The sequence below is a fragment of the Coregonus clupeaformis genome, chromosome 3, assembly GCF_020615455.1.
Source record: "Coregonus clupeaformis isolate EN_2021a chromosome 3, ASM2061545v1, whole genome shotgun sequence".
Classification (NCBI taxonomy): Eukaryota; Metazoa; Chordata; class Actinopteri; order Salmoniformes; family Salmonidae; genus Coregonus; species Coregonus clupeaformis.
Window position 1 is genome coordinate 21,519,144 of NC_059194.1, and position 144,179 is coordinate 21,663,322.

Genomic DNA, 144,179 nt, shown 5'->3' on the forward strand with positions numbered 1-144,179 from the left:
AACAGATATGTTCACCCCAGGAAAGGTTATTCAACTGATAGATGGACATTTATGTTCAAATTAGCTTTCTCAGAGCCATTGATAATTATTGCTATAGATGTGAGTTTCAATAGCCATCCTTATGACGTTTCATGTTTAAAAAAAAGTATGATATCCTCCTACAGTGTATATGCTGGTTTCATGATTAATCTGTTTTCTACGTTGGCTTTTAAAAAGATTGGGTGACATAAATAGTAGAGGAATATTAATGCTTTCAAATCAATCGTGCAAGCCATTACATAAGATCAAATATTTCTCAAAGTGTTCGACATATTACATGATTTATTACAGACATCTTACTAGCAATTCTGTCATTTTCATCTTTCCACTGCAGAATTATATTTTGTGAACTATTAGCATATTTGTCAATTCATCGTTTTTTCCCATACAAAGCAAAGTTTTAGAGAAACCTCTCCACTGAATTATCCTCTTTCAAAATTGTTTCCATTTAAATGAACTTCTGTATATAACAAGTAAATATTGGAAGGCTAAACAAACAGGTGAAACAGATGTACACTGTTTAATGGCCGTGTCACCATGGCAACATTTTGGTTCTCACATTTTGCTGTGGAGGAGGTGGGAAAGGTGACATTGTATTCACAATGCAAATCAGCAGGAATTGCCATGGAAGGTACGTGAAAAGTAGCTTAACTAAGCCGATCCCGGGTCAGAAGATAATTGCAATAGCAATTAAACAGTGACTTACACACAAATGGAACTCATACATTGTTGAACCAGGTAGACTGAGTGTTAGCTTATGGTATCTGGTGCTGTACTGCATATACAATTATTCAGTTTGTGCTGTTTGTATGACCTGTACTCGTATCCTGATGTCTGTACCATTGTCTATTTTCCCTTATCCAAGTCAAAACATGACTGCTGTACTTGAACTTTTTGATGGAAATAGTTCAGGTTGAAGAACAATACCACGTCACTGTGTTCTTGTTTCCCTGTCTGATGGTACACTGTATATACAAAAGTATGTGGACACCCCTTCAAATTAGTGGATTTGGCTATTTCAGCCACACCCGTTGCTGACAGGTGTATAAAATCGAACACACAGCCATGCAATCTCCATAGACAAACATTGGCAGTAGAATGGCCTTACTGAAGTAAGTTACTCAGTGACTTTCAACATGGCACCGTCATAGGATGCCACCTTTCCAACAAGTCAGTTCGTCAAATATCTGCCTTGCTAAAGCTGCCCCGGTCAGCTGTACAGTGAGGGAAAAAAGTATTTGATCCCCTGCTGATTTTGTGCGTTTGCCCACTGACAAAGAAATGATCAGTCTATAATTTTAATGGTAGGTTTATTTGAACAGTGAGAGACAGAATAACAACAACAACAAATCCAGAAAGACGTATTTCAAAAATCTTATAAATTGATTTCCATTTTCATGAGAGAAATAAGTATTTGACCCCCTCTCAATCAGAAAGATTTCTGGCTCCCAGGTGTCTTTTATACAGGTAACGAGCTGAGATTAGGAACACACTCTTAAAGGGAGTGCTCCTAATCTCAGCTTGATACCTGTATAAAAAACACCTGTCCACAGAAGCAATCAATCAATCAGATTCCAAACTCTCCACCATCGCCAAGACCAAAGAGCTCTCCAAGGATGTCAGGGACAAGATTGTAGACCTACACAAGACTGGAATGGGCTACAAGACCATCGCCAAGCAGCTTGGTGAGAAGGTGACAACAGTTTGTGCGATTATTCGCAAATGGAAGAAACACAAAAGAACTGTCAATCTCCCTCGGCCTGGGGCTCCATGCAAGATCTCACCTCGTGGAGTTGCAATGATCATGAGAACGGTGAGGAATCAGCCCAGAACTACAAGGGAGGATCTTGTCAATGATCTTAAGGCAGCTGGGACCATAGTCACCAAGAAAACAATTGGTAACGCACTACGCCGTGAAGGACTGAAATCCTGCAGCGCCCGCAAGGTCAAGAAAGCACATATACAGGCCCGTCTGAAGTTTGCCAATGAACATCTGAATGATTCAGTGGAGAACTGGGTGAAAGTGTTGTGGTCAGATGAGACCAAAATCGAGCTCTTTGGCATCAACTCAACTCGCCATGTTTGGAGGAGGAGGAATGCTCCAAGAACATCATCCCCACCGTCAAACATGGAGGTGGAAACATTATGCTTTGGGGGTGTTTTTCTGCTAAGGGGACAGGACAACTTCACCGCATCAAAGGGACGATGGACGGGGCCATGTACCGTCAAATCTTGGGTGAGAACCTCCTTCCCTCAGCCAGGGCATTGAAAATGGGTTGTGGATGGGTGTTCCAGCATGACAATGACCCAAAACACATGGCCAAGGCAACAAAGGAGTGGCTCAAGAAGAAGCACATTAAGGTTCTGGAGTGGCCTAGCCAGTCTCCAGACCTTAATCCCATAGAAAATCTGTGGAGGGAGCTGAAGGTTCGAGTTTTCAAACGTCAGCCTCGAAACCTTAATGACTTGGAGAAGATCTGCAAAGAGGAGTGGGACAAAATCCCTCCTGAGATTTGTGTAAACCTGGTGGCCAACTACAAGAAACGTCTGACCTCTGTGATTGCCAACAAGGGTTTTGCCACCAAGTACTAAGTCATGTTTTGCAGAGCGGTCAAATACTTATTTCCCTCATTAAAATGCAAATCAATTTCAAAATTTTTTGACATGCGTTTTTCTGGATTTTTGTTGTTGTTATTCTGTCTCTCACTGTTCAAATAAACCTACCATTAGAATTATAGACTGATCATGTCTTTGTCAGTGGGCAAACGTACAAAATCAGCAGGGGATCAAATACTTTTTTCCCCACACACACACACACACACACACACACACACACACACACACACACACACACACACACACACACACACACACACACACACACACACACACACACACACACACACACACACACACACACACACACACACACACACACACACACACACACACACACACGTACAGTACCAGTCAAAAGTTTGGACACACCTACTCATTCAAGGGTTTTTCTTTATTTTTACTATTTTCTACATTGTAGAATAATAGTGAAGACATCAAAACTTTGAAATAACACATATGGAATCATGTAGTAACCAAATAAATGTTAAACAAATCAAAATATATTTTATATTTTATATTCTTCAAATAGCCACCCTTTGCCTTGATGACAGCTTTGCACCCTCTTGGCATTCTCTCAACCAGCTTCACTGGAATGCTTTTCCAACTGTCTTGAAGGAGTTCCCATATATGCTGAGCACTTGTTGGCTGCTTTTCCTTCACTCTGCCGTCTGACTCATCCCAAACCATCTCAATTGGGTTGAGGTCGGGGGATTGTGGAGGCCAGGTCACCTGATGTAGCACTCCATCATGCTCCTTTTTTTTCTTTTTTTCCCTCTTTTTTTTTGGGGGGGGTAGATCAGCTTTAATATTGCAGATAGATTGTAACTTCCATCAATGTAGTTGTCTGCATCACTTCCAATACCCCATATGTTATTTTTTTCCGCAAATATTTATATATATATATATTTGTGTGTTGGGTCATTGTCCTGTTGAAAAACAAATGATAGTCCCACTATGCCCAAACCAGATGGGATGGCGTATCGCTGCAGAATGCTGTGGTAGCCATGCTGGTTACAGACACCCGACAAGGCCCAAATCCCTGTCATTCGCATGAGGAAGAGACGGAGATATCGTGGACATAGGTCGGGGTGCCTTGTAAGGATCCGACAGCGAGCGAGTAAACTGCCTCTTCCATCAATTCTATTAGCCAATGTTCAATCATTTGAAAATAAATTGAACGACCTAAGATTAAGGTTATCCTACCAACAGGACATTAAAAACGGTAATATCTTATGTTTCACCGAGTCGTGACTGAACGACGACATAGATAACATACAGCTGGCGGGATATACGCTATATCTGCAGGATAGAACGGCTGACTCCGGTAAGACAAGGGGTGGCGGTCTGTGTATATTTGTAAACAACAGCTGGTGCATAAAATCTAATACTAAGGAAGTCTCAAGGTTTTGCTCGCCTGAGGTAGAGTATCTCAAGATAAGCTGTAGACCACACTATTTACCAATAGAGTTTTCATCTATATTTTTCGTAGCTGTCTATTTACCACCACAAACCGATGCTGGCACTAAGATTGCACTCAATGAGCTGTATAAGGCCATAAGTAAACAGGAAAACGCTCATCCAGAGGCAGCGCTCCTAGTGGCCGGGGACTTTAATGCAGGGAAACGACAAAGGCTATTCCCCCTCAGGAGACTGAAAAGATTTGGCATGGGTCCTCAGATCCTCAAAAAGTTATACAGCTGCACAATTGAGAGCATGTTGACTGGTTGCATCACCGCCTGGAATGGCAACTGCTCGGCCTCCTACCGCAAGGCACTACAGAGGGTAGTGTGTACGGCCCAGTACATCACTGGGGCCAAGCTTCCTGCCATCCAGGACCTCTATACCAGGCGGTGTCAGAGGGAGAACCTAAAAATTGTGACTCCAGCCACCCTAGTCATAGACTGTTCTCTCTGCTACCGCACGGCAAGCGGTACCGAAGCACCAAGTCTAGATCCAAAAGGCTTCTTAACAGCTTCTAGCCCCAAGCCATAAGACTCCTGAACAGCTAATCATGGCTACCCGGACGATTTGCAGGTCTCTTCTTCTTTTTGGTGTCCTTTAGTAGTGACTTCTTTGCAGCAATTTGACCATGAAGGCCTGATTCACACAGTCCCCTCTGACAGTTGATGTTGAGATGTGTCTGTTACTTGAACTCTGCGAAGCATTTATTTGGGCTGCAATTTCTGAGGCTGGTAACTCTATTGAACTTATTCTCTGCAGCAGAGGTAACTCTGGGTCTTCCATTCCTGTGGCGGTCCTCATGAGAGCCAGTTTCATCATAGCGCATGATGGTTTTTGCGACTGCACTTTAAGAAACTTTCAAAGTTCTTGAAATGTTCCATATTGACTGACCTTCATGTCTTAAAGTGATGATGGACTGTCATTTCTCTTTACTTATTTGAGCTGTTCTTGCCATAATATGCACTTGGTCTTTTACCAAATAGGGCTATCTTCTGTATACCCCCTCCTACCTTGTCACAACACAACTGATTGGCTCAAACGCATTAAGAAGGAAATAAATTCCACAAAGGAATGGAAGTGAATGTGCTTGTGTTTGTGTGCATTTGTTATTTTTATTTGTAAAAATATTTTTTAGGGGGTAGATCAGCTTTAATAATGCATATAGATTGTAGATTCCATCAATGTAATTGTCTGTATCATTTCCAATCCCCCATATATTTTTTGGGCATATACAGTGCAATCGGAAATTATGCAGACCCCTTGACTTTTTCCACATTTTGTTACGTTACAGCCCTTTTCTAAAATGGATGTAATCATTTTTTTAAAATCCTCATCAATACACAATACCCCATAATGACAAAGTGAAAACAGCTTTTTAGACATTTTAGCAAATGTATTAAAAATAAAACAGAAATACCTTATTTACGTAAGTATTCAGACCCTTTGCTATGAGACTCGAAATTGAGCTCAGTTATATCCTGTTTCCATTGATCATCCTTGAAATGTTTCTACAACTTGACTGGAGTCCACCTGTGGTAAATTCAATTGATTGGACATGATTTGGAAAGGCACACACCTGTCTATATTAGGTCTCACAGTTGACAGTGCATGTCAGAGCAAAAATCAAGCCATGAGGTCAAAGAAATTGTCCATAGAACTCAGAGACAGGATTGTGTCAAGGCACAGATCTGGGGAATTGTACCAAAAAATGTCAGCAGCATTGAAGGTCCCCAAGAACACAGTGGCCTCCATCATTCTTAAATGGAAGAAGTTTGGAACCACCAAGAATCTTCTTAGAGCTGGCCGCCCGGCCAAACTGAGCAATTGGGGGAGAAGGGCCTTGGACAGGGAGGTGACCAAGAACCCGATGGTCACTCTGACAGAGCTCTAGAGTTCCTCTGGACAACTATCTCTGCAGCACTCCACCATTCAGGCCTTTATGGTAGAGTGGCCAGACGGAAGCCACTCCTCAATAAAAGGCACATGACAGCCCGCTTGGAGTTTGCCAAAAGGCACTTAAAGACTCTCAGACCATGAGAAACAAGATTCTCTGGTCTGATGAAACCAAGACTGACCTCTTTGTCCTGAATGCCAAATGTTACGTCTGGAGGAAACCTGGCACCATCCCTATGGTGAAGCATGGTGGTGGCAGCATCATGCTGTGGGGATGTCTTTCAGCGGCAGGGACTGGGAGACTAGTCAGGATCGAGGAAAAGATGAATGGAGCAGTACAGAGAGTTCCTAGATGAAAACCTGCTCCAGATTGCTCAGGACCTCAGACTGGGGCAAAGGTTCACCTTCCAACAGGACAATGACCCTAAGCACACAGCCAAGACAACGCATGAGTGGCTTCGGGACAAATCTCTCAATGTCCCTGAGTGGCCCAGCCAGAGCCCGGACTTGAACCCGATCTAACATCCCTGGAGAAACCTGAAAATAGCTGTGCAGCAACGCTCCCCATCCAACCTGACAGAGCTTGAGAGGATCTGCAGAGAAGAATGGGAGAAACTCCCCAAATTCAGGTTTGCCAAGCTTGAGGCGTCATACCCAAGAAAACTCGAGGCTGTAATCGCTGCCAAAGGTGCTTCAACAAAGTACTGAGTAAAGGGTCTGAATACTTATGTAAATGTAATATTTCAGTTTTTTATTTTTCATAAACTTGCAAACATTTCTAAAAATCGGTTGTTGCTTTGTCATTATGGGGTATTGTGTGTAGATTGATGAAGGAACAAAAATAATGAAATCAATTTTAGAATAAGTCTGTGACATAACAAAATGTGGAAAAAGTCAAGGGGTCTGAATACATTCTGAATGCACTGTATAACATTCTATTGGTTGCAAGAATTTTGTAAAATTTTAATAGTCAGCAGCATCCTCTAATGTGCTAGTGATGGCTATTTAACAGTCTGATGGCCTTAAGATAGAAGCTGTTTTTCATTCTCTCGGTCCCAGCTTTGATGCACCTGTACTGACCTCGCCTTCTGGATGATAGCGGGTGAACAGGCAGTGGCTCGGGTGGTTGATGTCCTTGATGATCTTTTTGGCCTTCCTGTGACATCGGGTGCTGTAGGTGCTGTAGGTGTCCTGAGTGGCGCAGTGGTCTAAGGCACTGCATCACAGTGCTAACTGTGCCACTAGATCCTGGTTCAAATCCAGGCTCTGTCGCAGTCGGCCGCGACCGGGAGACTCATGGGCGGCGCACAATTGGCCCAGCGTCGTCCAGGGTAGGGGAGGGAATGGCCGGCAGGGATGTAGCTTAGTTGATAGAGCATGGCGTTTGCAATGCCAGGGTTGTGGGTTCGATTCCCACGGGGGGCCAGTATAAAAAATTATGTATTCACTAACTGTAAGTCGCTCTGGATAAGAGCGTCTGCTAAATGACGTAAATGTGTCTTGGAGGGTGGGTAGTTTGCCCCAGGTAATGCATTCGGCAGACCGCACCACCCTCTGGAGAGCCCTGTGGTTGCGGGCGGTGCAGTTGCCGTATCATGCGGTGATACAGCCCGACAGGATGCTCTCAATTGTGCATCTGAATATGTCCACATCACCATCAGACCATTTTATTGGTAAACTACATGGTAATGTAAAAGTTTTTTTGTGATCCAATACGTAATATAGTACAGTCGTGGTCAAAAGTGATGAGAATGACAAAAGTATTGGTCTTTACAAAGTTTGCTGCTTCAGTGTTATGAGATATTTTTGTCAGATGTTACTATGGTATACTGAAGTATAATTACAAGCATTCCATACGTGTCAAAGGCTTTTATTGACAATTACATTAAGTTTATACAAAGAGTCAATATTTGCAGTGTTGACCCTTCTTTTTCAAGACCTCTGCAATCTGCCCTGGCATGCTGTCAATTCACGTCTGGGCCACATCCTGACTGATGGCAGACCATTCTTGCATCATCAATGCTTGGAGTTTGTCAGAATTTGTGGGTTTTTGTTTTTCCACCCGCCTCTTGAGGATCGACCACAAGTTCTCAATGGGATTAATGTCTGGGTAGTTTCCTGGCCATGGACCCAAAATGTCGATGTTTTGTTCCCCGAGCCACTTAGTTATCACTTTTGCCTTATGGCAAGGTGCTCCATCATGCTGGAAAAGGCATTGGTCGTCACCAAACTGTTCTTGGATGGTTGGGAGAAGTTGCTCTCGGAGGATGTGTTGGTACCATTCTTTATTCATGGCTGTGTTCTTAGGCAAAATTGTGAGTGAGCCCACTCCCTTGGCTGAGAAGCAACCCCACACATGAATGGTCTCAGGATGCTTTAACCTTGTCTTCTCCGGACAAGTGTTTCCCGGATGCCCCAAACAATCGGAAAGGGGATTCATCAGAGAAAATGACTTTACCCCAGTCCTCAGCAGTCCAATCCCTGTACCTTTTGCAGAATGTCAGTCTGTTTCCTTCTGGAGAGAAGTGGCTTCTTTGCTGCCCTTCTTGACACCAGGCCATCCTCCAAAAGTCTTCGCCTCACTGTGCGTGCAGATGCACTCACAACTGCCTGCTGCCATTCCTGAGCAAGCTCTGCACTGGTGGTGCCCCGATCCCGCAGCTGAATCAACTTTAGGAGACGGTCCTGGCGCTTGCTGGACTTTCTTGGGTGTCTTGACTCCTTCTTCACAACAATTTAACCTCTCTCCTTGCAGTTCTTGATGATCCAATAAATGGTTGATTTAGGTGCAATCTTACTAGCAGCAATATCCTTGCCTGTGAAGCCCTTTTTGTGCAAAGCAATGATGACGGCATGTGTTTCCTTGCAGGTAACCATGGTTAACAGAGGAAGAACAATGATTTCAAGCACCACCCTCCTTTTAAAGCTTCCAGTCTGTTATTCTAACTGAATCAGCATGACAGAGTGATATCCAGCCTTGTCCTCATCAACACTCTCACCTGTGTTAACGAGAGAATCACTGACATGTGGCAGGGCTGAAATGCAGTGGAAATGTTTTTTTGGGGATTAAATTCATTTTCATGGCACAGAGGGACTTTGCAATTAATTGCAATTCAACTGATCACTCTTCTTGACATTCTGGAGTATATGCAAATTGCCATCATCAAAACTGAGGCAGCAGATTTTGTGAAAATTTTTATTTGTGTCATTCTCAAAACCTTGATAATAATCCAGAGAGGTTAGAAAAAGTATCTAGATCCTCTATGAGGCTGTGGAGGGATCCGAATTGTGGATTTAAAAGAAAGCATGAATCATCACCATACAATGACACTTTGTTTTTAAGCCCTTGATTTCGAACCCCTTGATATTATTATTGGATTTGATTTTAATAGCTAACATTTCGATGGCCATAATAAATAGATATGCTGATAGTGGACAACCTTGTTTTATTCCTTTTGACAGTTTAATACTTTCTGAGAAGTAGCCATTATTTACTATTTTACACCTAGGGTTAATGTATTCAACTTTAACCCATTTTATAAGAGATTCTCCAAAATTGAAATATTCCAGACATTTCTATATATAAATTCCAGTCGTACTTTATCAAAAGCCTTTTCAAAGTCAGCTATATACAGTGGGGGAAAAAAGTATTTAGTCAGCCACCAATTGTGCAAGTTCTCCCACTTAAAAAGACGAGAGAGGCCTGTAATTTACATCATAGGTACACGTCAACTATGACAGACAAAATGAGGAAAAAAAATCCAGAAAATCACGTTGTAGGATTTTTTATGAATTTATTTGCAAATTATGGTGGAAAATAAGTATTTGGTCAATAACAAAAGTTTCTCAATACTTTGTTATATACCCTTTGTTGGCAATGACACAGGTCAAATGTTTTCTGTAAGTCTTCACAAGGTTTTCACACACTGTTGCTGGTATTTTGGCCCATTCCTCCATGCAGATCTCCTCTAGAGCAGTGATGTTTTGGGGCTGTCGCTGGGCAACACGGACTTTCAACTCCCCTCCAAAGATTTTCTATGGGGTTGAGATCTGGAGACTGGCTAGGCCATTCCAGGACCTTGAAATGCTTCTTACGAAGCCACTCCTTCGTTGCCCGGGCGGTGTGTTTGGGATCATTGTCATACTGAAAGACCCAGCCACGTTTCATCTTCAATGTCCTTGCTGATGGAAGGAGGTTTTCACTCAAAATCTCACGATACATGGCCCCATTCATTCTTTCCTTTACACGGATCAGTCGTCCTGGTCCCTTTGCAGAAAAACAGCCCCAAAGCATGATGTTTCCACCCCCATGCTTCACAGTAGGTATGGTGTTCTTTGGATGCAACTCAGCATTCTTTGTCCTCCAAACACGACAAGTTGAGTTTTTACCAAAAAGTTCTATTTTGGTTTCATCTGACCATATGACATTCTCCCAATCCTCTTCTGGATCATCCAAATGCACTCTAGCACGGGCCTGGACATGTACTGGCTTAAGCAGGGGGACACGTTTGGCACTGCAGGATTTAAGTCCCTGGCGGCGTAGTGTGTTACTGATGGTAGGCTTTGTTACTTTGGTCCCAGCTCTCTGCAGGTCATTCACTAGGTCCCCCCGTGTGGTTCTGGGATTTTTGCTCACCGGTCTTGTGATCATTTTGACCCCACGGGGTGAGATCTTGCGTGGAGCCCCAGATCGAGGGAGATTATCAGTGGTCTTGTATGCCTTCCATTTCCTAATAATTGCTCCCACAGTTGATTTCTTCAAACCAAGCTGCTTACCTATTGCAGATTCAGTCTTCCCAGCCTGGTGCAGGTCTACAATGTTGTTTCTGGTGTCCTTTGACAGCTCTTTGGTCTTGGCCATAGTGGAGTTTGGAGTGTGACTGTTTGAGGTTGTGGACAGGTGTCTTTTATACTGATAACAAGTTCAAACAGGTGCCATTAATACAGGTAACGAGTGGAGGACAGAGGAGCCTCTTAAAGAAGAAGTTACAGGTCTGTGAGAGCCAGAAATCTTGCTTGTTTGTAGGTGACCAAATACTTATTTTCCACCATAATTTGCAAATAAATTCATAAAAAATCCTACAATGTGATTTTCTGGAATTTTTTTCCTCAATTTGTCTGTCATAGTTGACGTGTACCTATGATGAAAATTACAGGCCTCTCTCATCTTTTTAAGTGGGAGAACTTGCACAATTGGTGGCTGACTAAATACTTTTTTTCCCCACTGTAATACCAGGCCTGGTTTCCCAGATTTTTCATAGTGTTCTATAGTTTCCAGTACTTGTCTTATATTATCTCCAATGTATCATTAATGTACAAAACCTGTCTCATTAGGATGAATAATATCCGACAATACCTTTTAAATTATCTGCGCTATGCATTTTGCTAGAATTTTTGCATCACAACACTGAAGTGTAAGGGGCCTCCAATTTTTTAAATGGACCGGATCTTTATATTTACCACTTGGATCCTGTTTCAGTAATAATGAAATCAGACCTTCTTGTTGAGTATCTGATAATCTATCATTTTTGTAGGAGTGGTTAAAACATGCTAATACCGGTCCTCTGAGTATATCTAAAAAGGTTTGGTATACCTCCACTGGTATGCCATCCAACCTTGGAGTTTTCCCAGACTTAAATGCTTTAATTGCATCAAGAAGTTCCTCCTCTGTAATTTGGCCTTCACATGAGTCTTTCTGTACAGCTGTTCATTTTGCATTATTAATTTTAAAAAATCCATACAGTTATCTTTGGTTAGTGGAGATGGAGGAGACTGAAACGAAAACATGTGCTTAAAGTACTTTGCTTCCTCTTTCAAAATATTGTTTGGTGAATAATGGGTGAGTGCATGTTTGTGTATGTTTGTGTGTGTGTTTGTGTGCATGCTCCCCTGAGGTTACTTAGATTGAGTTCTATTCATTCCCCACATCCCACAATGCAGATCCTCAATTAGGGCGAGGGAGAGGGGGATGGAGAGATGGAGTGATCTGAGGGATATAGGAGAGAGACCACAGTGTGTGTAATGAGGGACAGTCAGGAAGACTATCTGCCGCCATTGGCGTCGGCTAATGGGGATACTAATAAAATAAAATCAAAAATCTTATCAGATCAGCTCTCATCACGACAAGTCGAATGATCAAAACCCGACACAAAGCTGCCCTTTTCATCCCACCATGTCATGTGTCATGATATGATTTTGACATGAGTGTGTGTGTGTGTGTGTGTGTGTGTGTGTGTGTGTGTGTGTGTGTGTGTGTGTGTGTGTGTAACATACGACGAGGGAGTGTGAGGGATAGATTACAATATGGAGGTAAAAGTGCTTTTTGTATCCATTAAAGTATCCATGGGTCTATGACCTTTTGAATGTTTGAAATCTTTTTGCAAATGTAGTGTAATTTGTAGTAATTAAAATGTAAGTATTTAACATTTGAAAGTATAAAAAATCACGTTTTTAAAATGTGTGGGTGAGTATTTTGCATGTATTTGTGTGCCATTGTTTGACTCTTGCTACTTAGATCCAGTTGTCTCCTCTCTCTGTCTCTCTCTCTCTTTCTCTGTGTGGGAGAATTTGGCCCACTAGGCTTCCGTAGGTGCATGTATGTGAGTGATAGACACACACCACCAGTGGTACATGAAATGCAGCATGGAGGAAAGGAGGGAGGGAGCAAAAAAATAAAAGATTATAACATTCCCCAAATCTCTCTCCCCCTCCCTCTCCCTCTCTCTCTCCCGCCTTCAGAGAAGCAGAGTTGATACAGTGAGCGGGGAACTGCTGGAGGGGGAAATGAAGGCCCACTGGTGTGTGCCGAGAAAGAGAGAGATAGAGAGAGAGAGAAAGCGAGAGAGTGGGAAAGTGAGAGATGGAGGGAGAGAGAGAAGGATAGAGGGGACTCTGTGTAAGCTTAATGTGAGTATCAATCACACACCTCTGTGAAGTAAAGCAAAGGCTGCATTACTCTCAGTACTTCTACAGGGAGGGAGAGGAAGAACTGCTGGCAATTTGGCACGGCCTGTGATGGATATTATAGGCTCTGTTTTTTCCTCAAGTAAAACCAACACAGTATATCTTCAGAAAAATACTATTTGTTTTCGGTGTTGCTGTGCGTAATGTAGCAAAATAAGCATGTATGAATAAACTGCTCAGTGCACATGGCAGGATGTATGTATTATGCTGATTTCTGTCTGTGGGTGAGAGAACGACAGGAAGGAAGAGCATGTCTGTGCCTGTGGGTGAGAGAAAGACAGGAAGTAAGAGCATGTCTGTGCCTTTGGTTGAGAGAAAGACAGGAAGTAAGAGCATGTCTGTGCCTTTGGGTGAGAGAAAGACAGGAAGTAAGAGCATGTCTGTGCCTTTGGGTGAGAGGAAGACAGGAAGTAAGAGCATGTCTGTGCCTGTGGGTGAGAGAAAGACAGGAAGTAAGAGCATGTCTGTGCCTGTGGGTGAGAGAAAGACAGGAAGTACGAGCATGTCTGTGCCTGTGGGTGAGAGAAAGACAGGAAGTAAGAGCATATCTGTGCCTATGGGTGAGAGAAATAGATAAATAATGAGTTTAAGTGTGTTTATCTACAGGTGTGTGTGTGTGTGTTTGTCTGTTTGTGTTTGTGCGCACATGTATGTGTTTGTGTCAGGAGACAGCAGCTCTGAAACTGTTCTCTCACCCTCCAATGGCCACCTCCCTACTTGACCGTCCAGTCCTCCATGTGAGCGTTGCCATGGCACCCGTGGAAAAACACTGCTCCTCTCTGATGGCTGTGAAAAATAAATCAATGCTTTATCTCACATTGGCTTTCCCTCCAACCGTTAGTCGGGCCATAAATGATGTTCCAAAATCAGACTTTGCACCCTCTAACCGAGCCTCCCGTTGATCGTAACTGGATCAACGTGGAAGAGGAACAGCGGTGCGTTTTCTAATGCATACCAATCGGACTCGAGGGGCGCCGGGCAGACACTCACCTGTGGATCCGACCACAGTGGTGCTTGCCTGGGAGTCTCTTCAACCACACAGATAGACAGACGCTTCTGTGATTCTTTCCTCACACACACACACACACTCACACACACACACACACACACACACACACACACACACACACACACACACACACACACACACACACACACACACACACACACACACACACACACACACACACACACACACACACACACACACACACACACACACACACACACACACATACACATTCACAAACACATACACACACATTCACTCCCCCCAAGTGTAATACTGGGGCCCTCTCTGTCCCCTCAGCAATCTCGAATATTCGGGGGAATATTTGCTGTAACTCTGAACTGGGCTGACCACAGGGAGCATACACACACACACACACACACACACACACACACACACACACACACACACACACACACACACACACACACACACACACACACACACAGCTCAAACTCTTCTCCTGGCACAGAGACGCTGGCCAGGGACTGAGGGGCCAAAGCTGACGCAGAACAAACAGACAACCCCCCCCTTGTAGACCCTAGTGACAAACACTGGCCTTCCATGCCAATCAGTTATCAACTCTTCTTGTTACACAGACACACAGACACACAGACACACACACACTGGGTAAAATAATTCCCCTGTGCCAGATTGTGGCCTGTGATGAGCCCAATGAAAGAAGATGCCCTTCTACGCACACATGTACACAATCACACGCACACACATCCCTCTTTCATTTGGCCTAAATGGGACCATATTTGTTTGTTATGCAGGATGCATCAGGCCACCGGTATCCATGGTTACAGTGAGGTCAATAGCCAGTAATTATATAGGAGAGGATAATAGGTCTTCAGGTTTCCTCTGTCTTTTACATCAGGACCACTCTACCATCTACCTACTGTATCTACCACCCTACCATCTACCTACTGTATCTACCACCCTACCATCTACCTACTGTATTTACCACCCTGCCATCTACCTACTGTATCTACCACCCTGCCATCTACCTACTGTATATACCACCCTACCATCTATCTACTGTATCTACCACCCTACCATCTACCTACTGTATATACCACACTACCACCCTACTGTATCTACCACCCTACCATCTACCTACTGTATCTACCACCCTACCACCCTACCATCTACCTACTGTATATACCACCCTACCATCTACCTACTGTATATACCACCCTACCATCTATCTACTGTATCTACCACCCTACCATCTACCTACTGTATATACCACCCTACCATCTACCTACTGTATCTACCACCCTACCACCCTACCATCTACCTACTGTATATACCACCCTACCATCTACCTACTGTATATACCACCCTACCATCTATCTACTGTATCTACCACCCTACCATCTACCTACTGTATATACCACCCTACCATCTACCTACTGTATATACCACCCTACCATCTATCTACTGTATCTACCACCCTACCATCTACCTACTGTATATACCACACTACCACCCTACTGTATCTACCACCCTACCATCTACCTACTGTATCTACCACCCTACCACCCTACCATCTATCTACTGTATCTACCACCCTACCATCTACCTACTGTATATACCACCCTACCATCTACCTACTGTATTTACCACCCTACCACCCTACCATCTACCTACTGTATATACCACCCTACCATCTACCTACTGTATATACCACCCTACCATCTATCTACTGTATCTACCACCCTACCATCTACCTACTGTATCTACCACCCTACCGTCTACCTACTGTATCTACCACCCTACCATCTACCTACTGTATATACCACCCTACCATCTACCTACTGTATATACCACCCTACCACCCTACTGTATCTACCCATCCTACCACCCTACTCTATCTACCACCCTACCACCCTACGGTATATACCACCCTTTCATCTACCTACTGTATCTACCACCCTACCATCTACCTACTGTATCTAGTGCTTTATTCCTGCACCCAAAACTTTTACAAAGTCTTCGTCTCATTTCTTTATCAGTATTTTTGTTTTTGGCGGTATACTCAAGTTTAAGATTTGCATATCACCCTCCTTTTCTTCATATGTTAGCAGTCTCCACATCAGCATGATATCTCTTGGCTGTGAACCATGCTTTTGGCTTGTCTCCAGGTGTAGGTTTAGCAATAATACAGGTCAAAGACATCTTTCTGTATCGACTGTAGAGTTATGCCAGAGAAACAGCCAGAGAAAGAGCAAGCAGACCTTTGGCATGAACATAGAGGCTCCACATTTACCCAATTGTTTTATGTAGTACTTCCCTTTCAGCAAAAAGACAGATTACGAGACCGCCATTATTATTTAGAGCGAGAAGGACAGCAAAAAAAAATAAGAAAAACAAAAAGGGAGATGTTCATCTGCGTTGTAGTGGAATGGAAAATAACCGAGTGTAGTAGACCCATGAATGTAAAAATAATATTAAGCAAATATACTGTATATTTCAATAAGTATTATTTTGAGAGCAACTCCCAGGTTTTCATAGCCACACAAATGTATCCTAAAGCAGATTGAAGTCGGTTGAAGTCATCAGAGAATGTTAGAAGGAGTCAATCACATTTCTGAATAAAGTTCATACATAAACATTTGCTCGCCATAAGCGAATTATCATTAGCATGGGCTTCAAATAAGGCATAAGTTAATGTATAGGAACTGAAACATAAAATGTTACATAGCTGTAATGGCTATATAGCATAACGTTAGAACAATGCTAATGATGAATGACAGATGGGAGAGATCAGTAGATGAAGCCAGGGACATTTATAATGTCTAAAAATCATTACTCAAAGTACATTAAATTAGAATATCACATTGTATTGTATTAATGTACCGGCGTACAGATGTAGGATCTTAATTGTATCACTATTTTAATGCTGCACAGCAGGAAATGCAAACTTGTAGCGTATTCAAGGTTTAAATAGGCTTCTAAAGTTTGTAATTTCCATTTTAAAATGTCTGACTTTATTTGCCCTAATGAAAAATGTATCAACCCCAAAACAGTTTTTTCATTAATAATACTCCACATAATAATTTACATTTCCTGTTGCTGCAGGGTTATTTCCCTGCTGTAGCAAACTGGCTCAAATTCAGATCCTACATCTGTAAGGTCCACCATACACATTAACATTACTCATTGAACTCCAAACACACCCTTTGAATATCAAACAATGGGTTTACAGTACTATTTCATTATTACCACGTCACTATACCATTTGGGTGACAGCAGTGTGACATTTCTTGCTATTGCAACACATTCTGTCAACTTTGGTTGTGGATTCCCCCCCAAACGTTCCAGTACATTACAGATGCACAGCAAGATGCACAGCATGAAAGAGAAGGCTGTTTTTCTGTGTAGGCCTATGTACCATCACTCATTCAGAAGTGTTCTCACCCCCGAGCAAGAGACAGATCTGAGGCTACAGAGGGAATTCCTGCAAGAATACCGGTCACAAAGTGAGCCACCTGTTTGAAGCTGCAGCTACTCATCCAAGCCCTCGCCGCATCACGACTCGGCCTTGTCTCGATACCAAAAGCCCAGTCTGTACAAATCCTCCTGAGCTCTCTTCAGAACCTGCCTCTCCCATATCAATCCTTAAAGGACCACTAATTAAAACAACTTTTTTTTTTAAAGAAGTGACTAAACTCACGAGGCATGTACAGTACATGTTTACTTCAGTTTAAAAGGATCCCCTTTAGCTACTGCACATACAGCTACTCTTCCTAGGGTCCACATAAAACGTACAAATACATGACAAAGTACAGAACGGTTATAGACAAGAACAATATAAGATATTACATTAAAAATAAATATTTAAAAAATAGTTATATATTGGAAAGACACCAAGAGACAATAAAAACACTATTTACACAATATTCATATATACTCTACCAGTCAAAATGTTTGGACACACCTACTCATTCAAGGGTTTTTCTTTATTTTTACTATTTTCTACATTGTAGAATAATAGTGAAGACATCAAAACTATGAAATAACACATATGGAATCATGTAGTAACCAAAAAAGTGTTAAACAAATCCAAATATATTTTATATTTGAGATTCTTCAAATAGCCACCCTTTGTCTTGATGACAGCTTTGCACACTGTTGGCATTCTCTCAACCAGCTTCACCTGGAAAGCTTTTCCAACAGTCTTGAAGGAGTTCCCACATATGCTTAGCACTTGTTGGCTGCTATTCCTTCACTCTGCCGTCCAACTCGTCCCAAACCATCTCAATTGGGTTGAGGTCGGGGGATTGTGGAGGCCAGGTCATCTGATGCAGCACTCCATCACTCTCCTTCTTGGTAAAATAGCCCTTACACAGCCTGGAGGTGTGTTGGGTCATTGTCCTGTTGAAAAACAAATTATAGTCCCACTAAGCCCAAAACAGATGGGATGGCGTATCGCTGCAGAATGCTGAGGTAGCCATGCTGGTGTCCTTGAATTCTAAATAAATCACAGACAGTGTCACCAGCAAAGCACCCCCACACCATAACACCTCCTCCTCCATGCTTTATGGTGGGAACTACACATGCAGAGATCATCCGTTCACCCACACCGCGTCTCACAAAGACATGGCAGTCCAGACCTAAGGACAAATTCCCACCGGTCTAATGTCCTTTGCTTGTGTTTCATGGCCCAAGCAGGTGTCTTCTTCTTATTGGTGTACTTTAGTAGTGGTTTCTTTGCAGCAATTCGACCATGAAGGCCTGATTCACACAGTCCCCTCTGAACAGTTGATGTTGAGATGTGTCTGTGACTTGAACTCTGTGAAGCATTTATTTGGGCTGCAATTTCTGAGGCTGGTAACTCTAATGAACGTATCCTCTGCAGCAGAGGTAACTCTGGGTCTTCCATTCCTGTGGTGGTCCTCATGAGAGCCAGTTTCATCATGGCGCTTGATGGTTTTTGCGACCATGTCTTAAAGTAATGATGGACTGTGGTTTCTCTTTGCTTATTTGAGCTGTTCTTGCCATAATATGGACTTGGTATTTTACCAAATAGGGCTATCCCTATTAATTATCCATTCTGACACTGACTGTAACTCCTTGCTAAGAGTCTCAGTGAGCTCATTGGCTCTAGGTGCTGATGTGTAGAGTGTGCAATCGTCAGCATACATAGTCATTTTAGCTTCTTGTAAGACAAGTGCCAAATCATTTGTACAAATAGAGAAGAGTAACGTCCTTAGGCAACTGCCCTGAGGGATACCACATTGTACATATCTGATGTTAGAGAAGTTTCCATTGAAGAATATTCTCTGAGTTCTATTGGATAAATAACTCTCCAACCATGTGATGGCAGGTGATGTAAAGCCATAACAAGTGAATTTTTTCAATAACAAATGTTGATCAGTAACATCAAAGGCTGCACTGAAATCTAACAATACAGCTCCAACTATCATCTTATTATCCATTTATTTTAGCCAATCATCTGTCAATCTGAGTCAGTGCAGTAAACATTGAGTTCCCTTCCCTACATGAATGCTGAAAGTCAGTAGTTAACTTGTTCTTTTAAAAATACCATTGTATTTGTTCAAACACAATTTTCTCCACCAGTTTACTAAGAAATGGCAGGAAACTGATTGGGCGGCTGTTAGAGCCAGCAAAGGGTGCTTTACTATTTTTAGGTAGTGGAATTACTTTAGCTTCCTTCCATGCCTGTGGACACACACACTCCTTTAGGTTAAATACATGGCAAATAGTAGTGGCAATACAGTCTGCTACCATTCTCATTCTCTAAGTGATATTCTTCAAGAATCAGCAGGTGTATATCATTAATTGAAATGGTCAAAAACAGCTGTAGGTATCACAGAGTCACTGTGTCACTTCGGTCTCAATTGTTCTCTTTCTCCCTAAAACTGAATAAGGAATCCTTCAAAATGATAGACACCAGTTTCTGCTGAGACTTGATATGAGTGAATTGCTTAGGAGGTGGGTTGAGAGCAACAGAGGGCGAGAGAGAAAGGGGGATAAAGCTCAGATGACGTATGAGTGTTTACGTTCTCAACCCCCCCCCCTCTCGCTCCCCCCTCCTCCTCACCATCCTCTTCAACATCTCTTTCACTTCTCTTGAGCGGAAAAGAGTGTACGCTTGGAGGGTGAACTCACTATAGTAGAGAGAGGCTTCCTGACAAGTCTTCTAGGCTGTCATTTGTTTGGAGTAGTCATGTGCTGCACAACAAAGCTGCTTTGCCATATTTTATTTGCAGCAGAGAGTGAGGTGTATTTCAAACAAAACATCCACCGGTGTCTCTAGGTTCCATTTCTTAGTTCAGCTCCGAACAGCCAACAATATGGTTGTAACAGAATGATTGACAGATAGCTATCCTACAATTGAGGCTGTACATGTCATGACTGTATGAGCCAATGACAGCATTACAAATTGATGTGCACACGTGACAGATCCTCAAAACAGTGCACCCAGTAAGAGTCCCCAGATCTGCATTAGGACAACACATTTGAGCAAAATTATAAGATACAGTAGTCTTCTCATCAAACATCGCCTTCATGGACTAATAATCTGCAACAATTATATCATCCAACTGAGAATAAATAGATACTGTATATCTTGTATTATATAAACCACTACCCATGAAGACCCAGCCACGCAGCCCTCTAGAGATTCCTAACCACATCAACATGAAAACAAATATAGTGGTCTAAAAGGCCATCAGCAGAGAGTGGGGATACAACAAACAACAGAGTTAGCATTCCATTTCCTTGTGAGGACCCTGGTGCATGTTTTGAGCCCATACTAGGAGATGAGTCTTGTAGTGCCAGAACAGCAGGAGTTTTCTCCAAATCGTCTCAGTGTTCTCACCCAGGCAAACAGAACAAGCCATGTACTGTACATCTCAACCTCCCGGGCTCTCGTTAGAGAGATGCCACTCAGAACTCACACCTGCCGGCAGCCAATTGCTCGCCCACAGAGGTCCCACCCACACACACACTCACCCTTTCTCTCCGAACTGCAGGCCTTGAGTTGCCTCACACACACACGCACCCTTAAGGTACCGCCTACAGACGGTCTTGACCCGGCCCCTGAGACCTATCGTTTAGTGTTTTGCCTCCGCTCGATTCACGTTTCTAATCTGGTTTTGTTCAACACCATCAGGCAATTTATGAACAATTTGTGAGGAAAGCAGAGAGACTGTGGGAGAGGAGATGGACAAAAACCCTGACAAATTCAATGGTAATGCACTAATAAGGTATTAATACAAGATACCTTTTACTACATGTATGCTGAAATTAGGAGTATGACGACCATGTTTAGAGTGGACATACACATTTTCTACATATCTAAATATACTCTGTAGCTTATAGATGTTATATCCTATATTACTCTACATGAACTCTCTAATAGATTCATAATTTTTGCTTCAAATCAATATCAATCATTCAGCTCACTGGAGAGGTGCTTCATATTGACTACCTTGTAGACCATGTCATTTACTGACTGTACTATAATGTTTTCCCATCACGAGAGAAATGGCCAGGGTGATTTTCAAGCATAGCTCCCGTGTGGAAGGACATCTTGGACTTTCTTCGGTGCAAGTGAGGGACCAAGAGAAAGTAGGAAAAGGAGAGAGAGGGTGAAGGAGCAAGAGGGGAAAAGAGAGAAAGTAGAGAGAGGGAGAGACATTGGCCCTGGTCAAACATAGTGCACTATATAGGGAATAGGGTGTCATTTGGGACTCAACCAGAGAGAGAGAGAGAGAGAGAGAGAGAGAGAGAGAGAGAGCGAGAGAGAGAGAGAGAGAGAGAGAGAGAGAGAGAGAGAGAGAGAGAGAGAGAGAGAGAGAGGGAGGTGGCTTTCATCCAGGCGAACTTGGAAAGACAGGAGATGTTGTGAACGGCAGAAGCCAGAGCTACCTCATCCTTTTCATCTCTTCATCAGGACAGTTCAAAGACCCAGGCAGCTCTTTGATTCCATCAGTGTGATGGCTCCCTTGATGTGGAAATCTACATTTGAGAGAAATTGAAAAAAGAGGGGGGGAAAGGGTGACACATTACACCATATGAGGAAATAAACGTGCCTTTCGCCGCCCCGGAGCTGGCTCTAATGACTGTTAAAAAAAGAGAGGAACGAATCCCTAAACGACACAGCTCCAAGCGTTGGACCACACTGACTCATTTGCAGTGTGATCATTTTCATGCTCCACAGAGGTGACTGAAAAAATACTCACCTCTGTCACTTATATCTCCATCCTCTCTCATGTTATTCTGTTTGGCTTGCTCTCTCTGTAACATATTCTATTTTGTTCAATGTGTTTATTCGTTGCTGAATGGTCTTTATGAAGCATCCTTTCTAATGTCCAGTTACAGTGAAAACATCAGACCAAACATTTAATCTCTGTATTCAACAACCTTAATATGTTAATACATGGTTAAGTGAAATGACGCTGAAATCTGTTGTTGTTTTCTCAAGTCCTCTGGGTAAGATTGTGATGACAAACAAACAACTTCCCTGCATCTTACCATAAACCTTTTGCTAGATCAAGATTTTCCTGTTGTTTATCTTAAGTGATTATTTTACGTATAAGACTTGTAGATTAGCTTGGGCCAGCTAACATCTGATTTGTATTGTGCAGAGATGCATAGAATGAGGGTTATTCACTGCACAAAATCCATGCTTGTGAACACTCCACGTGACTGTCACTATCACTGTAACAATAACCCTGACTTAGTACATAAGTTTCAAAATCCAAGTTGAAGACATAATTATAACAAGGTTGATTTTGATAACTTTTTACCTTCTTTTTACTTTGCAGAATTTGCTGTGACAGCTTCGTCATTGCGAGAATAGAGCAAGAAAAATTAAGACAAAACATACAAAGCTGGCTTGCATTTCCAAGGCTAGACAGGCACTGAAGGAAAGCTTGGAACCATTTGTTTGTCAGCTAATTACAAGCAAATTAACCACAATGTGGGCTTCTGTGTCTCTATCCTCACTTTCAATAGACAGAAGAAATTAGCAGATCTCTTCAAAACGTGTCCTTGCTTGGGAGAGAGTGGCAGACTTGTTGACTAAACATGTTGGAGATTTTGTTTAGCATTAAAAAACAAGAAATGCAATTATTCAAAAGGAGGAAGCGCGGATGGGTAAACAGTGACAAGACAGCTCTTTGTTTTTTCAAAATTGAAGGACAAAATAATGGAAAACTGCCCATACAAGCAAAGTACCAGAACAAAAGTAACACAAAACGCAGATATGAATGAAACCTTAGAGCTGGGAAGCTCATCTTCCTGCAATCAAGCCAAAGTCCAAAGCACCACAGAGGTATCTGTATCTGAGACTGCCATGACACCCTCAGTCCAGAGGTAAAGTGTACTGCCATGACACCCTCAGTCCAGAGGTAAAGTGTACTGCCATGACACCCTCAGTCCAGAGGTAAAGTGTACTGCCATGACACCCACAGTCCAGAGGTAAAGTGTACTCCTCAACCCCCAAATAAACCTTATCTAGATTACTTTGAGGTGATTAGAAACTTTCTAGTTAGTCTTTACAGTATAAACTTCTATGGAATAAGATTATCCACGTGAAGCACAGAATGTGGTTGAAATCTCCAGCCCGTGACCGCTACTTAACACAGCCTTGAGCCGTGAGTGCTTCTGAAAAGACACTTTGAGCAATACAAACCCTATTTGGTAAGATAATCTATATTACCATCGTATCTATGGTATCCTTGCTTTGAAAAATGCCACATTTACAAAATACATTTTAAAAACCATTCTTTCCATGAATGGATCTGTGAGGGGATTATTTCAGTGTAATTTCTAAAGAAATACTTTAATATTTCAAATTGGCTTTCCGGATTTCACATAGGCTCGCAATCTCCTAAAATAGGGATCGAAGCAACATTAACTGGTGCAGGCATGAGTTTACCTCCTCTTCGTACTGGATGAATGAATGATTGGATGGAGGTGGTCAAATGACTGAGTAAAGATCTGAATGGGATTACTGCAGTGATCTCATAGAAGCATCGGTGCTCTCATCACAGAATGTGCTCTCATCAAGACAGAAGTTCTCAATTTTTTTCCCCGGGGGAAATACAGCCAGTCAGGCAAAAAATGACAATCCGGATGAGGTGCTTTGGGAATAGAACAACTAAATATGACTTTGAAAATATGATGACTCTGTCGTGTCTTAAATTAAATTATAAAACCCATTGTCTGAGTTTTGAACTATTACTAACCTAAGGTAAATGGCAAACAAAAAAAATAAGTTTCCATTTGGTAGAAATCTAAACAAATATAACACAATCTGTCTAGATGCTTGTTAGCCTTTGTTGGCTTTGAATTTGAGCACCACAGGTAGCTAGTATGGGTTCCAACATGCACCACCCAATGTGTTCCAATTACAGATTACAATGGCACAGAGATCCTTAGCATAATTGAAAACTACAGGTACTGAGAGACATTTTCACAGAAAAATGTGATCCTGCCCTAGCTGCTCAGAAGTGGCAATCAAACCAGCATGAAAGACGATATTATGAATTGGAACAACGGCAGGCAGAACTTGTTTTGACCCCCTGCCAAACGTGAGTGAATTAATGTCAGGGATATGTGAATGTTTGAGCAAATTAATTATAGAGGGTCTCCATGTCGATATCAATGAGAGGGGCTGTACTGTCTGACTACATGTGGTGTGCAGGCCTGTGTTAATAGGACGGCAGTCCGCTGTGTATAGCTGTTAATAGCGGACTGCAGAGCAAACACTTTACATTATCCTGTGTTCCTAACCATAGTTCTGGTTAATAAGAAGAGAACTCAGTTCAATGTTTCAATTCAACATGACTTTATTCATACAGGGGTAGGATCTTAATTTGATCCCTTTTTTGTTGCTGAGAATTGTTCTGCAAAGCAGGAAATGCAAACTTGTAGTGTATTTGAGTTTTAAAAAGGTTGATAATGTTTGTAATTTCCACTTAAACATTTCAGACTTGATTTGCCCTAACCAAAAATGTATCAACCCCTACAAATATGTCCATAAATTGTAATTCACATAATTTCACAATTATTGTTACTGTCGGATTATTTTCCTGCTGTAGCAAACTGGCTCAAATTTAGATCCTACATGTGTATCTGAGGGGCAATTAGAAAAGCATTGTCAGTGTGTATGGACAACAACTACATGGAATGACCATGAAAAGACCAACAGACAACACAGGAATAGAACAGTATCCTCCTCATCCACATACACATCACCCTGTACAGTATTAACATAACTAATTTCCAGTATACAGTATTCTATACTCAGATGATCAACAAGATTAACACTTAGCCTTGACAAAATGTGACAGAGACATGGCATCGATCAATACATGTTTAACAGTTCACTTTGCTTTTAATACCACTTCACGTCTTTTGCTTCTCCCCCGCACTTGCAATATAAAACGTTACTTCAGGTATTTATGTTTATTTAAACATTTTGCTTATGGAGTTGGAGACAGACAGCTCATAGAAAAAGCAAAGGAAAAAAAACCTTGGCCCCAGGCTCCATGAACTTGTGCTGAAATAATGAACAGATAAGCAGGAGGGGTTATTCAGTGTTTTGTAACCTTTCGTGAGATGGCAGCGGATGAACGCTAAATGTTCTGTGCATCCATTGCTTGTGTTGTGCAAATCATGTTTGCCGGGCATTTCTAGCAGCTTCCATGCCTTTTGTAATGCGAGGCACTAATGTCAGTGATGAGGCGAGCAAGAGTCTCGCTCTTGTGACCACTGGGATTGGAGCGGGGCCGGGGTCTCGTTGGCTCAGTCCTATAGATGAGTATCTTTCCATATGAGCATGTTTAAGTCAACCATTACTGACAACATCATTGATATTTATAAACTTCTGCTCAATTGATCTTGTCACCTAACAATACATGACAGCATACATAGACTGTGAATGGCCATTTATGGCAATCATCACATATTGCGTATACATTATTCAGAGACTTCATGGCTACAATACATAAACTGAAGTGATGTTCAATGGACATTCTGCTCATTTCCTGATTGCTATGTCTCAGTCGGTAGATTGTGTCCAGAGAAAGAATCCATCTGTAGCCTCTTCTCTCTAATTCACTGTAATCACATTGAGTCACATTAGCAACAAGGCTTCCTTGACTGGAGAAGAGTGCAGATGTCGCCAGAATTCAATTACCACTACGAGACACATACATGGCTGGCTGGGGCTGTGGCTGGGACTAGGGCTGGGCTGGGGCTGACTAGGGCTGTGGCTGGGACTAAGGCTGGGGCTGGGACTAGGGCTGGGGCTGACTGGGGCTGTGGCTGGGACTAGGGCTGGGGCTGACTGGGGCTGTGGCTGGGAGTAGGGCTGGGGCTGTGGCTGGGACTGTGGCTGTGGCTGGGACTAGGACTGAGGCTGGTTGGGGCTGTGGCTGGGAGTAGGGCAGGGTTGAGGCTGGCTGGAGCTGTGGCTGGGACTAGGACTGAGGCTGGTTGGGGCTGTGGCTGGGAGTAGGGCAGGGTTGAGGCTGGCTGGAGCTGTGGCTGGGACTAGGACTGAGGCTGGTTGGGGCTGTGGCTGGGAGTAGGGCAGGGGCTGTGGCTGGGACTGTGGCTGTGGCTGGGACTAGGACTGAGGCTGGTTGGGGCTGTGGCTGGGAGTAGGGCAGGGGCTGTGGCTGGGACTGTGGCTGTGGCTGGGACTAGGACTGAGGCTGGTTGGGGCTGTGGCTGGGAGTAGGGCAGGGTTGAGGCTGGCTGGAGCTGTGGCTGGGACTAGGACTGAGGCTGGTTGGGGCTGTGGCTGGGAGTAGGGCAGGGTTGAGGCTGGCTGGAGCTGTGGCTGGGACTAGGACTGAGGCTGGTTGGGGCTGTGGCTGGGAGTAGGGCAGGGGCTGTGGCTGGGACTGTGGCTGTGGCTGGGACTAGGACTGAGGCTGGTTGGGGCTGTGGCTGGGAGTAGGGCAGGGGCTGTGGCTGGGACTGTGGCTGTGGCTGGGACTAGGACTGAGGCTGGTTGGGGCTGTGGCTGGGAGTAGGGCAGGGTTGAGGCTGGCTGGAGCTGTAGCTGGGACTAGGACTGAGGCTTGTTGGGGCTGTGGCTGGGAGTAGGGCAGGGTTGAGGCTGGCTGGAGCTGTGGCTGGGACTAGGACTGAGGCTGGTTGGGGCTGTGGCTGGGAGTAGGGCAGGGCTGAGGCTGGCTGGGGCTGTAGCTGGGACTAAAGCCACTAAAGCATTATGTTACCTGTCAATATTTCATCTGGGAGGGGTTGGTTGGCAGTGACTTTTAAAAAGTTCATATTTAATAAAACACTAATGGTGGTTCACAGAAGCCACCAGATTTATAAGGAAATAGAGAGGAAACAGCAGTAAACAATTGGAGGTCATTAGGTAGGGTAATGGGACACATTCACAATGACATGATGGATGAGCTCAGGCATGTCTAGGAGGTGTGTAAGCTTTTGAATCAATAGAATAATAAATGTGTTGTATGAGTGTACCACCTACAGATGTAGGATCTTAATTTGAGCCAGTTTGCTACAGCAGGAAAATAATGCAGCAACAGAAAATGTTAATTATAATGTGGATTATAATGAATGGATTTTTTTTTGTATGGTTTGACTAATTCTTCTTAAGGGCAAATCAAGTCTGACATTTTAAAGTGGAAATTACAAACTTTAGAAGCCTTTTTAAACCTCGAATACACTACAAGTTTGCATTTCCTGCTGTGCAGGAAAATTCTCAGCAACAAAAGAGTGATCAAATTAAGATCCTACATCTGTATAACTGTTAGAGGAAAGACCTCTTTGGAATGATTTATCTACAATGTAACACCAGGCACACCACTTGGTAAGAGAGGTCTGTTTCTGGAAATATCCAACATGAGGGGTTTCGATATATCAAGCGTATTTCAGGACCACTTGGGGAAACGAGCTGTACAAAGATATAGAGTAAGTCGCCAGAGATACATCCCCACCAGGGCCGTAACTACGTATGAGGACACCGAGGTCCAGACCTCAATCATGTTTTCTAATTTGAAAATAATAATAATAATAATATCAATAAAAATATATGTTTTGTACACAATAAATAAAATCTATTACCCATCAACATCTAAATATTGCTCATAGTGTTGATCAAGGCTTATAACGCTTATACTCTTGATCTGACTGAGTTCTATTTGTGCCTGCCTCTTTGCAAACAAGTGGAATCATGAACAGTGGTTTGTTCGTTATGTTCGCCTGCATCCCCCGGATTTGCCTTTTTAGAAGCACATTCACCACTCTCTCAAACTGCTAACTCTGGCCTGTCGAGGAAGGCTTGAGACGTGTAAAACGAACTACCCCTCGCAGTCGGCTCAAGTAGGCAACTAAAGAGTCAGTGACGCTGCTGTCAGTGTGTTTGCGAGATGCAGGACAAAAGGCTCATTTTAAAACTGACCTGCGACTACTGTCGTGTCTACAGACATCCCCCAAACAAACAAAAAGCGACTCTCGGAGAATGAGTGCACAACTGGTAAATATTTGCTTATAGATATGTCAGTCAGTCAGGTGGCTAGCTGCCGGCAGAGACTTATTTTGCAGTATCATTGAATGCAAATAGTCAAGGTAGCCATGATTAGCTGTTCAGGAGTCTCATGGCTTGGGGGTAGAAGCTGTTAAGAAGCCTTTTGGAGCTAGACTTGATGCTCCGTTACCGCTTGCCTTGCGGTAGCAGAGAGAACAGTCTATGACTAGGGTGGCTGGAGTCTTTGACAGTTTTTAGGGCCTTCCTCTGACACCACCTGGTATAGAGGTCCTGGATGGCAGGAAGCTTGGCCCCAGTGATGTACTGGGCCGTACGCACTACCCTCTGTAGTGCCTTGTGGTCGGAGGCCGAGCAGTTGCCATACCAGGCGGTGATGCAACCAGTCAGGATGCTCTCGATGGTGCAGCTGTAGAACCTTTTGAGGATCTGAGGACCCATGCCAAATCTTTTCAGTCTCCTGAGGGGGAATAGGCTTTGTCGTGCCCTCTTCACGACTGTCTTGGTGTGTTTGGACCATGTTAGTTTGTTGGTGTTGTGGACACCAAGGAACTTGAAGCTCTCAACCTGTTCCACTACAGCCCCGTCGATGAGAATGGGGGCGTGCTCAGTCCAAGTTATACTTGGATGTGTAGTCTCAGCGTTTGTTGCTGGCATGTCATGCATACATTTGCTAATCTTGCCAATGAAAAAATCATTAAATTAATTGGTAATATTAGTTGGTTTTGTGATGAATGAGCCATCTGATTCAAAGAATGATGGAGCAGAGTTTGCCTTTTTGCCCAAAATATAATTTAAGGTGATCCAAAGCTTTTTACTATCATTCTTTATGTCATTTATCTTTGTTTCATAGTGTAGGTTCTTCTTTTTTTATTCAGTTTAGTCATATTATTTCTCATTTTGCAGTACATTTACCAATCGGTTGTGCAGCAAGACTTATTTGCCTTTCCTTTTGCCTCATTGTCACGATCGTTGAGAGCCGGGTCAGACCAAGGTGCAGCGTGGTATGCATACATGTTTATTAATAAGGATAAACACTAGACAAAATAACAAAATCAACGAAAACGTGAAGTCCTATGGGCTATACACGAAACAAGCCAAACAGGAACACAAACAAGATCCCACAACCCAGGCAGGAAAACTGGCTGCCTAAGTATGATCCCCAATCAGAGACAACGAGTGACAGCTGCCTCTGATTGGGAACCACACCCGGCCAAACATAGATATACAATACATCGTTTCACACCCTGACCAAACTACCTAGAGAATAACAGTCTCTCCAGGTCAGGGCGTGACAGTACCCCCCCAAAGTTGCGTACTCCGGCCGCACCAACCTGACTCATTAGGGTAGGTCCGGGTGGGCATTCAGCCTCGGAGGCAGCTCCGGCTCCGGGCGTGACGACCTCTCCCTCTCTACCTCCCGGTTGCACCCCTGGTCTGGTCTGGACCTCAGCGCGATGCTTCCCCTCTCCTTCCTCCCACGATGCACCAAGCCCTGTCTGGACCCTGGTGTGGAACGCCCCGAACCTGGAGAGGGGCTGACGTCTGGGCCTGGATCGGCAATCCTCCCGCGATGCACCAAGCCCTGTCTGGACCCTGGTGTGGGAGACCCCGACCCTGGAGAGGGGCTGACGTCAGGGCCTGGAAATGAGCCGCTGACCTGAGCTGGACAGGGCACCGGTGGAGCGGACTGCTCTGGCTCTGGGGTGGAGCTGCTGACCGGAGCTGAACTGGACCCCGGTGGAGCAGACTGCCCTGGCTCCGGAGTGGAGCCGCTGACCGGAGCTGAACTGGACCCCGGTGGAGCGGACTGCTCTGGCTCCGGAGTTGAGCCGCTGACCGGAGCTGGACTGGGCACCGGTGGAGTAGACTGCCCTGGCTCCGGAGTGGAGCCGCTGACCGGAGCTGAACTGGACCCCGGTGGAGCGGACTGCTCTGGCTCCGGAGTTGAGCCGCTGACCGGAGCTGGACTGGGCACCGGTGGAGCGGACTGCTCTGGCTCCGGAGTGGAGCCGCTGACCGGAGCTGGACTGGCCACCGGTGGACCGGACTGCTCTGGCTCCGGAGTGGTGCCGCTGACCAGAGCTGAACTGGACCCCAGTGGAGCGGACTGCTCTGGCTCCGGAGTTGAGCCGCTTACCGGAGCTGAGCTGGACTTGGCACCGGTGGAGCGGACTGCTCTGGCTCCGGAGTGGAGCCGCCGACCGGAGCTGAACTGGACCCCGGTGGAGTGGACTGCCCTGGCTCCGGAGTAGAGCCGCTGACCGGAGCTGGACTGGGCCCCGGTGGAGCGGACTGCTCTGGCTCCGGAGAGGCGCCGCTGACCGAAGCTGGACTGGGAACACGCACCACTGGTCTGGTGCGAGGAGCAGGCACGGGTCGTGCCGGACTGGAGACACGCACCACTGGTTTGGTGCGAGGAGCTGGCACAGGGCGTACTGGGCTGGCGACAGGCACCACTGGTTTGGTGCGAGGAGCTGGCACAGGCCGTACCGGACTGAATACGCGCACCACTGGTTTGGTGCGGGGAGCAGGTGCGGGGCGTACCGGGCTGGCAACAGGCACCACTGGTTTGGTGCGAGGAGCTGGCACGGGCTGTACCGGACTGGATACGCGCACCACTGGTTTGGTGCGGGGAGCAGGTACAGGGCATACCGGGCTGGCGACAGGCACCACTGGTTTGGTGCGAGAAGCTGGCACGGGGCGTAGCGGACTGGATACGCGCACCCCTGGTTTGGTGCGGAGAGCAGGTACGGGGCGTACCGGGCTGGCGCAGGCACCACTGGTTTGGTGCGGGGAGCAGGTACGGGGGTACCGGACTGTGGAGGCGCACTGGAGGTCTGGAGCGTAGAGCTGGCACAACCCGTCCTGGCTGGATGCCCACCTCCGCACAGTACGTGCGTGGCGTTAGCACAGGACGCACTGGGATGTGCACGCGCACTGGCGACACAGTACTTAGAACCGGCGCAGGATATGCTGGACCGAGGAGGCGTAATGGAGACCAGGAGCGTTGAGCCGGCACAACCCGTCCTGGCTGGATGCCCATTTTCGCACGGAGCCTGCATGGTCACACGCTTCCTAGCGTGAGTACGGGGAGTTGGCTCTGCTCTGAATCCTGGCTCCGCCAACCACCCCGTGTGCCCCCCAAAAATGTTTTATTGGGGCTGCTTCTCAGGCTTTCTTTGTGACCGAGTCCTTTTGGGTCGCCGTTTCTCCTCTCCTGCCTGGGCTTCCTCCTTCGCCCAGGGTCCTCTATCAGCCAATATCTCCTCCCAAGTCCAAAATGACTTCCCCACCTGTGTCCAGGGTGTCTGCTGCTCCTGGGCACGCTGCTTGGTCCGTTTTTGGTGGGATCTTCTGTCACGATCGTTGAGAGACGGGTCAGACCAAGGTGCAGCGTGGTATGTGTACATGTTTATTAATAAGGATAAACACTAGACAAAATAAACAAAAACGTGAAGTCCTATGGGCTATACACGAAACAAGCCAAACAGGAACACAAACAAGATCCCACAACCCAGGCAGGAAAACTGGCTGCCAAAGTATGATCCCCAATCAGAGACAACGAGCGACAGCTGCCTCTGATTGGGAACCACACCCGGCCAAACATAGATATATTATATATAGAGTTTCACACCCTGACCAAACTACCTAGAGAATAACAGTCTCTCAAGGTCAGGGCGTGACACTCATCCCTCTCAACCATAAAATGTTTCAATTCCTCATCAATCCATTGGGATTTAACAGTGTTTACAGTCATTTTCTTAATGGGTGCATGCTTACTAGTAACTGGAATAAGCAATTTCATAAATGCTTCACAGAAGACCCAGCCTTTGAGGAGCCTATGAGGCCTAGGAGGCGGGGTCTACTGTGGAACCTAGGAGGCGGGGTCTACTGTTGAGCCTAGGAGGCGGGGGCTACTGTGTTTGTTTGTAAATTTTTGAACCATTTATTTAAGAGGACCACAATAGAAAAACGTTTTCAAACTTTTCCTTGATGATTGTAAATTATGATTGTAAATGTATTATCCACATGGGTGGTTGAATTGTGTTTTAAATTGTAAAATAAATCTATGTATCTACGCTGAACGAAAATATAAACTCAACATGTAAAGTGTTTCATGAGCTGAAATAAAAGATTCCAGAAATGTTCCATACGCACAAAAAGCTTATTTCTCTCAAATTTTGTGCACAAATTTGTTTACGTCCATGTTAGTGAGCGTTTCTCCTTTGCCAAGATAATCCATCCTCCTGACAGGTGTGGCATATCAAGAAGCTGATTAAACAGCATGATCATTACACAGGTGCACCTTGTGCTGAGGACAATAAAAGGCCACTCTAAAATGTGGAGTTTTGTAAAGTTTTAAGGGAGTGTGCAATTGGCATGCTGTTCATACAGTATTTCATACTGTACTTTATACATCTGTTCATACAGTACTTCATACAGTACTTCTAACACTGACAAAATTCAGCATTTTGACATGTCCCTCCATCAACCCTGTGTCACTTCTAGGACGATTTCAACCCACTTAATGCCAAAATCTCACTGTAAAGCCCTAGTTATTTTGTTGCTTTGACAAAGTCATTTCTGAAGATTATTATTTCATGTGATTAGTGATTCATTTACATGTGTTCCTCATTTTAAGGTCAACCCTGTTACATGAACTGAACTCTCGTTTTAATATGATGAAACTATTACTTTAAAAAAATTAAAATAAAAGAAACATTGAACATCGAATAGTCAAATCATAGAGTAAAAGCAGGTGAGCTGGTTTTACTCTTTTTGGCAATTTTCTAGTGTTTTGTGGTGTTTCTGGTGTTTTTCACATATGCACGTACTATAGTTATTTTATTTAACCTCTTGAGAAGGGAAAATGTGTGTCTTTATGAAGTTGAGCATGTGCTCTTTATGACAGACAGATTGTTAAAATTAAGAAAAATCCAGAAGTTCCACTTCTCAAAAGGCACCGAATTAGTGGAACGACCCAGATGCAGAGGCATAACCAAACCTTTGATTGTCTGTGTCTACCTGTCAGTGTTAGAAGTACTGTATGAAGTACTGTATGAAGTACTGTATGAACAGATGTATGAAGTACAGTATGAAGTACTGTATGAACAGCTGTATTAAGTACTGTATGAAGTACTGTATGAAGTACTGTATGATGTAATGTATGAACTACTGTATGAACAGCTGTATGAAGTACTGTATGGAGTACTGTATGAAGTACATTATGAAGTACTGTATAACAGCTGTAAGAAGAACTGTATGAAGGACTGTATGATGTACTGTGTGAACAGCTGTATGAAGTACTGTATGAAGTACTGTATGATGTACTGTATGAACAGCTGTATGAAGTACTGTATGATGTAATTTATGAAGTACTGTATGAACAGCTGTATGAAGTGCTGTATGAAGTACTGTATGAAACACTGAATGAAGTAATGTATGAACAGCTGAGTGAAGTACTGTATGAACAGCTGTATGAAGTACTGTATGAAGTACTGTATAATGTACTGTATGAAGTACTGTATTAAGTACTGTATGAAGTAATTTATGAAGTACTGTATGAACAGCTGTATGAAGTGCTGTAGGAAGTACTGTATGAAGCACTGAATGAAGTAATTTATGAAGTACTGTATGAACAGCTGTATGAAGTGCTGTAGGAAGTACTGTATGAAGCACTGAATGAAGTACTGTATGAACAGCTGTATGAAGTACTGTATGAACAGCTGTATGAAGTAATTTATGAAGTACTGTATGAACAGCTGTATGAAGTGCTGTAGGAAGTACTGTATGATGTACTGTATGAACAGCTGCATGAAGTACTGTATGAACAGCTGTGTGAAGTACTGTATGAACAGCTGTATGAAGTACTGTATGAAGTACTGTATGATGTACTGTACGAACAGCAGTATGAAGTATTGTATGATGTATTGTATGAAGTACTGTATGAAGTAATTTATGAAGTACTTTATGAACAGCTGTATGAAGTGTTGTGTGAAGTACTGTATGAAGCACTGTATAACAGCTGTAAGAAGTACTGTATGAAGTACTGTATGATGTACTGTATGAACAGCTGTATGAAGTACTGTATGAACAGCTGTATGAAGTACTGTATGAACAACTGTATGAAGTTCTGTATGAAAAGCTGTATGAAGTACTGTATGATGTTCTGTATGAAGTACTGTGTGAAGTAACTTATGAAGTACTGTATGAACAGCTGTATGAAGTACTGTATAAAGTACTGTATGATGTACTGTATGAACAGTTGTATGAAGTACTATATGATGTAATTTATGCAATTTTGTATGAACAGCTGTATGAAGTGCTGTATGAAGTACTGTATGAAGCACTATATGGAGTACTATATGAAGTAATTTATGAAGTACTGTATGACAAGCTGTATGACGTACTGTATGATGTAATGTATGATGTACTGTATGAACAACTGTATGAAGTACTGTGTGAATTAATTTATGAAATACTGTATGAACAGCTGTATTTAGAGCTGTATGAAGTAATGTGTGAAGCACTGTATGGAGTACTATATGAAGTAATGTATGAAGTACTGTATGACAAGCTGTATGAAGTACTGTATGAAGTTATTTATGAAGTATTGTATGAACAGCTGTATGAAGCACTGTATAACACCTGCATGAAGTAATGTATGAAGTACTGTATGACAAGCTGTATGAAGTACTGTATGAAGTTATTTATGAAGTATTGTATGAGCAGCTGTATGAAGCACTGTATAACAGCTGCATGAAGTACTGTATGAACAGCTATGTGAAGTACTGTATGAACAATTGTATGATGTACTGTATGAACAGCTGTGTGAAGTACTGTATGATGTTCTGTATGAAGTACTTTGTGAAGTAACTTATGAAGTACTGTATGAACAGCTGTATGAAGTACTGTATGAACAATTGTATGATGTACTGTACGAACAGCAGTATGAATTACTGTGTTATGTACTGTATGAAGTACTGTATGAAGTAATTGATGAAGTACTGTATGAAGAGCTGTATGAAGTGTTGTATGAAGTACTGTATGAAGTACTGTATGATGTACTGTTTGAACAGCTGTATGAAGTACTGTATGAACAGCTGTATGAAGTACTGTATGAACAACTGTATGATGTACTGTATGAACAACTGTATGATGTACTGTTTGAACAACTGTATGAATTACTGTGTTATGTACTGTATGAAGTACTGTATGAAGTACTGTATGAAGTAATTGATGAAGTACTGTATGAAGAGCTGTATGAAGTGTTGTATGAAGTACTGTATGAAGCACTGTACAACAGCTGTAAGAAGTACTGTATGAAGTACTGTATGATGTACTGTTTGAACAGCTGTATGAAGTACTGTATGAACAGCTGTATGAATTACTGTATGAACAATTGTATGATGTACTGTATGAACAGCTGTGTGAAGTACTGTATGATGTTCTGTATGAAGTACTGTGTGAAGTAACTTATGAAGTACTGTATGAACCATTGTATGAAGTACTGTATGAAGTACTGTATGATGTACTGTATGAACAGTTGTATGAAGTACTGTATGATGTAATTTATGCAATACTGTATGAACAGCTGTATGAAGTGCTGTATGAAGTACTGTATGAAGTACTGTATGTTGTACTGTATGAACAACTGTATGAAGTACTGTGTGAATTAATTTATGAAGTACTGTATGAACAGCTGTATGAAGTGCTGTATGCAGTACTGTATGAAGCATTGTATGGAGTACTATATGAAGTAATTTATGAAGTACTGTATGACAAGCTGTATGAAGTACTGTATGATGTAATGTATGAAGTAATGTATAAAGTAATTTATGAAGTATTTTATGAACAGCTGTATGAAGTGCTGTATGATGTAATTTATAAAGTACTGTATGGACAGCTGTGTGAAGTGCTGAATGAAGTACTGCATGATGTACTGTATGAAGTACTGTATGAAGTACTGTATGATGTACTGTATGAACAGCTGTGTGAAGTACTGTATGAACAGCTGTATGAAAACTGAATGAAGTACTGTATAATGTACTGTATGAAGTACTGTATGAAGTACTGTATGAAGTAATTTATAAAGTACTGTATGAACAGCTGTATGAAGTACTGTATAATGTACTCTATGAAGTATTGTATGAAGTACTGTAAGAAGTAATTTATGAAGTCCTGTATGAACAGCTGTATAAGGTACTGTATGAATCACTGTATGTACTTATGAACAGATGTATTAAGTACTGTATGAACAGTTGTATGAAGTACTGTATGAACAGCTGTATGAAGTACTGTATGAAGTACTGTATGATGTACTTTATGAACAGCTGTATGAAGTACTGAACAAAGTACTGTATAAATAGCTTGATGAAGTACTGTATAAACAGCTATATGATGTACTGTATGAAATACTGTATGATGTAGGGCGGCAGGTAGCTTAGTGGTTAAGAGTGTTGTACCAGTAACCGAAAGGTCGCTGGTTCTAATCCCCAAGCCGACTAGGTGAAAAATCTGTCGATGTGCACTTGAGCAAGGCACTTAACACTAATTGCTCCTGTAAGTCGCTCTGGATAAGAGCGTCTGTTAAATGACCAATTTATTTTATTTTATTTATTATTTTATGTACTTTATGAACAGCTGTATGAAGTACTGTATGAAGTAATGTATGAAGAACTGTATAACAGCTGTAAGAAGTATTGTATGAAGTACTGTATGAAGTAATTCATGATGTACTGTATGAACAACTGTATGAAGTACTGTATGATGTACATTATGAAGTTCTTTATAACAGCTGTAGGAAGAACTGTATGAAGTACTGTATGATGTACTGTATGACCAGCTGTATGAAGTACTGTTTGAACAGCTGTATGAAGTAATGTATGAAGTACTGTATGATGTACTCTATGAACTGCTGTATGAAGTACTGTGTGAAGTAATTTATGAAGTATTGTATGAACAGCTGTATGAAGTACTGTATGAAGTACTGTATGAACAGCTGTATGAAGTAATGTATGAACTACTGTATGATGTACTGTATGAACTGCTGTATGAAGTACTGTGTAAAGTAATTCATGAAGATATTGTATGAACAATGTATGAAGTGCTGTAGGAAGTACTGTATGATGTACTGTATGAACAGCTGCATGAAGTACTTTATGAACACTGTATGAAATACTGTATGATCTACTGTATGAACAGCTGTGTGAAGTACTGTATGAACAGCTGTATGAAGTACTGTATGAAGTACTGTATGATGTAGTGTATGAACAGATGTATGACGTACTGTATGAACAGCTGTATGAAGTGCTGTATGATGTACTGTATGAACAGCTGTATTAAGTATTGTATGAACAGCTGTATGAAGTACTGTATGAAGTACTGTATGAAGCACTGAATGAAATACTGTATGAACAGCTGTGTGAAGCACTGTATGAACAGCTGTATGAGGTACTGTATGAAGTACTGTATAATGTACTGTATGAAGTACTGTATGAAGTACTGAATGAAGTAATTCATGAAGATATTGTATGAACAGCTGTATGAAGTGCTGTAGGAAGTACTGTATGATGTACTGTATGAACAGCTGCATGAAGTACTTTATGAACACTGTGTTAAATACTGTATGATCTACTGTATGAACAGCTGTGTGAAGTACTGTATGAACAGCTGTATGAAGTACTGTATGAAGTACTGTATGACGTACTGTATTAACAGATGTATGAAGTACTGTATGAAGTGCTGTTTGATGTACTGTATGAACAGCTGTATTAAGTATTGTATGAACAGCTGTATGAAGTACTGTATGGAGTACTGTATGATGTACTGTATGAACAACTGTATGATGTACTGTATGAACAACTGTATGAAGTACTGTATGATGTACTGTATGAAGTAATGTATGAAGTACTGTGTGAAGTAATTTATAAAGTACTGTATGAACAGCTATATGAAGTGTTGTATGAAGTACTGTATGAAGCACTGTATAACAGCTGTATTAAGTACTGTATGAAGTAATGTATGATGTACTGCATGAACAGCTGTATGAAGTACTGTATTAACAGCTGTATGAAGTATTGTATGATGTACTGTATGAACAGCTGTGTGAAGTACTGTATGATGTTCTGTATGAAGTACTGTGTGAAGTAACTTATGAAGTACTGAATGAACAGCTATATGAAGTACTGTATGAAGTACTGTATGATGTACTGTATGAACAGTTGTATGAAGTACTGTATGATGTAATTTATGCAATACTGTATGAACAGCTGTATGAAGTGCTGTATGAAGTACTGTATGAAGCACTGTATGGAGTACTATATGAAGTAATTTATGAAGTACTGTATGACAAGCTGTATGAAGTACTGTATGATGTAATGTATGAAGTAATGTATGAAGTAATTTATGAAGTATTTTATGAACAGTTGTATGAAGGCTGTATGATGTAATTGATAAAGCACTGTATGGACAGCTGTGTGAAGTGCTGTATGAAGTAATATAATAATATATTATAATATGCCATTTAGCAGACGCTTTTATCCAAAGCGACTTACAGTCATGCGTGCATACATTTTTGTGTTTGGGTGGTCCCGGGGATCGAACCCACTACCTTGGCGTTACACTGTATGTAGTACTGTATTAAGAACTGTATGAACAGCTGTGTGAAGTACTTTATGAACAGCTGTATGAAAAATGTATGAAGTAATTTATGAATAGCTGTATGAAGTACTGTATGATGTCATTCATGAAGTATTGTATGAACAGCTGTATGAAGTGCTGTATGAAGTACTGTATGAAGCAATGAATTAAGTACTGTATGAACAGCTGTGTGGAGCACTGTATGAACAGCTGTATGAGGTACTGTATGAAGTTTTTTTTTTTTTTCACCTTTATTTAACCAGGTAAGCCAGTTGAGAACAAGTTCTCATTTACAACTGCGACCTGGCCAAGATAAAGCAATGCAGTGCGATAAAAACAACAACACAGAGTTACATATGGGGTAAAAAAAACATAAGGTCATAAAATACAACAGAAAATATATATACAGTGTGTCCAAATGTAGCAAGTTATGGAGGTAAGGCAATAAATAGGCTATAGTGCAAAATAATTACAATTAGTATTAACACTGGAATGCTAGATGTGCAAGAGATTATGTGCAAATAGAGATACTGGGGTGCAAAAGAGCAAAATAAATAACAATATAGGGATGAGGTAGTTGGGTGGGCTAATTTCAGATGGGCTGTGTACATGTGCAGTGATCGGTAAGGTGCTCTGACAACTGATGCTTAAAGTTAGTGAGGGAGATAAGAGTCTCCAGCTTCAGAGATTTTTGCAATTCGTTCCAGTCATTGGCAGCAGAGAACTGGAAGGAATGGCGGCCAAAGGAGGTGTTGGCTTTGGGAATGACCAGTGAGATATACCTGCTGGAGCGCAGACTACGGGTGGGTGCTGCTATGGTGACCAATGAGCTAAGATAAGGCGGGGATTTGCCTAGCAGTGATTTATAGATGGCCTGGAGCCAGTGGGTTTGACGACGAACATGTAGTGAGGACCAGCCAACAAGAGCGTACAGGTCACAGTGGTGGGTAGTGTATGGGGCTTTGGAGACAAAACGGATGGCACTGTGATAGACTACATCCAATTTGCTGAGTAGAGTGTTGGAGGCTATTTTGTAAATGACATCGCCGAAGTCAAGGATCGGTAGGATAGTCAGTTTTACGAGGGCATGTTTGGCAGCATGAGTGAAGGAGGCTTTGTTGCGAAATAGGAAGCCGATTCTAGATTTAACTTTGGATTGGAGATTCTTAATGTGAGTCTGGATGGAGAGTTTACAGTCTAACCAGACACCTAGGTATTTGTAGTTGTCCACATACTCTAGGTCAGACCCGTCGAGAGTGGTGATTCTAGTCGTGTGGGCGGGTGCCAGCAGCGTTCGATTGAAGAGCATGCATTTAGTTTTACTAGTGTTTAAGAGCAGTTGGAGGCTACTGAAGGAGTGTTGTATGGCATTGAAGCTCGTTTGGAGGTTTGTTAACACAGTGTCCAATGAAGTGCCAGATGTATACAAAATGGTGTCGTCTGCGTAGTGGTGGATCTGAGAGTCACCAGCAGCAAGAGCGACATCATTGATATACACAGAGAAAAGAGTCGGCCCAAGAATTGAACCCTGTGGCACCCCCATAGACACTGCCATAGGTCCAGACAACAGGCCCTCCGATTTCACACATTGAACTCTATCTGAGAAGAAGTTGGTGAACCAGGCGAGGCAGTCATTTGAGAAACCAAGGCTATTTAGTCTGCCAATAAGAATGCGGTGGTTGACAGAGTCGAAAGCCTTGGCCAGGTCGATGAAGACGGCTGCACAGTACTGTCTATTATCGATCGCGGTTATAATATCGTTTAGGACCTTGAGCGTGGCTGAAGTGCACCCATGACCAGCTCGGAAACCGGATTGCATAGCGGAGAAGGTACGGTGGGATTCGAAATGGTTGGTGATCTGTTTGTTAACTTGGCTTTCAAATACTTTCGAAAGGCAGGGCAGGATGGATATAGGTCTGTAACAGTTTGGATCTAGAGTGTCACCCCCTTTGAAGAGGGGGATGACCGTGGCAGCCTTCCAATCTCTGGGGATCTCAGGCATTACGAAAGAGAGGTTGAACAGGCTAGTAATAGGGGTTGCGACAATTTTGGCGCAGAGTTTTAGAAAGAAAGGGTCCAGATTGTCTAGCCCAGCTGATTTGTAGGGGTCTAGATTTTGCAGCTCTTTCAGAACATCAGCTGTCTGAATTTGTGTGAAGGAGAAGCGGGGGGGCATTGGCAAGTTGCAGTGGAGGGTGCAGAGTTGGTGGCCGGGGTAGTGGTAGCCAGGTGGAAAGCATGGACAGCCGTAGCAAAATGCTTGTTGAAATTCTCGATTATTGTAGATTTATCGGTGGTGATAGTGTTTCCTAGCCTCAGTGCAGTGGGCAGCTGGGAGGAAGTGCTCTTATTCTCCATGGACTTTACAGTGTCCCAAAACTTTTTGGAGTTAGTGCTACAGGATGCACATTTCTGTTTGAAAAAAGTTAGCCTTTGCTTTCCTGACTGCTTGTGTATATTGGTTCCTAACTTCCCTGAAAAGTTGCATATCGCGGGGCTATTTGATGCTAATGCAGTACGCCACAGGATGTTTTTGTGCTGGTCAAGGGCAGTCAAGTCTGAGGAGAACCAGGGGCTATATCTGTTCTTAGTTCTGTATTTTTTGAATGGGGCATGTTTATTTAAGATTGAGAGGAAATTACTTTTAAAGAACAACCAGGCATCCTCTACTGACGGAATGAGATCTATATCCATCCAGGATACCTGAGCCAGGTCAATTAGGAAGGCCTGCTCGCTAAAGTGTTTTAGGGAGCGTTTGACAGTGATGAGGGGTGGTCGTTTGACCGCGGACCCGTTACGGACGCAGGCAATAAGGCAGTGATCGCTGAGATCCTGGTTGAAGACAGCGGAGGTGTATTTAGAGGGTAAGTTAGTCAGGATGATATCTATGAGGGTACCCATGTTTACGGATTTAGGGTTGTACCTGGTAGGTTCGTTGATCATTTGTGTGAGATTGAGGGCATCTAGTTTGGATTGTAGGATGGCCGGGGTGTTAACCATATCCCAATTTAGGTCACCAAGCAGTACGAACTCTGAGGATAAATGGGGGGCAATCAATTCACATATGGTATCCAGGGCACAGCTGGGGGCTGAGGGGGGTCTGTAGCAAGCGGCAACAGTGAGAGACTTATTTCTGGAAAGGTGGATTTTTAGAAGTAGAAGCTCAAACTGTTTGGGCACAGACCTGGATAGTATGACAGAGCTCTGCAGGCTACCCTTTGGCAGTTCTATCTAGACGGAAAATGTTATAGTTGGGGATGGAAATTTCAGAATTTTTGGTGGCCTTCCTAAGCCAGGATTCAGACACTGCTAGAACATCAGGGTTGGCGGAGTGTGCTAACGCAGTGAATAACTCAAACTTAGGAAGTAGACTTCTGATATTTACGTGCAAGAAACCAAGACTTTTGCGATTACAGAAGTCAGCAAATGATAGCGCCTGGGGAGTAGGAGTGATACTGAGGGCTGCAGGGCCTGGGTTAGCCTCTACATCACCAGAGGAACAGAGGAGGACTAGAATAAGGATACGGCTAAAGGCTTTAAGAACTGGTCTTCTAGTGCGTTGGGTACATAGAATAAAGGGGGCAGATTTCCGGGGCGTTGTAGAAAAGATTCAGGGCATTATGTACAGACAAGGATATGGAAGGATATGAGTAAAGTGGAGGTAAACCTAAGCGTTGGGTAACAATGAAAGAGATAGCATCACTGGAGGCACCATTTGAGTCGGTCTCCGCGTGTATGGGGGGTGGGACAAAGGAGCTATCTAAGGCAGGTTTAGCTGGGCTGGGGGATCTACAGTGAAATAGTACAATTAGAAATAACCGAAACAACAATAAGCTAACCATATTGACATGGGAGAGAGGCATAAAGCAATCACATGTGTAATTTGAGAGAGCTAAGACAACAGCTGGTAATGACGACACAGTTTGGGCTGAGGCTAAACATAAACAGGATGCAGTGCCATAAAAAGGAACAGTCCAGCAGACATCAGCTGTATAGCTGAGTTATCATAAGGTCCGGTGAACAGCAATAGGATAGTTCGGAGGTAGTTCGGGGGCTGCTACAGCACTAGCGAGCAAGAGGGCACGGCTAGCGTGTGCTAGCAGGCCGGGGCTAGCAGATGGAATCTTCGTGGTCGACGTCGTAACGGGAAGCCTGTTGTAAAATCTACCTCATCAGACGATTTCGTCGGCAGACCAGTCGTGTAGGATCGGCTGGGCTCCGTGTCAACACTAGGAGGTCCCGTCCGGTTGACAGAGAGGTAGATAGCCGGGAGATGGGAGATGGGAGATGGGCCTAGCTCAGGATGATTAGCCAGACCTCAACGTCAATTTTGTTGCAGCTAGCTGGTAGCGATGAATCCGGAGTTAAAGGTCCAGTGATTCAGTGATTCCGGCAGAAAAACTGATATGTTCTGGGTCGATATGTATAATGTACTGTATGAAGTACTGTATGAAGTACTGTATGAAGTAATTCATGAAGATATTGTATGAACAGCTATATGAAGTGCTGTAGGAAGTACTGTATGATGTACTGTATGAACAGCTGCATGAAGTACTTTATGAACACTGTGTGAAATACTGTATGATCTACTGTATGAACAGCTGTGTGAAGTACTGTATGAACAGCTGTATGAAGTACTGTATGAAGTACTGTATGATGTACTGTATGAACAGATGTATGAAGTACTGTATGAACAGCTGTATGAAGTACTGTATGAAGTGCTGTATGATGTACTGTATGAACAGCTGTCTTATGTATTGTATGAACAGCTTTATGAAGTACTGTATGAAGTACTGTATGATGTACTGTATGAAGTACTGTATAAAGTACTGCATGAAGTAATTTATGTAGTACTGTATGAACAGCTGTATTAGGTACTGTATGAAGTACTGTAGGAAGTGATTTATGTAGTACTGCATGAACAGCTGTATTAGGTACTATATGAAGTACTGTAGGAACATCTGTATGAAGTACTGTGTGAAGTACTGTATGAACAGCTGTATGAAGTACTGTGTGAAGTACTGTATGAACAGCTGTATGAAGTACTGTATGAACAGCTGTATGAAGTACTGTATTAAGTGCTGTATGAAGCACGTATGAAGCACTGTATGAAGTACTGTATGAACAGTTGTATGAAGTACTGTATGAACAGCTGTATGAAGTACTGTATGAACAGCTGTATGAGGTACTGTATAAACAGCTGTATGAAGTACTGTATGAAGCACTGTATAAAGTACTGTATGAACAGCTGTATGAAGTACTGTATGAACAGCTGTATGAAGTACTGTATGAACAGTTGTATGAAGTACTGTATGAACAGCTGTATGAAGTACTGTATGAAGTACTGTATGAACAGCTGTATGAAGTACTGTATCTGCTAAATGGCATATTATTATTATTATTATTATTATAAACAAATGTTTGAAGTACTGTATGAACAGCTGTATGAAGTAATGTATGACGTACTGTATGAAGTACTGTATGAACAGCTAAAACGTCTTCATCACTTTGCATTCTAGTCCTCTTTTGAGCGGAGCAACCTTTCACCCTACGCTCTTAAACAAGCATCAGAGATCATCCAATGCTATTTGTCTGATTTCCCCGTGACAGCCTTTTGCCAGAGGTGCTATGAGAAGGCTTTGAAGGACTCTGTGCTCAGGAGCTGCTCAATGCAAGTATCACACCAGTCCCCGCTAGTTAATTTTGACGGGATGTCAAAAACAATTCATTCAAATCTTCAAATCCATCCGTTTATCCTGTAAATAATTGATTTCTTTGGAGCAATGAAATAAGAACTTTAGGTGATTCCCAAAACACTGTCATGAAAAAGGGAATCATGGCGCACAGGAAGTCTGTGTTTCTCTCATCTCACTAACACTAATTAGCACAGCATGCTAATAAGAGCAAGGGATCCTTCCTACCCATTTGCTATTTATGTTGTTCGTTATTGAGTGTTTACATAGACAGCTAAATGAGTGAGAAAATGAAACTACCTTTCCCCAGACAGGCACAGTAGACAATAAAGCAGTACTCAAAAATAATTTATGACACAATCGGTACATTTGTGGAGCTTCAAAATGTCATACTTAAAAAGATATGACAAAGGCAAAGTTGTAACTTCCATCAATGTAATTGTCTGCATCACTTCCAATCGCCCATATGTTTTTTTTCTCTCTCGCAAATATATATATATATATATATACACATACATATACATTTCCTTTTTTAAAATATATTTCCCTTTATTACTTTCCAACCCCACCACCCCTTCCCTAATTGGAGTAAACTAGTGAACAACAATGCTTAGGCCTCTACTTCTAGCTTATACATACTATACACATTTTATGGACACAGTCAATTTTACAATAATTCTATTTAGTTTGTTTTTACTCCTGAACTTCCTCTACCCTCAACCTCTCTGATCATTTTCATGATGTCCATCCGGTTTGCTTCTATATGCAATATCTTTCTAACTGTGTTCTTTCACAAAAGCTCTCAACCTATAACCTATATACTTAATATGGACACAGAGGCTAAGTTGTTACAGTGACACATCAAATATTTACAAAAATATTTTTGGGTTAAATGGCTGGAATATAGTAGAATATAATATTAGAGAATAGAATAGAATAGAATAGAATAGTAGAATATACTTTTGTTAACCCTGGAGCTGTAGGGCATAAGTGCCTTGCTCAATGGCACAATGGCAGACCTTGTATCTGACATCAGCAAACTTTTGGTTACAAATAATCTCCCCAATTTCCCAAACTTCCGGCTACTGGTCTGCTTCATAAACATCTGGGCCACCATAACAGCTAGCTGGTTGTCTTGACAGTAAGCAAAGGATAGGAGATTTGAATACCGACTTTCTGTCAACAAATCAGGAACTAATTAACTGACCAGTGTTTGAATTTGTTTATATGAAGAAAAACATTTTTTTATACGAAGCCACATTTTCGGGCATTCCATTGAATGTGGTGCAATTGCTGTGTATGTGCATGTGTGCTTGCTTGCATGTGGTGTGTGTAGTTGGGTCGATTGTTGGGGACCCTCAGAGTAAACGGTCGAGGGAGCAGTCTCACTCCATTTGGTCAGTGCCAGTGTTTATTATTTATACATGGCTTTCTACTTCTCATTGATTTTCCTATAGACCTTACTGCCCCATTGACATAGTGAGAGGTAGAGAGGAGAGCGAGGGAGGGGTGGAGGGAGGGAGCGAGATGGAGGGAGTGGGCTGGAGGGCTGTGGATGCTGGGTCACACGTTATTTGGATAGTCCATCTGTAAATGCTCTACAGATGTTCATACTATCAACAAACTATTGGTTGATAAGCAACTGCTTCCTAGGGTTATGGTTAGGGCTACGGTAAGGTTTAGAATAACGGTTAGGGAAAGGGTTAAGGTTAGAGTTAGGGCAAAGGTTAGTGTAAGGGTTAAGTTTAGGGTTAGGGTTGCACTCCACACTGCCCTTTCCCACCTGGACAAAAGGAACACCTATGTGAGAATGCTGTTCATTGACTACAGCTCAGCGTTCAACACCATAGTACCCTCAAAGCTCATCACTAAGCTAAGGACCCTGGGACTAAACACCTCCCTCTGCAACTGGATCCTGGACTTCCTGACGGGCCGCCCCCAGGTGGTAAGGGTAGGTAACAACACATCCGCCACACTGATCCTCAATACGGGGGCCCCACAGGGGTGGGTGCTCAGTCCCCTCCTGTACTCCCTGTTCACCCATGACTGCATGGCCAAGCACGACTACAACACCATCATTAAGTTTGCAGACGACACAACAGTGGTAGGCCTGATTACCGACAACGATGAGACAGCCTATAGGGAGGAGGTCAGAGACCTGGCCGTGTGGTGCCAGGGTAACAACCCTCAAAAAGTTATACAGCTGCACCATCGAGAGCATCCTGACTGGTTGCATCACCGCCTGGTATGGCAACTGCTCGGCATCCGACCGTAAGGCACTGCAGAGGGTAGTTTGTACGGCCCAGTACATCACTGGGGCCAATCTTCCTGCCATCCAGGACCTCTATAGTAGGCGGTGTCAGAGGAAGGCCCTAAAAATTGCCAAAGACTCCAGCCACCCTAGTCATGGACTGTTCTCTCTGCTACCGCAGGGCAAGCGGTACCGGAGCGCGAAGACTAGCTCCAAAAGGCCTCTTAACAGCTTCTACCCCCAAGCCATAAGACTCCTGAACAGCTAATCAAATGGCTACCCGGACTATTTGCATTACCGTAGCCCTAACCATAACCCCCCCCCTCCTTTTATGCTGCTGCTACTCTCTGTTTATTATCTATGCATAGTCACTTTAACTCTACCCACATGTACATATTACCTCAATTACCTCGACTAACCGGTGCCCCCGCACATTGACTCTGTACTGGTACCCCCTGTATATAGCCTCGCTACTGTTATTTTATTTATATTTTTTACTTAACACATTTTTTTTCTTAAAACTGCATTGTTGGTTAAGGGCTACACCTGTTGTATACGGCGCATGTGACAAATACAATTTGATTTGATTTGATAAGGATTAAGGTTAGGTTTAGGGCTAGGTTTAGTAGGTTACTGATAGTCTGTATATAGTCTGTAGAACATCTACAGATGGACTATCCAAATAAAGTTTTATCAGATGCTGCAGCCAGTGATTTCTCAGACATTGCTTGGTTGTTAATGACTTCTGATGGGCTGCCGGTCGCGGTAGATGAGGAGCATTTCTAATCAGCACAGAAATGGATGCCGTTTCCCCTCACTTTCCCCTCTTCACTCTGTGATTGTGTGTGTGTGTGTGTGTGTGTGTGTGTGTGTGTGTGTGTGTGTGTGTGTGTGTGTGTGTGTGTGTGTGTGTGTGTGTGCGCATGTGTGTGTGAGAGAGAGAGTGCATGATGCTAGAGAGAGCATTAGAGACAGACCGTGAGGAATGGAAGTAAATGTAAAATGCTATTGTAAACATTATATACAGTGCCTTCGGAAAGTATTCAGACCCCTTGACTTTTCCCACATTTTGTTACGTCACAGCCTTATTCTAAAATTGATAACATTTTTTTTTTCCTTCATCAATCTGCAAACAATACCCCATAATGACAAAGCAACAACAGGTTTTTAGAAATGTTTGCAAGTTTATAAAAAAATAAAAAACTGAAATATCACATTTATTCAGACCCTTTACTCAGTACTTTGTTGAAGCACCTTTGGCAGCGATTAAAGCCTCGAGTCTTCTTGGGTATGACGCTACAAGCTTGGCACACCTGTATTTGGGGAGTTTCTCCCATTCTTCTCTGCAGATCCTCTCAAGCTCTGTCAGGTTGGACTGGGAGCGTTGCTGCACAGCTATTTTCAGGTCTCTCCAGAGATGTTCGATCAAGTTTAAGTCCGTGCTCTGGCTGGGCCACTCAAGGACATTCAGAGACTTGTCCCGAAGCCACTCCTGCGTTGTCTTGGCTGTGTGCTTAGGGTCCGGTCTGAGGTCCTGAGCGCTCTGGAGCAGGTTTACATCAAGGATCTCTCTGTACTTTGCTCCGTTCATCTTTTCCTCGATCCTGACTAGTCTCCCAGTCCCTGCCGCTGAAAAACATCCCCACAGCATGATGCTGCCACCACCATGCTTCACCGTAGGGATGGTGCCAGGTTTCCTCCAGACGTGACGCTAGGCATTCAGGCCAAAGAGTTCAATCTTGGTTTCATCAGACCAGAGAATCAGCGGGCTGTCATGTTCCTTTTACTGAGTACTGGCTTCCGTATGGCCACTCTACCATAAAGGCCTCATTGGTGGAGTGCTGCAGAGATGGTTGTCCTTCCGGAAGGTTCTTCCATCTCCACAGAGGAACTCTAGAGCTCTGTCAGAGTGACCATCAGGTTCTTGGTCTCCTCCCTGACCAAGGCTCTTCTCCCCCGATTTCTCAGTTTGGCCGGGCACCCAGCTCTAGGAAGAGTCTTGGTGGTTCCAAACTTCTTCCATTTAAGAATAATTGAGGCCACTGTGTTCTTGGGGACCTTCAATGCTGCAGAAATGTTTTGGTACCCTTCCCCAGATCTGTGCCTCGACACAATCCTGGACAATTCCTTCGACCTTATTGGCTTGGTTTCTGCTCTGACATGCACTGTCAACTGTGGGACCTTATATAGACAGGTGTGTGACTTTCCAAATCATGTCCAATCAATTGAATTTACCACAGGTGGACTCCAATGAAGTTGTAGAAACATCTCAAGGATGATCAATGGAAAACGGATGCACCTGAGCTCAATTTCGAGTCTCATGGCAAAGGGTCTGAATACTTATGTAAATAAGTTTTTTTTTATTCGTAATACATTTGCAAAACTTTATAAAAACCTGTTTTCGCTTCGTCATTAAGGGGTATTGTGTGTAGATTGCTGAGGATTCTTTAGAATAAGGCTGTAACGTAACAAAATGTGGACAAAATAAAGGGGTCTGAATATTTTTCAAAGGCACTGTTATACATGTCTATATGGGTCTGGTAAGGGATATATTGTAAACATTATACATGTCTATATGTGTCTGGTAAGGGTTCTATTGTAAACATTATACATGTCTATATGTGTCTGGTAAGGGTCCTATTGTAAACATTATACATGTCTATATGTGTCTGGTAAGGGTCCTATTGTAAACATTATACATGTCTATATGTGTCTGGTAAGGGTTCTATTGTAAACATTATACATGTCTATATGTGTCTGGTAAGGGCTATATTGTAAACATTATACATGTCTATATGTGTCTGGTAAGGGTCCTATTGTAAACATTATACATGTCTATATGTGTCTGGTAAGGGTTCTATTGTAAACATTATACATGTCTATATGTGTGTGGTAATGGTTCTATTGTAAACATTATACATTTCTATATGTGTCTGGTAAGGGTTCTATTGTAAACAGTATACATGTCTATATGTGTCTGGTAATGGTTCTATTGTAAACATTATACATGTCTATATGTGTCTGGTAATGGTTCTATTGTAAACATTATACATGTATATATGTGTCTGGTAAGGGTCCTATTGTAAACATTATACTTGTCTATATGTGTCTGGTAATGGTTCTATTGTAAACATTATACATTTCTATATGTGTCTGGTAAGGGTTCTATTGTAAACAGTATACATGTCTATATGTGTCTGGTAAGGGTCCTATTGTAAACATTATACATGTCTATATGTGTCTGGTAAGGGTCCTATTGTAAACATTATACATGTCTATATGTGTCTGGTAAGGGTTCTATTGTAAACATTATACATGTCTATCTGTGTCTGGTAAGGGTCCTATTGTAAACATTATACGTGTCTATATGTGTCTGGTAAGGGTTCTATTGTAAACATTATACATGTCTATATGTGTCTGGTAAGGGTCCTATTGTAAACATTATACATGTCTATTTGTGTCTGGTAAGGGTTCTATTGTAAACATTATACATGTCTATATGTGTCTGGTAAGGGTTCTATTGTAAACATTATACATGTCTATATGTGTCTGGTAAGGGTTCTATTGTAAACATTATACATGTCTATATGTGTCTGGTAAGGGTCCTATTGTAAACATTATACATGTCTATATGTGTCTGGTAAAGGTTCTATTGTAAACATTATACATGTCTATATGTGTCTGGTAATGGTTCTATTGTAAACATTATACATGTCTATATGTGTCTGGTAATGGTTCTATTGTAAACATTATACATGTATATATGTGTCTGGTAAGGGTCCTAGTGTAAACATTATACTTGTCTACCTGTGTGCACAGGTATCTAGGTGCGTACGTGTGGCATTGTGGGAGAGGATAAAGACCTGAAGAATTAAAATGTAGAAAGTAAGCGAATTGAATGTCATCAGGAACCTGATGAACGTAATTTTACATTTACATTTTAGTCATTTAGCAGACGCTCTTATCCAGAGCGACTTACAGGAGCAATTAGGGTTAAGTGCCTTGCTCAAGGGCACATTTACGTCATTTAGCAGACGCTCTTATCCAGAGCGACTTACAAATTGGTGCATTCACCCTATAGCCAGTGGGATAACCGCTTTACAATTATTATTTTTTTTTATTTATTTTTTTTTTTTGGGGGTTGGGGGGTGGTAGAAGGATTACTTTATCCTATCCCAGGTATTCCTTAAAGAGGTGGGGTTTCAAATGTCTCCCGGAAGGTGGTGAGTGACTCCGCTGTCCTGGCGTCGTGAGGGAGCTTGTTCCACCATTGGGGTGCCAGAGCAGCGAACAGTTTTGACTGGGCTGAGCGGGAACTATGCTTCCGCAGAGGAAGGGGAGCCAGCAGGCCAGAGGTGGATGAACGCAATGCCCTCGTTTGGGTGTAGGGACTGATCAGAGCCTGAAGGTACGGAGGTGCCGTTCCCCTCACTGCTCCATAGGCAAGCACCATGGTCTTGTAACGGATGCGAGCTTCAACTGGAAGCCAGTGGAGTGTGCGGAGGAGGGGGGTGACGTGAGAGAACTTGGGAAGGTTGAACACCAGACGGGCTGCAGCATTCTGGATGAGTTGTAGGGGTTTAATGGCACAGGCAGGGAGCCCAGCCAACAGCGAGTTGCAGTAATCCAGACGGGAGATGACAAGTGCCTGGATTAGGACCTGTGCCGCTTCCTGTGTAAGGCAGGGTCGTACTCTCCGAATGTTGTAGAGCATGAACCTGCAGGATTGGGTCACCGCCTTGATGTTAGCGGAGAACGACAGGGTGTTGTCCAGGGTCACGCCAAGGCTCTTCGCACTCTGGGAGGAGGACACAACAGAGTTGTCAACCGTGATGGCGAGATCATGGAACGGGCAGTCCTTCCCCGGGAGGAAGAGCAGCTCCGTCTTGCCAGGGTTCAGCTTGAGGTGGTGATCCGTCATCCATACTGATATGTCTGCCAGACATGCAGAGATGCGATTCGCCACCTGGTTATCAGAAGGGGGAAAGGAGAAGATTAGTTGTGTATCGTCAGCGTAGCAATGATAGGAGAGGCCATGTGAGGATATGACAGAGCCAAGTGACTTGGTGTATAGGGGAGAAAAGGAGAGGGCCTAGAACTGAGCCCTGGGGGACACCAGTGGTGAGAGCACGTGGTGCGGAGACAGCTTCGCCACGCCACTTGGTAGGAGCGACCGGTCAGGTAGGACGCAATCCAGGAGTGAGCCGCGCCGGAGATGCCCAGCTCGGAGAGGGTGGAGAGGAGGATCTGATGGTTCACAGTATCAAAGGCAGCATACAGGTCTAGAAGGACTAGAGCAGAGGAGAGAGAGTTAGCTTTAGCAGTGCGGAGAGCCTCCGTGACACAGAGAAGAGCAGTCTCAGTTGAATGACCAGTCCTGAAACCTGACTGGTTTGGATCAAGAAGGTCATTCTGAGAGAGATAGCAAGAGAGTTGGCTAAAGACGGCACGCTCAATAGTTTTGGAAAGAAAAGAAAGAAGGGATACTGGTCTGTAGTTGTTGACATCAGTGGGATCGAGTGTTGGTTTTTTGCAGGGAGTCAAAGGATGCAGAAAGGGAGGAGAGGAGGGTTGAGGAGGCAGAATCAGGAGATTGGCGGGAGAAGGATTGAGCAGAGGGAAGAGATGATAGGATGGAAGAGGAGAGAGTAGTGGGAGAGAGAGAGCGAAGGTTGCGGCGGCGCGTTACCATCTGTGTAGGGGCAGAGTGAGTAGTGTTGGAGGAGAGCGAGAGAGAAAAGGATACAAAGTAGTGGTCGGAGACATGGAGGGGAGTTGCAGTGAGATTAGTAGAAGAGCAACATCTAGTAAAGATGAAGTCAAGCGTATTGCCTGCCTTGTGAGTAGGGGGGGACGGTGAGAGGGTGAGGTCAAAAGAGGAGAGGAGTGGAAAGAAGGAGGCAGAGAGAAATGAGTCAAATGTAGACGTAGGGAGGTTGAAATCCCCCAAAACTGTGAAGGGTGAGCCATCCTCAGGAAAGGAACTTATCAAGGCATCTGTCACGATCGTCTTGACGAGAAGGAGTGGACCAAGGCGCAGCGTGTGAAAGAAACATGACTTTATTATATTAAAGTTTCTAATAAACAAACAAAACACGACTCGTGAAGTCCAAACGGTTACACTGACCGAACACGGAACAAAAACCCACAAACACAAGGTGAAAACACACAGTTTAAATATGGCTCCCAATCAGAGCTAACGAGCCAACAGCTGACACTCGTTACCTCTGATTGGGAGTCACTCAATACAAACAAGGAAAAACAACCACATAGACCACCCAACCAAACAGAACACAACGAAACGAACACACCCTGGCTCAACATACAAAGTCCCAGAGCCAGAGCGTGACAGCATCAAGCTCATTGATGAACTCTCCAAGGGAACCTGGAGGGCGATAGATGACAAGGATATTAAGCTTAAATGGGCTAGTGACTGTGACAGCGTGGAATTCAAATGAGGAGATGGACAGATGGGTTAGGGGAAAAATTGAGAATGACCACTTGGGAGAGATGAGGATTCCTGTGCCACCACCCCTCTGACCAGATGCTCTCGGGGTATGCGAGAACACATGGTCAGACGAGGAGAGAGCAGTAAGAGTAGCAGTGTTTTCAGTAGTAATCCATGTTTCCGTCAGCGCCAGGAAGTCGAGGGACTGGAGGGTAGCATAGGCTGGGATGAAGTCAGCCTTGTTGGCAGCAGAACGGCAGTTCCAGAGGCTGCCTGAGACCTGGAACTCCAGGTGTGTGGTGCGTGCAGGGACCACCAGGTTAGAGAGGCAGCAGCCACGCGGTGTGAGGCGTTTGTGTAGCCTGTGCGGAGAGGAGAGAACAGGGATAGGCAGAGGCATAGTTGACAGGCTGTAGCAGATGGCTACAATAATGCAGAGGAGATCGGAATGAAATGAACTAAACATCTGGGAAAGGAGAGAGCAGGGCCTCCCTCACCAAAAAAATATAACTCTCCCAACTTCCACCTCAGAAACTATAATTGTTTCACTGAACCACCCGAATAAAACTCTCCCAACTTCCACTTTAGAAATTAGAATTGTTGTAAACTACAGCGGTTCAATGTTTCAAGGAATAGACTCAACTTACTTATTCAGCTAGCTAACTATGACGCCATAGCTAACTAGCATGCTAGCATCCAATAACACACAGTTTAGCACCAATACTTGGTTACAACAAACTACCAATAGTGTGTTAACACACTAAACAGATAATTCGTGTCCGTGTCTAGTTCTTTCATAACGCAGCAATAATTAAACGTTGGCTAACTAGCACAAAGATATTGTATTTAGCTACTACAGTACAGCCAGCTGGTAGTGTTGGCTAGCTAGCAATGGCTGCTGTGTTGACTTTGTTTGAAAAAGTCGCTGCGAACGAATGTAGCTGGCTAAAAGGATATTGTATTTAGTAGCTAATAGCTACTCGCCAGCTAGTTCAGGAGGTGAGTTAGCTAGCTAGCTTCGTGCTACACCCGGCACCGCCGAATACAAAAGTAACCTACAATAACTACATACAACAACTACCCACAACAGCCCACGATGCCTACCTATAATACCTAATAATATACAGCCCACGATGCCTACCTATAATACCTAACTACAATCTAAATACATAGTTTAAGCCTTACTCGACAAAGCCCAAGCTATGTATAAAGCCAAACTTACCTGACGCCAGCTGTCTGGGTGGCAGACTGCAATCAGTAGCCGTAATTAAGTACAGCAGCTACCAACCACCTAACGTTAATGCCTCGGATAATGAGGTTAGAAACACAGCTGAATGGTAGGCAGCTAGCTGGCTCAATCACAGGTACTCTTAAGCGTGAAATAACATTGGAAACAACTAACCACAGTTGCTAAAAGTTACCAGTAGCTACCCGCTAGCTAGCTAGCTTTGTTGGTCCAAGTAGTGGGTTAGCTAGCCTCGTGCTTCACCGGGGTCCGCCGAATACAATACTTACCTACAATAATTACCTACAATAACCTACAATAACTACCTAAGTAAACTACCTATAATACCTAACTACAATACCTACCTACAATCTAAATACATGGTTTAAGCTTTACTCAACACCATATAAGAAGCCAAGCTTACCTCCTGCTAGAGAAAACACAACCTCTCCCGACCACCGTCAACACATATTGACGGTGGTCAATATGTGTTGATAATGATGATGATGATAATGATGATGATGAAGGATGTTTCTCATGAGAATGATGATGATGAGGTTTCATATGAGAATGATGATGATTATGATCATGATGATAATGATGATAATGATGATGTTTCCCATGAGAATCATGGTGATGATGATGTTTCCCATGAGAATCATGGTGATGATGATGATGTTTTCCATTCGAATCATAGTGATGATGATGATGTTTCCCATGAGAATCATGGTGATGATGATGATGTTTCCCATGAGAATCATGGTGATGATGATTCACTGCCACTCAAAGGTCTCCTGAGTGGCGCAGTGGTCTAAGGCACTGCATCGCAGTGCTAACTGTGCCACTAGAGATCCTGGTTCGAATCCAGGCTCTGTCGCAGCCGGCCGTGACCGGGAGACTCATGGGCGGCGCACAATTGGCCCAGCGTCGTCCAGGGTAGGGGAGGGAATGGCCGGCAGGGATGTAGCTCAGTTGATAGAGCATGGCATTTGCAATGCCAGGGTTGTGGGTTCGATTCCCACGGGGGGCCAGTATAAAAAAATTATGTATTCACTAACTGTAAGTCGCTCTGGATAAGAGCATCTGCTAAATGACGTAAATGTAAAAAATGATGATGTTTCCCATAAGAATCATGGTGATGATGATGTTTCCCATGTGAATCATGATGATGATGTTTCCCATGAGAATCATGATGATGATGTTTCCCATGAGAATCATGGTGATGATAATGTTTCCCATGAGAATCATGGTGATGATGATCATTTTTCCCATGAGAATCATGGTGATGATGAGGATGTTTCCCATGAGAATCATGGTGATGATGATGTTTCCCATGAGAATCATGGTAATGATGATGATGTTTCCCATGAGAATGATTGTAACGATCCCGGCAGTCTGAGTCGGGTCCTGTCTGTGGACTAGTTTTTCTGTTCGTGATCTCCAGTTTCCCGAGGGTTCGGGAACGCTCCGGGGAGCTCTCTTGATTTCCGCACCTGCATCCCATCAGCAATCTGCACACCTGGTCCTGATCATCACCCTTCTTAGGCTCTGGCCTAACATCCATTCCCTGCCGGATCGTTAGCCATGAACAGTAGGTTTACCAGAGTATCAGTCTTAGAGCCTAGCGTTAGTTTTGTTGTTTTTGCACCTTGTTGGTTTGTTGCTTACTTACCCCCGTTTTGTTCCATCTGCAGTCACCCGTCCGGAACCTTCATCCAACCTCTGCCTGGTGGTCGGCGGCTGCCGACCCAGGATGGGATCAACCACTGCACCCCCAACAACTAATCAACGCCGCCCGCTCTGTTCCCTGGATTATTCAGCATCACTCTTGAATTTGTAATAAACACTCACCTTCGTTTCAACTTACCTTGTCCTGGTCTGCTTCTGGGTTCTGGCTTAGCAACTCGTGACAGAACGATCCGGCCAGTAATGAACCCAGCGGACCTGGACTCTGTTCGCCATGCCATTACCCATCAGGAGAAGATGTTGGGCCATCATAGCACGGTACTACAGGAGATCGCGTTGTCAGTTCGGAACCTTTCTACCGGTCTGACGGAGGTCCAGAACCAACGCAAGTTTCCGGTGGAGGATCCACTACCGGTTTCACCCATCTCGCCTGCCGCTTCTGGAGCTGTGTCCTTCCGTGAGCCCAAGGTTCCGACGCCGGATAAATATGAGGGGGAGCTGGGAAGATGCCGTTCCTTCCTTATGCAGTGTGGATTAGTGTTCGATCTACAGCCCTACTCTTATGCCACAGACAAGGCTAGGATAGCCTTTGTGATTGCGTTGCTGCGTGGTCGAGCGCTGGAGTGGGCTTCAGCCGTTTGGGAACGACAAGACCCCTGCATGGCTTCATACCAGGGGTTCACGGCCGAGATGAGGAAGCTCTTCGACCATTCCGTCCGAGGGAGGGACGCAGCTAGGCGCCTGTTTTCGCTTCACCAAGGAACTCGCAGCGTGGCCGACTTCGTGATCGAGTTCAAGACGTTGGCTGTGGAGAGTGGGTGGAACGAGGAGTCTCTGCAAGCGGCCTTTTACCAGGGTCTGTCGGAGCAGCTCAAGGATGAGTTGATCTCCTATCCGGAGCCTAGTGACCTGGACAGCTTGGTAGCCTTGTCTATTCGGGTGGATAATCGAGTCCGAGAGCGAAGGAGGGAGAAGCAATGGGGTCCGTCCAATCGATCAGCTTCTCAGTTCCCAGTCGGGTCGGGTGGTGGACCAGAACACGTCGATCATTCTCCACCACAAAGGATTAGTGGAGAGGTCCTCTCTCCCGATTCTGAACCCATGCAAGTGGGGCGGCACGGGTTAACCAAGGAGGAGCGTCAACATAGACGTAAGACCAACTGCTGCCTCTACTGTGGTAGCTCGGGACATTACATCTCCACTTGTTCCTGGCGGTCGTCAAACTGCCCGGCTCGCTAAAGTTGGGAGGACTTTTAGCGAGCCAGTTTCAACCTCTCAGTACCTCTGTCAGACCCCGTTTCCCGGCTACCCTTGTGAACAGGAATCAGAGCTTAGCGATTAACGCTTTTATCGATTCAGGTGCCGATGGAAGCTTTCTTGATGCCGAGTTGGTGGAACAGCTGGGGCTTTCCAAGGAGCAATTGCCGGAAGCCATTGAAGCGACCACTCTGAACGGCAGTAGTCTGGCACGTATCACGATGAGGACTGAACCGGTTAAGATGCGGTTGTCGGGGAATCATTCTGAGATGATTTCATTCTTCATTCTGCCGTCTTCCCATGTTCCTCTGGTCCTTGGATACCCCTGGCTGAAGGAACACAATCCCACGTTCGATTGGGTGACGGGCAAGGTAACGAGTTGGAGCCTTGATTGTCATGCTAACTGTCTCAAGACTGCCTGCCCCCATTCGGTTCCCAGTCAGGTGATTGAGGCTAAACCCCCAGATTTGTCCCTGGTTCCCGAGACATATCACGATTTGGGGGAAGTTTTCAGTAAGCAGAAGGCTCTGTCACTCCCTCCCCACCGACCATATGATTGTGCCATCAACCTGTTCCCTGGAGCTGTCTACCCCAAGGGAAGGTTATACAGTATCTCCCGACCTGAGCGTGAGGCTTTGGAGACCTACATCAAGGAGTCCCTAGCTGCTGGTCTCGTTCGGTCCCTCGTCATCACCCCTGGGGGCAGGATTCTTCTTTGTGGGTAAGAAGGATGGCTCTCTTCGACCGTGTATTGATTATCGGGGGTTGAATGACATCACGGTCAAGAACAAGTATCCCCTGCCCTTGATGAGTTCTGCCTTCGACTCCTTACAGGGTGCTACGGTGTTCACCAAGCTAGACCTACGCAATGCGTATCACATGGTCCGGATCAGAGAGGGGGACGAGTGGTTGACGGGTTTCAATACACCGATGGGTCACTCGAGTATCAGGTGATGCCGCTTTGGACTGACCAATGCTCCAGCGGTATTCCAGAGTATGGTGAACGACGTCCTGAGAGATATGATCGGTCTCTTTGTGTTTGTTTACCTGGATGACATTCTGATCTTCTCGAAGGAACCTTCCGACCACGTCCAGCATGTCCGGCAGGTTCTGCAGCGATTGTTGGAGAATCGCCTGTTCGTGAAGGGCCGAGAAGTGCGAGTTTCACGCCCACACGACATCCTTTCTCGGGTACATCATCTCCAGGGGAGAGATTAGGATGGACCAGGAGAAGGTTAGAGCGGTTCTGGAATGGGCCCAGCCCGGTACGAGATTGCAGCTCCAGAGATTTTTGGGGTTTGCGAATTTCTACCGCAGATTCATCCGGGATTACAGCCGCGTGGCCGCTCCGTTAACTGCCTTGACTTCCAGTATCAGGACCTTCAAGTGGAATCCGGAGGCGGATCGAGCGTTTCTGGATTTGAAGAGGCGATTCACCAACGCACCGATTCTCTCTCAACCGGACACGGCCCGTCAGTTCGTCGTTGAAGTGGACGCGTCTGATGTGGGAGTTGGCGCCATCCTGTCGCAGCGATGCTCCACGGACAGTAAACTCCATCCCTGCGCCTACTACTCGTCGCCTTTCGCCTGCGGAGAGGAATTACGATGTGGGTAACCGGGAGCTTCTCGCGGTGAAACTTGCCTTGGAGGAGTGGCGCCACTGGTTGGAGGGGCGGAGCAACCGTTTATTGTCTGGACTGACCACAAGAATCTTGCTTACGTGCAATCGGCTAAACGTCTCAACTCCCGTCAGGCCAGGTGGGCGTTGTTTTTCGGACGATTCAAGTTTTCCCTGACGTTCCGACCTGGATCTAAGAACGGCAAGGCGGACGCCTTGTCCCGGATGTTCTCCAAGACGGAGGAGAGTGGGTCCAAGACCGAGACAATTCTCCCCCGGAACTGCGTCGTGGGAGCAGTTATGTGGAAGATTGAGGAGGAGGTGCTGGCGGCCCTTCGGACTCAGCCCGGTCCCGGTAACGGTCCACCCGGTCGGTTGTTTGTGCCTGAGTCGGTTCGTCCTGCTGTCCTCAAATGGTCCCACGCCAGCAAGATGGCTTGTCACCCTGGCGTGGCTCGGACAATGGCGTTTCTTCGCAGACGTTTTTGGTGGCCTGCCATGGCCGAGGATACTCGGGGTTTTGTTGCTGCCTGTCCAGTGTGTGCGCAGAATAAGAGTACCAATCGGCCCAGCTCTGGACTACTTCACCCCCTTCCTATTCCCCGGCGACCATGGTCGCATCTGGCCCTGGACTTCGTCACTGGGTTGCCCGCTTCTGAGGGGAACACGGTCGTTCTGACTATCGTGGACAGATTCAGCAAGTTCGCCCACTTTGTGCCAATTGCCAAGCTTCCCTCTGCCTCGGAGACGTCCGAGATCCTGGTTAGGGAGGTTTTCAGGGTCCACGGTTTGCCCAGTGATATCGTTTCCGACCGTGGCCCTCAGTTTACCTCTGCTGTCTGGAAGTCCTTCTGTTTGGCCATTGGAGCTACAGTCAGTCTCACATCTGGTTTTCACCCCCAATCCAATGGTCAGGCGGAGAGAGCCAACCAGAAGATGGAATCCACGCTACGCTGTCTGGTCTCTTCCAACCCCACCTCCTGGGTCTCTCAGTTGCCTTGGGTTGAGTATGCCCACAATACTCTCCCTACATCTGCCACTGGGATGTCTCCCTTCCAGTGCCTGTATGGCTACCAACCTCCCCTGTTCCCTTCTCAGGAGAAGGAGCTCTCAGTGCCTTCTGTTCAGGCCCATATTCGTCGTTGCCACCGGACCTGGCATCGGGCCAGAAAGGCACTCCTTAGAGTTTCGGACCGGTATCAGCTCCAGGCGAATCGTCGCCGGATCCCCGCTCCCACCTATACCATCGGAGATAGGGTTTGGTTGGCCACACGGGATCTTCCGTTACGGACTGAGTCTAGGAAGTTGTTACCGAAGTTCATTGGTCCGTTTGTGGTGGAGAAGGTGATCAATCCAGTGGCAGTTCGACTCAAACTACCGAGGACGCTCAGAGTCCATCCCACCTTTCATGTCTCCTGCCTCAAGCCTGTTTTCCTCAGTCCTCTGTTGCCTCCTCCGCCTCCCCCTCCTCCTCCTCGGATGATCGGAGGTGGTCCTGCCTACACGGTGCGACGCATCATGGATTCCAGACGGCGGGGCCGGGGTTTCCAGTATCTCGTGGACTGGGAGGGGTATGGTCCTGAAGAGAGGAGTTGGATTCCGCGGCGACAGATCCTAGATGCTGACCTCATCCGTGACTTCTACCGCCTCCATCCTGGCGCTCCGGGGAGTCCGCCCGGTGGCGTTCGTCGGAGGGGGGGTACTGTAACGATCCCGGCAGTCTGAGTCGGGTCCTGTCTGTGGACTAGTTTTTCTGTTCGTGATCTCCAGTTTCCTGAGGGTTCGGGAACGCTCCGGGGAGCTCTCTTGATTTCCGCACCTGCATCCCATCAGCAATCTGCACACCTGGTCCTGATCATCACCCTTCTTAGGCTCTGGCCTAACATCCATTCCCTGCCGGATCGTTAGCCATGAACAGTAGGTTTACCAGAGTATCAGTCTTAGAGCCTAGCGTTAGTTTTGTTGTTTTTGCACCTTGTTGGTTTGTTGCTTACTTACCCCGTTTTGTTCCATCTGCAGTCACCCGTCCGGAACCTTCATCCAACCTCTGCCTGGTGGTCGGCGGCTGCCGACCCAGGATGGGATCAACCACTGCACCCCCAACAACTAATCAACGCCGCCCGCTCTGTTCCCTGGATTATTCAGCATCACTCTTGAATTTGTAATAAACACTCACCTTCGTTTCAACTTACCTTGTCCTGGTCTGCTTCTGGGTTCTGGCTTAGCAACTCGTGACAATGATGGTGATGATAATGATGTTTCCATGAGAATCATGGTGATGATGATAATGTTTCCCATGAGAATCATGGTGATGATGATGATGTTTCCCATGAGAATCATGGTGATGATGATGTTTCCCATGTGAATCATGATGATGATGTTTCCCATGAGAATCATGATGATGATGTTTCCCATGAGAATCATGGTGATGATAATGTTTCCCATGAGAATCATGGTGATGATGATCATTTTTCCCATGAGAATCATGGTGATGATGAGGATGTTTCCCATGAGAATCATGGTGATGATGATGTTTCCCATGAGAATCATGGTAATGATGATGATGTTTCCCATGAGAATGATGGTGATGATAATGATGTTTCAATGAGAATCATGGTGATGATGATAATGTTTCCCATGAGAATCATGGTGATGATGATGATGTTTCCCATGAGAATCATGGTGATAATGATGATGTTTCCCATGAGAATCATGGTGATAATGATGATGTTTCCCATGAGAATCATGGTGATGATGATGATGTTTCCCATGAGAATCATGGTGATAATGATGATGTTTCCCATGAGAATCATGGTGATGATGATGATGTTTCCCATGAGAATCATGGTGATAATGATGATGTTTCCCATGAGAATCATGGTGATGATGATGATTTTTCCCATGAGAATCATGGTGATGATGATGTTTCCCATGTGATTCATGGTGATGATGATGATATTCCCCATGAGAATCATGGTGATGATGATGATTTTCCCCATGAGAATCATGGTGATGATGATGATGTTTCCCATGAGAATTATGGTGATGATGATGTTTCCCTTGAAAATCATGGTGATGATGATGATGTTTCCCATGAGAATGATGGTGATGATGATGTTTCCCATGAGAATGATGATGCTATTGCTAAAGAAAATAAATATAGCTAGTCATTTAGTAGACACTCTTATATATCTGTTTTTTTTTATATAGATTTATCACACATTCGATGTTGAGCAAATGTAAAGACCAAACAGCAGGGATTCTCAACATGTTTACAGAAATGGTAACCTAAACTACTATCTACTTTCTACTCTTAATTCCATCTTGAGATGTGCTGGCCTCCGAGGTTAAACATTTGATAAAAGCAGCATGCAGAGGAGGTGTGATTCGCATAGACGCAAAGATGCCATATTGATTGCTATCATGTCAACCATTAAGAATTCATGCTCCTATTCCAGTGGAATAACACAGAATTACTCTCATTTAATTAAGGATGTTTCTTCATTATGGTGCCATGCATATTTAATAGCTGACTTCTCAACCGCTTCTGCTGAAATATGGCCCAACAGTAACTAATAACAAACGTCTGTGTCACTTCTACAGGCTCTCTGTGTATAGCTCTGTGACTTTAGTTGAAAGAAAATCTATGTGATGTAGTGCAGTTTCGTGCACATTTTTACAAATATATACAAAATGAAAAGCTTAAATGTCTTGAGTGAATTACTATTCAACCCATTTGTTAAGGCAAGGCTAAATAAATTCAGGAGTAAAAATGTGCTTAACAAGTCACATAAGTTGCAGGGATGCACTCTGTGTGCAATAATAGTGTTTAACAGAATTTTTGAATGACTACTTCATCTCTGTACCCCACACATACAATTACAGTGGGGAAAAAAAGTATTTAGTCAGCCACCAATTGTGCAAGTTCTCCCACTTAAAAAGATGAGAGAGGCCTGTAATTTTCATCATAGGTACACGTCAACTCTGACAGACAAAATGAGGAAAAAAATTCCAGAAAATAACACTGTAGGATTTTTAATGAATCTATTTGCAAATTATGGTGGAAAATAAGTATTTGGTCAATAACAAAAGTTTCTCAATACTTTGTTATATACCCTTTGTTGGCAATGACACAGGTCAAACGTTTTCTGTAAGTCTTCACAAGGTTTTCACACACTGTTGCTGGTATTTTGGCCCATTCCTCCATGCAGATCTCCTCTAGAGCAGTGATGTTTTGGGGCTGTCACTGGGCAACACAGACTTTCAACTCCCTCCAAAGATTTTCTATGGGGTTGAGATCTGGAGACTGGCTAGGCCACTCCAGGACCTTGAAATGCTTCTTACGAAGCCACTCCTTCGTTGCCCGGGCGGTGTGTTTGGGATCATTGTCATGCTGAAAGACTCAGCCACGTTTCATCTTCAATGCCCTTGCTGATGGACGGAGGTTTTCACTCAAAATCTCACGATACATGGCCCCATTATTCTTTCCTTTACACGGATCAGTCGTCCTGGTCCCTTTGCAGAAAAACAGCCCCAAAGCATGATGTTTCCACCCCCATGCTTCACAGTAGGTATGGTGCTCTTTGGATGCAACTCAGCATTCTTTGTCCTCCAAACACGACGAGTTTAGTTTTTACCAAAAAGTTATATTTTGGTTTCATCTGACCATATGACATTCTCCCAATCCTCTTCTGGATCATCCAAATGCACTCTAGCAAACTTCAGACGGGCCTGGACATGTACTGGCTTAAGCACGGGGACACGTCTGGCACTGCAGGATTTGAGTCTCTGGCGGCGTAGTGTGTTACTGATGGTAGGCTTTGTTACTTTGGTCCCAGCTCTCTGCAGGTCATTCACTAGGTCCCCCCGTGTGGTTCTGGGATTTTTGCTCACCGTTCTTGTGATCATTTTGACCCCACGGGCTGAGATCTTGCATGGAGCCCCAGATCGAGGGAGATTATCAGTGGTCTTGTATGTCTTCCATTTCCTAATAATTGCTCCCACAGTTGATTTCTTCAAACCAAGCTGCTTACCTATTGCAGATTCAGTCTTCCCAGCCTGGTGCAGGTCTACAATTTTGTTTCTGGTGTCCTTTGACAGCTCTTTGGTCTTGGCCATAGTGGAGTTTGGAGTGTGACTGTTTGAGGTTGTGGACAGGTGTCTTTTATACTGATAACAAGTTCAAACAGGTGCCATTAATACAGGTAACGAGTGGAGGACAGAGGAGCCTCTTAAAGAAAAAGTTACAGGTCTGTGAGAGCCAGATATCTTGCTTGTTTGTAGGTGACCAAATACTTATTTTCCACCATAATTTGCAAATAAATTCATAAAAAATCCTACAATGTGATTTTCTGGATTTTTTTTCTCAATTTGTCTGTCATAGTTGACTTGTACCTATGATGAAAATTACAGGCCTCTCTCATCTTTTTAAGTGGGAGAACTTGCACAATTGGTGGCTGACTAAATACTTTTTTCCCCCACTGTATCTGTAAGGTCACTCAGTCGAGCGATGAATTTCAAACACAGATTCAACCACAAAGACCCGGGAGGTTTTCCAATGCCTCACAAAGAAGGACACCTATTGGTAAATGGGTAAAAAAAAGCAGACATTGAATATCCCTTTGAGCATGGTGAAATTATTAATGGCAATTTGGGTGGTGCATCAATACACCCAGTCACTACAGAGATACGGGGTCCTTCCTAACTCAGTTGCCGGAGAGGAAGGAAACTGCTCAGGGATTTCACCATGAGGCCAATTGTGACTTTAAAACAGTTATAGAGTTTAATGGCTCCGATAGGAGAAAACTGAGGATGGATCAACAACATTGTAGTTACACCACAATACTAACCTAATTCTGTAAGTCGCTCTGGATAAGAGCGTCTGCTAAATGACAAAAATGTAAAAATGTAATTGACAGAGTGAAAAGAAGGAAGCCTGTACAGAATAACATTTTCCAAAATATGCATCCTGTTTGTAACAAGGCACTAAAGTAATACTGCTAAAAATGTGTCAAAGAAATTAACTTTATGTCCTGAATACAAAGTGTTATGTTTGGGGCAAATCCAATACAGCAGATTACTTAGTACAACTCTTCATATTACCAAGCATGGTGGTTGCTGCATTATGTTATGGGTATGCTTGTAATCATTAAGGACCGCAGTGTTTTTCAGGATAAAAAAATAAATTGAGCTTAGCACAGGCAGAATTTTAGAGGTGAACCTGCTTCAGTCTGTTTTCCACCAGCACTGGGAGATTGATTCACCTTTGAGCAGGACAATAACCTAAAACACAAGGTCAGATCTACACTGGAGTTGATTACCAAGAAGACAGTGAATGTTCCTGAGTGGCTGTGTTACAGTTTTAACATAAATGTAATTGAAAATCTATGGCAAGACCTGAAAATGGTTGTCTAGCAATGATCAACAACCAATTTGACAGAGCTTGAATTATGGGAAAATGTTGCACAATTCAGGTGTGGAAAGCTCTTAGAGACTTACCCAGAAAGACTCACAGCTGTAATTGCTGCCAAAGGTGCTTCTACAAAGCATTGGCTCAGGGGTGTGAATACTTATGTAAATTAGATATTTCTGTATTTCATTTTCAATAAATTTGCAAAAATTCCTAAAAGCATGTTTTCACTTTTTCATTATAGGGTATGGTGTGTAGAAGGGTGAGAACAAATATTTGTCTTAATATTAACACTGTTGAAATATATATTTTGATAGACCAAAGTATCAGCTATCACACCATGTAAAGGAACAACAACGTAATTTGTTTTATTTTTTCATTAAATGCAACTAACTGGATTTTCAGACACTATAAAAGGCACTTAATTTCTACAATTATTGTCCAACAAGTGTTTTAAGTCCTTGATTGTTTAATTCTAACATTAGATGATTCAAATATGTAATACAAATCTCTAAATTACTTTTTGTTTTGTTTTATAGCACTTTTTAATGCTCAAGGGATAATTTTGTTAGCATGTTTTTGTAGATTTAGAACATAAAACAGCATTTATAAAGCAAACATTATCTCTTTGGTTTAGCACAGCAAATACGTCAATTGTTTAAGCATATGTTGCAGAACAGTGATTACAATATTGACCCAAAATAATTCTTAAGGGGGTTAGCTATCAGTGACTGAGTCGACAAGCCACTGACGGAGTTGACAACAGATACTCAAAACAGACATATTTTTGGCTCTAAACATAAAAGTTAAATACAATTTCATTTGAAATTCCCAATAAAAGCATAACCATTCTATCAGATCTTCCAGCACTCTGACGGAGTTTATGTTTTACAGAGTTGACAAAAAAAGTGGTATACACAGTATCAATTTAGTTTTTCCTCAGATACTTTATGACTCTAAAACCTAATTAAATGTAACATATTTGAACGGAAATTAATATTCTATTTTAATCTATCAGGCAGATGGAGTTGACAGTTTATGGTTGTGACCATGGTGATTCCAATATTGTTTGTTTAAAACATTTTAAAGTAGAGAACTTTACAGACCATGAGTGGTCTTGTTGCACTACATGAGGAGATGAATAAGGGATCCTTATGGTATAGCTGACCCTGCTCATTCCTTGTTAATTTTAGACTAATCTGACCGAGTTGACCAAATCGCTGGACACATCTTTAACCTCTACGGGATCGGTGTCCCTTATACGGGACGGTTGTTACTCAATATGCGATATGTGACCAGAATGGTGTTGTAAACAACAGCCAACTTTCCGGGACATAGACATGTCTTATATGGGCAGAAAGCTTAAATTCTTGTTAATCGAACTGCAGTGTCCAATTTACAGTATCTATTACAGCTAAAAAAATACCATGCTATTGTTTGAGGATAGTGCACAACAACAAAACACTTTTATCACGGCAACTGTTTTGGTACATTCACCTCTGATGGTAAACAATGTACTTACATTCAGTAATCTTGCTCTGATTTGTCATCCCGAGGGTCCCAGAGATAAATGTAGTGTAGTTTTGTTTGAAAATCAATGTTTATATTCAAATGTTGGAACTGGGTTCTACAGTTTGACCTCTGACTCCACACCCATCCTGCCCGGCCATCTAGATGTGTGAAGGTTAGTGTCTTTTCTGTAGGGAAGCTAATGATCCATCATTTATGACATTCCTGGGAGTGTGCAAACTTAAATGTTGTATTACCATAGCATTTTTGTATGTTATCTATAGTTATGTACTTGAAAATCAATTCGGCACATTTGGGAAAACTCCTGGCAGACTTGATACAAAATATGCTTGCTTCAGGTCCTGAGTTACAGGCAGTTAGATTTGGGTATGTCATTTTAGGCAAAAATAGAAAAAAAGGGTCTGATACTTAAGTTAAGGATTTTTTTAGATAAATATTCATTATAGTCACAGAGGGATGTTGCAGGAAACTACAGTACATACGATAATTTTCCAGTTAATATCCATTATTGACAGATTATTATTATTCTTGTAACTTTTTTGGAGAGTTTGATATTGAGATATTTTTTTACAGACAAGGGCATTTCCAGGCATAGAGCCGACATGGAAATGAATAATATTGAAAGAATTCTGAAAATTCCCCAAACAAATCCTTTCCCTTGTAAAATAATATTTTTAAGCTATCAAAATTAAGTTTCCCTGCCGGACAAGGATTGTCCTGACTTTCAAGAATCGCTGAGCTAATTTCCTGCTATTCTACACATTTTGCCATAAAGCTAATTTCCTGTAATAAAAAATAATAATTCATGGCTTATGACGAGTTCATATGTTATCTGGGGTGCCCACTCTGTTACCACCCTGTTACCACTCTGTTACCAACTTGCTACCACTCTGTTACCACCCTCTTAGCACTCTGTTACCACCCTGCTACCACCCTGTTACCACCCTGTTACCACTCTGTTACCACCCTGCTACCACCCTGTTACCACCCTGTTACCACTCTGTTACCACCCTGTTACCACTCTGTTACCACCCTGTTACCACCCTGTTACCACTCTGTTACCACCCTGTTACCACTCTGTTACCACCCTGTTACCACCCTGTTACCACCATGTTACCACCCAGTTGCTGCTCACTCTCACTCCCTCACTCACTCACTCACGATTTTCTACTCTTCTCACAAAAAGTGCACTCATACACTTCCTCTCATGGATCTACAAGGAATGGACTGGTGTAAGCAACATGGTGGAACTTGTGGTCCTCTGTAGCTCAGCTGGTAGAGCACGGTGCTTGTAACGCCAAGGTAGTGGGTTCGATCCCCGGGACCACCCATACACAAAAAAAAAAAGTATGCACGCATGACTGTAAGTCGCTTTGGATAAAAGCGTCTGCTAAATGGCATATTATTATCATTATTATTATAACTTCCCCCCAGACATGCTTGCACCGATGCTTGCACCAAACCAATGTTTTTAACCCTTTACACTCAGCGGAATTGGCCAATAAGGATAAGGACACATTTAAATGTTTCTAACAGAAGAAATATGAGAAGCGTATGCATAACCATGGTAGCAATTGAAAGACAAAGGAATGTGTAAAAAATGCAGCAACTCAATTGTTGTCAATGGGAGCAGTGCGTTGGGGGATGGCCAAGTGTGGTGTTGCGCTGTCCTTCAGAAAAGTTGCAAAAACATATCCGCCAACCAAATAAAAAGGTTATGACCAAATAATTTCCATTCCACCTCACCACTGCGTCAGACGTTCATGCACTTTGATTTGGAGGTGCCCTAAGGAAGGTAACATCTATTGTCACTGCATTCTCAGTAGTACATGAAATTAGAGCCATGGGTTTCCAATTAGATTTAGCCATTGATTCTTAGTTCTTGTCTCTCTCACTCTGATTACTTATGGCGGAGGGGGAAGACCAGATTGTGCTGTGCAGGGGAAACCTGCGTAGAGTAGAGGAGGGATGTGTTTCTGCATAATTCAAAGCCCAACAACAGTTGCCGACATCACTGTTTGCCCTGAATGAGAAGTCAGCACCTTATGTTTTCTGATGTGCTGTTTGCTTTGCCTGTCTAGCTCGACATCTGCCTCTGTGCAGCTGACAGACTATATCCTGGATAACGCACAGGGGCTATCTGCTATGCCGTGTGATGTGGATGTGGCGCAACGCAACATCTCAGCGAATGGAAAACAGGCGAGTGATTTATCTGTAGCGATATGTCACAGCTGTTAGAGTCAGAGACACAGGCTCCCCACTCCCTGCCTCTCATAAGAGAAGAACAAACCAACTAACTCACAAACAAATAAACAAAACCACTTTGGCGCAGCGTTAAACTGTGAGAGGATCCATTTTGATAGAACTGTCATAGCCGAGTGATATAATTGGACAGTTGTGAGTGTTGTGTATTGCAAACGCCTGGAATAGTGTTGAATGGAAACATTTACGTGGGCACGTTTAGTTTTTTCAGCTGTTGACTCATTGATTTGACAGGTTGCAAAGTTGACCTTGCTTTCTTTTGCCTCCTTTCTTAACTTGTTCTTCCTGTCATCTACTTTCTTCTTTCTCTCTAACCTTCCTATATTTCTTGTCTTGTATTTCTTGTTCTTTATCCTTCATTTTCTATTTTAATGTATTTTCTTTATTCTATTCTTTCACGTCTTCCTCTCTGATCTGTTCTCCCTTAATGGGCCTGGCAGACAGTGTGTCTTCTCCAGGTTCCATCAAGAGTGAGTGTTGAAAGGTAAGAATGGGGCAATAGATGAACACCTGATGTCCCAGTCATCTCTCTCTCTCTCTCTCTCTCTCTCTCTCTCTCTCTCTCTCTCTCTCTCTCTCTCTCTCTCTCTCTCTCTCTCTCACCCATTTCACACACACACTCAAGAGCACACAGACAGACAGACTCACAGACACACAGAAACACACACCCACTTACTCACTCACTCTCACAAACATGCACACACACACACACACACACACACACACACACACACACACACACACACACACACACACACACACACACACACACACACACACACACACACACACACACACACACACACACACACACACACACACACACACACACACACACACACACACACACACACACACACACAGCACCTCTCAATTTGAACATTAAAAGTAGGTTCCACCAAAAAAACATCAGGTCTCCCATATACCACCTTGCTTTATTACCCACCCCCACTCCTTGTGTCATGAGCTGATCTCAACTCCAACATAATCTTCCCTCTAACCACTCTAGCATCCAATAACGTGAATTTCAACCCGGAAAGCCAAGGCTATAGGAGGGCCAAGGCTATAGGAAGACCAAGGCTATAGGAGGACCAAGGCTATAGGACAGGGTTCTTCAATTCAGGTCCTGGAGGGCCAAAATACTTCTGTTTTTTATTTCTACCTGGTAGTTAATTGTACTCACCTGGTGTCCCAGGTCTGAATTAGCCCCTGATTAGAAAGAGAGGATGAAAAACAGAGGTGTTTCGGCCCTCCAGGACCGGAATTGAAGAACCCTGCTATAGGTGGACCAAGGCAGTAGGAGGACCAAGGCTATAGGAGGACCAAGGCTATAGGAGGACCAAGGCTATAGGAGGACCAAGGCTATAGGAGGATCAAGGCTATAGGAGGACCAAGGCTATAGGAGGACCAAGGCTATAGGAGGGCCAAGGCTATAGGAGGACCAAGGCTATAGGAGGGCCAAGGCTATAGGAGGACCAAGGCTATAGGAGGACCAAGGCTGTAGGAGGACCAAGGCTATAGGAGGACCAAGGCTATATGAGGGCCAAGGCTATAGGAGGACCAAGGCTATAGGAGGGCCAAGGCTATAGGAGGACCAAGGCTATAGGAGGACCAAGGCTGTAGGAGGACCAAGGCTGTAGGAGGACCAAGGCTATAGGAGGACCAAGGCTGTAGGAGGACCAAGGCTATAGGAGGACCAAGGCTATAGGAGGACCAAGGCTATAGGAGGACCAAGGCTATAGGAGCACCAAGGCTATAGGAGGACCAAGGCTATAGGAGGACCAAGGCTATAGGAAGGCCAAGGCTATAAGAGGGCCAAGGCTATAGGAGGACCAAGGCTATAGGAAGGCCAAGGCTATAGGAGGACCACGGCTACAGGAGGACCAAGGCTATAGGAGGGCTTCGTTCATTTGTATCATGCTGAGTAACACCCCTGTCCATACTGGTAAATATTGTGTCCCCGCCTCAGGAGATATAGAGGGGGGTCGTTTACTGAAATAAGCTTAGCTCCACCGTTTAGCGCCCGGTGACGCTATTTTCAGCCAAGGCCAGCTTGCCGTAATTGGTTGCGAGGAGATTTCCAATGTGCTTCCGCGGGAGAAAAAGTGAACGGGGAAATCAAGCCCCACAGCTGGAATATAAAGTATGTTCCATCCGACATTACGAGCTACTTTACATTCTTTTGTTTTCTTCTTCTACCTTTTTCTTAAATCCTTCATTTACTCTTTCGTCAGGAAGATAACGGATCCAGGATCGTATCAGGAGAGGGAGGGCCTTGGGGACTTTGCCTCATGAGATCTGTATCGCCGGTAGATGGTGGGCGTTGAGTCTTCAGGGACGAAATCATGAGCTCAGTCACTGTCATAACTCTGTCCTGCCACACACAATCATCACCCCCAGGTTACAGTTCATTATTCATAGAGTCCCCACCAACCACACGGCTGACCTGTCACTGAACGCACTAAACCAACACTGGGGGAGTCATAAGGGTAGATACACAAGGGTCAGGAAGAGGAGGAGTGAGTGAATAGAGAGAGAGAGAGCCACTCAGACACAAATAGAGATAGTTGAAATAGAAGGAGAAGGACAGAACGACAGACAGACATGCAAGACAGACAGACAGACGACAGACAGGCAAATAAATGGAGGGAATATGAGAGAGAGGGGAGTAGAGCATTAGAGAGAGAGAATGCATCAGTGAGCTTTGAAGAATCTGCAAGTGGAATGCTTATGAAGAATACTCTTTCAGAGACACTCAATAGGGTAAAAAGGAAAATGACACCACATAAATATACCAATTACAATTTCCGGTCTAAACTTGTTGACAGTGTCATTCCGACACTGCACTGCATTTCAAGTCAGCAGAACTCAATTACCACCCTGGGTTCTGAGCTGAGTGGACAGACACTTACCATAAATACAAACACAGAGCTGGAGTAGTACATGCAGAGTGGGATCAGACCTGGACATGAAGGTAGTAAATACACATAAAGCTCTTGATGAAAGGGTCTGACAGGAACGGATCCATAAGTCCTGAAGTCATCAACAGGCAATGACTTGTGGGGAAGTTCTGAGCTGTGTCTTTTAGATCGGAATGGTGATGGAAATGTAAAAACATAAATTTCAAGGGATTGGAGATAAAGGAGGGTCTGTTATTTTGTCAGCAAAGTAAGTAACAATTTCCTTTCTTTCTAGCCTACTCTCTATAGCTAGATATAACAAAGAGGACTTCATTATTGTGTGTGGTTGCTGCACCATGAGTAGAGTACTAGAGAAAGAGGGCAGGTTTATTTATAAAGCCAACCATTTGAAATGTTCTTCTGTAAAGATTCTTGATTAATGATATACAAATGTCTTTATACAGTAGTTACAATTATTCCAAGGTGATATGACATGCTACTTATTAATGTTTTTAGTTTGCCTCCTAAAGGTTGATTATTGGCATAATTTCTGTTTTATCTATTTAGATTATATACCCTGATATCTTAGGGCACTGCTACGCTATAGCCATCGGGCGCCTGACATTGCCATTGAGGAAATGCTTTTTTTTTTAATAAATGAAAGCTGTTTCACTGCCCGTATTGCACTTGCATTGCATCACGTCCAATGGCAGCGTCCAAGCTCAAGAATAGCAGAGGTTTAATTCTTGATGGCTGACGCGCGTGTTCATTTTATCTTGTGAATTGAAATAGTGATAAATAAAGTTGATTTTGGTTTCACGTGGCCTCGACTATACACCACTGGTTATTTTAGTAAGATTTATGAAGTCAATAAGCTACTACTACTAGCTAGTTAGTTACATTGACTAGCTTGGTTTATAATGTAGACAAAAGCAACTTGTGAAATTAGAGAATAATTTAGTAAAACCACTAGCAACAATTCAATGAGTACTTGCGAGAAACTGGACCAAAGCAAATTGTACAGACGCATAATGGATTAATATGGTGCTGTACAGTAGGCTAAATAGAATAAAGATGCTCTTCCCCTCTGCTCCTCTTCTCTCAAAACGACGCGCTCTTTGTAGCAGGTAAAATGTCACATTGACACGACGCTGATTGCAAAGAAACGCGATGCCTACAGAGGAGCTGAAGAGATAGAATATTGTGTAAAAAGTGTCATAGGGCAAGAGGTCGAATAAACGTAATTGCTGTTGGTTGTTTACCACTTTTATTGTATCGCTTTTTAGGCTAGGGGTTTCGATTTCTATTTCAAAAAGTGAGGGAGAAAGTGAACAGCCTTGTCTAGTTCCCGTTAAATAGATTTCCAGCTGAAAATATGAAAAAACAAATTGATTGATTGATGTTACTTTCCAATTCTTACATTGATATTTTTGATTAAACTCCCAAATTCACTGAATTGAAATGGAATTGACTCCAATGCTGGTGATAAATTCTCAGGCGAGACAGCTGCCCCTCTTTGGTCTAGTAGGTAGGGGTCGTGAACTCTTGAAGCAGACACATTTATCGAGTCCATCTGTCCAGCCCTCTCACCTGGAACAAAGGGAAAGTCAGGGGGGAAGTAATGAATAGACTGGCTGTATAGTTAATGTTTAGGTTCTATTAGATGGTTAATGAAACATTTGAAAACACCCATCTATCCTACACACATGAGCACACACACTTACCCCACCCCTCCCAACCCTATCACATCGAGTGCCGTAGTTACAAACATTGCAACAGTGGGAAATGAATAGAACTTTGGGCCATAAAAATCCCAGAAAGCAAAGAAAAGTCTCCTTTGGAAGTGCCTCTGGGCGGGGGCGAGAGATTGATGTGAATAGGCTTTCCCTGGTTTGTGTAATATCTTTCAAGTGGCAGGCAGAAGCCATTATCCATTTGTCTTCTTGAGGAATGCCCTGTCAGGTCAGCCAAAGGAATTCTAAATTAACGTCACATCCTTTCCATTTCAAAAAAGAGGCTCCTGTTATGACACTCTGCCAGCCTCTATTTTATTATTATTATTTGGATTTCAGACCACTTAAATGTATTGAAGAGAGCGAGTGGGAAACATGGCACGCAAGACAAGGTTTGGTACATTCCGACGTGAGCTGATCGAGGAAACCTACTGTAACAAGGCTGTTTTTTTTCTGAGCGAGAGGGGGAGAGAAAATGGAGGGGGAGAGGGAGGGAATATCATTGAGCCACTCAGTCCCCTATTAGTAATTAAAGTTGATTGCCACTTGAGCAGACTTGGAGACATCGGAGAAACTGCTTCTGGGAAAATCCTCCCGATGCTGAAGAAGGGAGAGAAAGAGAGGGAGAGGATACAAAAGGGGTACTCTCTTCCCCAACAGATTCTACTATATATTCTGTTCTTAGTGAGTGGGTTCAAATAGTATGTTTTTTCTTTCAAATACTTTGAGCATTGGATTGAGCCTGCATGGAGTGTCAGATGGGCGAGTTTTGCACTTTTTTGACTATTCTGTTGGCCCCATTGCTTAACAAATACTATTTCAACCCATCTGTTGTGTGCTCAAGCATTTGTATTCCCAAATGTGAAAACATATGAATCAGTGTGCATTTTCATTTATGCCTGTAATTCACCAGTGTGTATTCAGCCTTGCCCTGCACCGGCTGGGGTCAGATGATGATTGACGTTCCCCTGAATCAGTAGAGCATCATAGCTCCTGTAGGAGATGGCTGAGAGGACACCATTAGAGATTAAATGCATGTATCTTACCCGGGGCCCCATCCCACGGGGAAAACTCCATCATGCAGAACCATTTACTATGTCTATGTTTACAACCCAGAGAGCCCCTCACTCCATCAGGCAGAACCATTTACTATGCCTATGTTTACAACCCAGAGAGCCCTTCACTTCATCACACGCCATGGCACTGTCACTCATGCTTTAGCACTAAATAAATCTGCAGTGTTCCTGGAGAAAAGCCATTATACGGAGCGTTTACATTGAGTGCCTGGGCTATGTGCAGCACTCCGCTTGATCATATTGACTGATTGATTCTCTAATCAGCGAATGATGATGATGTAGAATCTCCCAGGGGGGAGGCGATCCAAGTTCATATGAAATGCATCTGTGACCGGAATCAATAAAGTCTTGAGAATACAGCGCGATGGTTTCGCATTACATTTTTCTTCCGTCTTCATATGGAGAAAATTTTGTGATCTTTATTTGCTGTTTTAGGCTACTGTTTATTTATTTTTATTATTATTATTATTATTTACATATGATTCATACGTTAAGCACTCTTTATTCTTGTATAGTGTTATCTCTCTCTTTGTTGTGTGGATATGTATTGCAGTGCATTTTGGGGGTAGCTCAGATCATAAAGTCCAGAAACTCTCAACCCAACACCTTAGCTGTTACGCCAGAAGATCCGAACTCTCTTGATGAGGTTGCTAGGCATTGAGTTAAGGTTGCCACACTATAATTAATAAGATGGGACACTGCACTTGTTGTAGGCTACAGTTGAGTAAACATTGCTTCCATTCTATTGTTGTATTATTCCTTTGGTTAAAATCCTTTGGTTGTTCTTCATACTCCTCAGTTGAGGTTTTCAATTTGTCCAACATCAATTTGTCAATCAAAATTCATATATTAAATGAAACATAAAATAACCTACTATCATGATCATCACAGCCTCTCTGTCTCCATTGATTATTTGACTGAGGTTGAAATGTAACATGTGTGAAAGCTACCAAACACTTCCTACACATACGTTGTGTGTAAGTCATGTGGGTTTACCAACCAGACAATGACTATGCTCGTGGAAAAGTTACTGTTGTATTATTAGATTCAATAACTATTCCATTATGATTAGGAACACAGAAGGCATTTACTTCCTTTTCACAATGTACAGGCGTGGTCAAAAGTTTTGAGAATGACACAAATACTAATTTTCACAAAGTCTGCTGCCTCAGTTTTGATGATGGCATTTTGCATATACTCCAGAATGTCATGAAGAGTGATCAGATGAATTGCAATTAATTGCAAAGTCCCTCTTTGCCATGAAAATTTACTTAATCCCCCCCAAAATATTTCCACTGCATTTCAGCCCTGCCACAAAAGGACCCGCTGCCATCATGTCAGTGATTCTCTCATTAACACAGGTGAGAGTGTAGACGAGGAAAAGGCTGGAGATCACTCTGTCATGCTGATTAAGTTAGAATAACAGACTGGAAGCTTTAAATGAGGGTGGTGCTTGAAATCATTGTTCTTCCTCTGTTAACCATGGTTACCTGCAAGGAAACACGTGCTGTCATCATTGCTTTGCACAAAAAGTGCTTCACAGGCAAGGATATTGCTGCTTGTAAGATTGCACCTAAATCAACCATTTATCGGATCATCAAGAACTTCAAGGAGAGAGGTTCAATTGTTGTGAAGAAGGCATCAGGGCGCCCAAGAAAGTCCAGCAAGCGCCAGGACCATTTCCAAAAGTTGATTCAGCTGCGGGATCGGGGCACCACCAGTGCAGAACTTGCTCAGGAATGGCAGCAGGCTGGTGTGAGTTCATCTGCATGCACAGTGAGGCGAAGACTTTTGGAGGATGGCCTGGTGTCAAGAAGGGCAGCAAAGAAGCCACTTCTCTCCAGGAAAAACATCACGGACATACTGATATTCTGCAAAAGGTACAGGGATTGGACTGCTGAGGACTGGGGGAAAGTAATTTTCTCTGATGAATCCCCTTTCCGATTGTTTGGGGCATCCGGAAAACACCTTGTCCGGAGAAGACAAGGTGAGCGCTACCATCAGTCCTGTGTCATGCCAACAGTAAAGCATCCTGAGACCATTCATGTGTGGGGTTGCTTCTCAGCCAAGGGAGTGGGCTCACTCACCATTTTGCCTAAGAACACAGCCATGAATAAAGAATGGTACCAACACATCCTCCGAGAGCAACTTCTCCCAACCATCCAAGAACAGTTTGGTGACGACCAATGCCTTTTCCAGCATGATGGAGCACCTTGCCATAAGGCAAAAGTGATAACTAAGTGGCTCGGGGAACAAAACATTGACATTTTGGGTCCATGGCAAGGAAACTCCCCAGACCTTAATCCCATTGAGAATTTGTGGTCGATCCTCAAGAGACGGGTGGACAAACAAAAACCCACAAATTCTGACAATCTCCAAGCATTGATTATGGAAGAATGGGCTGCCAACAGTCAGGATTTGGCCCAGAAGTTAATTGACAGCATGCCAGGGCGGATTGCACAGGTCTTAAAAAAGAAGGGTCAACACTGCAAATATTGACTCTTTGCATAAACTTAATGTAATTGTCAATAAAAGCCTTTGACGCTTATGGAATGCTTGTAATTATAATTCAGCATACCATAGTAACATCTGACAAAAATATCTCATAACACTGAAGCAGCGAACTTGGTGAAGACCAATACTTGTGTAATTCTCAAACCTTTTGACCACGTCTGTATGTAACCATGCCAGCAGATGGATGCAGGAAGCTACTCAAGACTTCCAACATACAGTACATCCTGGGGACCACAGCAGATGTGAGCCTTTCCAATGAAACTTTTGGTAACACTTTATTGGATAGTAAGAATAGTAGACATCAATGGTGATACCTGTAATTATTTACTAAAGATGGGTGGATGGACACTGTGATTTCAGCCACAAGATTTTCAGGCCGAGTTGTCAGCAAGACGTGGGTAGCTTCTCACACAGTGTAAGATGATTCCATTGTTTGGGTCGTTTAGGATTGGTAAAATTGACCGATTATCAGCTGACATTTAGTGATACCTGTGTATAATTGTCAACAATGTAAATGTTTGATTTTTATCGGGCCATACATACAATGTAGCATGTTAGTGGCTAGTTTTGTAGAGCAAGAACTGGTTTAATCCTCAATGAACATCTTTAATAGTTTGCATGGTGTTTGTAGTTGTGTTTGTAGTGGGGATATTGTTGTTGTGGTGTGGTGTGGTGTGGTGTGGTTGTGTTTGCTTGTTCCACCACGTTGCTGTCCCCTGTGGCCTTGTCAATGTCCCCTGTGGCCTTGTCACTCTAATTAGGTGACAGATGGCACTGAACAATATCCATCGTTACCGCTGACATGGCCTTCTCATTCCTCTATACAGGCTCCTTTAGACACACACACACACACACACACTGAGGCTCACTGCATGCACATGATTTGCTAATTGGCATGATGTCATTCTTTAAATTATGTCAAACACACACACACACACAATACACACAGAGCCAATAACATGGGAGCGAACATGTAGACACAGTCCCATGATGTCAGGCAAACACACAATTACACATACAGGTATGAACAAGCACCAACACATTAGGCACACACAAACAAGGACACAACACAAGCTCATTCTCTCTAACAACGGCCTGATCCATCCAAGCTCATTCTCTCTAACAACGGCCTGATCCATCCAAGCTCATTCTCTCTAACAACGGCCTGATCCATCCAAGCTCATTCTCTATAACAACGGCCTGATCCATCCAAGCTCATTCTCTCTAACAACGGCCTGATCCATTCAAGCTCATTCTCTCTAACAACGGCCTGATCCATCCAAGCTCATTCTCTCTAACAACGACCTGATCCATCCAAGCTCATTTTCTCTAACAACGGCCTGATCCATCCAAGCTCATTCTCTCTAACAACGGCCTGATCCATCCAAGCTCATTTTGTCTAACAACGGCCTGATCCATCCAAGCTCATTCTCTCTAACAACGGCCTGATCCATCCAACCTCATTCTCTCTAACAACGGCCTGATCCATCCAAGCTCATTCTGTCTAACAACCGCCTGATCCATCCGAGCTCATTCTATCTAACAACGGCCTGATCCATCCAAGCTCATTCTATCTAACAACGGCCTGATCTATCCAAGCTCATTCTCTCTAACAACGGCCTGATCCATCCAAGCTCATTCTGTCTAACAACCGCCTGATCCATCCAAGCTCATTCTATCTAACAACGGCCTGATCCATCCAAGCTCATTCTATCTAACAACGGCCTGATCTATCCAAGCTCATTCTCTCTAACAATGGCCTGATCCATCCATTTTCAACCACATCCTCAGCAGATGTCTGACAGCCACAGCATTTTGTTGAAGCTCGTGTTGATGATACATTCTTCAAAACTAAGATGGGTTTATACGTCATTTCCTTTTATCCTTATCCTTGGGATATTGTTGGTAGGAAGAGGGATATATACAGCACTTCTGGAGAAAGGGATGTAGTTGAACCTGGAATCCTTAAAGTACTGCTGGATTAGTGAGTGTGTTTGTGTGTGTGTGTGTGTGTGTGTGTGTGCGCGCGCGCACGTGCGTGTGAGTGTGTGAGTGTGTGTGTGTGTGTGTCTGTCACTGTCAAAGCAGCTTTAACATGATCTCTGTCTGTCATAAGAAGATTTCTGCCACTCAAAAGGCTCTGTTGAGTGTGTTAGGCAGCACGTTTGTATGATTATTATGTGTTTATATTGATTTGAATGCCTGTGGATATCTGTTACATTGTGTATGCAAATGTTACTTTCTTGAATGATTTAGATTTTGTTTATGCGTGAGGGGGGAAATGTGTTAATGTGTTGATCATTATCAGTGTTTGTGAACGTCCATCCTACGTTGAGGGATCTGTGATTTTTATTTTATTTTATGCAATGCATTGTCTCATCTAACATGTTATGTTGGTTTACGGTATGTGTTTGAGTCTACGTGGTTAAGTGTGTGTTTCTGTGTTTCAAGTGATTTTGTGTAGTAGCTGGAATGGATTAATTGCATGCCCAGGCCTCAAGGGAGCCTAGCTTATTTGTCTCAAGTTGAACAAGGATCAAACATCTCGTCCTCTTTACACTTTGAATATTAAACATGATGCAGATAAAGGAAGCGTAACAAACACAGACACAGACTCCACTTGCTCTGGTCAGCTCCCAAGCACTCAACGGACAAACACTTCAATCAACACCAAAGGTTTGACTAAATCAGAGCATCACGTCGCTTCCAAAACGCCCTCAGAACGAAACCTTCCAAAACAATCAGAGAAATACACCTCGGAAAGCCAGAATTTCTTCCCAAACTGGATCCTGTTCCTGTCTTCTTGGTTTCATTTCAAAGCAAGCAAAAACACAACCTCCTTCTGGGACATCATTTATCAGTTAATTAATAATGAGAGAATTCCACTTCCAGAAAAGGAGGCCATTTCACAAACCAGAACCATTGTTACAGTCTGCCAAAGCTTTATGCTCAACAGCTTGCAGCGGATTTAGTTTGGTAACAGAATGTTCAAATAATACTAGCTATGTAAATGATACATTTGAAATTCTAGGAATTTGTCATTTAAGTGTGGAAAACTATATTATGGGCTATGGCTATACTACTAATACAGAAAACTATATTATGGGCTATGGCTATACTACTAATACAACAAATTATATTATTGACTATGGCTATACTACTAATACAGAAAACTATATTATGGGTTATACTACTAATACTGAAAACGGTATTATGGGCTATGGCTATACTACTAATACAGAAAAATATATCATGGGCTATGTCTATACTACTAATACAGAAAACTATTTTATGGCTATACTACTAATACAGAAAACTATATTATGGCTATACTACTAATACAGAAAACTATATTATGGGCTATGTCTATACTACTAATACAGAAAACTATTTTATGGCTATACTACTAATACAGAAAACTATATTATGGGCTATGTCTATACTACTAATACAGAAAACTTTATTATGGGCTATGGCTATACTACTTATACAGAAAACTTTATTATGGGCTATGGCTTTACTACTAATACAGAAAACTATTTTATGGCTATACTACTAATACAAAAAACTATATTATGGGCTATGTCTATACTACTAATACAGAAAACGTTATTATGGGCTATGGCAATACTACTAATACAGACAAAACAATGCCTTAGTATTGAATAGGTTAATCTCTTGTTCCAATAACGGAGATGATTGACATGATAAACAATAACATTGTTGTATTTGAGGGTGAAGTGTGTTGTGAATGAGTTGGAGACTGGGAGAGAGTCCACTTGGGAATATGTGAATGTGTGAGATAGCAAGTGTGTGTGGGTGTGTGTGTTTGAATGTGTTTGTGTGTATGTGTGTGTGTGTGTGTGTGTGTGTGCATGTGCGTGTGGTGTGGCGTGCCTGAGTGTGTATGTGTTGTCACCAGGTTCATGCGCCCGTCACGCTCTGTCCAGTGGTGGGCATAATTTGCTCTGACAGCTCCCAGACCGTGTGTCCAATGTTCTGGCCTGATGATGGACGTGATTGGCTTGTCACCGGCATGCATAAACAAACACTAATGACCATAATTCCTAGCTTCCCTATCATTTCTCGCCATTAACCTTGTGACAGAAGAGGGTGTGTTTATGAGATGTGCCGTAATTATACCTCTCGGCCATGGAGATGAGCCACTGACTGAAACTTCCTCTCCTTAGATCTAAAAGGAGGAGAATGATACTGCTCAGCCACATTGGCCATTTTGGATCAAAGTCAAAACAACCCTGTTTTACTATGTGTGCACCCACAACATAACTTGTTTTACTTTTAACTGCACCAACACCTGAAAAGTATTTGTGTGTGTGTGTGTGTGTGTGTGTGTGTGTGTGTGTGTGTGTGTGTGTGTGTGTGTGTGTGTGTGTGTGTGTGTGTGTGTGTGTGTGTGTGTGTGTGTGTGTGTGTGTGTGTGTGTGTGTGTGTGTGTGTGTAAAAGAGGCATAGATAGCAGCAGTTTGATGTACGTTTTCTCTGTTTACATCACTGGATTCCCTTTGATCTCATTATGTGTTGTCACACGCATTACGGCGGGAACGTTTCATTGCGATACACCTGAGGTATTAGGCAGAAGCACAACCTGCAGAGGAAAGGGAGGAATAACGCATTAGGAGAGAAGAGAGAAGGGGAAAAGGAACACAATCCATTTGCTTTCCGGTGACATTATCCATCTGAAAAAAGGGAAACACCTTCACTCCCATGCTGTGTAGCTTGTCCTTTTCTCCTTTGATATGTTCCCCCATTTTGCTGTGAAAGACGAGCAACACAGGCATAGACAAAGATAGCAAATCCAAGGAGATTACAAAAATGACACTTTCTCTATTTAGTGTTCAATGTTAGGTGTCATTTCTACTATTATTTTCCTGTCCTGAACATTGAACAACCCAAATTCCATTCAACTTTTCCATTCTATAATAATCAACACTGCTTCTTTCTTCAGTACAAATACACTGCTTGTGCAATCCACCTGTCTGACCTCCTTCTCAACTGACTGTATCAGATACAGGCCTCCTGTAGCTCAGTTGGTAGAGCATGGCGCTTGCAATGCCAGGGTTGTGGGTTCGATTCCCACGGGAGGCCAGTATGAAAAATGTATGCACTCACTAACTGTAAGTCGCTCTGGATAAGAGCGTCTGCTAAATGACTAAAATACTAAATCACCAATGATGTTTTACAAATTCCTTGGATTTACTTTTTTACTCCACACTACTAGGAAATACCTCAAAGAATAGGGCAGAATAGTTTTTTTATTTTTTTTTATAGATCAGACAATGCATGTCAGAGAATGTAAATTGTATATCACATCACATTAGAGTGATGAACCAGCAAATCACTCTTACCGTTTTATTCCAACCATGTCAGTGGCCAACTAATCTCTCGTGGACAGATGAAGTAACATATGTGGTTTCATAATGTCTGTCAAAAGACTGTGGGATGTGACGACTAACGAGCAGCAGTTGTTCCGTGTACAGGTTTTTCATCACTGACAATTTGAACAAATCACGTTTTAGCAGATGCGGCATCTTTCGATTATATGACGCAATTACACAACATTTTATTTCTGGGTTCCAGAGATTAGTGGACAACCATTGGTGTCATCCCACAGACTACGTACCATGTTGGATTAACCTTTGATGTTATTGCCACTCCTTTCCCTTATGATTGGAAAATGAAGCATGGGAACCACATTGTGGGTAGTATTATCAAAAGCCTCCATCGGGTTAAATCGGCTACTGACCGCACATGACAATATATACTATTGTCATGTTTAGAGACTTCATTTACAGATCTGATTACTGGCTTTGATCAACAGAGCAACACAGCCTAGCCTGCAACATCTATTTCAACTATAGGCCTGCCCCATTCCATCTTGTACTGGACATAGATTATGTTTCCCATGTGGCTCAGTTGGTAGCGCATGGTGCTTGCAATGCCAGGGTTGTGGGTTCAATTCTCAGAGCTACATAGCAGAACAGCGTCCATGCAGCAGTGAGACAAGCGCCTTAACAGAAATGAAACCAAACAACATCCCTTTAACCATGGCAGCTATATCCAGAAATATAGCCACAACATGATAAACCAAATCCACAGACATGTGTGAAGGACATACTATTTTCACATACCACACTACCACTTCACATAGGGAGGAATGAAGCATACTAATGTCCATCTGATGGGCCCATACTAACGCTGAGTGTGAGTGTGTGTCTGTGTGTCTGGGGGCCTGTCGGAGATGGGCTTTCCATCTTCCTGCTGGTTTCTGTCAGGGGCGTCCACTGGTGGCATTAGCCCCCCTGGCTCTGTGTGTGAACCTAATGGCTACAGCATATGTCATCACTAATCTGATTTGGATGATTCGATAGAGAGAGAAATAGATGGAAGGAAAAGGCAGGGAGGGAGAGCGGGAGGGACAGTTAAGACAGATTGTCTTTCTCTAAAGACTCCAGGCCATCATATTGTAATGTGGGTCATGTCTCATGTCTTAGTCTGGTAACAGTCAACACAGACTGAGAGGTTTGACTAAGCTACACACTGGATAGGTTTAGGCTTATTTGAACATATTGGTACATAATGCAGAAAAATTAAATGTGATGACATACAATATGTACAAAAAACAGGTAAAAATATGTATAAAATACTGTATATGCTCATATATGAGATATCACTACCTATAGCTATGTTTCCATCCAACTGGAGACAGATTTTATGAGAATATTCAAAAATCTGCATAAAAACAATATGTGCTTTTTCCCACCTGAGATGTGTTTCCAACAAATTGACTTGTTTTTATAAGATGTGCGTGATGACATAGTGCACATAAAAATACCTTATGCGGTTAAATTCCCATGTACAAAAAAAACCTACAACTAGTGAAATGGATTTCCATCACATTTTGAACTCTACTGATGGTTTTCTCACAATTTTTTTTTGCATTATATAAGGAGAGCGCTTACTCTGGTACCACATACCTGTGCGCTGTTTGCTAGAGCGCACGTATAGCCTACATTATGAGATTATTATGGACAAAAGGCAGCCTAGCATCAATTATCAAGTCACCAGAATAAGACCCTCAATATTTATTGGAAAGAAGCATCAAGCTCATCACCGTGCACTTACACCACCCTGTGAAGTTCATCATAACTTATGTAATCTGTAGCCTAATAAACTGCATGCTTTCCCCGACGAGTTGTAGTGGGAGGACCACACAACATGTCATCGGTTGACTCCATGTTTACTTCGATATGATGGTTATTATATAAATATTACGAAATTTCTCGAATAATTTATTTTACTGGCATAAAAAGATTCCACCTTGTCTAGCGTATTTTGTTTAGTCGACATTTGGAAAGTTTACCGAAAATGTTTCTGTTTCCATCAGGCCTGTCATTACATTTTTTATCTGACATGTACTTTACTGGCATAAACACCTGGTTAAGTGCCAACATTTTTGCCAAGTTAAAATGTAAAAGTGACTTCGGAGAAAATAAATATACCCCTCAGAGAGTTAATTTCCTCACAGTCGAAAAAGGCCATTTTTGGATGGACAATTTTCTACACTTCAACAGTAAGCATTCAGAGGCACAGAGAACAGCTGTAAAAGCAATGAGGAGAAACATTTGGAAATGGCCAATTTCAAAAACCTCAGGAGCCAAACAAATTGAAAGTGTGTGTGAATAAGTGTAATATGTTGATACGGTAAGGTAGTCAACCATAACTCCATTATTCTGTTACATTCTCAGAGGTGTATGATTAAAAGAGTGGAGGATGAATATTGTCTCTGTTATGATGATCTGAAACCCCTTTGCACACGAGGTAGCAGGTAGTCTAGTTGTTAAGGTCGCTGGTTTGAATCCCAGAGACAGCAAGGTGGAAAAATCTGCCATTCCGCAATTGAGCAAGGTCCCTGCACCCCTCTGATTCAGAGGGGTTGGATTAAATGCGGAAGACACATTTCAGTTGAAGGCATTCAGTTGTGCAACTGACTAGGTATCCCCTTTCCCTATTTACAGTGCCTTCAGAAATTATTCACACCCCTCGAATTCCCCCCCCAAAATTGTGTTACAGCCTGAATTTGAGATTTTGTGTCACTGGCCTACACACAATACCTCATCATGTCAAAGTGGAATTATGTTTTTAGACGAATGAATTAAAAATGAAAAGCTGAAATGAAAGGTTCAGGACTAAAAATGTGCTTAACAAATCACATAATAACTTGGATGGACTCACTCTGTGTGCAATAATAGTGTTTAACATGATTTTTGAATGACTACCTCATATCTACAGTGAGGGAAAAAAGTATTTGATCCCCTGCTGATTTTGTACGTTTGCCCACTGACAAAGAAATGATCAGTCTATAATTTTAATGGTAGGTTTATTTGAACAGTGAGAGACAGAATAACAACTAAAAAATCCAGAAAAACGCATGTAATTTTTTTTATAAATGTATTTGCATTTTAATGAGGGAAATAAGTATTTGACCCCCTCTCAATCAGAAAGATTTCTGGCTCCCAGGTGTCTTTTATACAGGTAACGAGCTGAGATTAGGAGCACACTCTTAAAGGGAGTGCTCCTAATCTCAGCATGTTACCTGTATAAAAGACACCTGTCCACAGAAGCAATCAATCAATCAGATTCCAAACTCTCCACCATGACCAAGACCAAAGAGCTATCCAAGGATGTCAGGGACAAGATTGTAGACCTACACAAGGCTGGAATGGGCTACAAGACCATCGCCAAGCAGCTTGGTGAGAAGGTGACAACAGTTGGTGCGATTATTCGCAAATGGAAGAAACACAAAATAACTATTTTTCTGCTATGGGGACAGGACAACTTCATCGCATCAAAGGGACGATGGACGGGGCCATGTACCATCAAATCTTGGGTTAGAACCTCCTTCCCTCAACCAGGGCATTGAAAATGGGTCGTGGATGGGTATTCCAGCATGACAATGACCCAAAACACACGGCCAAGGCAACAAAGGAGTGGCTCATGAAGAAGCACATAAAGGTCCTGGAGTGGCCTAGCCAGTCTCCAGACGTTAATCCCGTAGAAAATCTGTGGAGGGAGCTGAAGGTTCGAGTTGCCAAATGTCAGCCTCGAAACCTTAATGACTTGGAGAAGATCTGCAAAGAGGAGTGGGACAAAATCCCTCCTGAGATGTGTGCAAACCTGGTGGCCAACTACAAGAAACTTCTGACCTCTGTGATTGCCAACAAGGGTTTTGCCACCAATTACTGAGTCATGTTTTGCAGAGGGGTCAAATACTTATTTCCCTCATTAAAATGCAAATACATTTATAACATTTTTGACATGTGTTTTTCTGGATTTTTTTTGTTGTTATTCTGTCTCTCACTGTTCAAATAAACCTACCATTAAAATTATAGACTGATCATTTCTTTGTCAGTGGGCAAACGTACATAATCAGCAGGGGATCAAATACTTTTTTCCCTCACTGTATACCCCACACATACAAGTATCTCTAAGGTCCCTCAGTCGAGCAGTGAATTTCAAACGCAGATTCAACCACATAGACCAGGGAGGTTTTCCAATGCCTCACAAAGAAGGGCACCTATTGGTAGATGGGTAAACATTTTAAAAAGCTAACATTGAATATCCTTTTGAGCATGGTGAATCAATACATCCAGTTGAAAGATACAGGTCTCCTTCCTAACTCAGTTGCCAGAGAGGAAGGAAACCAATGGTTACTTTAAAACAGTTACAGTTGAATGGCTGTGATAGGATGGATCAAAAACATTGTAGTTATTTCAGAACACTAACCTAAATGACAGAGTGAAAAGAAGGAAGCCTGTACAGAATAAAAAATATTCCAAAACATGCATCCTGTTTGCAATAAGGCACTTCAGTAAAACTGCAAAAAAAATGTGGCAAAGATATTAACTTTATGTCCTGAATACAAAGCGTTATGTTTGGGGCAAATTCAACACAACACTCTTCAAGCATGGTGGTGGCTGCATCATGTTATGGGTATGCTTGTCATCGGCAAGGACTAGGGTTATCCTTTGGATAAAAAGAAACGGAATAGAGCACAGGCAAAATCCTAGAGGAAAACATGGTTCAGTCTGCTTTCCAACAGACACTAGAAGAAACTGGAGTTGCTTACCAAGACGACATGGAATGTTCCTGAGTGGCCGAATTACAGTTTTGACTTAAATCGGCTTCAAAATACATGGCAAGACTTGAAAATGTCTGTCTAGCAATGATCAACTGACAGAGCTTGAAGAATTTTAAAAGGAATCATTTGCAAATATTGTACAATCCAGGTGTGCAAAGCTCTTAGAGAAAGACTCCCAGCTGTAATCGCTACCAAAGGTGATTCTAACATGTATTGACTCATGGGTGTGAATACCTACTGTATGTAAATGAGATATTTCTGTATTTCAGTCTCAATAAATTTGCAAAATTGTCTAAAAACATGTTTTCACTTTGTCTTTATGGGTATTGTGTGTAGATGGGTGAGAATAAAATAACTTTAATCAATTTTGAATTCAGTCTGTAACACAACAACATGTGAAATAAGTCAAGGGGTATGAATACTTTCTGAAGGCACTGTAACTATTGATGTTTACAACCCACTTGAGTAAATACATGGCAGCCATTTTGTGTCAGTCCACTCTCTTATGACTATTATCAAATGTAACACTGATGACTGCATCTGAAAAATAAGCATGGTTGAATGAATCCCAATTAGGGAAACAGTGCCACTGTCCACCCAGCACCTTTGTTATTGTTTTGTGGATGAAATGCAGGTGAGGTGCGTCGAACAGCGCGGTTAAAAAAGTAAATAAATTGCGGTACATATTCTGTTGTTCTATCACATATGCAATGATGTCTGAAGGAAAAAACAGTGTTGTTGTTTGCAGTAACTTTTTTGTTTTGTAATAGGGACAGTTTCACCATTAAGGATTCCAGTTTTAAGTGTCTCTAAAATAGATTAAAAGTATCAATATTATTTGTCACGTCTAGTAACTTTTTCTAGATTTATTTAAAGTACACTTTAGCTATACTTACTCTGCGCTTCCATAATTATACATATTTAAAGCACACTTTAAAATCATGGTGTATAGAAATTCAGTATAATTTTAAAATGGTACTGTTTACCAAACATGTGCTTTGGTTTTGACTGTCATCACCCACCACTCCCCATAGACCTGACCCTGGATGAGCAATAGGGATTAATCAGTCCCCACTGCAGACGAACAGATAATCCAGGTCAAATCCACCCCATTAGATACCATTGCGAATTACAGCCGTTTAGGCTGGAGACCGGCCATTTTCTTTTTTTTTATGTGTACCATGGGATTAAGTGAGAAAGCATTAAGGCACTTCTCTCTGTAAACCCTTGTCAGAGAAACAACAGCAATTTAAGAACCAGGGGATGAAAAAAAAACAAATTCACATTTAATACATTCAAACAACAAGAAACAGACAGTATTTACACTGGAAAATGGCACGGCAGGAGTGATAAATGAAGTGTTATTCAGTTCCAACAGTATGTCTCTAGCAATTAAAAACAAAAGGATGTCCACAATAACAAAAACAGATACCAGGGGGAGAGAAAAACCCAATTTGCTCTTCCGATGACAAACCTTGTGTTGTCATCAGTTAATCCCATATGTGTTGAATTCATTTCTCCTGACAAGTTCTATTCAACATTTTGTGACAAACCTGGTGTTATTCATCAGTTAATTCCATACGTGTTGAATTCATTTCTCCTGACAAATTCCATTCAACATTCTGCTGTCATTTTTGTATGTAAATGACGTGTAGTGTATACGTGTAGTGTATACCTATACTGTAGGGCAGCCTCACTTCAACGGTTGATCCCGACCAGTCTAGATAGCCCCTTGTTCAGTTATTCACCAAGGTTTCATATATTTCTTAAGGTGATTTTCATTGGTTGTCACCCCCAACATCCAAGTTATCTTCCCTAGGAAAAGCTTGAGTGTGTAGAAGACACCATTTAAACGGATAGTTCACCCAAATTACAAAATGACATATTGGTTTCCTTAACCTGTAAGCATTATTTGGACAAGGTATGACAGCAATCCATAATTTGGTTTTGTTTACCTGGCCACTGTTTTCAAAGGCTAACCTTTTAGCATTTGTGGCACAAATCTAATGCAAGTCAATATTTCCAATATTAGCATTTTTAGCAGCTATGTCCAAATCATCCTCAAGTATTTACAATTGATAGTGTAGCTCAATGAAGGGGCATTGAGTAAGTGCGTAAGGGGATACATATGAGGCAGCTTTTAGGCCAAGATAACCCTGTAATAGTCTGGCTTTGGGAAAGTAAGATGAATGTGGTCATTGAGCCCTGCACATTGAGTAGAACACTTTTTCCAAGTAAAATGATTAGGACGTTTTAAAGTATTAAATTCTCTCTCAAGGATATATCTGAGAAATGATTCACCACAATAACTCCAGAATATATAACACAGTTATTATGAAAATAAAGGTGTGAAGATTAGAAATGTCATCAAGTTTTAGGGGGTACACAATGAAGATTTGTAATATATTCAGTGCACCTTGGCATAGATTATACATGTGTCTGGAAATCTATTGGAGGGATGTGACACCATTCTTTCACGAGAAATTCCATCATTTGGTGGAATTATGGAATTTCAAAACACTGTCTCAGGCGCCACTCCAGAATCTCCCATAAGTGTTCAATTGGCTTGAGATCTGGTGACTGTGATAACCATGGAATATGGTTTACATCATTTTCATGCTCATCAAACCATTCAGTGACCACTCGTGCCCTGTGGATGGGGACATTGTCATCCTATAGGAGCATAGCCGTGGTAGCCACATTTTGTTACGTTACAGCCTTATTCTGAAATTGATTAAATGTTTCCCCTCATCAATCAACACACAATACCCCATAATGACAAAGCAAAAAAAGGTTTGTAGAAAGTTTTGCAAATGTATAAAAAAATAAAAACTGATATATCATATTTACATAAGTATTCAGACCATTAACTCAATAATTTGTTGAAGAACCTTTGGCAGCGATTACAGCCTCGAGTCTTCTTGGGTATGACGCTACAAGCTTGGCACACCTGTATTTGGGGAGTTTCTCTCATTCTTCTCTGCAGATCCTCTCAAGCTCTGTCAGGCTGGATGGGGAGCGTCGCTGCACAGCTATTTTCAGGTCTCTCCCGGGATGTTAGATCGGGTTCAAGTCCGGGCTCTGGCTGGGCCACTCAAGGATATTCAGAGACTTGTCCCGAAGCCACTCCTGCGTTGTCTTGGCTGTGTGCTTGGGGTCGTTGTGCTGTTGGAATGTGAACCTTCGCCCCCAGTCTGAGGTCCTGAGCGCTCTGGAGCAGGTTTTCATCAAGGATCTCTCTGTACTTTGTTCGTTCATCTTTCACTCGATCCTGACTAGTCTCCCAGTCCCTGACACTGAAAAACATCCCCACAGCATGATGCTGCCACCACCATGCTTCACCGTAGGGATGGTGCCAGGTTACCTTGGCATTCAGGCCAAAGAGTTCAATCTTGGTTTCATCAGACTAGAGAATCTTGTTTCTCATGGTCTGAGAGTCTTTAGGTGCCTTTTGGCTAACTCCAAGCGGGCTGTCATGTGCCTTTTACTGAGTAGTGGCTTCCATCTGGCCACTACCATAAAGGCCTGATTGTAGAAACTTCTCAAGGATGATCAATGGAAACATGATGCACCAGAGCTCAATATCAAGTCTCATAGCAAAGGGTCTGAATTCTTATGTAAATATAGTATTTCAGTTTTCTAAAAAACTGTTTTCGCTTTGTCATTATGGGGTATTGTGTGTAGATTGCTGAGGATTATAATTTTTGTAATCCATTTTTGAATAAGGCTGTAACGTAACTAAATGTGGAAAAAGTCAAGCGGTCTGAATACTTTCCCAAGGCACTGTATTTGCATCTCAGGGCTCTTTTCACTTAGCCTTGCCAAATCAGAGTTTGTACACAAAAACAACGTAGCCATGGTCAAACTGGCATTGTGTTGAGTATGAAAAATGTATGCACTCACTAACTGTAAGTCGCTCTGGATAAGAGCGTCTGCTAAATGACTAAAATGTCAAATGTAAATGTGTTATAAGAACATCTCTCTTTTTTTCTTACTCCTTCACTCTCTCCCTCATTCATTCTGCATTCCTCCTCTGTGGCGTGTGTATGTGTGTGTGTGTGTGTGTGTGTGTGTGTGTGTGTGTGTGTGTGTGTGTGTGAGAGAGAGAGAGAGAGAGAGAGAGAGAGAGAGAGAGAGAGAGAGAGAGAGAGAGAGAGAGAGAGAGAGAGAGAGAGACAAAAATACAGATTGACAGCCTACAAATTGCTTCAGGAGTCTGCAGTGAGTTCTTTCTGTGGGAGCCCTTTTTTAAGGCTACCATTTAAATAACAGCTCAGAGCAGACTACTGGTTTGGCCTGTATTGACAACAGCTGGCAAAAATACAAAACAAGGGGAGAAGAAAATAAAAGCCTAATTGTTATCTTTGCTGATTGGCTGACTGGCTGATTGGCTGATTTCCATGCAATGTACTTTTTTTATTGCTTGAATAGGTTGGTTAAAATGACACATTCCATTGGTGCATTTGGTTTTTATTTATGACTCTTTTGTTTTGTTTAATGCCCTCAAACTTTTCAAAACTACGTGGAGGCCTGGGCTATCACTCTGGAAAAAAGAGAGAACATATTTTCAGCAGATTGCTTGGACCATTTACCATCGGAGTTGGGGAGAAAGCAGTATGTACGGTAAATGGCTTTGAAAATCAATGAATATAAAGAAAGCAGGTTTGCAAAGCCTGATGGGTCATTTTGTTAGAATTGAGCACACTATTATGATTCGCTCACGTCTAGCACCAGAAAAAAATCATCATCAAAGAGGATTGATTAGTCACATAGTGTGAGCAATACACAGCCTATGCATTTGAATTTGTAACCAGGCAGGGCGCCAAGTCAGTCTATCATTGACCTCCCTCTGTTCTGACAAGCTTAGCTCTTGCCGCCGTCCAATTCTCTGGCCAGAAAGCCAAAGCCTCGTCCCCTTCTCTGGTGATGTGACAGTCACTTTGAAATTAGGGGGATTAAATAAGGCCTTTAAAATCCTTTTGGAGTCGATCATTCAAACGTGAAAAGATTAAAGGCGGACAATGAAAAGGGATTCTAGTTAAGACCTACATTATGAGGGACCTCGGAGCAGAGACAAAAAAGTGAGGGCCACATTTGAAGCCATTTGAAGGACCTAGGTAAATTAATTAATTGTGGATGGGTGAATTAAATTATAGAGTGAGGACCTTGGGCCCCACATCTCAACCTTGGAAATTGACAGGTATGTTCCTGAATAGAGCATGCGTTACATATCTGGAAACACTGAGAATGACGTCAAATGTACTCACCACCATTACATATTTACAGGTGATATGAAGAGAGGTGATGGCAGAATCTTGCATTGTCATCATGCCGACCTGAGAGAACCAAGGGTGGATGGATGGATGATGGATGAATGAACAGGGGATGAACGGATGCAATAACAGATGGATGGAACAAACAAATTGTCACTCCAATTAAAATAAATGAAAATATCTAATTTCCCTCTGGTAGATTGGATTTATAATGGTTTGTTGCCTAGTTACCTTTCATTGCCGTGCTCATTTCGAAATGATTAGCATGAAGACATTAATAAATAAATCGATGGGAGTGGACAATTTCATTCAGATGTGATGCCAGCCCTAATTGTTTCCAAGGGAGAAATAGACTGAAGTCCTTCTGGGTATCACAGTTATTAATGTTGCTCTTCAGAGAAATTAGAGCAGAAGCTTAAGAAATTTCAAATGATAATTTGCAGACATATGTAAAAAAGCAGGTCCATACTATGCTTCTTTTTTTTGTGACCAACTTTTTATTTAGTTTGGTCATTTTTTTCAGAGGGGGGATTACAAGTACATAAACAATCAAATAAATGCTCAGTCCCCAACCTCCCTCCCTACCTGTTTCCCATTAAGCCCCTCCCCCTCCCCCCATCCTAAGAAAGCATGACACCCAACCCTTCCCATCCCACCCAGCAACCGAGGTTCCTTATCAGTCCCCTTCCCAACCATGCATCCCCTGAGTCTCACCTTACATTAACCCCATCCCCCCCGCCCTCCCCCCACAACAGCTAGAGAATGCAATTTCCATTTAATCCACCAGAAAAGACAGAACAAATATTACAACAAATATTGTGGTTAAACTCAAATATACCAATTGATAAAAAAAACGATATACTACATCTTTGAAAATGATATCATAAATAGGACTGGTGGAGTTATGTCACACATGCAGCTATGCAGCTAACAAAAATATATGGAAATGTCTGCTCTACTCAAAATTACAACCAACTAATTGCAGCATTACAGCAAAAATGGAAGAGGCAAGTGGAAGGGGGAAAAAGTAAGGAACTTGTCTGTCAGATCTGTATTATAGACCAACATTGGCTAAAGAAAATTGTGATCAATTAAAACGTATTCCAGTTTCATTTAAGGACCCAAAAATGGACAGCTGTACCATATAGATTGCAAAATAGTTGGGAAGAGATTTTCGATGTACCGATTCCATGGCACATGGTTTATGAACTGATACACAGAACGATGCGGGATTCAAAACGTAGAGTTTTTCAATGTAAATTATTATACAAAATTCTTGCAACCAATATAATATTATATATACTGTATGGGGGATACAACCATCACAGGTCTGCAGATGTTGCTGCGAAGAGACATAGTCATTAGATCATTTGTTTTGGTACAGTCCATATGTAGCTTGTTTTTGTTCGCAGGTTCAGGAATGGCTGAACAATTGCAACATTTACCTGGAGCTAACTCTGCAAATAGCACTGCTGGGTGATTTAAAAAGTCACGGTATATCGATTAATAATATAATAATACTCTTAGCATAAAAAGTTATCTTTAATTTGCAATATGTAGAATCTATGTGAATAGAACAGTTCAGAACTTTTGTGAAACTTCACAGCACAGTTGAAAAAGATATAGCAAATATAAATCTAAATTGAATGGTGTTCATAGATAGCTGGGAGAGATTGAGTGGAGCTGAAGGATGGGACTAAAAACAAACAAAAGATAACTATTGTAAATCATACTGTGTCCATAAAAATGTATATAGTATGTATAAGCTGGAAGTAGAAGCATAAGTGTTGTTGTCCATTAGTTTACTTCAATTAGGGGAGGGGTGGTATGGTTAGGGGAAAAAAATTAAGGAAAATATATAAACAAATATATTTTATATATACAGTACCAGTCAAAAGTTTGGACCCACCTACTCATTCCAGGGTTTTTCTTTATTTTTACTATTTTATACATTGTAGAATAATAGTGAAGACATCAAAACTATGAAGTTGTCACGCCCTGGCTCTGGGGACTCTAGTATGTTGAGCCAGGGTGTGAGTTTTCATTTGTTTGTGTTCTAGTTGTTGTATGTCTATGTTGGCCAGGGTGGCTCCCAATCAGAGACGGCTGTAGCTCGTTGTCTCTGATTGGGAGTCATACTTAGGTAGCCGTTAGGCATTCATTATTTGTGGTTTCTTGTTCTGATTTGGTTTGTGTTATACTGTAGACGTCACGTTATCGTTGTTGTTTTGATCGTGTGATCATTCTAAATAAATGTATAATGTTCGCATTCAACGCTGCGCCTTGGTCTCTCCCTGACGATCGTGACAGAAGAAACCACCATAACAGGACCAAGCAGCGGGAAGAAGAGAGAGGATGGACTTGGGAGCAGTGGAGTAAGAGTCTCGACTGGGCCAAGCGAAGAGGAGAGAGGTTGGACTTTGGAGCAGTGGGGTGAGAGTCTGGCGAGAGACATAGAGGCCTGGTCCACGGGGAGAGACGCCCAGAAAATGTTTAGGGGGGGGCTAACGCCGTGGACGACGGGCCAGCAGGAGACCGCGGCAGAGCGGCCCAGCGGATTGGCAGAGGAGGCCGCCAGGTTACGGGGGCCACTGGTCGAAGAGGGGGTGGAAGATGTAGAGGCACGGCGAGAGGTACTGGCGTGTGTTGCCAGTCCGGTCCGGCCTGTTCCTGATCCCCACGTAGGGCCAGTGGTGTGTGTTCCCAGTACGGTCCGGCCTGTTCCTGCCACTCGCACCAAGTCTACGGTGCGCATCGCCAGCTCGGCCCGGCCCATTCCTGCTCCCCGCACCAAGTCTGTGGTGCGTTTCGTCAGCCCTGTCCGGCCCGTTCCTGCTCTCCGCACCAAGTCTGTGGTGCGCGTCGCCAGCCCAGTCCGGCCCATTCCTGCTCCCCGCACCAAGTCTGTGGTGCGTTTCGTCAGCCCTGTCCGGCCCGTTCCTGCTCTCCGCACCAAGTCTGTGGTGCGCGTCGCCAGCCCAGTCCGGCCCATTCCTGCTCCCCGCACCAAGTCAGTGGTGCGGTTCGTCAGCCCTGTCCGGCCCGTTCCTACTCCCCGCACCAAGTCAGTGGTGCGCGTGCGCCAGCCCGGCACGGCCCGTTCCTGCTCCCCGCACCAAGTCAGTGGTGCGCTCGTCAGCCCGGTCCGGCCCGCTCCTGCTCCCCGCACCAAGTCAGTGGGGCGTTTCGTCAACCGGCTCGGCCTGCTCCTGCTCCCCACACCAAGCCAGTGGTGTGCGTCGTCAGTCGGCACGGCCCGTGCCTGTTCCACCGGTGGCGGGTCCGGCACCGGTCAGGTGCTGCGTCACGCCGGAGCTAGAGCAATCCGCTCCACCAGTGTTCAGTTCAGCTCTAGTCAGCAGGGCCAGACCGGACCAGGGGTACTTTGGGGGGTTAGAGAAGGAGTGGGGGTCATGTCCGGAGCCGGATCCGCCGCCGAGGCGGAGTGCCCACCCGGTCCCTCCCCTGTTGTATTTGGTTGGCGCGGTCGGAGTCCGCGCCTTTAGGGGGTACTGTCACGCCCTGGCTCTGGGAACTCTAGTATGTTGAGCCAGGGTGTGAGTTTTCATTTGTTTGTGTTCTAGTTGTTGTATGTCTATGTTGGCCAGGGTGGCTCCCAATCAGAGACGGCTGTAGCTCGTTGTCTCTGATTGGGAGTCATACTTAGGTAGCCGTTAGGCATTCATTATTTGTGGTTTCTTGTTCTGATTTGGTTTGTGTTATACTGTAGACGTCACGTTATCGTTGTTGTTTTGATCGTGTGATCATTCTAAATAAATATATAATGTTCGCATTCAACGCTGCGCCTTGGTCTCTCCCTGACGATCGTGACAGAAGTAACACATATGGAATCATGTAGTAACCAGAAAAGTGTTAAACAAATCAAAATATATTTTATATTTGAGATTCTGCAAAGTAGCCACCCTTTGCCTTGATGAAAGCTTTGCAAACTCTTGGCATTCTCTCAACCAGCTTCATGAGGTAGTCACCTGGAATGCATGTCAATTAACAGGTGTGCCTTGTTAAAAGTTAATTTGTGGAATTTCTTCCCTTCTTAATGCGTTTGAGCTAATCAGTTGTGTTTTGACATGGTAGGGGTGGTATACAGAAGATAGCTGTCACGACTCCCTCCGAAGCTGCCTCATCTCCTTGTTTGGGCAGGTTCGGCGTTCGTCGTCACCGGCCTTCTAGCCACTGCCGCTCCTCTTTTCATCATTCCATTTGTTTTGTCTTGTTTTTCACACACACCTGGTACATATCCCCTCATCAGTCTCTGTATAATTTTTCCCTCTGCTCCCCATGTCTTTGTGTGTTATTATTCCATGTGGAGGTGTCGCTAGCTCGTGTTGAGCATTATGTTACTTTTATCGCAGGGATATTCACCCGTGTGTTTTGTTTTCCCAGTACGCATTTAAGTCGCACAGTATTTGATTTACGCACTGCTGCAGACTGCTGTATTGGCCAAATAAACCCTTTTCTTTGATTCACACCTCCTGCGCGTGGCTCCGTCCTACTCACCTTGTTGCAGAATAACACACCCAAACAGCCTGGAGTCATTGAGCGGGTCCGGGAGCATTCCACCATGTTAGCCAGTTTGGGCGAAGCGATGGATCGGGTTCTCCAGGCCGAGAGAGGATCCGACCCTGCGGAACCAGCTGAGCGACCGGATCCAGCCACCCACACACCAGCAACCAGGGGTATTCACCTGTTTCTACCAAGGGAATACAACGAGACAGCTGCCCGCTGCCAGGGTTTCCTCTTGCAGCTGGACCTCTACTTCAACACCATCAGCCCTACTCCATCGGATCGGGAGAAGGTGTCCGCCCTCATTTCCTGACTCTCGGGGCTAAGCCCTGGAGTGGGCCAACACAGTCTGGAGTGAAGGAGGAGACGCGTTGGACCACTACGGAGAGTTCGCTCGCATCTTCCGTGCAGTCATCCCCCCGAAGGAAGAGAGACGGGCGAGTGTCTGCTCCATCTGAGGCAGGGGACGAGGACCGCGCGAAAGACTTTGCCCTGGAGTTTAGAACACTAGCGGCTGGGTCCGGGTGGAATGAACGGTCCCTCATCGACCATTTCCGATGCAGCCTTTATGAGGATGTCCAAAGGGAGCTAGCCTGCCGGGATACCACTCTGACCTTCGACCAACTGGTGGACATGGCCATCCAGTTGGACAACCTGCTGGCTTCGAGAGGACGTCCTGGAAGGGGCCTGCCTGTTTCACCCCCCTCACACCGGCTCACGTTTCGATGGAGCTGGGTGGTGCAGCGTTCCGGGAGAACGGAGGACGACAGATCCAGTGTCACTCTTGTGGCAGAAGAGGACATTCTGCTGCACAATGTCATCGGAGTTCTTCTTGTTCTGGAGGCGGCAAGCAGGGCACTCTCGCGTCACCTCAGGTAGCACAAACCCACACTCGTTCAGAGCCCTTTGCTGCGCATTTAACCATCCACATCAACTTCTCTGATTACACGGTAGTTCCCCAGTGTAAGGCGCTGGTAGATTCAGGCGCAGCTGGGAACTTTATGGACAGAGCTTTAGCTTTTAGTCTATGTATTACATTGGTTCCCCTGTCTATTCCGTTGCCCGTGAAAGCACTTGACAATTGACCATTAGGGTCATGTTTTGTTAGGGAGGTTACTGCACCAGTCACTATGATTACGCACAAGACCCATAATGATCTAATCACTTTTCATATTATTGAGTCTCTTGATTTCCCTGTTGTGTTGGGCCTTCCCTGGCTAGCACTACACGACCCCACCTTTCATGGCCGCAGATGGCTCACACGGGGTGGTCGCAAGAGTGTCAGGGTAGGTGTCTAGCTGCTTCCGTTGGTGCGACCACGGTGGAAAGTCCAGACAATGCCTCCACTGTGCGCATTCCCCCCGAATACCTCGATTTGGCGCACGCCTTTTCCAAAATGCAGGCAACCAAAAAACCACCCCATCGCTGTGCCGCCCAGGAGTCATGAACAGTGGGGAAAAAAAGTATTTAGTCAGCAAACAATTGTGCAAGTTCTCCCACTTAAAAGATGAGAGAGACCTGTAATTTTCATCATAGGTACACGTCACCTATGACAGACAAATTGAGATTTTTTTTCTCCAGAAAATCACATTGTAGGATTTTTAATGAATTTATTTGCAAATTATGGTGGAAAATAAATAGTTGGTCACCTACAAACAAGCAAGATTTCTGACTCTCACAGACCTGTAACTTCTTCTTTAAGAGGCTCCTCTGTCCTCCACTCGTTACCTGTATTAATTGCACCTGTTTGAACTTGTTATCAGTATAAAAGACACCTGTCCACAACCTCAAACAGTCACACTCCAAACTCTACTATGGCCAAGACCAAAGAGCTGTCAAAGGACACCAGAAACAAAATTGTAGACCTGCACCAGGCTGGGAAGACTGAATCTGCAATAGGTAAGCAGCTTGATTTGAAGAAATCAACTGTGGGAGCAATTATTAGGAAATGGAAGACATACAAGACCACTGATAATCTCCCTCGATCTGGGGCTCCACGCAAGATCTCACCCTGTGGGGTCAAAATGATCACAAGAACGGTGAGCAAAAATCCCAGAACCACACGGGGGGACATAGTGAATGACCTGCAGAGAGCTGGGACCAAAGTAACAAAGCCTACCATCAGTAACACACTACACCGCCAGGGACTCAAATCCTGCAGTGCCAGACGTGTCCCCCTGATTAAGCCAGTACATGTCCAGGCCCGTCTGAAGTCTGCTAGAGTGCATTTGGATGATCCAGAAGAGGATTGGGAGGATGTCATATGGTCAGATGAAACCAAAATAGAACTTTTTGGTAAAAACTCAACTCGTCGTGTTTGGAGGACAGAGAATGCTGAGTTGCATCCAAAGAACACCATACCTACTGTGAAGCATGGGGGTGGAAACATCATGCTTTGGGGCTGTTTTTCTGCAAAGGGACCAGGACGACTGATCCGTGTAAAGGAAAGAATGAATGGGGCCATGTATCGTGAGATTTTGAGTGAAAACCTCCTTCCATCAGCAAGGGCATTGAAGATGAAACGTGGCTGAGTCTTTCAGCATGACAATGATCCCAAACACACCGCCCGGGCAACGAAGGAGTGGCTTCGTAAGAAGCATTTCAAGGTCCTGGAGTGGCCTAGCCAGTCTCCAGATCTCAACCCCATAGAAAATCTTTGGAGGGAGTTGAAAGTCCGTGTTGCCCAGCGACAGCCCCAAAACATCACTGCTCTAGAGGAGATCTGCATGGAGGAATGGGCCAAAATACCAGCAACAGTGTGTGAAAACCTTGTGAAGACTTACATAAAACGTTTGACCCGTGTCATTGCCTATTTTCTACGTGAATATTGCACTAAAGTCTTTTGGACTGAGCTTCTGCGTCCTGCGCTTGATTCATGCACCACACCCACCTTCAGCACCCCTTGACATAATCACACACCAAAATGGAATCAGCAGGATCTGCAGTTACGCCTGAGTCGCTCGAGGAGCATGTTCGCGGCCAAGATGACCAGATACGACAACTGGGGACCGCTCTACAGGACGTCATCAACACCCTGCACCGATGGGAGGCCAGCGGGGTACCCACACCTCCACCTACCCTGCCAACCCCATCGGCCGGTCCACCAGTCCCAGGTCCGGAACCCAGAGGGATTCGGCTCTCGCTCCCGAGGGCGTATGACGGAACAGCTGCCGGGTGTCAGGGGTTCCTCTTGCAGGTGGAGCTCTACCTGGCCACTGTACACCCGGTGCCCTCAGGACACGAGAGCGTTTCCGCCCTCATCTCCTGTCTCACGGGCAAGGCGTTGGAGTGGGCTAACGCCGAGTGGAGGAAGATGGACGCCAACACCATCTCCTACGCCGAGATCTCCCGCCGCTTCAAGGCCGTGTTCGACCATCCACCTGAGGGCAAAGCGGCGGGGGAGCGTCTAGTCCACCTGAGACAGGGGAGGAGGAGCGCACAGGCGTTTGCTCTAGAGTTCCGGACTCTAGCGGCGGACGCAGGGTGGAATGAACGGGCCCTCATCGACCATTTTCGATGTAGCCTACGGGAGGACGTTCAACGTGAGTTGGCCTGCAGGGATACCCATCTCACCTTCGACCAGTTGGTCGATATGTCCATCCGTCTGGACACCCTGCTGGCCACCCGTGGACGTCCCCGAGGGGGTCCGTCCATTCGCCCTCCGGCACCTCCGAGCCGAGCCCTATGGAGCTCGGGGGTGCCGGCGCTAGAGAAAGGAGGAGGAGGAGCCCGATGGGGCCTGTCTCCTGCACCAAGTGCGGTCGTGGAGGGCACACTGCGGCCAGGTGCTGGGGAGGGTTCTCCGGGGGAGAAGACAACAGGCCACGCACTGGGGGGGCCTCCCAGGTGAGTAGACGTCCCACTTACCCAGAGCTTTCTGTTGCGCACTTTTGTATACCTGTGTGTTTTCCACAGGTTGCACCTCATTCCCAACATAAGGCGCTAGTAGATTCAGGTGCAGCTGGGAATTTTGTTGATCGGAAGTTTTGTTTAGATTTAGGGATCCCTCTCCTACCTGTTGACAAACCTTTTCCCGTTCATGCCTTAGATAGCTGCCCGTTGGGGTCGGGGTTGATTAGGGAGATCACAGCACCACTTAGGATGTGTGCGCAGGGGGGTCATGAAGAGGCTATACAGATGTATCTGATTGACTCTCCTGCGTACCCAGTGGTGCTGGGAATTCCCTGGTTAAGCACCCATAACCCTGCTATTTCGTGGCAACAGAGGGCTCTCGATGGGTGGTCTGCTCAGTGCGAGGGGCGATGTCTGGGTGTTTCCGTGAGGGCGACTTCGGTGGAAAGTCCAAACCAAGTGCCCGCACTGCACCTTCCGCCTGAATATGGGGATTTAGCTCTCGTGTTTAGTAAAACTAGGGCGACGCAGTTGCCTCCTCATAGACAGGGGGATTGTGCGATTGATCTCCAGGCAGGAGCAGCGCTCCCACGGAGCCACGTGTATCCTTTGTCTCAAGAGGAGAGAAAAGCTATGGAGACTTACATAGCCGAATCTTTGAGACAGGGATACATTCGGCCCTCCACTTCTCCCGCCTCCTCGAGTTTCTTTTTTGTGAAGAAGAAAGATGGAGGGTTGCGCCCGTGCATTGATTACCGTGGTCTCAATCAGATTACTGTGAAATACAGTTATCCACTCCCTCTGATTGCGACCATGACAGAGTCACTGCATGGAACCGGTTTTTCACAAAATTGGATCTCAGGAGCGCGTATAACTTGGTGTGCATTAGGGAGGGCGACGAATGGAAGACAGCGTTTAGTACCACGTCAGGTCATTTCGAATATCTCGTCATGCCATATGGGTTGATGAATGCTCCATCAGTCTTCCAATCCTTCGTAGATGACTTTTTCCGGGATATGCAGGGACAAGGGGTGGTCGTGTACATTGATGACATTCTGGTGTACTCGTCTACCCGAGCCGAGCATATAACCCTGGTGCGTCGTGTATTGAGGAGGCTGTTGGAGCACGACCTATATGTCAAGGCAGAGAAATGTCTGTTCTTCCAGGAGTCGGTCTCCTTTTTGGGTTATCGGTTGTCCGCGTCAGGGGGTGAGAATGGAGGTGGATCGTGTGTCCGCTGTGCGTAATTGGCAAACTCCAACCACTGTAAAAGAGGTGCAGCAGTTCTTGGGCTTTGCGAATTACTACCGGAGGTTTATCCGGGGGTTTTGGACAGGTGGCAGCTCCCATCACGTCCCTTCTGAAAGGGGGTCCGGTGCGCCTGCAGTGGTCAGCTGATGCGGACAGGGCCTTTAGGAGACTGAAGGACCTGTTTACGTCGGCTCGGTGCTGGCGCATCCGGATCCCGCATTACCCTTTCAGGTTGAGGTAGACGCGTCTGAGGCTGGTATAGGGGCCGTTCTCTCTCAACGGTCCGGCACGCCACCTAAACTCCGCCCCTGTGCCTTTTACTCAAAAAAGCTCAGCCCGGCGGAGCGTAACTATGACGTTGGGGACAGGGAGCTGTTAGCTGTAGTTCAAGCCCTTAAGGTGTGGAGGCATTGGCTTGAGGGGGCTCAACACCCTTTCCTCATTTTGACTGACCATCGGAACCTGGAGTACATCCGGGCAGCGAGGAGACTGAACCCTCGCCAGGCTCGATGGAGTATGTTTCTCACCAGGTTCGTATTTAAAATCACGTACATCCCTGGGTCCCAGAATGGTAAGGCAGATGCGCTGTCCCGGCGGTATGACACGGAGGAGAGGTCCATTGAGCCTACTCCCATACTACCAGAGTCTTGCCTTGTGGCACCGGTGGTGTGGGAGGTCGATGCCGAAATCGAGCGAGCGTTGCGTACCGACCCCAGCCCTCCACAGTGTCCTGAGGGTCGGAAGTACGTTCCGCTCGAGATTCGGGATCGACTCATTTACTGGGCTCACACTTCACCCTCCTCTGGACATCCGGGTATTGGCCGGACAGTGCATTGCCTTAGCACTAAATACTGGTGGCCCACTTTGGCTAGGGATGTGAGGGTTTATGTCTCCTCCTGCTCGGTGTGCGCCCAGTGTAAGGCGCCCGACATCTGCCCAGGGGTAAGTTACAACCCCTGCCCGTTCCACAACGACCATGGTCCCACCTCTCGGTGGATTTTGTGACAGACCTTCCCCTCTCTCAGGGGAATACCACCATCCTGGTCATTGTGGACCGGTTCTCTAAGGCCTGTCGTCTTCTCCCTATGTCGGGTCTTCCTACTGCCCTACAGACCGCTGAGGCCCTATTAACCCACGTCTTCCGCCATTACGGGGTACCCGAGGATATAGTGTCTGATCGAGGCCCCCAGTTTACCTCCCGTGTTTGGAGAGCGTTCATGGAGCGTTTGGGGGTCTCGGTTAGCCTTACCTCAGGGTACCACCCGGAGAGTAACGGGCAGGTAGAACGTGTCAACCAGGATGTGGGTAGGTTTCTGAGGTTGTATTGCCAGGGCCGGCCGGAGGAGTGGGCACGGTACATTCCCTGGGCCGAGATGGCCCAGAACTCTCTCCGCCACTCCTCTACCAACCTAACCCCCTTCCAATGTGTGTTAGGTTACCAGCCGGTTCTGGCACCTTGGCAGCAGAGCCAGATCGAGGCCCCTGCGGTGGATGATTGGATGAGGCGCTCGGAAGTGACGTGGAACGCTGCCCACGTCCACCTGCAGCGGGCCGTCCTTCGTCACAAGGCGAGCGCCGATCTCCACCGCAGTGAGGGGCCGGTGTACGCACCCGGAGATCGAGTCTGGCTCTCTACCAGAAACCTACCCCTCCGCCTGCCCTGCCGGAAGCTGGGTCGGCGGTTTGTGGGGCCCTTTAAAGTCCTGAGAAGATTGAACGAGGTGTTTTATAGGTTACATCTACCTGTTGAGTATAAGAATATTAACCCCTCGTTCCATGTGTCTCTTCTCAGGCCGGTGGTAGCTGGTCCACTCCAGGACAATGAGATAGGGGAGACTCCTCCGCCCCACTGGACATCGAGGGGGCTCCGGCGTACACCGTTCGGTCCATCTTGGACTCAAGACGCCGGATGGGGGTCTCCAGTATCTCGTGGAGTGGGAGGGGTACGGCCCGGAGGAGCGGTGCTGGGTGCCGCGGAGGGACATCCTAGACCCATCTCTCCTGTCGGAGTTCCACCGGGACCATCCCGCGCGCCCTGCTCCGCGTCCTCCTGGTCGTCCCCGAGGCCGGGGTCGGCGCACGGCTGGAGCCGCGCGTCAAGGGGGGGGGTACTGTCACGGTTTCGGCCGAGGCTGCTCCTCCTCCTGGTTCGGGCAGGCTTCGGCGGTCGTCGTCCCCGGAGTACTAGCTGCCACCGATCTATGTTTCATGTTCGTTTGGTTTTGTCTTGATGTTGTACACCTGTGTCTTGTTAGTCCTCGTTAGTGTCCTATTTAGTTCTCGTTGTGTGTGTTTGTCTTTGTGTGTGATTGCTCTTCTGTTTTGTGTTGGAGCTACGTACTTCCCTCCAGTGTTTTGGAGAAGTTTTTCGCACATGTTAGTGCGCCGTTTGTTTGACGCGTGTGTGCGCCGTTATTTCACCTTCGGGCTTATTGTGCCTATTTTCTACATGAATATTGCACTAAAGTCTTTTGGACTGAGCTTCTGCGTCCTGCGCTTGATTCATGCACCACACCCACCTTCAGCACCCCTTGACAATCAGATGACCTGGCCTCCACAATCACCCGACCTCAACCCAATTGAGATGGTTTGGGATGAGTTGGACTGCAGAGTGAAGGAAAAGCAGCCAACAAGTGTTCAGCATATGTGGGAACTCCTTCTAGACTGTTTGAAAAGCATTCCTCCTGAAGCTGGTTGAGAGAATGCCAAGAGTGTGCGAAGCTGTCATCAAGGCAAAGGGTATATACTTTGAAGGATCTAAAATATGAAATATATTTTGATTTGTTTAACACTTTTTTGGTTACTACATGATTCCATATATGTTTCTACAATGTAGAAAATAGTAAAAATAAAGAAAAACCCTTGAATGAGTAGGTGTGTCCAAACTTTTGACTGGTACTGTATATGTTTTGACCATGACAGTTTACAATATAAGGTAACACCAAGTAATTTAGTCTCCTCAACTTGTTCAACAGCCACACCATTCATTACCTGATTCAGCTGAGGTCTAGAACTTAGGGAATGATTTGTATCAAATACAATGCTCCCAGTTTTAGAGATGTTCAGGACCAGTTTATTACTGGCCACCCATTCCAAAACAGACTGCAAATCCTTGTTAAGGGTTTCAGTGACTTCATTAGCTGTGGTTGCTGATTCATATATGGTTGAATCATCAGCATACATGGACACACATGCTTTTTTTAATGCCAGTGGCAGGTCATTGGTAAAAATAGAAAAGAGTAGAGGGCCTAAAGAGCTGCCCTGCGGTAGACCACACTTTACATGTTTGACATTAGAGAAGCTTCCATTAATAAAACCCCTCTGAGTTCTATTAGATAGATAGCTCTGAATCCCCAATATGGCAGAGGTTGAAAAGCCATAACATGTACGTTTTGTCAACGACATGGTATGGTCAATAATGTCAAAGGCTGCACTGAAATCTAATAGTACAGCTCCCACAATCTTCTTATTATCAATTTATTTCAACCAATCATCAGTCATTTGTGTCAGTGCAGTACATGTTGAGTGCCCTTCTCTACAAGCATGCTGAAAGTCTGTTGTTAATTCCGTTTACAGAGAAATAGCACTGTATTTGGTCAAAAACAATTTCCCAACAGTTTGCTAAGAGCTGGCAGCAAGCTGATAGTTCTGCTGTTAGAACCAGTAAAGGCCGCTTTACCACTCTTGTGTAGCGGAATGACTTTGCCTTCCTCCAGGCCTGAGGACAAATACTTTCCTCTAGGCTCATGAGAAGGTCTGTACGTTTTTATGTAGGTGTCTCAAAATGTGCGTGTCTCAAAATAAGTTTCAATTTTCACAACCCACTGAAAATCAAATCAAATCAAATCAAATTTTATTGGTCACATACACGTTTTTAGCAGATTTAATTTAATTTAATAATTTAATAAATTTAATATTTGCATTACTAGCAGATGTTATTGCGGGTGTAGCGAAATGCTTGTGCTTCCTGCTCCGACAGTGCAGTAATATCTAACAAGTAATATCTAACAATTTCACAACATATACCCAATACACACAAATCTAAGTAAGGAATGAATTAAGAATATATACATATATGGACAAAGCGATGTTAAAGCGGCATGGACTAAGATACAGTAGAATAGTATAGAATACAGTATATACATATGAGATGAGTAATGCAGATATGTAAACATTATTAAAGTGACTAAGATGCCGTAGAATAGTATAGAATACAATATATACATATGAGATGAATAATGCAAGATATGTAAACATTATTAAAGTGGCCAGTGATTTCTAGTCTATGTCTATAGGCAGCAGCCTCTAATGTGCTAGTGATGGCTTTTTAACAGTCTGATGGTCTTGAGATAGAAGTTGTTTTTCAGTGTCTCTGTGCCAGCTTTGATGCACCTGTACTGACCTCGCCTTCTGGACGATAGCGGGGTGAACAGGCAGTGGCTCGGGTGGTTGATGTCCTTGATGATCTTTTTGGCCTTCCTGTGACATCGGGTGCTGTAGGTGTCCTGGAGGGCGGGTAGTTTGCCCCCGGTAATGCGTTGTGCAGACCGCACCACCCTCTGGAGAGCCTTGAGGTTGCGGGCGGTGCAGTTGCCGTACCAGGCGGTGATACAGCCCGACAGGATGCTCTCAATTGTGCATCTATAAAAGTTTGTGAGGGTTTTAGGTGCCAAGCCAAATTTATTTAGCCTCCTGAGGTTGAAGAGGCTCTGTTGTGCCTTCTTCACCACACTGTCTGTGTGAGTGGTCCATTTCAGTTTGTCAGTGCTGTGTACGCCAAGGAACTTGAAGCTTTCCACCTTCTCCACTGCGGTCCCGTCGATGTGGATAGGGGGGTGCACCCTCTGCTGTTTCCTGAAGTCCACGATCATCTCCTTTGTTTTGTTGACATTGAGTGAGAGGTTACTTTCCTGGCACAACACTCCCAGAGCCCTCACCCCCTCCCTGTAGGCTGTCTCATCATAATCAAACCTACTACTGTTGTGTTGTTTGCAAACTTGATGATTAAGGTGGAGGCGTGCTTGGCCACTCAGTCATGGGTGAACAGGGAGTAGTGGGTTGAGCATGCACCCTTATGGGGCCCCAGTGTTGAGGATCAGCGAAGTGGAGGTGTTGTTTCCTACCTTCACCACCTGGGGCGGCCCGTCAGGAGGTCCAGGACCCAGTTGCACAGGGCGGGGTTCAGACCCAGGGCCTCGAGCTTAATGATGAGCTTGGAGGGTACTATGGTGTTGAATGCTGAGCTATAGTCAATGAACAGCATTCTTACATAGGTATTCCTCTTGTCCAGATGGGATAGGGCAGTGTGCAGAGTGATGGCGATTGCATCGTCTGTGGATCTATTGGGGCGGTAAGCAAATTGAAGTGGGTCTAGGGTGGCAGGTAAGGTAGTTTCATTGACTAGTTTCTCAAAGCACTTCATGATGACAGAGGTGAGTGCTACGGGGCGATAGTCGTTTAGTTCAGTTACATTTGCTTTCTTGGGTACAGGAACAATGGTGGCCATCTTGAAGCATGTGGGGACAGCAGACTGGGATAGGGAGAGATTGAATATGTCCGTAAACACACCAGCCAGCTGGTCTGCGCATGCTCTGAGGACTCGGCTAGGGATGCCGTCTGATCCGGCAGCCTTGCGAGGGTTAACACGTTTCAAAGGTTTTACTCACGCCGGCCACAGAGGAACTGTGTTATCCTCAAAGTGGGTGAAGAAGGTGTTTAGCTTGTCCGGAAGCAAGACGTCGGTCTCGGCGACGTGGCTGGTTTTCCTTTTGTAGTCCGTGATTGTCTGTAGACCCTGCCACATACGTCTCGTGTCTGAGCCGTTGAATTGCGACTCCACTTTGTCTCTATACTGATGTTTTTGAAGTCAGATTCTGAGTGGTGTTTGTTTACCATGACCACTTATGGCCATTATCCTATCCTTTACCATTCGTTAGTACCCTATGACTTCTCTTGAATTGAGGATATTGCGCAAATTAATTTGGTTATCGCTTATACACAAGAAAAGGTTAGGTAGTAAGTATTAATGTGTATGCATACTGTACTGTATATTAATGCTTACAATTAGACTGTAATATCAGTTATATCAACATCCTATATACACTTGTACGTTAACAAGTGTTTACTACACATCATAGTTAGCAAAACATCCTCTGGAAGATGATATACAATAAATCAAAAGCACAAACTACACATTTGTTTGTTGCAATTCTTTGTACATTTATTCTCAGTGAGAAATACAGTAGCAGCAAAAACATCTATTTCCTCTCTCAAAGAAAGCCAATAACATCCAACAGCTCCCTAATCACCCCAGGGGTCCTGTCATTCACTAAAACATGATGAACAATATGTTTATATGACATTGAATATACAGGCCTATGTAATAGGTCCTCATTGTTCACCGTTCAGGAAGATGTAATCACATTGAAATTGTGTTACGAAAATTATAATTGTCCGGTTTCTATCAGGGTGGTAGTCCAAACCACTGGCCCATCTATTGTAGCAAGGAATATAATCCTATAAATGTAGCCTAACGTCAAGTGCATTCTGGGAAAAATAGGAGAAAATGGGACCTTGGCCATAGCCAGGAAATGCCAATCAGCAGTGTGACATTAATTTGATCAATTGTATTATTTTCGTCTCTTTATGTAGCTGGATGCTGACTGGGGCCCAGTCAATGCTGCTTAGAGCGATATCTTTCCAACAAGCCCTTAGTAATAGTCTAGCATGTCCAGATCTGGTCTGCCATAAGCCAAGGTTTCGGATGCAGTACCAACAGATAAACCTAGAGTCATGCAAATGTATTTTCCACTTCAAGCCTTCTATTAAAGAAAAAGCTTATTTACCAGATCTGACATACTTGCCTAGGGGATGGAAATCAAGGCTGGGGATTGAGTATGAGGTAAGGCCTTACTCCTCAGTGCAGATCTCCACCTCCTCACTTCCTCAGGCTAAGCAAAGATGACACATTCTGCCCTGAGCTGCAAGAGGTCGACTGGTAAAACACATTTCCCAGCAACTGCTTGCTCCACATCCGAACGAAATGGAACATGTGTCGGATACACTTTCATTGGTGCTTTCTCCTTTTCACTGTTGTTGATGCATTGCTATTAGACAATAATGATTATGAAACAGTAATACTTGAAACGTATATTAGCATGTCTAAACACATGTACAGTGTCTGACTTTTTCCACATTGTGTTATTACAAAGTGGTATTAAAATGGTTTTAATTGTAATTTTTTGTCAACGATCTACACAAAATACTCTCTAATTTCAAAGTGGAAGAAAAATTTGAACTTTTTTTAAATTAATGGGAAAAATATATATTTTGATTAGATACAGTTGAAGTCGGAAGTTTACATACACCTTTGCGAAATACATTTAACCTCAGATTTTCACAATTCCTGACATTTAATTCTAGTAAAAATTCCCTGTCTTAGGTCAGTTAGGATCACCACTTTATTTTAAGAATGTGAAATGTCAGAATAATAGTAGAGAGAATGATTTATTTCAGCTTTTATTTCTTTCGTCACATTCCCAGTGGGTCAAAAGTTTACATACACTCAATTAGTATTTGGTAGCATTGCCTTTAAATTGTTTAACTTGGGTCAAACGTTTCGGGTAGCCTTCCACAAGCTTGGGTGAATTGTGGCCCATTCCTCCTGACAGAGCTGGTGTAACTGAGTCAGGTTTGTAGGCCTCCTTGTTTGTAGGCCTCCTTGCTTGCAAACACTTTTTCAGTTCTGCCCACACATTTTCTATAGGATTGAGGTCAGGGCTTTGTGATGGCCACTCCAATACCTTGTCTTTGTTGTCCTTAAGCCATTTTGCCACAACTTTGGAAGTATGCTTGGGGTCATTGTCCATTTGGAAGACCCATTTGCGACCAAGCTTTAACTTCCTGACTGATGTCTTGAGATGTTGCTTCAATATATCCAAATAATTTTCCTTCCTCATGATGATCTATTTTGTGAAGTGCACCAGTCCCTCCTGCAGCAAAGCACCCCCACAGCATGTTGCTGCCACCCCCGTGCTTCACGGTTGGGATGGTGTTCTTTGGCTTGCAAGCCACCCCCTTTTTCCTCCAAACATAACGATGGTCATTATGGCCAAACAGTTCTATTTTTGTTTCATCAGACCAGAGGACATTTCTCCAAAAAGTACGATCTTTGTCCCCATGTGCAGTTGCAAACCGTAGTCTAGCTTTTTTTTTTTCTAGCGGTTTTGGAGCAGTAGCATCTTCCTTGCTGAGCGGCCTTTCAGGTTATGTCGATATAGGACTCGTTTTACTGTGGATATAGATACTTTTGTACCTGTTTCCTCCAGCATCTTCACAAGGTCCTTTGCTGTTGTTCTGGGATTGATTTGCATTTTTCGCACCAAAGTACGTTCATCTCTAGGAGACAGAACGCGTCTCCTTCCTGAGCGGTATGACGGCTGCGTAGTCCCATGGTGTTTATACTTGCATACTGTTGTTTGTACAGTTGAACGTGGTACCTGTAGCTCAATTTGTAGAGCATGGCGCTTGTAACGCCATGGTAGTAGGTTCGATCCCCGGGACCACCCATACATAAAAATGTATGCACACATGGCTGTAAGTCGCTTTGGATAAAAGCGTCTGCGAAATGGCATATTATTATATTATTATTACCTTCAGGCGTTTGGAAATTGCTCCCATATACGAACCAGACATGTGGAGGTCTACCTTTTTTTTCTGAGGTCTTGGCTGATTTCTTTTGATTTTCCCATGATGTCAAGCAAAGAGGCACTGAGTTTGAAGGTAGGCCTTGAAATACATCCACAGGTACACCTCCAATTGACTCAAATTATGTCAATTAGCCTATCAGAAGCTTCTAAAGCCGTGACATCATTTTCTGGAATTTTCCAAGCTGTTTAAAGGCCCAGTCAACTCAGTGTATGTAAACTTCTGACCCACTGGAATTGTGATACAGTGAATTATAAGTGAAATAATCTGTCTGTAAACAATTGTTGGAAAAATTACTTGTGTCATGCACAAAGTAGATGTCCTAACCGACTTGCCAAAACTATAGTTTGTTAACAAGAAATGTGTGGAGTGGTTGAAAAACAAGTTTTTATGACTCTAACCTAAGTGTATGTAAACTTCCGACTTCAACAGTAAGTATTCAACCCCAGCTGTGAGTCTTTCTGGGTAAGTCTCTAAGAGCTTTCCACACCTGGATTGTACAAAATGTGCACATTATTTTTATTAAAACAATTCTTCAAGCTCTGTCAAGTTGGTTGTTGATCATTGCTAGACATCCATTTTCAATTCTTGCCATAGATTTACAAGCCAATTTTAGTCAAAACTGTAACTAGGCCACTCAATGGAAGATTCAATGCCATCTTGGTAAGTAACTCCAGTGTATATTTCGCATCGCGTTTTAGGATATTGTCCTGCTGAAAGGTGTTTTTGTCTCCCAGTGTCTGTTGGATAGCAGACTGAACCAGGTTTTCCTCTAGGACTTTGCTTGTGCTTAGCTCTATTTATTTGATTTGTATAAAAAAAACTCCCTAGTCCTTGCTGATGACAAGCGTACTCATAACATGATGCAGCCACCACCATGCTTGAAAATATGAAGCGTGGTACTCAGTGAAGAGTTTTGTTGGATTTGCCCCAAACGTAATGCTTTGTATTCAGGACTAAAAGTTAATTTCTTTGGCACATTTTTTGCAGTATTACTTTAGTGCCTTATTGCAAACAGGATGCATGTTTTGGAATATTTGTTTTCTGTACAAGGTTCCTTCTTTTCACTCTGTCATTTAGGTTGATATTGTGGATTAACTACAACGTTGTTACTGTAACTCTGTAACCTTCCTCTCCGTCAACTGAGTTAGGAAGGACTCCTGTATCTTTGTAGTGACTAGGTGTATTGATACATCCAAAGTGTAATTAATAACTTCACCATGCTCAAAAGGGATATTCAATATCAGCTTTTTACCAATAAGTGCCCTTCTTTGCGAGGCATTGGAAAACCTCCCTGGTCTTTGTCATTGAATCTGAGTTTGAAATTCACTGCTCGACTGAGGGACCTTACAGATAATTGTATGTGTGGGGTACAGAGATGGGGTAGTTATTAAAAAATCATGTTAAACACCATTATTGCACACAGAGTTAGTCCATGCAATTCATTATGTGATTTGTTAAGCACATTTTTTAAATTAATTTCTAAAAATTTCTAAAAACATAAGTCCACATTGACATTATTGTGTGTGTGTAGATCAGTGACACAATCAAAATTAAATCCATACTAAATTCAGGCTTTAACAAAAATAATTTGGGGGAAAAGTTAAGGGCTGTAAATACTTTCTGAAGGCACTGTATACAGTCCAACTCATCGACACCACAGACACCCAACAGCTGAATATTACTCTCATCCTCTGTGACCAAGAGATGCTCCCTCCTCCCTCCACCGCTCAGACCGTTCTACCTCCATTCTTGCCTCAACTCCCATACGTTTAGATGTTGTTCAATTTGTTGTATTATCGTATACATTTAAATGTTTATTATATGTGCTACTGTAATTCAGCTATTAGCTGCCATAATACACATGAAATGAAATGAAATGAACCATAATCATCACCCTACACTCGGCATTAATGCCCCATGGCAGCTTGGAAAGAGCATTCTAGCTCATGCACAAATTATATTGCATTTATTCTTAGTCCTTGTCACGGCATATATTGACCAGTATTTGGGGCAACATTCCATGAACATAGAGCTATTATTAGTTTGCTGTAAATTATTTCCGATTTTTTCCATTAGGTTGTTGTGACATTAATTCAATTTGAAAGAGATTTAATTCAATTTTGAAAAAATAAGATCAAGTTAATTCAAGACTGTGTGCTCATGCTATTATTAAAAACCAAAAACTACATTTTAAGTTAGAAGTAGGCATTGGTCTGATGCCAAAAAAATAAAGGAAATTCACAAGCATCACAATGTGTACTTCACCCATGCTCTACCAAGGTTTTCCAGCACACAGCTTTGACATACTAAAATAGATATGTTGGTCAATTGTACTTCCAACATTGTGTAGGCAGGTTGCTTAGGATTCAAACCTTCTCAAACAGCCTAATTCATACTCTTAGTGCAGGTGCTCCAACAATAATGTGATTTGTACTGCATACAAGGCAATGCATTCCTCCCACCCCACACTAAGACATTACCCCATTCCACTACCTTTTCAAGCTTTTTTTTATTATATGAAAGCAAGCTTTGCTTTGATACTTACACCATCAGGCTTGATTGAGTGAGCTGTTTTGTCTTGTAGTAATGTGGTGCCTGCCTGTATTTCCTTAAACCTTTATTTTAACAATACATGTCATTGAAAAATAAATATATTTCATAACTTATTTTTTGGTCAGTAGGTACCCAACATAACAACAGGAGGTGGTGTGTTAGACACAGTCAGTCATATGTGACCGACCAGCTTGATTCGGTCTTATGTAGCAAAATTTGAAATTGTGTTTTTACATTGGATAAAAGTAGAGACTCAGAGCAAGAAAATGGTATATTATACATTACAGTTGAGGAACAATACGAAAGTAATTCTGCTTTGATAAAGTTGTAACCCCACTTTTGAGAAGATATCCATTGAATGTTTTGGTACACCTACTGGAGAGCTCTTATTTGTCTACACTCATTCAGCATCGTTCACACCCTCTTAAGATTTAGCCCCACCCATCTCTTTAAGGATTTACATGTGGGGCCATGTACTAAACAACCCAAAATGTACTACGTCTATTGTCAGTTGTCACAGTGGCATCATGAACATTTTATTGTCATCCGACATCAAACTTGTCGTTGTCATTATGAAATAGTATTAACACAAAAACTTAAGGCTGCATGACATCAGCAGCCTGGTGGTCCAAAGATAGCATAACTGGTGTATTTCTAACACCAATAAACCCACCCGTTTAAAAATGAATTTAGTATATGTCAGTCTAGAAAACCAGGCATCTAAAAGCAACTTTCTAAACAATATTTTGGTTCATTTCTAGCTTGTTAGCTAGCTAGCTAACGTTAAGTTCAGCTAGCTAACGCTTAAATAATACACATTTACAACAGGACTATATCTAAAAATACATATGGAATATGAATGACAGTCATCCAATATGCCGTAATAGAAATAAGGCCATGCTCATAAAACAAATAATCGTCCTCCCTCATCTTAAATGGCACAGAGCGCCACTGGTATATAGAGTACCAGTCAAAAGTTTGGACACACCTACTCATTCCAGGGTTTTCTTTATTTTTACTATTTTCAACATTGTAGAATAATAGTGAAGACATCAAAACTATGAAATAACACATATGGAATCATGTAGTAACCAATAAAGTGTTAAACAAATCAAAATATATTTTATATTTGAGATTCTTCAAAGTAGCCACCCTTTTGGCATTCTCTCAACCAGCTTCATGAGGAATGCTTTTCCAACAGTCTTGAAGGAGTTCCCACATATGCTGAGCATTTGTTGGCTGCTTTTCCTTCACTCTGCGGTCCAACTCATCCTAAACCATCTCAATTGGGTTGAAGTCGGGTGATTGACTGGTACTGTATATACAGTGGGGAGAACAAGTATTTGATACACTGCCGATTTTGCAGGTTTTCCTACTTACAAAGCATGTAGAGGTCTGTAATTTTTATCATAGGTACACTTCAACTGTGAGAGACGGAATCTAAAACAAAAATCCAGAAAATCACATTGTATGATTTTTAAGTAATTAATTTGCATTTTATTGCATGACATAAGTATTTGATACATCAGAAAAGCAGAACTTAATATTTGGTACAGAAACCTTTGTTTGCAATTACAGAGATCATACGTTTGCTGTAGGTCTTGACCAGGTTTGCACACACTGCAGCAGGGATTTTGGCCCACTCCTCCATACAGACCTTCTCCAGATCCTTCAGGTTTCGGGGCTGTCTCTGGGCAATACGGACCTTCAGCTCCCTCCAAAGATTTTCTATTGGGTTCAGGTCTGGAGACTGGCTAGGCCACTCCAGGACCTTGAGATGCTTCTTACGGAGCCACTCCTTAGTTGCCCTGGCTGTGTGTTTCGGGTCGTTGTCATGCTGGAAGACCCAGCCACGACCCATCTTCAATGCTCTTACTGAGGGAAGGAGGTTGTTGGCCAAGATCTCGCGATACATGGCCCCATCTATCCTCCCCTCAATACGGTGCAGTCGTCCTGTCCCCTTTGCAGAAAAGCATCCCCAAAGAATGATGTTTCCACCTCAATGCTTCACGGTTGGGATGGTGTTCTTGGGGTTGTACTCATCCTTCTTCTTCCTCCAAACACGGTGAGTGGAGTTTAGACCAAAAAGCTCTATTTTTGTCTCATCAGACCACATGACCTTCTCCCATTCCTCCTCCGGATCATCCAGATGGTCATTGGCAAACTTCAGACAGGCCTGGACATGCGCTGGCTTGAGCAGGGGGACCTTGCGTGCGCTGCAGGATTTTAATCCATGACGGCGTAGTGTGTTACTAATGGTTTTCTTTTAGATTGTGGTCCCAGCTCTCTTCAGGTCATTGACCAGGTCCTGCCGTGTAGTTCTGGGCTGATCCCTCACCTTCCTCATGATCATTGATGCCCCACGAGGTGAGATCTTGCATGGATTCCCAGACCGAGGGTGATTGACCGTCATCTTGAACTTCTTCCATTTTCTAATAATTGCGCCAATAGCTGTTGCCTTCTCACCAAGCTGCTTGCCTATTGTCCTGTAGCCCATCCCAGCCTTGTGCAGGTCTACAATTTTATCCCTGATGTCCTTACACAGCTCTCTGGTCTTGGCCATTGTGGAGAGGTTGGAGTCTGTTTGATTGAGTGTGTGGACAGGTGTCTTTAATACAGGTAACGAGTTCAAACAGGTGCAGTTAATACAGGTAATGGGTGGAGAACAGGAGGGCTTCTTAAAGAAAAACTAACAGGTCTGTGAGAGCCGGAATTCTTACTGGTTGGTAGGTGATCAAATACTTATGTCATGCAATAAAATGCAAATTAATTACTTAAAAATCATACAATGTGATTTTCTAGATTTTTGTTTTAGATTCCGTCTCTCACAGTTGAAGTGTACCTATGATAAAAAATTACAGACCTCTACATGCTTTGTAAGTAGGAAAACCTGAAAAATTGGCAGTGTATCAAATACTTGTTCTCCCCACTGTATATACCAGATTTTTTTTTTAATGAGCATGGCCTTATTTCTATTACAGCATATTGTATGACTGTCATTCATATTCCAATCACCCATCTCAATGTGACATGGAAAGGTTTAGGCTTCTTACTACATGACACTCAAATATCCCCTATACACATCAATAGGTTGCCACAACCTAGCCTATGAATTCATGTTTACAACGTAGGTGCACAGGTCGAGAGACATTTGAGTAATATCGCATCCTCCTTTCAACTTTTCCCTTCGCTTGTGGACTTCAAAGCACAACACATCAGCTGTCTGTGACCAGGCGAAAAAACCTTTCCAAGCCAAACCTTCACATCATAACCGCTAACCATATTAGCTAATGTCATGTCAACAACATAGCTACTAGAACTAACGCGTTAGTAAACCCGCTACAATCATGCAGTACAGTGTACAGTTAGCAAGCAGTTTAGCAGTTACACCGGCAGGTCCCGGAGGCAATACATTAATAAAACCGAAAGTTTACCTTGATTAGGAATAGTTTTTTTTTTGGTCATTTAGCAGACACTCTTATCCAGAGCGACTTACAGGAGCAATTAGGGTTAAGTGCCTTGCTTTAGGGCACGTCGACAGATTTTTCACCTAGTCGGCTCGGGGATTAGAACTAGCGACCTTTCGGTTACTGGCACAACGCTCTTAACCACTAAGCTACTTACCGCCTGAGTTCCAGTGTTGGATAGCCATAGCCAGCTAGGTAACATAGCATCCCTCTGTTTGAGCCTGGTGTTTGAATAGGCTAAACTAGCTAGCTAGCTGCATTTGCTAGCTAAGTAAGTGAAAGTGAAAAAAATACTAAATATAGCTAGTTCTTTCTCTCTCTCTCTCTCTCTCTCTCTCTCTCTCTCTCTCTCTCCCTCTCTCTCTCTCTCTCTCTCTCTCTCTCTCTCTCACTCTCTCTCCTCCTTAGTTTTTGAAAAAAATAATTTGTTCAAAACTGTTCAACTATTGTCTCTCTCTCTTTGTGTCAACTACTAACGACATTGTATGCACTGCAGTGCTAGCTAGCAGTAGCTTATGCTTTCAGTACTAGATTCATTCTCTGATCCTTTGATTGGGTGGACAACATGTCAGTTCATGTTGCAAGAGCGCTAATAGGTTGGAGGGCGTCCTCCGGAAGATGTCATAATTACTGTATAAGTCTGTGGAAGTTGGTGAGAACCATAAGTCTCCTAGGTTTTGTACTGAAGTCAATGTACCCAGAGCAGGACGGAAACTAGCTGTCATCCGGCTACACAATGGTGCTAATCTACAGAGTGCTGTTGAGGCTACTGTAGACCTTAATTGCAAAACAGTGGGTTTTGATAAATGATTTGGTGACGTGAATATATTTAGTATAGTTTTATCTAAAAAGGATAACTTTTTTTATGTTTCACTATTTTAATTTTTATTAAATTCACTGAGGAGGGTGGTCCTCCCCTTCCTCCTCTGAGGAGCCTCCATTAATACACACATCCTTTTAATAGCTGGACTCTGTAAAGTAAATTATCCCTCTGAAGAGTATGAATTAGGCTGTTTCAGAAAGTTTGAATCCTAAGCAAACTGCCTACACATTGTTGGAAGTACAGTAGACAAACATAGCTAATGTCAAAGTTGTGTGCTGGAAAACCTTGGTAGAGCATGGAGGAAGTACGCATTGTGGTGCTCGTGAATTTCCTTTCTTCAGACCAATGCCTACTTCTCACTTCAAATAGTTTTTGTTTTTAATTTCCATGGTTTTTCCATTGAAGGTGATTATGCAACATTATAATACAGCAAAACACAGCAATGAAAGTAAAGTAAAAGTACACAATAATGACAAATGGCAACAGAAATAATGTAGTTATAAGTATTTATTTAATATTAACAGCTGATTTTCCAGAGGGAAGCGGAAGACCAGAAACCCATTTAAGCCAATATGGAGTAAACTGGAATGTTTTCCCCTGATCTCTCTTAAGACAATCGAGCAAGCTCCTGGAAAATACACAAATAATCAATATGTACCCATTAACTATTTACATGAAAATGTACTTGTAGGTAGTTGTAAGTAGGAAAACCTGCAAAATCGGCAGTGTATCAAATACTTGTTCTCCCCACTGTATTTACAAATCTGACATGGGATAGGTGCTCTAAATCATTTAGCTACAACTGTCCTAAGTGATGCTGTACACAGCTGTCCAACTCATTTATAAATAGCAGTATAAATATGAAAACAGATGGGAGTACTCACAGATCTGGAATAGAACATGCATAAGTGCTACTGATACTGAAGTGTGATGTACTGTGTGCAGAATAAACGTAAGTCGTTTGTCAGCTCCACGTGGGCCAGCTTGACACATTTCTTAGCTTTTAAATGACAGAACGTGACGCCTGAAAAGGAGAAACGTTTACAACCTGTGCAACTTATTGCATGAGGGCAACGACGTCTTCCTTGAAAGTTTGAGAGCTGATCTCTCCACCGTTCTCTCCTCCGTAGTATGCAAGAGGCGCGCACGTCACACTCTCTGTCCCTTGCCACTCAACGATGCCCAATGAACCCAAAGACTCTTAAGAGACACCTTATACATGAAAATAAGCACACACTGTGTGTGTGTGTCAGGAAAGGGAGGGGGGTCCAAATCTATACACAAAAGAGAATGGTCAAAATATCCCCTCTGGTAAGCAAACCCAGGAACTTCAAATCCCAGGGCGGTGAAACCAACCATTACACTACAAACCCTGTTGTAGATACATAAACTTGACAGTCTATTTAAATGGACAGTCTGGTGATGACAGCATGTGTTCGTTCCAAAATGTTTTTGTTCAATCACTCAGTGCTGACTGAACGTTTTCTCTGTCTTGGTAAAAACAAATGTGTTGATGTGTTGAAAACAGTTTCATTTTATCACATAGCTAACCAAGTTAGCAAGAATGGTGTTTATTTTTTTGCAAATCAGCAATGTTCATTATGATGTTGTTGATGTTTTACCTAGATGCTTTGTGTGCAACCTGCACCCCTGCTACTCTTTACTTGTGGATGGCGACTTCAGGTTTCGGGAACACATTGAAAAGTAACTTGACACTGTGTTGATCAGCCAGCGCAAGTTTGGATTATAATGACAAGAAGACAATTGCATTGACAGAGGAGGGAGAGTACTACATTAATGCATAAGGTAAGGGATATAGGATATCATTTGCTCTGGATCTTCTAACAGCAACACTGCTGTTCTGGTGTGTGCATGTATTAGCATGGCAGTTTTCCCAACGTTTTGGTCTATCTAACTGGCTATAATAGCAGCCAAGGACGTTCGCTAGCTTATTTGTTTAGGCTCTGATTACATGCTAGTGTCCAGGTTCGCAGTTAACACAGATGACTTCATCCATATGATAAACCTTCCATAGCAAAATGTACCTAGCTAACTAGCTACAGCTTCTAGCCTTCTACTAGCTAGCTGCTAATGTTGCACAGCAACCGAGATGCAGCTGGTATTAGAACTCTGAGATTCGGCTGAAAAGATGTTACCATTACAAAAATGTTTTATTGGGCAGAAATGTGCACGTGAGAGCGGTAAATTGTGAATTTAATCAGAACTGTTGCACCTACAAACTTATTCAGTCCAAATGGATCTAAGTCTAATGGTCACCTTGTGGACGCTGTAGCCTTGTTTGGGGTAAACATTGTCTGACGACCCTAATGCTAAGGACCCTGTCAAAAATCCGATATAGTGGTTCTCCGTAACGCCCGGACGGATCATGACGAGAAGCGGGCAGTGTGGTGTGTACCTCCAATCAAGTTGATTTGCGAATTTTCATGAACATTGGTGTCATATTTAATTTAATATTGAGCTTCAACCAATGCATACTAGAGGTCTATGTCCTGTACACCACCACGCCCCTGTGAATCGCAGTCCTCTCATTCACAAAGGTTACATCTATTATGTATTCCTTTTTCCTCCAGTACAAAAGGGTATAGATGTCTCGCAAACACCCACAGACACTTATGCAACACACACACACACACACATGCACGCACACACACATACACACACACACAAACGCACACACACACACACACACACACACACACACACAGCTGGTCAGTCAAACCGAGGTGGACTGGCAGGATTAGAGAAAAAGCTGTCTAATCAGCCTTGTGTCCACCTCTGGCACCTCATCAAACAGCTACCTTGGGCAAGCCAGAGTGACACCTAACAGCTGGTGGATGTCATCCATCTCTCTCTCTCTTTCTCACTCACTCAGTCACTCACTCACTCTCTCTCTCTCTCTCTCGCTGACATCAGTCGTCTCACTACTCCGATCACACCGAACCAGGGAAAAAAGAAGAAATCCTCAGGCCTTCCATCTCAGACCCTTCGATCTAGTGCGCTGATGTTTAATCTTACCCAACAGCGTGTTTCTCTCAGGGCTCAGAGCTAGCTACCGTTCTGCCAGCCTTTCATCTCTTGTGAGCTCATCTCATCTCTGTGTTCCTATATGCTCCAGGCCTCTTTTCTCCAGCACTCTCAACCTGTCCTGGCTCTCCATCAATCCTGGAGAACCAGCAGGCTGAATTTCTCTTTTGTCTGCAGTGGATGGTTCTGTGTGTTCCATATGTAAGGTTAGCCTTAGATTACCAATTTGTCATACTATGTCCTTTTTAGTTGGTGTTTTGTGTATGCAATAATGTAAAGTTTAGCAGTACGCAAAATGTATCAAAAACTAGCATGCTATAAAGGCCTTTTTGACCTTTGTAAATAACCTAGTAGGTATTAGCTGTACACTATTGAGAAAGTCAACCGTCATTTTAGATGCATTGCTGTTGCTTTCGCCAGAAAAACAGCGGGCTCATTGCACATTACCTTCCGTCTCTTTAAGATATTTGAGGAACGGAGACTTTTTTGTTAAATTGTCCTCAGATGCAAAGCACTTTTTCATAAACACGTTATCCTTTCGCCCAGCTGTGGAGAAAGTATAGAGTCTGTCTGTTTACATCCTCAAGGGGAAAGTTAGAGACTTCTACCTGCTTTGTTATCCAACAGATGCCCACTCCACTCTCACTCTGTTTCAGAAAGGAATACCCACACAGTCCCATATTGTGCCAGCCAAAACATCACAGTAGATAAAGGACCACAGAATTACCAATGGGTGCCACATCTATCATTCAAATGGCTTTTAGAGTTGCAAAGACAATGGCTACCGTTTGTGGATCCTGGAGGAAAGGTCATTGTGAGTGATTCATGGGAGTTTGAATGGGGGGAGGGGGAGCACACCCATCTCCCTTGTGTCAGTCTCACAGCGGAATATTTCCAGAGCGTATTTGATCAGTCGCTCGGACTGAAAAAAATCCACTTTGGATGAAAAAAAGCATCAGAGGCCTTGACTAAAAGGATTATTCTCCAAAGCACTTTAGGATAAGTTTTCCCTTTGAATACCCATCAGATCAAACGCGGGGTTAGCTCAGGTGATGTAAAGTTGTTTGAGTACCAGCAGGGTTAGAGAGGGGTAGAGTCAACACTTGGTGTTGAGGGACAAAGTTGTGGGTGTGTGCATGCAAGTGTGTATGAGTAAGACTAGAGAGAGACGTCTGGGGAAGTAGGTTTCTGCATAACTATGTGTGTGTATGTGGATGACCCCCACAGTTTCCTTACACTCTAACATATTTCTATCCGTTTGAATGCCCTTGAAAGCACCATCAACATTCTCCTCAACACTTCAAAGCAATTACATCACAAGCCATTTCAAACCCCTTAGTAAGGTGTCCATTTGGGTCACAAATATCAAAAAAATTCGGTAATTACTTTGGAAATAATGAACATTTGCCCCCTGTGGCGCTACATAATTAACATCCACTTTACATCTCTTAATGTTTGCCAGGGCTGCCACTGGAACGGGCCAGAAACCTCCCGAGTCCATGTTTGCGTTTATCCCTCCCCCTCAGTAGTGGAACTGGGCTGTCTAGATTCCCTCACATTAAATGGCTGTGGGGCTCTCAGTATTTTCCTCCACTCCTCAGCTGTGTCACCATCGCTCTGTCTCCCAGTAAAAGCCTGTCATGAGAAATCACTCCAGTCAACGGAGTATGTGCCTAATATACAGCATCATCTCAGGCCAGCATTAGTTCTCTTCACTTCTATTGAAAACTGGGTTAGCAATGCTCCATGGGTCACATTTACACTATGTGAATGCATGTGGGAACTGTACATCACTTTGGATAAAAGTGTTAATATGTGCCATGGGGTGGACATGCAGTTACTGCTCCTGCCTTGAGAGCACATGTACAGTACAGCTGGTGTGGGTTTCAATCCAATGCTGAGGGGAGGACAGCTCATAATAATGGCTGGAACGGAGTGAATTGAATGGCATCAAAACTATGTGTTTGAAACCATGTGTTTGATGTATTTGATACCATTCCACCTATTCCGCTCCAGCCACTACCACAAGCCCGTCCTCCCCAATTAAGGTGCGACCAACCTCATGTATCCCACAGTATTGTAACACACTCTCTCCTCCTTACTTTCCTATCGTTCTTCTCTGTCTAATAAACATTCAAATACAAAAAGGATTGGGAAGTGTTAGCTATAGTACTTTAATATATGTTTTGATTATGATTTTGGTCTTTCCAAAGTTGAGAATTAATTTGACCATATGGTTATTGTGTGATGGGTGATTTGAAGGAGTCAGGCGCAGGAGGGTAAATCACAGAATAACAGGATTTATTCCGGAATACAGAGATACGCAGTAATGTGTCAAAACAGTCCAGTGCACACAATAGGCACACTGGAACCAACAAGGCACACGGGGAAAATAACCCGGCAATACAAAATACAAGGAGCTCAACCGAGCTTCACTCTCCTCACACACAAAGACAAGGGGGCAGAGGGAACACTTATACAGGTACTGATGAGGGGATATGAACCAGGCGTGTGTAATAAACAAGACAAAACAAATGGAATGATGAGATGAGGAGCGGCAGTGGCTAGAAGGCCGGTGATGTCGAACGCCGAAGCCTGCCCGAACCAGGAGAGGAGGCAGCTTCGGAGGAAGTCGTGACAGTACCCCCCCATTGACGCGCAGCACGCCGACACCGGCATTGGGGACGGCAGGAGGACGCGGAGCAGGGCGAGCCGGATGGCGATGGTGGAAATCCCGCAACAGGGAGGGATCGAGGATATCCCTCACTGGGACCCAGCACCGCTCCTCCGGATCGTACCCCTCCCACTCCACGAGGTACTGAAGGACCCCACCCGACGCCTCGAATCTAGGATGGAACGGACAGAATACGCCGAGGCCCCCTCAATGTCCAGAGGGGGCAGAGGGACCTCCCACACCTCAGACTCCTGGAGCGGACCAGCCACCACCGGCCTGAGGAGAGAAAAATGGAATGAGGGGTTAATACGATAATCTGGTGGGAGTAATAACCTATAGGTAACCTTGTTTCATCTCCTCAGGACATTGAACAGCCCCACAAACCGCAGGCTCAGCTTCCGGCAGGGCAGGCGGAGGGGCAGATTCCGTATAGAGAGCCAGACCTGATCACCCGGTACAAAGACCGGGTCCTCACTGCAGTGGCGGTCAGCGTTGGCCTTCTGACGACCCACGGCGCGTTGGAGGTGGACGTGAGCAGCGTTCCACGTATCCTCCGCGCACCAAAACCAGTCATCCACCGCAGGAGCCTCGGTCGGGCTCTGATGCCACGGTGCTAGAACCGGTTGATAACCTAAAACACATTGGAATGGCGTTAGGTTAGTGGTGGAGTGACGGAGAGAGTTCTGGGCATATTCGCCCCATGGCAAAAACACCGACCACTCCCCCGGCCGGTCCTGGCAGTAGGACCGCAGGAACCTACCCACATCCTGATTCACCCATTCCACCTGCCCATTAGACTCGGGGTGAAAACCAGAGGTCAGGCTGACCAAGACCCCCAAACGTTCCATGAATGACTTCCAGACCTTGGATGTGAACTGGGGACCCCGGTCAGACACTATTTCCTCTGGTACTCCGTAGTGACGGAAGACGTGTGTAAACAGGGCCTCCGCAGTCTGCAGGGCCATGGGGAGACCGGGCAGAGGAAAGAGGTGGCATGCTTTGGAAAAGTGGTCCACAACGACCAGGATGGTGGTGTTATCTTGAGAGAGGGGAAGATCAGGAAGGAAATCAATAGTCAAGTGGGACCTTGGCCTGTGTGGAACTGGTAAAGGCTGTAACTTAACCACTGGGAGGTGCTTAGGTGCCTTACTCTGGGCGCACACCGAGCAGGAGGAGACATACACCCTCATGTCCTTAGCCAAGGTAGGCCACCAGTACTTTCTGGTCAGGCAGCGCACTGTACGACCGATACCTGGGTGACCAGAGGAAGGGGACGTGTGTGCCCAATAGATCAGACGGTCACGGACAAGAGCAGGTACGTACTGCAGCCCAGCTGGACACTGAGGTGGAGATGGCTCTGTGCGTAACGCCTGCTCTATATCCGCGTCCATCGCCCATACTACCGCCGCCACAATGCAGGAGGCCGGGAGTATGGGGATGTTGTCTCTGGGCCTCTCCTCTTTGTCGTACAGCCGTGACAGTGCGTCTGCCTTCACGTTCTTCGTACCCGGGATGTATGATGGTGTAAAATCAAACCGGGTGAAGAATAGGGCCCACCTGGCCTGGCGAGGGTTCAGCCTCCTCGCTGCCGGATGTACTCAAGGTTACGGTGGTCCGTCCAGACGAGGAAAGGGTGTTTCGCCCCCTCGAGCGGGTGCCTCCACATGGTCTGGGCTTGGATAACAGCCAACAGTAGTTTTGCTCCGCCGGGCTTAGCTTCTTGGAGAAGAAGGCACAGGGGTGGAGCTTGGGTGGTGTGCCCGAAGGTTGAGATAGGACTGCGCCTATCCCTACCTCGGACACATCCACCTCCACTACGAACGGTAGTGATGGATTGGGGTGGGCCAGTTCCGGAGCTGAGGTGAACAGACCCCTCAGGTTACTGAAGGCCCTGTCAGCATCAGTAACCAGTGGAGCCGGGATGGCCCACCCTTCAACAGAGATGTAATGGGAGGTGCGACCTTGCCAAAGCCTAGGATAAACCTCCGATAGTAGTTGGCAAAGCCAATAAAGCGCTGCACCTCTTTTACCGTGGTTGGAGTCGGCCAATTACGCATGGCTGAAATGCGATCTCCCTCCATCTCCACACCTGAGGTGGTAATGCGGTATCCGAGGAAGGAGACGGACTGTTGGAAAAACAGACACTTTACCGCCTTGGCATAAAGGTCATGCTCCAATAGTCGGACCAGCACTTTGCAAACCAGGGACACATGCTCGGCGCGTGTAGCGGAATACACCAGAATGTCATCGATGTAGACAACTACTCCGTGACCAAGCTTGTCCTGAAACACCTATTTCACAAAGGACTGGAAGACGGATGGAGCATTCATCAAACCGTAAGGCATCACCAGGTATTCGTAATGCCCCGTGGTTGTGCTGAATGCTGTCTTCCACTCGTCCCCCTCTCGGACACGCACCAGGTTGTACGCACTCCGGAGATCTAATTTTGTGAAGAAGCGTGCCCCATGCATTGACTCGATCACAGATGGAATGAGGGGTAGAGGATAACTAAATCGTATCGTCCTCTTGTTCAGTGATCGGTAATCAATACAAGGGCACAGACCTCTGTCTTTCTTCTTCACAAAAAAGAAACTCGAGGAGGCGGGCGAAGTGGAGGGACATATAAACCCCTGGCGCAGGGACTCGGAGACGTACAGTGGGGAAAAAAAGTATTTAGTCAGCCACCAATTGTGCAAGTTCTCCCACTTAAAAAGATGAGAGAGGCCTGTAATTTCCATCATAGGTACACGTCAACTATGACAGACATATTGAGAAAAAAAATATCTAGAAAATCACATTGTAGGATTTTTTATGAATTTATTTGCAAATTATGGTGGAAAATAAGTATTTGGTCACCTACAAACAAGCAAGATTTCTGGCTCTCACAGACCTGTAACTTCTTCTTTAAGAGGCTCCTCTGTCCTCCACTCGTTACCTGTATTAATGGCACCTGTTTGAACTTGTTATCAGTATAAAAGACACCTGTCCACAACCTCAAACAGTCACACTCCAAACTCCACTATGGCCAAGACCAAAGAGCTGTCAAAGGACACCAGAAACAAAATTGTAGACCTGCACCAGGCTGGGAAGACTGAATCTGCAATAGGTAAGCAGCTTGGTTTGAAGAAATCAACTGTGGGAGCAATTATTAGTAAATGGAAGACATACAAGACCACTGATAATCTCCCTCGATCTGGGGGCTCCACGCAAGATCTCACCCCGTGGGGTCAAAATGATCACAAGAACGGTGAGCATAAATCCCAGAACCACACGGGGGACCTAGTGAATGACCTGCAGAGAGCTGGGACCAAAGTAACAAAGCCTACCATCAGTAACACACTACGCCGCCAGGGACTCAAATCCTGCAGTGCCAGACGTGTCCCCCTGCTTAAGCCAGTACATGTCCAGGCCCGTCTGAAGTTTGCTAGAGTGCATTTGGATGATCCAGAAGAGGATTGGGAGAATGTCATATGGTCAGATGAAACCAAAATAGAACTTTTTGGTAAAAACTCAACTCGTCGTGTTTGGAGGACAAAGAATGCTGAGTTGCATCCAAAGAACACCATACCTACTGTGAAGCATGGGGGTGGAAACATCATGCTTTGGGGCTGTTTTTCTGCAAAGGGACCAGGACGACTGATCCGTGTAAAGGAAAGAATGGGGCCATGTATTGTGAGATTTTGAGTGAAAACCTCCTTCCATCAGCAAGGGCATTGAAGATGAAACGTGGCTGGGTCTTTCAGCATGACAATGATCCCAAACACACCGCCCGGGCAACGAAGGAGTGGCTTCGTAAGAAGCATTTCAAGTTCCTGGAGTGGCCTAGCCAGTCTCCAGATCTCAACCCCATAGAAAATCTTTGGAGGGAGTTGAAAGTCCGTGTTGCCCAGCGACAGCCCCAAAACATCACTGCTCTAGAGTAGATCTGCATGGAGGAATGGGCCAAAATACCAGCAACAGTGTGTGAAAACCTTGTGAAGACTTACAGAAAACGTTTGACCTGTGTCATTGCCAACAAAGGGTATATAACAAAGTATTGAGAAACTTTTGTTATTGACCAAATACTTATTTTCCACCATAATTTGCAAATAAATTCATAAAAAATCCTACAATGTGATTTTCTGGATTTTTTTTTCTAATTTTGTCTGTCATAGTTGACGTGTACCTATGATGAAAATTACAGGCCTCTCTCATCTTTTTAAGTGGGAGAACTTGCACAATTGGTGGCTGACTAAATACTTTTTTCCCCCACTGTATGTCTCCATAGCCTCCGTTTCAGCCTGTGACAGGGGATACACATGACTCCTGGGAGGCACAGCGTCTACCCGGAGGTTTATTGCACAATCCCCCACCCGATCAGGTGGTAATTTGGTCGCCTACGTTTTGGAAAACGCGTGCGCCAAATCAAGGTATTCGGAGGGAATGCGCACGGTGGAAGTACTGTCTGGACTTTCCACCGTGGTTGCACCAACGGAAACACCTAGACAGCTACACTGACACTCTCGTGACCACCCCATGAGAACCCTCTGTGGCCATGAAAATGTGGGGTTGTGGAGTGCTAACCAGGGAAGACCTAACACAACAGGGAAATCAGGAGACTCAATAATAAAAAAAGTGACTTGCTCTCGATGAGTCTCGTGTGTAACCATAGTGACTGGTGCTGTAACCTCCCTAACGAACCCAGACCCTAATGGTCGACTGTCAAGTGCTCTGATGGGGAGTGGAATGGATAGGGGAACCAATGTAATGCCTAGACTATGTGAAAATGACCTGTCCATAAAGTTCCCAGCTGCGCCTGAATCAACCGGTGACTTACACTGGGGAACTACAATGTAATCAGGAAAGTGGATGGGTAGGGTACAGTGCACAGCAGAGGACTCTGAATGAGTGTGGGTGTTCGATACCTGGGGTGACGAGAGAGTGCCCTGCCTGCCGCCTCCAGACCCAAAAGAACGCTGACGACATCGTGCAGTGAAATGTCCTCTCGTGCCACCAGAGTGACACTGGCACTGTCGTCCTCCGCTCTCCCGGATCGCTGCTCCACCCAGCTCCATCAGCTCGTGATCCGGGTTGTGGGGGGTGGAACGAGCAGGCCCCCTCCAGGACGTCCTCTGGCAGGTTGTCCAACCGGATGGCCATGTCCACCAGTTAAGTGAATGACAATATGGTGTCCCGGCAGGCTAGCTCCCTTCGGACGTCCTCCCGTAGATGGCACCAGAAGTGGTTGATGAGGGCCCGCTTGTTCCACCCGGACCCAGCTGCTAGAGTCCGGAACTCCAGGGCGAAGTCCTACGTGGTCCTCGTCCCCTGCCTCAGGTGGACCAGCCGCTCGCCCGCCTCTCTACCCTCGGGTGGGTGATCGAAGACAGCCCGAAAGAGGCCAGCAAACTCCCCGTAGTTGTCCAACGCGCCTCCTCCTTCATTCCAGACCGCTTTGGCCCACTCCAGGACTTTCCCCGAGAGGCAGGAGATGAGGGCGGATACCTTCTCCCGCTCCGATGGGGCCGGGCTTATGCTAGAATAGTATAGCTCCAGTTGGAGGAGGAATCCCTGGCAGAGAGCAGCTATCTTGTCGAAATCCCATGGTCGGGATATATGGATCCCTCTGGGTGCTGGGGTGTGGGTGGCTGGATCCGGTCGCCCAGCTGGTCCCGACAGATCGGGTCCTCTCCTCTCCAGGCGTTGGACGACCTGGAGAACCCGATCCATCGCTTCTCCCAAGCTGGCTAGTATTATCGAATGCTCCCGGACCCGTGCCACGACTCCAGGCATGTGCTCCACTCCTGCTGACTCCATGGCGGGTGTGTGATTCTTTGATGGGTGATTTAAAGGAGTCAGGCACAGGAGGGTAAATCACAGAATAACAGGATTTATTCCGGAATACAGAGTTATGCAGTAATGCGTCAAAACAGTCCAGTGCACACAACAGGCGCACTGGACCCAACAAGGCACACAGGGAAAATAACCTGTCAATACAAAAGACAAGGAGCTCAACTGAGCTTCACTCTCCTCACAATAAACAATCACACACAAAGACAAGGGGGCAGAGGGAACACTTATACAGGTACTGATGAGGGGATATGAACCAGGTGTGTGTAATAAACAAGACAAAACAAATGGAATGATGAGATGAGGAGCGGCAGTGGCTAGAAGGCCGGTGACGACGAACGCCAAAGTCTGCCCGAACCAGGAGAGGAGGCAGCTTCGGAGGAATTCGTGACATATTGGGACAGTGCATTTACAAGTCATTCTGTGCTACCAATGGTTGCTTTGTTCATATGGTGTGCAAGTATTTGGAACAACATTTCAAGTGTTCCAGCTAGCAGGGATGAATGCATGTGTTATGGGCTACCAACCCCACACACTGACTTTGTGAAGGTATCTGGACCATTCTCATTTAATCTGCATGGTTTATAAATCTGTCCTTGTGACAAATATAGGCTCTGTTGAAAGGCAACCCTGACCTTAATTGGTTTTTATTATTTTTTTTATTCTGCCAAGAAGATAATGAGATTCAAATAGAAGCTTTGTACAGTCATATTCCAACTGAATGAGTTGAGCACTGTGAATGAGATTGGCAGATTAATTGAAAATGTGATGAAGATACTTTTCTACCTGCTTTGCCTGTTTTCTTTTAATCTCTTTTCTAATATTATAGTAAATACGGTCCTTGTAGTTCAAGGCCAGCATATATGATCCTATACTTCCTCATGGTCTATGAGTGGAAAAGCAAGATTATACACACACACACTCATGCACTCACACACACACACACATGCACATGCACATGCACACACAGACACACACACAGAACATAACTGGTTCACAGTGGAGCTCTAATCTCACATCAGCAAGTACAGTCATACAACACGTTCAGCTAACAGGATATAATAGCACTGGTATGATGGACATCTTACCATCAGTGTAAGGAGGGAGTGGGCTGGGTAGCAGAGAAAGGGCCACTAACCTAAGCCGCTGCTGTTCCGATGTGGCCCCATAAGGCTCCTAGTAAGATAAATGGTGAATAGAGTGATGAGTTAATATCAGTGGCTTGGCGTGAAGGAGAGTGGCAGAGTTTACCATCTGCTCTCCAATGTGTTTCCTGGGATGGAGTGTTTGAGGGGTTGAGGGGTGCGTTATCTATCGCTGTGGTATCAGGGGGAGCATACTTGGGTTCGCAAATGCCTCACAGTTAAGCTGATGGCCAAAGGTTTATCTCCTGTATTGTCAGTGAGTCCCCACTAAACACACCAGTGGTCAATGCCTGGAGAGATTGATGGTTGTGTCTATGAATAATAGGGTTATAAACAGTAAGACATCATTTTGCCTCCTGGCCAAGGCGCACTGAATGCACAAACTGGTTGCACACTGTAGATCAATTAATACACAGACTCAATGATAAATGACAATATATGGAAACAATATCAAGCATGATTTGCCTCAGGGCAGTACTGTACTGTACGTGTACTGTATGCAGTAAGTTGTACTGCGCTAAGTTTACCAAAAAAAAAGTAAAATGAACCCACCAACAAAGACAAAAAGATCCTCCAAAACCTCCTTTGTCTTCATTTGTTGTTTTCCAGAGTTGGGAAGCAGATCTCTGTTGATCAAATAGGAAGCTTGCCAGAGCTGGAAGGTCATTAGAACCCATCCGGAACACCATTGATCATGAGGAAGAAGGAGGAGGGGAAAAACACGTCGACATGTTCATTACTAAAAGTCCCGGAGAAAGCGAGATGATGGCCATTGATCTTCCAGCCGTGACGGTAATTAGTGGTGCCGTTAGTGCGGCGTGTAAATATACAGAGACACGGGTCCACCGCACATTCTGTCACCTTCATAACATCTCTAATTATTACAACTGGATACCACGTCCCGCCTCCCCTCTCTCTATCTCTCTTCTCTTCCTCGGTCCCCACTCCCTCTCCCACGTCCACCACCAAACAGAAAAATCCAACTGAAGAGAAATCTGAATTTCATTACAGGGCTGGGAGGCTGACATTCCATCAGTGAGACAGGCATACTACAGCTTCTGCAATTAAAAGTGCAAGCTTTTTCCCCCACCACTAACTCTGTGTGACTGTCTAGTGTTTTGCACAGAACTAGTCCATAGTATTGGCGTCTTGTCTAGCATACAAGTTATTTACTGTGGGTGATTGTTATTTGTGTGTTGAGTGTAGCTCGGTTGAGCTACTTGTACCTTGTATTTCCGGGGATATTGTTCCCTGTGTGCTTGTATTTTGTTGACGCTATCCAGCGGAACTGTGTCCTACGGAATAAACTTTGTATTCGGTGATATACCCTCCTGCACCTGACGCCTTCAAATCACATTCTCACAGAATTACCCACCCGTCATATGGAGTCAGCGGGAGAGGAGCGCATGCCTGGAGTCGTGGCACGGGTCCAGGAGCATTCCACGATGCTGGCCAGCTTGGAGGAAGCGATGGATCGGGTTCTTCAGGTCGTCCGACGCCTGGAAAGGAAAGGACCCGATCTGTCGAGACCCGCTGGCCAACCGGATCCAGCCACCCACACCCCAGCACCTGGAGGGATCCAGATATCCCGACCACAGGAGTTCGACGGGACGGCGGCGCTCTGCCAATGATTCCTCCTCCAACTGGAGCTCTATTTCTCCAGCATCAGGCCGGCCCCATCGGAGCGGGAGAAGGTGTCCGCCCTCATCTCCTGCCTCTCGGGGAAAGCCCTGGAGTGGGCCAACACGGTGTGGAACAAAGGAGGAGCCGCGTTACAGAACTACGGGGAGTTCGCTCGCCTCTTTCAGGCGTTCTTCGATCACCCGCCCGAAGGTCGAGAGGCGGGTGAGCGACTGGTCCACCTGAGGCAGGGGACGAAGACCGCACAGGACTTCGCTTTGGAGTTTCGGACTCTGGCAGCGGGGTCCGGGTGGAACAAGTGGGCCCTTATCGACCATTTCCGGTGACATCTGCGGGAGGACGTCCGACGGGAGCTAGCTTGCCGGGACACCATGTTGTCTTTCACGCAACTGGTGGACATGGCCATCCGTTTGGACAACCTGCTGGTGGCCAGAGGACGTCCTGGAAGGGATCTGCTTGTTCCCACCCCGGCCGACTCAGATTCCGAGCTGATGGAGCTGGGTGGAGCCGCCATCCGAGAGAGCGGAGGACAACAGCGACAGTACACCACACGGAGTCGTCAACACTCTTTTGGGTCTGGAGGCGGCAGGCAGGCCACTCTCGCATCACCCCAGGATTCGAACACCCACACTCGTTCAGAGCCCTCTGCTGCGCACTGTACACTACCCATCTACTTTCCCGATCACATGGTAGTTCCCCAGTGTAAGGCACTAGTCGATTCAGGCGCAGCTGGGAACTTTGTGGACAGGGCATTCTCACGCCGTCTAGGTATTTCATTGGTTCCCCTATCCATTCCACTCCCCATCAGAGCACTTGATAGTCGACCATTAGGGTCCGGGTTTGTTCAGGAAGTTACTGCACCAGTCCCCATGATTACCCAGGAGACTCATTGTGAGTAGATCACTTTTTTTTATTATTGAGTCCCCTGCTTTCCCTATGGTATTAGTTATCCCTTGGTTAGCACTCCACAACCCCACCTTCTCATGGCCGCAGAGGGTTCTCACGGGGTGGTCGCGAGAGTGTCAGGGTAGGTGTCTAGGTGTTTCCGTTGGTGCAACCACGGTGGAAAGTCCAGACAGTACTTCCACCGTGCGCATTCCCCCAGAATACCTCGATTTGGCGCACGCATTTTCAAAGACGCAGGCTACCAAGTTACCACCTCATTGGGCGGGGGTTGCGCGATAAACCTCCCGGTAGACGCTGTACCTCCCAGGAGTCATGTGTACCCCTGTCGCAGGCTGAAACGGCGGCTATGGAAACATACGCCACCAAGTCCCTGCGCCAGGGGTATATACGTCGCTCCACTTCACCCACCTCCTCGAGTTTCTTCTTTATGAAGAAGAAAGATGGCGGTCTGCGCCTTTGCATTGATTATCGACCACTGAACAAGGAGACAATCAAGTTTAGTTATCCTCTCCCCCTCATTCCGTCAGTGATCGAGTCAATGCATGGGGAGCGCTTCTTTACCAAATTAGATCTCAGGAGTGCGTACAACCTGGTGCGTGTTTGGGAGGGGGATGAGTGGAAGACAGCTTTCAGCACAACCACGGGGCATTATGAATACCTGGTGATGCCCTACGATTTGATGAATGCTCCATCCGTCTTCCAGTCCTTTGTGAACGAGGTGTTTCGGGACATGCTTGGTCGCGGTGTAGTGGTCTACATCGATGACATTCTGGTGTATTCCGCTACGCTGAGCATGTGTCCCTGGTTCGCAAAGTGCTGGCCCGACTGTTGGAAAAATTACCTTTATGCCAAGGCAGAGAAGTGTATGTTTTTCCAGCAGTCCGTCTCCTTTCTCGGATACCGCATTACCACCTCAGGGTTGGAGATGGAGGGGGATCGCATTTCAGCCGTGCGTAATTAGCCGACTCCCACTACGGTTAAGGAGGTGCAGCGCTTTCTGGGCTTTGCCAACTACTATCAGAGGTTTATCCGGAGCTTAGGCAAGGTTGCAGCTCCCGGGCAGCGAGGAGGCTGAATCCTCTCCAGGCCAGGTGGGCCCTATTCTTCACCCGGTTCAATTTTACACTGTCATACATCCCGGGTACGAATAACGTGAAGGCAGACGCATTGTCACAGCTGTATGACACAGAGGAGAGACCTAGAGACAACACTCACATACTCCCAGCTTCCACATTGTGGTGCCGGTATTATGGGTGATGGACGTGGATATAGAGCAGGCATTATGCACAGATCCATCTCCACCTCAGTGTCCAGCTGGGCTGCAGTACGTGCCTGCTCTTATCCGTGATCGTCTGATCTACTGGCCACACACGTCACCCTCCTCTGGTCACCCAGGTATCGGTCGGACAGTGCGCTGCCTGACTGGAAATTACTGGTGGCCTACCTTGGCTAAGGACGTGAGGGTGTATGTCTCCTCCTGCTTGGTTTGCGCCCAGAGTAAAGCACCTAGACACCTCCCAGCGGGTAAGTTACAACCTTTGCCAATTCCACAATGACCATGGTCTCATCTAAGTGTTGATTTCCTTACTGATCTTCCCATCTCCTAAGGTAACACCACCATCCTGGTCGTTGTGGACCGCTTTTCCAAGGCCTGCCGCCTCCTTCCTCTGCCCGGTCTCCCCACGGCCCTGCAAACTGCGGAGGCCCTGTTTACACACGTCTTCCGGCACTACGGGGTACCAGAGGAAACAGTGTCTGACCGAGGTCCCCAGTTCACATCCAAGGTCTGAAAGGCGTTCATGGAACGTTTGGGGGTCTCGGTCAGCCTGACCTCTGGGTTTCATCTCGAGTCTAATGGGCAGGTGGAATGGGTGAATCAGGATGTGGGTAGGTTCCTGTGGTCCTACTGGCAGGATCGGCCGAGGGAGTGGTCGGTGTTCTTGCCATGTCGCCGAATATGCCCAGAACTCTCTCCGGCACTCCTCCACTAACCTAACGCCATTTCAATGTGTGTTGGGTTACCAACCGGTTCTGGCACCGTGGCACCAGAGCCAGACCGAGGCTCCTGCAGTGGATGACTGGTTTCGGCGTCCGGAGAAGACGTGGGACGCTGTCCACGTCCACCTGCAACGCGCCGTGCGTCGTCAGAAGGCCAACGCTGACCGCCACCGCGGAGGGGCAGTGAGGCCCCGGTCTTCGTACTGGGTGATCGGGTCTGGCTCTCGACCCGGAATCTGCCCCTCCGCCTGCCCTGCCGGAAGCTGAGCTCGCGGTTTGTGGGGCAGTTTAAAGTCCTGAGGAGAATCAACGAGGTCACCTATAGGTTATTACTTCCCCCCGATTACCGTATTAACCCCTCGTTTCATGTGTCTCTCCTCAGGCCGGTGGTGGCTAGTCCGCTCCAGGAATCTGAGGTGCGGGTGGTCCCTCCACCTCCTCTGGACATCGAGGGGGCCCCGGCTTACTCCGTCCGTTCCATCCTGGATTCGAGGCGTCGGGTGGGGGGCCTTCAGTACCTCGTGGAGTGGGAGGTGTACGGTCCGGAGGAACGGTGCAGGGTCCCGGTGAGGGATATCCACGATCCCTGCCTGTTGCGGGATTTCCACCGTCACCATCCGGCTCGACCTGCTCCGCATCCTCCTGGCTGTCCCAGAGGCCGGGGTCAGCGTGCTGCTGGAGCTGCGCGTCAAGGGGGGGGGGTACTTTCACGACTTCCTCCGCTCCTTGTTCGGGCAGGCTTCGGCGTTCGTCGTCACCGGCCTACTAGCCACTGCCGCTCCATATCTCATAATTCCATTTGTCTTGTCTTGTCAATTACAAACACCTGGTTCATATCCCCTCATTAGTACAAGTATAAGTGTTCCCTCTGCTCCCCTTGTCCTTGTGGGTGATTGTTATTTGTGAGTTGAGTTTAGCTCGGTTGAGTTACCCGTACCTTGTATTTCCGGGGATATTGTTCCCCGTGTGCCTGTATTTTGTTGACGCTATCCAGCGGAACTGTGTCCTACGGAATAAACTCTGTATTCGGTGATATACCCTCCTGCGCCTGACTCCATCAAATCACATTCTCACAGAAATGCTCTTGTTCCTAGCTCCAATAGTGCAGCATATCTAACAATTCACAATAGGATGTACTGATGTGTGCACATCTGCTGCTGCAAAAGAAGTGTGTGTGTTTGTGTGTGTGTGTGTTTGTGTGTATGTGCGTGCGTGCGTGCGTGCGAGTGTGCGTCTGGATTTTAACATTGATTCTACATAAACGTGAGTGAGGTTGTGTATCTAGTTATCATTATCATTGTTGATGACAATTGGTCTCTAAAGAGTCAGCAGTCATATCTGGTGGTGTATTGGTTTTGACAGTTTAGTTAACTTATTTTAGGCCTGGTTATCTGACATCGACATTGTCGAAGTATATATACAGTACCAGTCAAGAGTTTGGACACACCTACTCATTTAAGGGTTTTTCTTTATTTTTACTATTTTCTACATTGTAGAATAATAGTGAAGACATCAGAACTATGAAATAACATATATGGAATCATGTAGTAACCAAAAAAGTGTTAAACAAATCAAAATATATTTAATATTTTAGATTCTTTAAGTAGCCAAACTTTACCTTGATGACAGCTTTGCACACTCTTGGCATTCTCTCAACCAGCTTCATGAGGAATGCTTTTCCAACAGTCTTGAAGGAGTTCCCACATATGCTGAGCACTTGTTGGCTGCTTTTCCTTCACTCTGCGGTCCAACTCATCCCAAACCATCTCAACTGGGTTGAGGTCGGGTTATTGTGGAGGCCAAGTCATCTGATGCAGCACTCCATCACTCTCCTTCTTGGTCAAATAGCCCTTACCTTGCCTGAAGGTGTGTTTTGGGTCATTGTCCTGTTGAAAAACAAATGATAGTCCCAGTAAGCGCAAACCAGATGGGATGGCTTATTGCTGCAGAATGCTGTGGTAGCCATGCTGGTTAAGTGTGCCTTGAATTCTAAATAAATCACTGACAGTGTCATCAGCAAAGCACCCCCACACCATCACACCTCCTCCTCCATGCTTCACGGTAGGAACCACACTTGAGGAGGTCATCCGTTCACCTACTCTGCGTCTCACAAAGACACGCCGGTTGGAACCAAAATCTCAAATTTTGACTCATCAGACCAAAGGACAGATTTCCACTAGTCTAATGTCCATTGCTCATGTTTCTTGGCCCAAGCAAGTCTCTTCTTCTTATTGGTGTCCTTTTAATAGTGGTTTATTTTTTAGCAATTCGACCATGAAAGCCTGATTCACACAGATGTGTCTGTTACTTGAACTCTGTGAAGCATTTATTTGGGCTGCAATCTGAGGTGCAGTTAACTCTAATGCAGCAGAGGTAACTCTGGGTCTTCCTTTCCTGTGGCGGTCCTCATGAGATCCAGTTTCATCACAGCGCTTGATGGTTTTTGCGACTACACTTGAAGAAACATTAAAAGTTCTTGACATTTTCCGGATTGACTGACCTTCATGTCCAAAAGTAATGATGGACTGTCATTTTTTCTTTGCTTATTTGAGCTGTTCTTGCCATAATATGGACTTGGTATTTTACAAAATCTTCTCTATACCACCCCTACCTTGTCACAACACACCTGATTGGCTCAAATGCGTTAAGGAAATAAATTCCACACATTAACTTTTAACAACGCACAGCTGTTAATTAAAGTGCATTCCAAACTAGCTAGCTGCATTTGCTAGCTAAGTAAGTGAAACTGAAAGTGAAAAAAAATTGTGACAAAATCTCTTTCTATCTCTCTCTTGCTTCTCCTTCATTTTTGAAGAAATTAATTTGTTCAAAACTATTCTACTATTTTCTTTCTCTCTTTACGTCAACTACTCACCACATTTTATGCACTGCAGTGCTAGCTCGCTGTAGCTTATGCTTTCAGTACTAGATTAAATCTCTGATCCAATGATTGGGTGGACAACATGTTAGTTCATGCTGCTAAAGCTCTGATAGGTTGGAGGACGTCCTCTGGAAGTTGTCATAATTACTGTGTAAGTACAGTGGGGGGGGGAAGTATTTAGTCAGCCACCAATTGTGCAAGTTCTCCCACTTAAAAAGATGAGAGAGGCCTGTAATTTTCATCATAGGTACACGTCAACTATGACAGAGAAAATTAGGAAAAAAAATCCAGAAAATCACATTGTAGGATTTTTTATGATTTTATTTGCAAATTATGGTGGAAAATAAGTATTTGGTCAATAACAAAAGTTTCTTAATACTTTGTTATATACCCTTTGTTGGCAATGACACAGGTCAAACGTTTTCTGTAAGTCTTCACAAGGTTTTCACACACTGTTGCTGATATTTTGGCCCATTCCTCCATGCAGATCTCCTCTAGAGCAGTGATGTTTTGGGGCTGTCGCTGGGCAACACGGACTTTCAACTCCCTCCAAAGATTTTCTATGGGGTTGAGATCTGGAGACTGGCTAGGCCACTCCAGGACCTTGAGATCGAGGGAGATTATCAGTGGTCTTGTATGTCTTCCATTTCCTAATAATTGCTCCCACAGTTGATTTCTTCAAACCAAGCTTTTACCTATTGCAGATTCAGTCTTCCCAGCCTGGTGCAGGTCTACAATTTTGTTTCTGGTGTCCTTTGACAGCTCTTTGGTCTTGGCCATAGTGGAGTTTGGAGTGTGACTGTTTGATGTTGTGGACAGGTGTCTTTTATACTGATAACAAGTTCAAACAGGTGCCATTAATACAGGTAACGAGTGGAGGACAGAGGAGCCTCTTAAAGAAGAAGTTACAGGTCTGTGAGAGTCAGAAATCTTGCTTGTTTGTAGGTGACCAAATACTTATTTTCCAGCATAATTTGCAAAAAAATTCATAAAAAATCCTACAATGTGATTTTCTGGATTTTCTTTCCTCAATTTGTCGGTCATAGTTGACGTGTACCTATGATGAAAATTACAGGCCTCTCTCCTCTTTTTAAGTGGGAGAACTTGCACAATTGGTGGCTGACTAAATACATTTTTCCCCCACTGTATATGGAAGGGGGTGAGAACCATGAGCCTTCTAGGTTTTGTATTGAAGTCAGTGTACCCAGAGGAGGACAGAAGCTAGCGGTCCTCTGGCTACACCATGGTGCTACCCTACAGAGTGCTGTTTAGGCTGCTGTAGACCTTCATCGCAAAACAGTGTGCTTTAATAAATTATTTGGTGACGTCAATATATTTAGTATAGTTTTATCTAAAACTATTTTTATGAAATTCACTGAGGAGGATGGTCCTCCCCTCCTCCTCTGAGGAGCCTCCACTGGTAACCGCGCTAGCCCAGGACCTCCACATCCGGCTTCTTCACAGTGTATATATCTCTAGCTGCGTATGGACCAAATCGTAGGTGATCTTATATATGATGGCATTATTCAATTTGAAAGTCATTTCCATATGTGCATAAAATAAATCCATCATATTAAACACTGGTGTGAAAATACACTATATTTTATTGGTGATCCATCAGCCAGATCGCTCACGATTGACTTCGAAATTGGACGTGTATCCATGTCCTGAGGACATCGGAATATGCCTTCCTAGCTGGCCACTAGGGGCAACAGTGAGCACTATTGCCATCAAGTAGACGTAAACCCATGACTCTGGATCAGAAGGTTGCGTGTTCAATCCCAGTGGTGGACACTTGTTTTTTGTTTTTGTTTTAACCCTCTCCCAAACCTTAAGCCTTAACTTAACCATTTAGAATGAATGCCCAAATGTAATGTTTTAACCATATCCCAAACCTTTACCCTTAACTTAACCATTCAGAATAATTGCCTAAACGTAATATTTTAACCCTATCCCAGACCTTAACCCTTAACTTAAGCATTCGAATGAATGCCTAAACTGAATGTTTTAACCCTATCCCAGACCTTAACCCTTAACTTAAGCATTCTGAATGAAAGCCTAAACTTAATGTTTTAACCCTATCCCAGACCTTAACCCTTAACTTAAGCATTCGGAATGAATGCCTAAACTTAATGTTTTAACCCTATCCCAAATCTTAACCATTAACTTAACCATTCGGAATGAATGCCTAAACTTAATGTTTTAACCCTATCCCAAATCTTAACTATTAAGTTAACCATTCGGAATGAATGCCTAAACTTATAGTTTTAACCCTATCCAAAACCTTAACCATTAACTTTGAAATTTGACCTTTGGAGCAACTTCGAAATTTGACCGTTGGAGAAACATGAATAAATGTCAGAATCTGAAGTCAAATTGCTAAAACCGTGAGATCTTGTTGCAGCCATCGGGTCAAATCTTACGAAACATGTTTTATATGTTTGTCTATAGTATATCAGGTGACATGCAATAGACGTTATTATGTGCACATCCATTAATATCAAAGGCACATCACATCATGCAGTTGAACAATCTAGCAGAACCGACATGTGAGATATCAACTTTTCTCTGCCTGCAATGTACTGTACCTTTCCTGACATTGCACCATGCGACTAGTCAGTCTGACTAGTAAATTCCGTCAAAATTCTCAGATGAAAGGACCTTTGAAAAAGTCCGTAAAATAAATAACTTCTTCCACTTCTCTTTTGAAAGCACTGCAAGACATGTACAACAGAGTGTTGGGGGTGGGGGGGTTTGAAGGAAATCAGATCAAACAATAACATTTCCCCCCTTTTTTTATTGTGATTATTCCTTATTTTTTTGACAGCAACTAAAATAAATTGTCAAAGTAATGAGAGCACAGAACATTTTGAAATAATGAAATGGTGATGAAAATATACATGAGGAAGTATAGTAGTGGTGGGTAAAAAGAACTTCAAAGAGAATAGTAAGCAAATGGAGCTGAGCTTTCATTTTGAATTAAGTCGCCCATTCGCTTTAATCTATTGTTTCTGAGGAATCAAACACAAAAAAGGAGAGAAAAAAACTTTATCACTGCCAGGCATATAGAGAGAGAGTGAGAAAGAGAGAGAGAGAGAGAGAGAGAGAGAGAGAGAGAGAGAGAGAGAGAGAGAGAGAGAGAGAGAGAGAGAGAGAGAGAGAGAGAGAGAGAGAGAGAGAGAGAGAGAGAGAGAGAGAGAGAGAGGGGAGAGTAGAGTAGAGTAGAGTAGAGGAAGATGTCTTTGCTTTGTTTATTTTGTCCATGTGATTGGGATAGTACACATTTCTTTACAGTTAACCTCTGACCCCCATTATTGTGCTTGTGTGGTAAGTATATTATCTAGTATTCATCATGGAAATGTCTTCACCCCTCAAAGCTCCTATAACTACAAGAGTAGAATATGGTTGCTTATCTCCCATGGACAATTGCCCTCCTACATCGCCAACAACTTTTTTAACCAACCCTTTGTTCAAGGTGTAGTACCACAATAGCTTTTGAGAGACTTGGTGCTATTAGCTGTTTCAAGAAAGAAAACTGTGCAGAGACACACAGGCATTTGTCTGCTTACAGATGTAGGATCTTAATTTGATCACCCTGTTGCAGGAGAAATGTCCTTTAAAACCTGTAGTGTATTTCAGATTTAAAAAGGCTTCTGAAGTTTGTAATTTCAGACTTGATTTCCCCTACGAAAAATGTATCAACCTATACAAAAATGACCACTAATTATAATACACATAATAATTCACATTTCACATTTCCTGTTGCTGCAGGATTATTTTCCTGCTGTAGCAAACTGGGTAGAATTAAGATCCTACATCCGTATAGTATGTACAAGGCGGTTGAGGAGAGGGCAGTATCATTAGTAATTCCGTAACGGCGGGTAATGGAATTTTCCACGGATGAGCAAAGGTTGTCACGGCATCCTCAGAAGATTCAGTGGGGGACGAGAAACTCGACAGATAGATGACCTAACAAAGAGTGACAGTGCCTGGAGCCTCGGAAACCTTCAAGCTTCACAATCCTACTTTGTGACAATTTGTTTCTGTCCATATTTACCTTTACCTTGAGGCATTTACGTACAGGCTTGCTCTTAGAGAAGGTGGATTAAGGTACTTCATAGATATAATACAAGTCAGTCAAGGATATTTGATAATGTATTTTTTCTGTTTGAATCTTTGGATACAAGGGGTCGTATCAGTGTAATTTGAAGAGTGATGCAAATCTAAATTTTTGTCTGTAATATTCATACAAATATGCAACATACCACCACACGGTCATTGCTATACATGTGGGTGCAGTATCTGATCTATCAAATGAGTGAAACGTTTCGTGTTCATTGCAAACTGCCACCTGTAAACACAAATGCCAAACATGTGACGATGCCCAAGAGAGGCTTGAGTGTCATAACCAACATCTGTTCGGAGACAAATCCGTATTCCACACTAAATAAGGTATTGTTTACTGAGCCACTGAGCCATCTGTGACCTGTTGGGAGTTAATCCTTCCCTATAGGCGATCTTAACCCCAACAAACAGCTTCCCTCTACACATTCATAACCCCAACCAACAGCTTCCTACTCATATACCCAACAAACAGCTTCCTTCACAACCCCAACAAACAGCTTCCCACTACACACTCATAACCCCAACCAACAGCTTACCATTCATAACCCCAAACAAATAGCTTCCCTCTACACGCTCATAACCCCAACCAACAGCCTCCCACTACACACTCATAACCCCAACCAACAGCTTCCTACTCATATACCCAACAAACAGCTTCCTTCATAACCCCAAAAAACAGTTTCCCACTACATGCTCATAACCCCAACCAACAGCTTCCTTCTACACGTGCATAACCCCAAACAAACAGCTTCCCTCTACACGCTCATAACCCCATCAAACAGCTTCCCACTACACGCTCATAACCCCAACAACCAACAGCTTCCCACTACACACTCATAACCCCAACCAACAGCTTCCTAGTCATATACCCAACAAACAGCTTCCTTCATAACCCCAACAAACAGCTTCCCTCTACACGCTCATAACCCCAACAAACAATGACAATATGTAGAAACAATATCAAGCATGATTTGCCTCAGGGCAGATCCGCTGTACATGTAGGCGTGTCCTGTATGAAGTAAGTTGTATTGTATTAAGTTTGTTCACCTCAATAAAAAATAGAAAAAGGTACAAATGAATCCAGACAGTCAATGCTCTACCTGTGGGTGCAGTATCTGATCTATCTAACGAGTGAAACACTTCGTGTTCATTTCAAACTGCCACCTGTAAACACGAATGCATAACATGACAATGCCCCAGAGAGGCTTGAGTGTCATAGCCAACATGTGTTCAGAGACAAATACGTATTCCATACACAAAAAAAAGGTGTGGTTTACATATACTACTGAGCCATCTGTTGGGTGTTAATCCTTCTACACCAGGGGTAGGCAACTACATTCAGCAGCGGGGACGATTTTTGTCGGAGGCGGATGGTTGGGGGCCGGAACAGAATTATAATAATTTGTACAGTGCAAGTTGACCCAATAAGAGACTGGATTTGAAATAAGTCATTTTATACCTTGATTATATTGAAATACAATCACATCCCTTTTTTTTATTGTGCAAACAAATTTCCTAAAATAAACATATTTTTAGCTGAATTCTTGGTGATTTTACAGTCTTTTTCCACCCTAAAATC